Source organism: Vanessa cardui, chromosome 6 (genome assembly GCF_905220365.1).
Source record: "Vanessa cardui chromosome 6, ilVanCard2.1, whole genome shotgun sequence".
Lineage (NCBI taxonomy): Eukaryota > Metazoa > Arthropoda > Insecta > Lepidoptera > Nymphalidae > Vanessa > Vanessa cardui.
Window position 1 is genome coordinate 7756829 of NC_061128.1, and position 121542 is coordinate 7878370.

Consider the following 121542-nt stretch of genomic DNA (forward strand, 5'->3'; position numbering starts at 1 on the left):
AGGTTTCCGTGCTGAAGGCGCTCATTTGCCTACTCCTCCTCCCATTCCCGAAGCGATCGCCCGCTCCCTTCAATACATCCAATCTATTCCCCAGCAACCCCAAAACCAATACCAACAAGGTTTCCGCGGTTAACTTTCCCGATCCTCCCCAATAAACTACGAAAGCGAACTCAAGACTCACTGATCTAATGGCTCTTGGAAAATGCCTAACAACTCAACGATCTTCTAGTTATAAGAATAAATGCTACTGTGATGTATTTTAATTTTATAAGAACGTGAATAAATTAAAAATTTAAATGAATGCATTTTAACTTTAATCAATGTCAAAACTGAAACGATAACATGATACATATATACATATGTACGTATTTGCTTTTTATATCAAAAATCAGGGAGTTTGAAATCGCACTAAACTCAATTGATTGGTTCCGTAATATATAACTTCCCACTTAAAGAGGAATCATTAATAAGGCAAATTTTATAAAATAATATATATGTCCAATTTAAATTGATTGTGGTACAATACGTGTGTAACAAAGAGTAGTAGTGTATGATTTCGTTTCCACTAGCAAGACCGAAATTTTGAACTACCTATAAAGACCAAGTGGGGTCAAATGACTCATTCATGGGTTGTAATGTTTTATTCGTGTATTATGGTTTTAAGTTTTATTGATTAACATCTAATACTAAATAAAAGAACCTAAAAGTAATTAAACATCTAACACGTAATAAAAAAATTAAAAAATTAGGCACATTTTTGACATTTTAGCTCCTTGTTTACATTACAAGAGCCACACAAAGGCTTTTTACAACTAATACAAGATTTATTAGTTTTGTTCCTGCATTTTTGCACGTAACACCGTTTTCTTTTTCCACTACGTTCTCCTTCAGGCTCTGGGGCTATGCTATTATCGGGCTGTGAAGAAGATGGTGTCATCAGGGAGCTGGTATCTTGGCCGACTAACTCCCTTGCCAAGTCAAGAATGAACTTTTTTCTACTGATTTTTTTCTCGGATAGTTTTTTGTACAAAATCCAAGAATTAATTGCTGCCAAATCCAAAATATTATAAAACACTTGCACGGGCCAGCGACGAGAAGGTGCTTTGACGCTATATTTCTTGGCCATTTGATCAATAACATCTACTCCAAATTTCGTAGCATTGTAAAACTTCACCGTATTCGGTTTCTTTTTTGCTTCTTCTGGATCAACAAATACATTAGAGTGAAGTGAACTTAGAATCATAACTAATTTTGAAGGTTTGCCTTGATAAACTCTAAGTGTGCAGGTTTCAGAGTTGTAAATATGTGTTTCATATAAACTAAGGGATGCATTTTTTATAGTAGCTGGAATATCTCTTCGTGTTTTGTTTACCGTACCAACTATTGATGTACGTTTTTCAATTAGCTTTTTAGCTAAACTTACACTGGTGAAAAAATTATCAGTTGTTATATTTCGACCAGTATTCAAGTATGGGTCCATGAGTCGCAATACAACGTGCTCGCCTAAACTTTGATTTTGTGGACGGCTTTCATCTCTTCCTAAATATGGGAAACCATTACACAAGTACTTTGAATCAACATCAACGCAAAGCCAAAACTTTATTCCAATTTTGTCTGGTTTTTTACCCATAAACTGCAAAAATCTACACCGAACTTTTGTGGAAAAAAGCTGTTCGTCAGCAGTAAGGTTTTCACCAGGCTTGTAACATGAAATACTGTTATGGATGAACTTATTCCATACTTCCGAAATCATTGCAAATTTATCTGTTTGCAAACGTTCAGCCCTTTCTGTTCGCACATCAAAACGCAGGAAACGCATTATTTCTTTGAAACGATTCCGAGCCATGTTTTGTGAACAAAACTGAATACCCCAATTCTTGTCCCAAAGGTCATTCACAGCAATATTTTTAGCTCCACAGGCTCCTCGAGCATAGATAATTGCAATAAAAGTATCTAATTAATTCAATGGGAGTGTCCAAGTATTATCTTCAAGTTGGCGGCGAGCTTCGGTTTCAGTGCATTTCTGAATATGCCGCAGCATGGAGTCATCAATGATAAGTTTCCATGCAGATAAAATACTTCCTTTGTAACACCTTTTTGCAAAAGCAGTTGGTCCAGCTTCCTCTGTTAGAATATTCTGTCGTGGACGACGACCAGGTTGTTCCAGTTCCAGTTTCCAGGAGTCCAACTTACACCGCTAGAAGATACCTCGACAATAGTGTTGTGGTGAATAATTTCAGTTTGCACTCTGGAACCTCGGCCACGATGCCCTCGACCCCGACCTCGACCTCGACCTCTTCCTCTTCTTAGGTTTGCGCTACGTAAAGTCGAGAGAGGTACTGAATCTGAAACATTGGAGTAAACGCTAATATAATAAAAGGTTTCCTTTTCTCTCAATATGAAAAATCTTATTTTATTTACATCATTATATAAAATAATATACACCTACCATCAGAATCTCTATGAGTGTGATCATCATCCCTAGAAGAATCACTATTTTGTGTAATATTGTAATCACTTTCTTCACTTTCTGAGTCTAAATGCAAAATGTGCCTCTCTTCTTCAGTCGGTTCACAATCTGATTGGTCGTCCGGTTAATTTTGTAACACTTCCAATATTTTAGAAGGGCGAAGGGAACGATAATGAGGCATTATATTATTATGGCGAGCTGTGATACGTCTTTGCTTCGACAAGAACAAAACAAGAAAGAAACGAAATCTTTTATTTCAACTACCCACAACACCGAGTATATTCAACGAAATGTAAATATTTACAATGCACGCACGTAGTGTCAAATGACCACTGCGGTCTTTCTAGGTAGGTGATAATTTTTAATCAGTATTTATCTTGCTATCGGTAAACACATATCAGAATAATGTAAACAATGACGAAATATTAAAAGTCATAAAACGACAATGACTTCAGTGCTATGGTTTTGATAATATGATTGATCAAAAACTTCATTGGGGTCATTTGACCACTCTGGTCTTTCTAGTGTTAAATATAATGTTTTTGGTGCTCTAAAATTTGGACATATTGGATAACTGTAAAATCACACATGTAAAAACTCATATCTGACAATAAAATATTTATTGTCACATAAGAGTTTTTTAAATAAAACTAATTATAACGGATGAATCGCGTATATTAATTATTTTTAAAACATCCCGACGTTTCGAGCACTTTGCAGTGTTCGTGGTCACGGGTAGACTGGCGAATTTGATTTGATGTTTCCAGTCCGTACTGGTTCACATAATGTTGTCTTAAATTTTCGCGATTATTACACATTTAAATAAAACTAATTATAACGGATGAATCGCGTATATTAATTAAAACATTCCGACGTTTCGAGCACTTTGCAGTGTTCGTGGTCACGGGTATGATTCATCCGTTATAATTAGTTTTATTTAAATGTGTAATAATCGCGAAAATTTAAGACAACATTAGAGTTTTTTAAGTTTATCGGGAGATTCAATACATTTGTTTGTGAACAGGCATGTTATAAAACTGCTGTCCGATTAACACTTAAAATATGGAAAAATAGTTTAAAAAATTTTAAATTTTCTTATCTAACTGAACATTTTATTTAAATTTAATTTCAACAACATTGTTAAATTTTTTTAAGATTATTTAAAAATATGAAACACTATAAGTGATTATCAGGCCTGCATAATAAATATTTAAAATGTTACATACTCGGCTGACATCGATTCCAAATATAGCAAACTCAAACTCAAATAACTTTATTCAATATAGAAGTATTACACTTTCTTATTGATGGTCAATTGAAACAGTACCACCGGTTGGGAAAATAAAATACCCTGACCTGAGAAGAACCGATGAAAGAAACTCAGCGGGGTTTTTTGTCTCATATATTATCTCATGTATTAATAAGCCTAAGATTATTTACGCTAAACCTATGTACTAATTCAGCTAAAGTATTGTTTACGTCTTCGTACTGTACCTGTTTTCTATTTATTTTAAAAATTAAGGCGGTATCAAACAATCCTACATCATGATTTTTTCCCAACAAGAATACTTGCCCATGTTATTTATAAATGTGTGAAACAGAAGAGGGCCAAGAATTAATACCTGAGGGACCCCCATACCAACTGAAACCCCAGGAGACCTTTTTCCTTTAACATCAACCCTCTGAATTCTATTGTTAAGATAAGAAGTCAGAAGGTCGAGCGCATATTCTCTAATTCCATAGTGATAAAGTTTCCTGGCCAGAGTCTCATGTTGAACACAATCAAAGGCTTTAGATAAGTCACAGAAAATCCCTAAGGCATCCCGTTACTCTTCCCAGGCTTCATAGATATTCTTAATAAGCTCAATACCAGCGTCTATCCAAATCGTTTACCATGAAGCAGATTATGTTTGTTAAAGTGTACTAATAATTGATTTACGAATTATTTTCTCAAATATTTTGCTGAGGGCAGTTAGAATTGAAATTGGCCTATAGTTGTTGGGGTCTGAAGAACTACGAGATTTAAAGCAAAAATTATAACTACATTATGTAATCGTAAATTGACTTTTAAGTAGTCTAATAATTTTCATTTAATTTTACTTAGGAGGACTCTAAAAAATATGTTGAATACGCAATTATTTTATTACTTTTTAGTGCATATTTAATAAATAAATATGAGACAACATCACATACATTACCCTGATCCCAATTTAAATAGCTAAAGCACTTGTGTTATGATAAATCAGAAGTAACGACGGTACCACAAACACCCAGACCTAAGACAATATAGAAAACTAATGATAATCTACATTGACTTGGCTAGGAATCGAACCCGGGACCTCGAAGTGGCGTACCCATGAAAACCGGTGTACATACCACTCGACCACGGAGGTCGTCATGTTATGTATTTTTTTTAAATAGTATTTTGTTTGAAGTTGGTTTTTCTTTTGTTAAATTTTTTATTATTTTTTTTATTTTAAGTGAAGCTGATGTAGACTAACTAATTTTCCTTAATATGTATAGTGCAGTTTATATGAGTCAGAAACTACTTCGAGGACATTTTTTTAATACATTCGGGATAAACTACAAGGTACTAACTAAGAGCTGTAATCGACCTCACTAAAAAAGCTTTGCAATAGAGCTAATATATGTCGTACATCATATGACATCACATCACACATACAAAATTTGATTAAAGGTAGTAAGAAATTTCTTACTACCTTTCGAACTCCGTTTAGGAGTTCCATCACTACATAGTATACAAAATAAATGTTTAGTGAACATGTACTTCTCTTCATAAAAGCTACGAAGAGGAGTACAAATCCATAAATTGCTGTTGAAATAACTATTTCCTAACTCCTAGTAATTGAGGACTTACACCTTCCATCATCAGCTCAGCAGCATAACATTATGATTGCCACAAGCAAATGCCAATATAACTTCAGAAAATATGTAAAACGCGGTACAGGTGCCTATAAAATTTGAGAGTTCCCCTCGATTTCTCCAGGATCCCATTATCAGACCCTGATATCCTCATAATGGTACCATTCGAGGAGTATATTCTTTATAACTAAAAAAAATTATCAAAATCATACAAGGCGAAGTAATCGGTGAACAAACATAAAAAATATATATATATTTACGGTCGAATTGAGAACACTCTTTTTTTTTAAGTCGGTTAATAAAAGAGAGTAGTCCGAAATGCTTAATTGGCATACCATTTATTAAATAAGCGAAATAAATAAAGTTTTGACTGATTCGGTAGCAATAATAATAACTTCAATATATAATTTCAATGTTTATGTTGCCACAGGAAGAGAGAAATGCCAATAGTCGTATAATTAAAAATGCCACATAGACCTTGAACCTCTATAGGCATTGTGTAAGAAGAAACTAAACACGTAGTGTAGGACACAGGTCTTAATGAGATATACGATATTGGCTATATAGCTTAGTCATTATATACAAAAACAACCCTCTCTGTGTTCATTAGGAAAAACAAAAATAAACAGAAAAGGCTGTTTTTTGGATATGATGTAAGATGGGCTTAGAAGAGTGCGAGCTAGTAAATTTCATCGTCACTTTCGCGCTCGATATCTCAATCCACGGTAGATAAAAAATGTATAGGACTTAAATTGTAGAGCGTAAATGAAGTAACCGAAAAGTATATATTCATTATTCTCGTATCATAACGCAGAGCCAAGCTATTGCAAAAAAAACCAAATGTAACCCTTTCTTCTAGATGGCGGCGAACGGACATCGAAAATCGATATCGACAATTTAAATTTAAGCTTCTCTAAGCCCTACTACAATACATTCAAAAAACAGTCTTATCGATTCGTTTACGGTTCCTAACATGTATAATGACTGTTCTAAAAATAATTATGAAATTAATACTTTAATAATATTAATGAAGTTGTTGTTGTTGTTGTATACAAAAACATAATTATCATTTGTATTCAACAAAAATATGTGACATATTGGTAAGTTAGTCAGTATTCACAATTGATTTTACTGAACTTTGATTATATACAACTGATATACTGCGACATATAATTAGTTAGATCTGTCTGATTATAATTTTATTTTACTTTTACAAAATGCTACTAATGCGTATCTGTAAGAAACAATTCTTAAGGGTTTGCTCAATGAAATCCTACTCTGCTTAGGTGTATTTTATAAACAAAAGGCAAACAAACTCTTCAATATGGATATATATCTCTATTAGTGATCTAGATTTATTTGTATGTTCTAAAGCAGCTGTACAAAGTATTGTGTATCCGACAGGCTCGAGTTTCTTGGTTCGAATCCAATCCCAAGTCGAACAAAAAGCTTTTGAGTTTGACATTCTGAAAGATCTACCTAATCGTACAATTCCATGCCTCAGAAAATACGTTAAGCCGTCCTCTCATCCAAAGGTCCCACTAGATAGGACGGCAACTACAAGACCATATAATAGAGAGGGAATTGAAAGTACACTTTTGTTTGGGCGCGCAATTATTCCCTACGGTAAGTCCTGCATGATTGGCTGGTCTCCATTGAGGTAGACTACTCTAGTAGAAGATGACGATATAATCATCACAGATAAGCCGGATCGCATAACATAGCTGTACCGGTTTCGACAACTATACAAGCATCCCAAAATATGAATATTCATTTGGTAGGTAACAACTACCCTAGGTAGCAAAACTCGTGCCATCAATTTTCACAGATAGATATAACGGGCACATTCTTACGGAACTTAATTACCGTGGTCAAGAGTCAGGGCTTCTGATCATCTTTCTTTATATTGACATTACATTCAATATGTACAATGTCCATCCTGAAAGTATAATATGAAAATTTAATTATTTTTATGTATATGCGGGAAAACAAAACCTCATTTCTTACAATAATTTAAATCTCAGGGCCATAAAAATATTTAATTACTTTATTAATATAAATCTGAAATGTACCTAGGCTACATGTCCTAAATAATCTTCGACATCCGTAATATATTTTATCAATTTTAGTATTGTAAAAATACGCATACATTTATAGTCTACAGCGCCATCTTGAATAAAGAAAAGAAATCTCAGCTTAACCATAAGACTGGTTATTTGGCTATGATATCTCAAGCTTTATTCAACAACTCAGAAAATTCGCTACTCATACGGTAGATGTCAGTATCCTCGATTTATATTTTTTATATTATTCCATTCGGCATACATTAAATAATAAATATTTTATTTATTCTTATTTAAGAAAATATTTCAAACTATATTTCAAAAGGAAAAAGAGAATCGAGTTTGTTATGGCATATTTTCCTTTGCTATACACAATATGTTTTTTAATCAACAATAATATTTATAGGTATTTTGCCAGAATTAATTATTTATTAACTATCAACTATTAATTGTATGTTATTTGTATTGTTTCATTGCCCTCTATTATCGATGTTTACCATCTCTTATGTATTTCAAAGTTATCAGGAAGTTTTCATTTGATGAGTACTTATTATTGAATATCTGGGTAACCTATGTCTTTTCTGCTAATCAATTATAACAAATGTCACGATATTCCGTCGCTCCGATGCTGCGTGAAGACGCACAAACCAGTAACACACACTTTCCCATTTATGATATAGATTTATAGATTTGACATTTATAATGAGCATTACTTATGTCCCAACAAACATTTGAAAGGTCGCCACAACGTGCCACCAGTAACTTTTGGTTCTATAAGCTGGTCGCCGTTACGCCGCTATAACGTCGACATCACCAAGAAAAGGCCCATTTTATACGACTTACTGTCCTATAAGAGTCATGTAGTGGTCGCGTAAGTTACTTTTTGGTCGCATAGTGGTCGCATAGTGGTCGTATTGAGGTCGTGAGGCAGACTTATAGTGTTTATTACCGCTGCTTTACGACATTTGATCGAATAGCAGTATCCAACACGCTTCTTATCTGACTATATTTGTTGTCAAATTGACTGGATAAAATATTAATTGTAAATTGAATTTGAAAGCTGTCACGAACAAACTTCATTGATATTGAACATTATTTTTTATAATAAATAAAAAATAATGTGTTTACTTCGAAACTCAAGTTCAAGGAATATTGATCTGATGGGAAATTAATTTGATCGAGTATAATGCGCTAGTTTTAACTATGTAATGAACGGGCTAGTGTAATTCATTAAATAAATAATATTTTATTGAGATTTTTTTAAGTAAGTTATAAAAATTACCTTTACACGACTTAAAGTGCAGGAAAAGACTTTTATACAACTTCTAAATGACGTTTCAATTTATGTCATTATTAGATTTGTAAATATTCCGCCATAGAAAACGAAATTAGAGTTCAGTTTAGTATTTGTCAAGTATTTAAAACCTTGTTATTTTATATAACTATTGAGTATTTATTGGTTCAGCTTTGATAAAAAAAATGATACGTGATAATAATAGATCAGATTTTATGAAACGACTTAAAAAAAAAGGAGTGTTTTCAATTCGACCGGTATATATATATATATATATATATATATATATATATATTTATGCTTTTTCGCCGATTACTTCGCCATTTATGAACCGATTTTGATGATTTTTTTTTGTTAGAAAGAAGATACTCCTGGAATGGTACCATGATGATGTGATCCTGGAGAAATCGAGGGGAACCCTCCAATTTTTTAGGCACATGTACATATTTTCTGAAGTTATAGCGTTTGCTTCTGGCAATCATAATATTATACTGCTGAGCTGATGATGGAAGGTATAAGTCCTCAATTACTAGGAGTTAGGAAATAGTTCTATATGGATTTATACTCCTCTTCGTAGCTTTTATGAAGAGAAGTACAGGTTCACTAAACATTTCTTTTGCTATGTTATTTTTTGGTATATCATGCTCCAGAAGTGGTCCCATAAGTTTTATTGAAATAGGTTCAGAGCTTTTTGAACAAATCAACAAATAACCATTTGTGACATAAGGACTTTTAATTTCTATTTTGAGAAAATAACACTAAAAATAAAATATTTTTTAGAAAAAATATTTTATTTATATCATTTTCATGGGCTTCATTTGTGCTATCATAATCGGAACTATCACTAATACACAATCTAGCTTTCTTCCCCACTCCCCGTTCAAAATCAACCGCCTTTTGTTTTTCTCATGCCAGGCAGTTACCAGCAGTACCAGCTTGGCACACCACGCCACGAGAGGCAGTGACGGGAGTCCCACAATACGGTGTCGATAACCGAATCAATAATCATACTAATAAATGTTATTTGAAATAAAAAAAACGTATTTAAAAATCAAAGCCGTACTAATTATTATTATTTCGAACCACTAGATGCACTTCCTGCGCTTCGATTAATATTACGTTGCTCAGAACTCTCTAAATTTTGTACGGAACCATCTCCAATTGATCGACAGGTAACTTGTCGCGTACTTATATTCGATATTAATACAATTGGAGTTAAGAAATGATGCATAATTTTTTTTTAACTTTCCTCTTAAAGTGGCCACTTTTTACATATTTGCCCAGCTTTTTCTATCCATTTCAACTATGTAATATTATTTTTACAAAGATGCAAATGAATGGTGGTGTATGTAATATTTAGTGTATTTTAAAACTCTTATAAGACATTCAGTCGTATAAATGTCGTGAAAAAGTCATATTGTCTTAAATTCGTATAGGAGTTTTATAAGTCACTCTAATACGACTATAGGCGGTATAAAAGTCGCAAAGACGTTTCCACTGCCACAACGCTAGTTACACGACTAAATACCGTGTAATAGTCGTATAAAACAGTCGTATAGACGTTTCTACGACGTTTTTACACGACTATAAGTCGAATAAACTATAGGCGGCACTAAGTCGAATAAAAGAATAAAACGACTTCTATACAACGCTTATACAATTATTAGTTGCGTAATTTCTTCTTATACGACTAAAATGTTTGTTGGGGTGTGCCTGCTATGTGTAATAAACACTAAATAAATATTTTAAATAAAGAACACCGATTAATAATCAGTGTCATAAATGAGTAAATAAATATATTTAAGCTAGCAAATGATAATTATTTACGTAACACCCATTTACCAACGTAAAGTTCAGCCAACATTCGTTCCCTTTTCGGTTAGCAGATGGTATTTCGACTGTTGGCAATAATAGTGTTATATAATGTGGACGATGTCATCATAGGGTCCCATTAAGCTCGTTAACTCACCTATGATCCGATGTCATCTGTCACGCTGACGCACAACGTTCCGATATACAAAGAGTGATAACTTTCGACAGAATTTCGATATATCGTAAATCAACAATGGGCGGCTTTTATCGAAGACGGGCGTGATCTCTGTATTGTATAATATATATTATATAAAGTGACTGTGATAATTATTAAATTAATAATACGGAACTTATTTATTTTATGATTTTGAGTCTGTATATAATAAATTATAAGGACCAAGGACATTGTTTTACAGAATTATATTTCTCTCAACATAAATATTTTTCAATTATTTTATAGTAATAGTTAAATTATCACATAACTATTAACTAGTTTAACTCCTTAGTTTGCAACTCTATATTTTTATTTACTTCTGAGTTCATCAACTTGTTTATTTTACAAGCTAGTCTATTTATAAATATAAAAAAAAACTATATGTAATGTTGCTTTTTCGCATTCGTTTATAAAATTGTACTAGAGTTTTTCTATTTAATAAAAAAGTTATTTGATATCAAATCAAGTTCGAAACAATGACAGTTTTAATGGCTTCAAGCAGAAACGTTATGCTTTCTCTAAATGGTTTTGTATAAAAACAATGAAAACAATATTATTTGTATTATTATTTTTAAATATTGCTTAATCGTTTTATATAATAAGAACAAAATATAAACGAAAGTAATAATCATATTATTACCTAAATTTATGCGTTGCTAGTTCAACTTACAAAATTGATATTAACATTCCACGGCATTTCAAGAAAAAATATCGAACTATATATTAATAAATAAATGATTGTCAACATAATAAATACATTGGTTTAAAACCACCAGTGCATTTGATATGTTCGTTGCCATATAAATACATATACTTATACCGGTTAAGAATACAAGTGACCAACATTCATAGGTTGTTGATTAATTAGAAGGAATATTATTCGTATACTTACACAATGTATCCAAATTTATAGAAAGTTAGGATTAGGACGATCTAATATTTCAATAAAGCATCTAACTTGTTTCGTATTTCTTTAATCGTTATAGCCGACTTAAAAGAGAGAAGTTGGTTGAAGGTGGTTATTCAGTTGTATTTTTTTATGCTACCAGAGATCTTCGTTAATTATGAAACGAATTACTTCTTTTTTGGAGAGTATACTTTGTGTTTGGTTCTAGTTAATATTGAAAAAAATTTAGTCATTTTTGGTATAATAATTTATTATGTAATGATTAAATTGGTAGCTTCTATTTTTATGTTACTAATTAAATTTAATATTTGCCCTTTCTACGTAACATATCCTTACTGCTAATGACCTGGCGATTGCCTAACTTTAAGACTGAGCCTAGCGCTTCGAGGAAATACTAGAATTAGCGTCATAGATACAATGTCAAAGGAGAATCTGTATATATATGTTATGGATATATTTCAATTATTTTATGTTCTTATATTTTGTACGTATATTATAAATTATTGAGAACAATTACATAGTTGCCATTTTCTAAAACCCAATAAATATGCGTAGTATAAAAGTTACTGAGTGCAATTAGATAGGTTTGTTAATTGCCATTTTCAAAAACCCACTAAATATGCGAACTATAAAAATAGACGAGTCACTTAAAATTAAAGAAAAATGACCGTATCGGAATCTTGATGGCGTCTGGTTTTAAGTTCACCAAGTCCGTACACGGTTCCAGTTATACGTAATAAAACGAACGTCTTCACCCCGTATACATGAAACTCTATGTATATTTTATTTATTATTATGTATACGATGCCTTGTATAAAAACAACTCATGGCAACCCAATTATCTTTTGCTGCACGAATCTTCATCAAGCTTAGTTCTAAACTCGTTGTTTTTACCTGCGAACTAATGTTTTGTTTAAAAATAAACTATATGGTAAATCTTAAACTATGGCAGAATTTTAACGTCGAAAATATTTAAAAAAAAAATTACTGGCCTGTATTATAGTTATGTTATGTGTGTCTGTGTTATTAGTAATATTTATTTTATTTGTTTTAGATGCACTATGAACTATTTATTTTTACTATACTAGTAGTAGTTTATTGCGCACCGTTACCGGAGGACAGCGACGCTACAATATTAAGCTACAACTACACAAACGACGGAAAAGGCGACTATAACTACAGGTATAGTCTCCTTTATTACTTCCTTTACTAAAGAGATATTAAAAGCTTAATATTTAAGACATATCTTTAATCATTTGCTTTTATCCAAACAAATTCAATAGGAAAGAAAATAGTTTAAATTTTAACATGTCTTAAAATGAGATTGAGAATGAGACAAAAATGTTATTATTATAAAAATACTAGTTAAGTAAGCACTGAGATTGCATACAAAAAAACGTAATGTCCATACTAACAACATTTAATTCAACTTTGACCATCAGTATTAAAAAGATCAAAACAAACATTCATTTAAAAATTACAGATTTGAAACATCAAACGGAATAATAAGAGAGGAATCGGGTACACTAGTCGACGTGGGTTTGCCGAACGAACATTTGCTAGTGGAAGGCTCATATTCATACATAAATTCTGATAAAGTTTTCGTAACTGTGTACTATGTTGCTGATGACAAGGGCTACAGGATTATAAAGCCACCACCTATCGCAAGCGTAAGTTAAATATAATAGAAATTTGAATTTAATCCTGCAAATACTGCTGCTGGTGTAGCTTGAAGAGAAGTTCCACTACACTGCTCCAATGCATCTGCATTGGAGCTGTCTCTTACACTTGGTAGATTTTCATCCAACAGTTTTAGATTTGCTAACAATCTATTTGACCACCGAACGCGAGCTGATATATAAGCACAATCTTACCACATATAAATTCAGTCGTGCCCTGATTCGAACCCGCAAGATTCTTCGGTTAAAATTACGAGTTTTGATTGGGCCATCTCGGCTTTATTCTCATGATTTTTTTTTATTACAAAAACAAAACATAGTTAATAAATTGGAACATGTTATATATTTCGTAATATTTTTTTATTTCAGATTAGCTACTCGGGCGTATCTCCAGCTGTCTTAGCAACGCTCCTGGGGAAATAAATAAATTTGATTCTCTCTGAAGGCAATTGACGTACCTAAGCGTGCTTAGCCTTATTATATTTTATTAATTAGTGCTCAAATTTGGCAAATACTCGTCGGCAAAAGCGTCGGTAATGCAGGTATTTGTGTGTTTGTGATAATCATTAACAGTTTGATTTGGTTACTATCTTAAAAAAATATTAATTTATTATTCGTGTTTGGTTACTGGGATTATTTTTTCTAATATTTGCGAGCACATTAAATATTTCAATGTGCTCGCAAAATCAAACAAAGTTTTTTCACACAAACACTCTAATCAAAGGTAAGTTTGGCGTTTAGTCAATTTATTTAATATTAACAAAAATATTGTTTAAAGGTAATTTATTTTAATGAATTAATGTAACTGCTTACTGATTAAAATTTAATTTAAAACAAAAACATAAATATGATTGTTTTATTAATTTACGATTTTTTTTAATATAATAAAAAATAAAAGTGTTATACATATATTAAAAAAATATTACATTATATATATATTTTTTAACTTTGGGTCCATAAATGTGTAAAAATATGAATTATAAATTACTTTTTAATTATATAATAGCTGCTTAGGTTTGTAATACCATTTATAATAAAAAATGGAGATATGTATTCGCTAGATATAAATCTTTTAGGCTACGAATAGATATAAATGTACATATTAATAAACTGAAATGTAAAGATGTATGAACAATATTTTAACACGCAATTTGTAAGGCTTATAGGTTTATATTTGTCTTATGGCAAAGTCGTAACCAAATACATTTAATATCTATAAAAATACATAGTTAAATTTAAATAGTCGTTATACAGGTTGTATCTATTATCTATAGAACTTTAAATTTTGCTGTGGTAAATTTTATTGTGATAAATTGTGTTACAAATTAATCAGTCAAAGGTAAATTGAAAAAAATGACATAATATCTTGTAATGGATCTGTTGAAATTTTCCTTGTAATGTTTAATTCACAACTTACTTTAATTATTACAATTTTCAACGAATACAATGGCCGATTTTTAATATTTTTTAGATGATTTATATTATGATACATATGAAATAAACTTCGTATTAAAAAACATTTGACATAAGTCTGTAATATTATTAACGATTGTACTTATTATAGTGCCTTTTTTAATGTTATACGGGGCAAACGACAAACCTACCAAAACTCGATTAAAAGGGAGTTTATTATAATAATAAGGAATATCGTCGCCACTATTGCAATAATTGTTTCGTCCTACAGCGCTGCAAATCTGGTTTAACTTTTAATGCGAAATTTGCGGTTTACAACACTATCGCAGTCCAGGTAAAATGCAGACGCCGTCCACTAATATCACCATATACTTTTTGTGTAATTGGTTGGCGGTAAATGGGCTACCTTACCTTGAATGTTACTATCACTACTGGCCATGCACATTATCTTTGTAAGATATTATTAAAAATACTATTAAAAAAAATCTTACAACCAGTGCTCCACCAACCTGAAGAACTAAGATGTTATGTCCCTTGTGCCAGTAGTCACTCTCACAGCTAAGTTTTGTTTTTGGCAGGAGGACATCAGGAGAGTGGATGGCACGTTCCCATAGAACCTTGCACAAAGGTATAACATAACTATTTTATTCTCCCTATAATGTATTTTAACAAATTACTTTGTGTTTTATATTGAATCATTAAATTGATTTTTCGTTTAGTTCTATCAAAACGAATAAACACTATCTTAAGATCGTTTTGACAGTCATATATTTCTCTTTATTAATTAATTAATTTATATATATCTCTTTAAAAAGATAAGTTTGTAAACAAAATAAGGTAGGCAACATTTCAGCCTAATTAATAAAATTATATGTATACCATTAATTATTACGTAAGTTGAAGTCATTATGGTGTCAACGACCCAATAGTATTTGACTTCACTTTTATTACAAAATAATGAAATTTAAACGTGTTTAAAATTTATATACATTTAATGTTTACATTTAAATAATTATTACATAACTCATAAGTTATTTTTCTATCATAGAAGATAATTTATTAATGTTATTTTTTTAATTTTTATACAAATATGAATTTAAAAGAGTTGTATAAATATTGACCGGGTGGAATGGTGGCAAGAAGGCTAACAGCATTGTTGTTGAAACGCTAAGTTAAAAAAACTCAGAAGATTCATATACGACTACATTTAGAATTGAAATGGAATAGATAATTAAACTATATAAATTATAACCTAAATTTGATATTATATTTGTTATCTAATAAATGCAAATAAGTTTAAAGATACAAATACTAGTGACTTATATAGCATTAGAACCAACGTATATTTTAATCAAATTGGATTTCGTTTCTGCATTCTATAATATTATCTTCTCCATTTGGCTTAGTGAACTTAAATATATTGAGTTAAAAATGTCTCTATGAATCCTGTAACGCTATCGCTGCACCTGGCTGAAAAATGACTATCACTATCCACTCAGATCCTTATAATACATATAGACACGCATACAACTTAATACTACTCAATCCTGGGCAATACTTCTCCAATTAATTACAATGATAAATTAGGTATGCCTTGACGTAAAGCATCTTCTAACATTAAACTCATAGATTATTGGCAATGCAGTAACATAGATAATCTTTATGAAACAATATTCAATATTTAAAAAATGCTCTTTAGTGTACACGATATAAACCTAAAATTAAAGCAACGGTAATATTACATAATTTTTTACCATAATTTGTGATTACATTCTTACCTACTAATAAAATTAGTCATAATCAGTTTATTAACGCACCTGAGAAGTAAAGAACATATATTCTGGACGTGCACGTAATATCATGAATGTTTGAATACTATATCCTCAAATATTCTGACTCTTAATCTATCTCAAAAATAATTCATAACATTTGTCTAAAAAATCTGATACAACTAACTAACAATGTAAATTCTCAGGTTGATGCTGTAATTTGCTGTAATGCTTTTATATAATATAAAGATTTTGACTTTGACTTCTTGATTTACCTAACAAAGAAAACAATGGGTCACTGATTAGACTCTAACCTTTCAGGTCGAAACATTTACCTGGTAGTCGAGGCTGCTTATGAGGAAGTGTCCAAAAGAGGCTGCCGCAAAGCGAGACTGATTACTCAGACGAGCACAAGCAAAAACATCGCTTAAACCGATTTAATGTATTGCTGTGAACTTTAATTGAGGTCAAACTTTATCGCTGGGAATTATATGAAAAAAAAACGTGTATTTATTTTATAAATATTTGTTTTAAGATTTCAAATTAAACATTAATGTAATTAATGGTTTGGCGAAAACATGATTCATATATAAGCGATAACAACTACATACACACACCACTCCATAGCTTCACTATATTACGTATTATTGTGGTCACAAGTCATAAACAAACATTTCTATGAAATTACTGACACAATTTCCTAAGTAATAAATATAAATCAGAGTTTTTCAATTTATTTCTAAAAATAGTACTTAATTTTATTATTTAATTTACTATTATTTTTGTAATAAATATTATATATCACGTATCACGTTACGCTTAACATTTTATAGTTATATTTCATGATACATATTCTATATAAATAGGGTTTGCCCTTGGACATATTTGCGAATAGGAGAATGTAATGAAAAAAGCGATGTTAAAAAATATTTGTTAAGTTACAAGCCATACACGTAACAAATATTTGCACGGTATACATAAAGTAATCGATAATGATTTTTCCGGTACCTAAAATGCTGCCTCGTAAAATACTCGAAGTTAGCCAATACAAAACTCTTATGAAACAAATCTTTTTAAAGTAAACTTTGTCTTGGATAGAAAATTCTGACAGAGTTGTACGTCGACTTCGTTTTCTCTGAGAATAATATTCTAAATTATGCATAAGTAGTTCTCTAATATATTAAAAAAAATATAACCATATTATTTATTAGGCCATGTTATCTATTACTGTTTTTATTCATTTAAATTAAATATTTTCAAGAAATAGTCTGAAGAAGTAAATCTTTAGTTGTAAGCTAAAAAAATTGGGCTGTATGGTAAGACGTCGAAGTAATCTTTGTATCGTCGTCGTCACTTATCTTATACTAGTTGTCGCCCGCGACTTCGGTGGTATTTCAGGGTTTACACGTGAGTATTAGGCTTGAAACAGCAACCTATTTAAGCCCTTAAACTCATTGACGACCTCCATGGTCGAGTGGTGTGTACACCGGTTTTCATGGGTACGCCACTCTGAGGTCCCGGGTTCGATTCCCGGCCGAGTCGATGTAGATTACCATTACTTTTCTATGTTGTTTTGGATCTGGGTGTTTGTGGTACCGTCGTTACTTCGGATTTCCATAACACAAGTGCTTCAGCTACTTACATTGGGATCAGAGTAATGTATGTGATGTTGTCTCATATTTATTTATTTTATTATTCATTTAAGCTTGCTTCATATCAAATTTTATTAAATACTTTGGTACGGCCGTGAAAAAGTCATAGTAACAGACATATAGACAGATAAGGAGACACGCAGTGCTACTATAGCATTCAAAATATTAGAGTAAATGAACATTAAAGAGAGAGAGAATTATAACTCTTGCCATTACTTTATTATATATGTCTCCATTTTGCCTTTTTTGCAATTTTCATTCAGAAAAATGTTTTTAAATAATGTTCAAATGATATTAATTAATTTTAAATTAAATTTAATTGTAAATTTATAAATACTGTACTTTGAGTTCGTTATCTGGAATAAAAACATTGTCTTACGATGGTGAGGCCTCGAACATCGAATCGAACGAGGAATCGTTTAATAAGTTCCCAATGATATTCTAATAAACAGAGATGTTATATCCATAAAATATCCAAAAAAAATAAGTGTGCCGCGCCGGGGACCGTTTATTTTAGTTTATTTTTACATTTCGTTAAAAGTAAAAAGGATAGCTTGATAAAAACAATAAGTAAAAGGGAAACTTGATGTTTTAATTACGCAAAACGTATTACTACGAAATTATGCTGTATTATAACGTATTACTACGTAAAACGACTAAAGGCAAACGTCCCAAATGGGACGTATTCTAGTCTTCGCTTTTTGCGCGTTAATAACATATCTGTTTACTAGAACATCATTGTAAGTTCCATATATTAATTCCACGTCATTATAAAATACCATCTACGTATAGCCGTTGCTAAATCCATTAATTCGATAAATATAGTTTTTTTCCTCTATGAACCCAACAACATGGTGATGTCTTATAAGCAGTTGACCTTGACATGTGTTATTTATAATAGGTAAAAGGTGTGTGCCTCCGCCATCTTCTATATAACCGTCATTTTTCCTAAGTCCGAAACCCTAAAAACAAGTAAAAAACTTTGTTCCTAATAAAAATAGGTTAAGGATGTATTTAAATAAAGAAGTATTATATGTGTTTAAAATCATATATTATGTATATATGAATTGCATGTCGAAGAACAAAATAATGACTATATGTCTCGATTGATTAATAACTTTTATAAGATTTTGTAGGAATTGATGTAGTACCTAGTCATAATAAAATCATCTTATCAGCTATTTTAACGACAAACACAATGTATTGCTATGTTCCGGTTTGAAGGGTTATTGTGCCATTTTTACTAAAGTTAACATTTTCAGAGCATCAAAATGAATGATGCGGTGATAACCGCTAACCATCAAGTTGCCTATTTGCCCGCAGGCCAACCCTTGTACTAAAAAAAAATAATATTTATAAATATAAGCTGAACTTTATAGCTTTAAAAGTTGTAAGTTTCATGAGAATTAAAATGCGGAATTGATTTCATATTCTCAAAAGATATTTCGGACAAGATTACATTTTAATTATATGTATAAATTCGTTTCGAATATAATTTATTTTTTTATACAAAATCAATTTTTATATAAACATCTTGAGGCAATATTTTTATTAACCTCATCTCGAATCTTCATTCGGTTTAGTTGTGTATTCATTTTATTGCATAGAAAATGATTTACTTTAAAAACGTAAGATATCTCTCATAACGTAAAGTTAACTGATGCAGTGTGTATATATAGTTTGACTCACTATTTTTGTTTTGTTTTAGTTGCTTTACGTACTTGTGTTTTTTACTGTAATTGTAATTATTCAATGTGCACCGTTACCAACAGAGGATGAAGCTACAATATTATCGTACGAATACACAAACGACGGAAAGGGCAACTATGATTACAGGTATAATCATTTACTTAATTTTTATCATTCTCTTCATTGTGAATCAATGATTTTCAATAATATAATTCCTTTATCATAATAGAAGAAAAACTAGAACTGCAATGTTGGTACATTAACTAACAGAGAAAAAACCAAAAAACTAAATAAAGAGCGCTATTTTATTGACACGTTCGAACCATGGTCTCTCTTCTGTTGCTGAGTACTCAAATGTCGCTTACACTTTATTAATTTTTTTCTTTATGTAAATATAAATACTTATATTAATTGTAAATTAAAATAAAATGTAAATTTATGTAAAATATTGTGCTATTTATATATCATTGCACTTGATATACGAAAGGAAAAATATAATACAAATACTAATAAAATTACAGATTTGAAACATCAAACGGAATAATACGAAAAGAAACGGGTACACTAATCGACGCAGGTCTCCCAACCGAACATATCCTCGTAAGAGGCTCGTACTCGTATTATAATCCAGAGGGTAAAGAGATCACTGTATCCTATATTGCGGATGAAAGGGGATATAACATTTTAACTAGTCCAAAAAAATATTCATACGTAAGTAACAATCCAAATATAAATTAATTCTAATTTTGTAAATAAAATTTGAATAAATTTCATGCCGAGATGGACAAACAAAAAATATCATAGACAATATAGTATACCTGTTTGGCAGTAAATTAAATTGAAAAAAAAACCTAGCCAGACAATCCACTAATAACGATTATATTACGTTATGAGGAATCAATTGCTTATATCAAATTTCTTGTTTTTTAAACCTACTTCAAAAAGGAGGAGGTTATCAATTCGACTGTATTTTTTTTTTATATTACAGTCTTCGCCAGTATCTCCAGCTGTTCTCGCAACTCTACTAGGTTGATGAATTACTACACTACACATATTTATTCTTAAATACTTAAATCCAATTTAAACGGTTATACTCAACAACAAACAAAAACGAACTCTTATTATGAACAATTGACTGATTCGATTTTATATTGTTAATCTAAGCTGTTTTTTGAAATGATATACAAACAGTAATTAATTTTAAATTTGGAATTCGAAAGCTGTTTCAATTAAGAAAATTATAGTCACGTTTACGTAATGATTTCAAAAACGGAGTTAGAGATTTGGTTCATATGATTATTTTTTTTTACAAAATGTACTAATGACGCGAATAATTATTATTTGCGTTAATTGACATGTTTCTGTAATCTTTATTTGAAAGCAATAAAAGATGCTTACATCTTTTTTTTTCTTTTTTGTATCTTCTAATAAAAATGATAGTAAAAAAGGTTTTACATTTATTTTATGATACATGCATTAGCTTTAATTTAATCAAGGATATGAGCAAAGGTATCGTTTGTTTTAGATCGAATATTATGATGAAATAATTAAATATAGCCACGGCAATAATCATTGTTATGATAAGTCAATAAAATTAAATACACAAATGTTTTAATCTCCCCTGAATAGCTTTATTTTTTTGAAGATTGATTGCATTGGGACATGTTTACATCTAATGATGATATTTCCATCGTTTATCATTTCCGTGCTATATTTATATTATCTATATTAAGAACGTAATATTTAAACAGAGTATATAGTAACATTTTTTCAAGTAATTTACAATTATTTCAACTCAGTCAAACTAATAAATATCATCAGTAGAATAAAAAAATGCAAATGAACTCGATAATCAGACCGCAGCTTATAACGATTGATCGATTCAAGCCATCCATTAAGCTTAATTCACCGATTTTTTACACAGTTCTTACATAACACATTAAGATTCAATGACACTGATCTATTAAGATGTCAATGACATGATATAGTCCTTGACGTCGCATTGTTTGTAAAGGAATGAAGTCCAGAGTTGACATTCTTAAGGAACTGGATATAAGGTGTGGGCAGTTGGACCAATGTCGCAGTTTACTTAGACACACAGTACGAAAAAACGTTTTCAAATTATGGTGAGTCGACATAAGTTTCTACATTAATTTATCGTTCAAACAGAACGTAACAAGCTTAAGCAAAGTTAAAATCAAATATTTCTAAAACTAATAAAACGACAGTGAGTTTCACCTTAAATTGAATAAAGGTTACAACGTTACAGTTTATTTGTTGATCCATGAAGTGCTCGTTATCGATAAAAATGCGGAAACTAATATGAGTCAAAGACTTCGTGTAATTTTATTTAAACCTACTTATATTCCTCTTAGATGAACAATCACGACTGTTAGAATAAGTCACGTCTAGCCCGGATCGTTATAATATACCATCTACATCCGTGTGTGAAATCCACAGACTCGATAAATATTTTTGGTTCTCTTGGAATTCCAGCAAAATGATGATCTTTTAAAGATAATAAGCAGTTGGCCTTGACATATGTTATATGTTACAGGTAAAAGGTGTGCGCTTCTGCCTATACGGAGTCATCGTCTATGTGATAATCAACTTTTTTTCTAAGTCCGACGCCCTTGAAACACAAGTAAAGGACTACGTTTATAATAATAATGGATTAGGGTCATATAGTTTTGAGTAAGTATTGTTACATATTTATGAATATGCAATTGGACATCGCAAAAAAAGATACCTTAAAATTTATTGTTTATTCAATCATTGTCAAAAGGCTTATGTATAACAAATAAGTTCGTCTAAGTCGTGAGCATGTCAAGTAATCTAAAAATGAAAGTTTTTGACATAAGGATGTCACTCATAACTTTAAGCTTTTGTTTTTACTGTTTCATAACAGAGATGAGTTTGTACACTACATGTTAAAGTAATACATTTCTTTGAAAAATATTTAAGTACCTTCATTAATTTTGTTATAAAAATATACATACAAATAATTTAATAAAGCAATTTAAATACAAGCATTATTTTTCATATTATTAAATAGATTAAGGACTTACCAGTGCCATTGATTTTTTAAGCTGTGTTTTATGGAGTTTGTTTAAACAGGTTTTGCGAATAAATTAGCACTATATTACATATATAGTTTAAAAGATAATTTATTAAAGGAATATTATAATTTAAGAATTAAAATTCAAGGTTATATATCAGAATGATTGTTTTTGATATTATATTTGATGCAAAATATTGATTTTAGGTTTGAGACTATAGATGGAACTTTTAGAAGAGAAGATGGCGGAATCGCTGCTAATTCCAAGGGTGTTGTTGGCTTCGTGGTTCGTGGTGTATACGGTTTCATAGATCCTGAAGGACGACACCATTCAGTGCGGTACATAGCGGATGCGGACGGTTACCAACCACAGGCGGACGATGGCGACATTAGATATAACGATAGACGAATAGTTTAAGGTATAAAATAAACATTGAAACGTTAATGGCCGTTTTTATTAATCTCTACATATAATAAAATTGGAGCGTGGACACGGTACACATACCAAAATAAGTTAATAAACATTAATTTATTTTTTGTCTTTTTTCTATTCTGTGTAATCTCTGGAACGACAAATTTTAACAAGACTGTCACTGGCAGATATCCAATTTAATAAACAGTAGCTTAGGCTACAACAATATATATATTTTTTTAAATTTAAATGCGCACGAAGATAGGTTCACAACTAGTACGAAAATTAAATTTTTATGAAATCAAAGAAATAAAATCAGGAATTATTGTTCGTAAAACGAAATTGCCTCTTACACAATGCATAATACCTACCTGTTCCATACGTTTGAAGTTTTAAATAAACGATGCAAGTATTCTTTGACAGCGACGTGATGTTCAAATTAATATTTTGCCTATTCACCTATTTCGTGAGTGATTTTGAGTGCATGTTAAACTTACATACTTATATTTACTTATATTAATAATGAATATTTAAGGTTTTTGAAAATGTTTTAGATACTACATGTCCTTGTAAAGCACTGTGATTGCGAGATTTATACTTAGTAAGTGTTTTGTCATACTTTATGAAGATGCGCTCATGTTACTATCGTTACTTTGATCGGCGGTAGTTTTAAATGCAATTCAACATTGTAACATGATAATTCGTTAGTGCTTCTATGTGCTTACTTGAGTAAAGAGTATGATTTTAATTATGAGTAGCGCCTGCTTTGTATTTACATGAGGCCATATTTTAATTGTTCGATTTTATTAAATTACAGTAATTTACATTCAAATTTGTATAATAATTAAGATAGTGCCTAGCTATATTTATATTCTATGTTTAGATAACAAAAATCAATATATTTTAGCGAAGACTTGGAATTAAGAAGAATATTTCCGAGTGAATTTCCTCAAGACACTATAAGGAAAAGTGGCGTTTTGGAACCAGAAGTAATTATTTTCAATTTACTTATATATGTATATTCAATAAAGTCTGCCAGCGATATAAGGTGCTCTGTTGTAACCGCCAGTATTTATCTGATGACTGAGGGAGGTCACAATTAAAGAACACATTTAATTTTCTTTTTTTATTGACATTAGACTTGACCACATTCACACCGACTGAACTGTTGACGCAATACAAGATAACAAAGAAGGATTACATGTAATCCCTCTAGAGGCATGCTCGTTTTATATGTAATCAAGATTTCGGCGGCAAAATATTTTCAAGAAAAAATATACATTATAAGATTTTAAATTAACATGGTTATTTTTATGATTAAAGTTATTAATTTTCGGGATATTTACCATGTTTTTTATTTTTGTTCGGTGGAGCTCGATACTTCGACATTATCTACGAATGTCTCGTTCACGAGTCTCATGACATGGTAAATATCCTGAAAATAATTAACTTTAATAATAAAATATACATTATTTATTAGACTCCAATCCTTAAAAGAGCATCGACGATTGACAAGAGCATAACATTGTTAGAATGTACCACCTGGATTGTAAAATGTTAAAACTATTTTTCGAAACAGATCCAATCCAAGCTGTCTGATTTAAGTGACCAAAACTAGCATTAAGGATTGTAAGAAATTATTCTATCTTTTTTTTAGCATTTAGGACGCTACTTTGAGTTGAGACGCTACTTTAAATATCCAAAGTCAAAACTAAATACTCACTTTGAAGAATTAAATTGTTATAATGAAAACGGAGTTAAAGTAAGTAATAAGCTGTTGTTATGTCAAACATTTTCTCTTTTTTAATTTGCTATTTAGCTTATGTATTTTACATCTTAATTTAATAGAACTAGACTTGTTAAACAGTAACTTTTATGCTGTGTAGTTACAGACCTAGGTCTAAGCCTAACTAGTACTTAGGTAGTACTTACTTAGTTCTATAACTAAACTGGCAATCAGACAATCCCTAGGATATAACATCTGCAAATCCCATTCACTGTATTGAAGGTTAAGTGTAATTTTTGTACTTAAAAGGTATTACTTATATTTTTATTTCCCCTCTTTTTAAGTTTATTACGTGTGCTATGAATGGAGACAACAAATGGGAAGGGATCACTAAACCGTTACGCTATTGACGCTTGAAAGCCTACTTCTATATATTGAATGAAATAAAAAAATACACGAATGAAACATTAATTACCCACTAACATAACTTTATCGTACGTTCTTCCCAAGACTGATTCTAGATTAGGTTAGAGACACACAAAGAAAGATTTCATTTCTATAAAATTAATTTAAAAGAAACATAGACACAAAAGTTTTTCAAAAAATAATTTATAATTAACTAGCAGTCCGCGTCTTCACTCGTGCTTTAGGGTTTCGGTTGCCATGTGTCAAGCAAAAAAGCGGCCGATGTCCTTACTTGGAGTTAAAGTTTGCTTCATTTTCTTCACCAAATTTCTTCAAATTCGGTTCAACGATTTGGTCGTGAAAGAGCGACAGACAGACATATAGAGTTACTTTCACATTTATAATATTATAATATAGATTTATTCACATTACAAATTGGCGAATTCCTTCCTTCACAGGTATGTAAGGTAGATGTAAGCCAGTATTCGCCAGACGAGGAGCATTACATGTCATCAGATGCAACGAACCATGTGGACAGACGTAGAGTATATTGCTTCATGTTACTTTGCTTCACTGAAGACGAACTTGACAGAGTTGTCGCTTCTTTTTAATTAATTATAGAGACATCGATACACAGCACCAAATATTATTAACGAAAATAAAAGAAAATCCTTTTTTAAATAAGGTGTATTTCCTCCTAATTTTAACATGTAGTAAATATAATATACATACATAGCTATTTCATGTAATTATTTGTGTTTGCTTAAATGTTTAGCTTTCAGATAAAATACTTTAAAGATCAGACCTGGGTTTTAAATTTAGGGTCTCGGAATTTACGGCTATAAAGCACGAATTACCTTATAAAAGCCGCAACGAGACGGTAATTTTTTCACCCTAATTAATCCTGCTAGCCAAAGTTTGTAAGGATGGATGTATGTACATATATTTGTTATTCTTTCACGAAAAAACATTATAATATATTAACATTTTTTTGTATAATTCTTTGGTGTATTCAATATTGTCCAGTATTGAATAGAGCAACATATTTCATATCTGGTTATATACTTTTGTATAATGTAATTCGTATCTGGTTGTATACCTTTTGTCAAAAATATTAAATATTTTTTTGAATTAGGAATAATGGATCTGGTGGTCACCAAAAATAGATGCAAAATTTCAATCCAACGAGTTCATAATATAATGATTGTATACTGTTTTTTTAGTATTTGTAAATAAGCACTATCATCGTCATGTTGAATATTTTCTTATTGTTATCATTATAATATTATGTTTTTCATTATTTTGTTTTTATTTTAACATAATAGGAGATATAATCTTTCTCTTCTTTTTATCCATATATTCCATATAAATGCGAGTTGCTCTGCCAGCGAAACAATCTGAGTGTTTTTTTTTATAAAACAATTCGTTTCTAGAAGGTAACCAGTATAATAAATTGTTATTCATAGAAATAAAATACGAAGACTATCACCAAAAATAGCATTATAAAAGATATGGTCGTAGGTTTCTTACGGCGTGTTTAGGTAGGTATAATTTCTTAATGATATGCTATTTATATACAAAACCCATAGAATTAGACGGATATTAATAACAAGAAATATATATTTGTATTTAAATGTGTATAATTATATATTTTAGCACAATTTGTTTTCGTTTAAAAGTAAAAGGTGTATGTAAGTTATATACCTCTAAACTTAAGTAATTAGCTTCTTTCCAGTTTTAGTATTTAAAGAATTTGTTTCGTGTAAATTTATTATTAAAATAATCTATAAAATCGTTTATAATAAATATTAACTTAAATTACAAAAATCGTTATTTTTCCGTTTAGAGAATTACCTATGTATACATAATTATTATTAAATATAATAATAATAACTTATTATTATTATTATGAAAATAATATCAAAAATGTAATGATACAAACTCTACTCCATTCAATTTTATTAGAGATATAATATTTATACAATATTTTTTTCAATGTTAAACGTATCCAATCGTATGGCCGAAGGCTATAATTTTAATATCAATGTTATTATGCATGGACACGTTAGAAGATTTATTAAGTAGTGAAGTAAATAATCACAGGTGGATAATATTTCGAAACACAAGGATGTTTACCTAACCTTTATTATATACTGCGGTTTAGTTATACACTAACTGTAAATGTTTGTTATAATATTAAGGTGACAAATTAAAGAGGTACTGTATTAAAAGTTTCCTTCATGTCAATATCTCTAAATAAAAGCTAAATTTGGCCGAAGATTATATAAATAACAACAATGCTATTGTCATAGCGACTGCTCGAATGTAATGGAAGTCGATGTACTGCCGTGAAATCTAATGGCGAGTCATAACAGGTCGGATAATATAAAGACTCCATTATAGAAGAAGAAAGTCAATATACTTGGTTATAGATCAAATGGTATCGAAGTATATTAATCAAACAATACTATAATATAGAAAATTCGATACCCTTTTATTTATCAGATATAGTTACATCTTTGTTCTTCATTCAAACCGTAAGCATAAAAAGTGTTTTTCTTTTTGTAATGTATTGTTGAATTAATGACAGTATAAATAACAAGTAACAATGTAATGTACATTGTTACAAAAACTAAGCCAAACTATCACTACGGCCGTAATCTGCTCTTACATATATCTTCATGCTCACCCCTCCTTTTTTCTAATTCCTTTATTCAATCTAGTACTACCTCTAAAACATCTAGTCCAAGTTTAAACGAGAGTAATAATGAATGAAATATTCTTCAAATTAATATTTGGTTTTCCTTGTTAATTATTTATTCCGTGTGAAATAAATTAAACAATGCGTAATATTTTATAGAATTTTTAGAGATTCACATTTTTTTTAAATAAAGTTTATATATCTATTATATTCTTAGAAGCATTAACTTGACAAAATTGGGGACTGATAAATGTTCATCTCTTGTATTGACCTAATAATCTGTATGTTAAAGAAACTCTGCAACAAATATATGAATTCGCCGTAAAGACAGTTCCATATCAATTGAATTTGTTGGAAGCCATTACGTGAATCCAGAATAATATAACTGTTATGTAACAAAAAGTACGTTTGGTAATTTCCTAGAAACTACTAATTTTATTCAGATAGTGATCTATAAGAATCCTAGGGCTTACATAATATAATTGACAATAATTTATTGAATAATAAAACAACATTCCTAACTACATATTTGTTGTGATGTCATTAAAATGTACCTTTATATTGTATAATTAATTACTCATGCACAGCTAATTATTCTAAGTACACAACATAATACAGATCAGTATCGAAACTGCGTATTCCTTATTCAAGCTTCTCACAGTTAATAACACCCTGTAAAAGCTCATTGGTGGGAAAAGCCTTCTATTCTTCTTACTCGTGCTTAATATTATTCTGTTCTGTACACATTTGCGATGTAAGGAACGATTACTATTATAAATATCTATATTTATAATATAAATGTGAAAGTAGCTCTGTCTGTATGTCGGTCGCTCTTTCACGACCAAACCGCTGAATCGAATTTGATGAAATTTATCTGAAGCAAACCTGAATAGGCTACTTTTTGGCCTGATCAATGACAACCAACCTCCAACCCCTCTAAACGCAAGCCAAGCCGCTAGCCGTGATGCTTACAATTGTAATCTAACCGCGAATCTAGCCTCATACATTTACGTCATCATTTTATTCATAAAAATTGGATTTTTCACACTGCTAGATCCATCTTATGAATCGTTGGCTCTTGTTTCTACATTGACAGACTGATTTCTAAATAAGATCTTCATATTACAACAATAAGGTGTACACTTTTACTGTTGTCCGAGACACCTATTATTTCGTTGTTATGGTTCACGCGGAGATGTTACACAAACATATTTCGTTATATAATCGGAATAGAACATCTCACAAAAATGTTTGCACGATCGATCTTTGAGATTTAGATATTTGATAGAACAATCAAATCGATGATATCTCACCCACAACTGTAGGCTGCATTACCAAGATCAAGTTACAAAGATATGTTATGCTAGCGACACGAAGTAAATGACCTCAATAGTTTTTATTTTATACCTACTTAATAATTCAAATAGGTACGAAGACTAAAAATATACTTTCAGTTACCTTTCAATATCGAACTTCCTTTTAGTAGTGGTTTGCCATATTGGAAAAATCTCGAAATTCGGGATTAAAATGATGAGCTTGTAAATGCTTTCAAGGTCAAGAAACTGTTAGTGACAGTGGTGGTCAGCAATGATGCGTCCCTCAAAAACCTTGCAAATTTGGTCGCTTTCCACCTGATTAAATTGAAGAAATACCAAGTTTCGAATTAAATAAGTTTTAGACCGGCTGGCCAAATTTGGTAAACAATATTATGATGTTTAGAGATTTTCCACAAAATTTATAATTGCCATTTTTAATTCTGAATCAATTAATTTATTACAAAACTTAGATAAAACATATGCGATACGGCATATTCCGTAAACAAATTAATAAATGAATTCATCCGACGATACTTTTACTCGACAGCCAAGGTTAATGAGACAAATCAAATCAAAACATAATTTATTCAAGTAGGCTCTCACAAGTTGTTTTGAATGGCTATTTTAAGTCTCTTCATGATTAAATTTTATAAAATTATTATTGCACATCAAATAAAAAAATATAAAAAAGCTACCTAAAGCAATTTTTCGTTAATGATGGATTAACAGGTTGATATTGATTACTTCTGGAATAAATTGGCGGTCCATTACTTAGGAGGAAAAGTCATATCTCAGAAGTGAAACCTATGTCCAGTTTATAAGTGAGACGTTTTTATTTCCCCATATACTGTTAACAGATATCATTTACATAGTTATACTTTATTAACTATTTGCTACTTATCTGAAATAAAGTTTAATGATACACGAATATAACCTTTTAAAGATTGTATAATTACAAATAATTTAAACTAAAATATATACATATAAATCAAATACATATTATAATACAATGCGATAGAAAATTCACATACACAAATACACACAATTTATACACATATTTGACAACACTCGTCATGTCAAAGTTGACGTTCAATTGTGCTTGTTTTGATGGTTGATTTTGTTTTACAGTTATGGCAAGGTATCGTCTAGTTGAGCCTTATTTTTACTATTTTCAATATAATTTTATTTTGCCCAAGGAGCGAACAATTTCAGTTCAAAAAATTATATTTAAAAATTCACGGTTAATATACTTATGCCCTTATGTCATCATAGTTCAAAGTTATATCACACAACGACCTTGTACAATATTGGAAAATACAAATGAAACGTTTATATATGTTTGGGAATATATCGTAATAAATGGAAAGATTGACCTAAAATGATAGGTTTAGGAAGGCAAAACTAGTGTCGGAGGTCAGGCGCACGTCTTCGGTTCAACAATCTATGACGTAATGCGACCGGTCGGCACGACCAATACCGTGTTGAAGGGTTTTTAATTTAACATTTTCTGTAAATTTTGCAACGGACAAATAATCGCTATGGGTCAAAATTGTTTAATTTTTTTTATTCTTTTCGAATATTACTGCGACAAGATTACCTTTATGACCTTTAACAGCTTGAAACCCAATTCTAATAATGAATTTAAAGTTTAACTAAAACATTGCAACATTTTTATGTTACAAGCAAACACTCGGTTGACTTACTAGTAAACGTAGTAGAATTGTTGAATAGATTTATACTGATTTATCTCTTTCTGTCCTCATGATTTTGACATTTGAAAGAGGAAGACAAATGATTGTGCAACTAACATTGTATATGTTAGTTGCACATCACTTCACACCGTTAACGATAATTGTATATTAATATTATAATAATTATTATTAGAGTATAAAATATATTATCTCTTACTGTGCCAATGTCTGTGGGTAGTCGTGACCACCTACCACCAGGCTGACTATATGCTTGACAAATGATGCACATACTTAAAATAAAAATTAAGAGCGACCAAATTTTAGTTTATCAGGCGCTACTAACTGAAAACATGTGATACATATTTCTATCTTTACGTCCTTTTTAAAAATACAAATCACATACTGAAAATGGATAAATTTAAAATAGTTCATTGACCCCATAAAGTAAAAACTGCAAATCCGTACATTTGAGTGCCCCTATTTTACCTACCAATTTCAAAATATTGATTTCCTATGGCTGGACATTATTAATTCGAAATAAATAATTTCTTAATTAAGTAATAGTATAATTATACATTAGAAACTTTAAACGCAATTGCAATTCACCTTTTAATAATAGATAGCCTCTAAGTAGATAATTACACAAAGTGGCTGAAATGAGTAGTTATTTTCTCATGTTACAAGACCGCTCTTTCCAAAAAGACTCATCAGAAACCAATTGGACACAAATTATTATTCTACGCAAAAAGTATCCTTGACCTTTCCTCGCCATAATCAACATAAAATTGCTGCATGAGCATTTATTAATACACGACACGCATATTTTATACCGTGCGCTTTATTCTTATTTAAATAAGAATTGTTTTTTAACGCGGAATGTAATTTAAAAGTATCATCTTCTAAATAACATCGACTACTTGGAAATGTAAAGGCCGAATAACACTTGTGCTGAGTTCCCATAACCTTAAAATATCTACTTGAATGTACGAACATATGCGTTAATGAAGGTTTCTTAAATTAGATACATATTTTAATGTCGTAAATCACATTTTTATTTAATTAAGCTGATGAACCTTAATTGAATAGCTTTAACTTAAGTTATTTACGAATAACTCAAGTCTATTTCAGATGAGAGGACTTTTATTTTTAAAATATAGGTAAACGCTCAGGCCATAGGGTCACCTGATGATCTGTGGTCACCAACGCTCATAGACTTTAGCCTCGTAAGAAATATTAGAAGTTCCGTTAAGCTGTTCATTGGACCTGTTATTACACTGGCTCACTCACCCTCCAAACATATTAATTCTAAGTATAACTTGGGGGTACAATATTTAATGAGTGAGTGGTACCTACCCAGAGGGGCTTGCACAAAACCCTACCACCAATTTTAATTTTTTCGCAATTATAAATGTGTTAATGATGTTCTTTGCAAAATACTCTAGATTTCCAATATTCTACAGCATAGTCATTATAAGCTATTAAATAGTAAAGGTAGAGTAGTTAGATGACAAATCAGATACAATTTCGCAGGAAATGCCGCTTCTTGCCCGTCAATAATAATATTGAAAGTACGTGCATAGAGTAATTAAAGTTACGACGTATATCATATTTAATCACTTTTTTGTGATCTTGTTCTGTACAGCTAACGAAATAATATTACATTTACCTTATATCTACATGAAATTTGTGTTTGTATAAGAGACTATTATAGTATTGTTATAAAACATTTTGGTACAACTATATGTATGTAATATCAAAAAAAAGTCTTATGTCGGCATTTTTTTCATATTAAATACACCATTATGCATATTTATGTTTTTGCTCCGCTCCAATTTACATTAATTATGTTTACGACCACCTATCATAGAGCCTGCTAATTAATGAACGACTTTGTAATAGAGCATCTTCCGCGTCAAAGCTGGGTCAAACTTAGTTCGTTACACGATATCACTCACAAAATAGTCACACAAACTTCGAGAAAATAGCGATTGCTAAAAAAAATTGATTAATGAAATATTATAATGTTTAATAGGTAACCAGAGATCGTATACAACAAATTATAAAGAAACCGTTGAACAATTAATAAAATTGTTTTATTTAATAAAAGAAAATAACGAAGTTCATGCAATAACTATTAACATTGACATTTGTAGTTTTATTCTTACTTAATAAAAACATAGGTCATGTTAGTCGTTTACAAATCCATGTACCGCGTCGTCTATGTATTCGCAATACGCGATGTACAATAAGCTTGCTCGACTATAGATACATCTATGATAGATGCCGTGTTTTGCTTTGCGTATAATAAGAAGCACCGCGACGGACCAAACATGTTGCAATCTAAGTAATAGAAGAAATACTTACATATATAAGAGGGACGCTAAGATACGTAATCATACCACACATCAACTATTCTTTGAAGACGACGGTCGATATCAAAACAATAAAAAAATGAAGCTGGTTAGTAAAAAGTGAAGTGATTAACAGTTTATAGGACTAAGTGTTGTGAGAATGAATCTTTGGTTATCTTTAAAAAAAAACTTATCTTGCAGTTCGTTGTCCTCGCTCTCGTATCTGCCGTGGCTGCTGCTCCTCAAAATCCCCAGGATGTCCAAATCGTTCGCTACGATACTAGCAATGGCGGCCTCGACGGTTACAATTTCGCGTAAGAACAATTAAAACCTACAAATAACCTCATATAGGTCATATGAGGTTATTTGTCTTCTTGACCTCTTGTCTCTTGTCCTCTTGACCTCTTACTTAAATAATTATTTTTGTCTTCCAGTTGGGAATTATCTGATGGAAGCAAGCACGAAGAAGTCGGACAATTGAAGAACCAAGGAACCGAAGATGAGGCAATTGCAGTCCAAGGAAAATACTCCTGGGTCGGTCCCGATGGTGTTCTGTATACCGTAACCTACATCGCCGATGAGAATGGTTTCCAACCTCAAATTGAGCAAGGTCCAGGCGGCGCTGTGCCTTCTGCGGTAGTAGCATCTCTTCTCGGCTAAAACATTTAATTTATGATGGGAACATAAATGTAACTAGGTCAATACTCATGAACTGTATATAACATTTATATACTGATTCTTTAGATTTATTGTTAATAATATAGTTAATTTTATATACGAAAGTTTTTGATTCTACCCTCATTAAAATTTAACATACGCAGATTTATACGTGAAAGAAAAAGAAACAACTTTAAAAAATATTTTGACGTTCGTTTACCACGGAAACTTAGGATGCTTAAAATTTTTAATTGTTTCTACTATTACATAATATTTGAAACAAAGGTAGTGAGATAATTAATACATTTTTTCGAGATCCAACTAGTTTATCTTTAGAATTCAAAGAACTATTTTTAATTGTAATCGTACATCTTATTTGTTATATAAACAGATATTTAAATGTAAAATAACAATAATTACCGGTTGAATGGTAGATTATTAAAAAATTCAAGCAAAGCTCAAATTTCCACGTTGACGTAACATGCACAAATTAAATAAAACCTATCATTAAATAAAAATAACTTATTCTATTACGCACTACTGTAACTTAGCTCATATTGTTTTTTTATTTTCCTGTGATGTACAACAAAGTATAAATAAAATATTGCAAAATATAACAGTAAGATTACAAGGCCATCTATAAATACTCAAACACATGAATACAACCAGTACATATAAGCTTTTTTTATAAACAATAAGTCACGCTTGACCGAAAATATTTACCTTGATTCTAAGAGCTTATAAGACTAAGTCTAAAATACTCATAAAGCGTAGATCAATACTGCATATTAATTAAAAAGCTTTTTTACCTGGTTATACTGATACGAAGTTTGAATCTTACTGTGAACGATTAGGGCACAGCACCTTTTAAAATAGTCAATTTCCCTTTTTTGAATAAAAAAATACTACAATACAGTGCTTTTACAACAACTATAACAACAACAGCCTGTAAATTTCCCAGTGTTGGGCCTAAAGCCTCCTCCCCCTATGAGGAGAAGATTTGGAACATATTCCACCATGCTGTTCCAATGCGGGTTGATGGAATACACAGGTGGCAAAATTTCTACGAAATTTGACACATGCCGGTTTCGTCACGATGTTTCTTCACCGCCGAGAACGTGATGAATTATAAACACCAATTAAGCACATGAATATTCAGTGATGCTTGCCTGGGTTTGAACCCGTAGCCATCGGTTAAGATGCATTCGTTCTAATTACTGGTCCATCTCGCCTCACAATCAATGTCATTAAGCAAGGTAAAATTAATTAAATTCGTAAAAAAGAATTATTTTCTTACATAAACGGTATTTTAAATATAAACACTATGATTAATTACTCGTAAATGATCAAAAACGCCTTATTTTACTTAATTACGGAAGCATCGGATACAGACGAGAAGTATCTAATCGTTGTAATTTATCATAATTAAATTGAGCGTAGTTTTACTGTTATTACGTACGAACATGGTGTTTAGCTATCTTTCGTAGAGTAAGGCTTTTATCCTACAAGGCTTTTTTTGGTGGACTTATTGGGAACTATATACAGACACGTATGCGTTGTAATACGAGAGTAAAAGAAAATAAAGTGCACTTATGTATGCACGCACACTTTGAGACTACATAATATGTCACAAAGGTTTGCCTAGTTTCTCCAGGGATAAGCCGCGCTTACCGAATTCGACCAAATTTACCATCATCGTCATGATCGTCTTATACGTATCTTTAAAGCCTTTTTGTCACTATTTTTGTATAATATGAACGTTCCAACGTCGTACTTGTTCGTAACAATTTCTCGTTCTGCATTTAAATCAAATCACCTTTGGCTGATTTTCTATTAAAAATGGGGCAGACTAGCAAATGATCCACTGTCATCGCACCACCATTCTTGGAACCGGAACGCAATAATACTAAGTATTGCTGTTTGTCGGTAGCATAATATGTGATGTGATGAATGGGCGTAACCGACCTAGACGGACTTGCACAAAGCCCGTAGGCGTTTACTTGACGCCGACTCCAAAAATAACACATTAAGTTTTGTAATTATTAAATAATTATATTTATGTACATAATTGATAATTATAATAAAAGGTAGCGTATTGTTTTAATTTAATAATATTTTAATATGTAATGAAAAAAAAAATATTGTATTATCTTCCTCGGTGTATATTCATATAGCATAGTGTGGACCTACTTTTTACAATAGCACTTGTGTTAAAATGTCGCTAATAATATCCCCTGCGTAGTTGACTAGTCTCAGCTAGGCGCCGTGACCGATATCGGTCAGGAGGACAACATCATCATTTACGCCAGCAGCGTTTCATTATGACATTCAAAGCAAATAATTACAATTAAGAGGCCAACGGTTGTCAATATTATTAAGTAGTACATAATAGTCTGTTACAGTAATGAGGTATAATAATTATAATTTTGTATTGTTCTTTAATGTTGCATTACGGCGTAGCATAATCTTACGGGAAATTGCGACCCCAGATATGCCTGGTTACAGTTTAGCAATAAAAAAACGTTATGATACACATACATTTCAGAATATTAGGTATTTGAATCATGAGTTTTGGAGAGTAACCCCTACACATAAAAATAAAACAATTTTAACTTTTTAATATATAATGATCGTTAATGTTTAATGCTAAAACAAATATAACAATATTCAGAAATTAGTTAAATTATATTGCATATATAAAGTTGGTCAGACAGAATATGGTGAACCAATATTTTTCTTTATAATGTTCCTCATGTATATTTTTCATTATAGATTTTTATACGAAAAACTTTAAATCAAATTGCTCTCTGTGGATTTGTAGCGCGAGATAAATAGCAAACACAACTTAATAATATAAAAAATCGACGACACTGGACCGGACTTATACACTGGGCCATCCCGCCTCTTGGGTGTTTCTTCTTTATCGTTTAGGTTGCTTATGGTCTTATTTCAAATTATTGTTGTTTTTTTCAATTCAAAAGCTAAATATTATATCTAAATATGGATTTCATTCGTGTCCTTTATTTGACCTTAATAGATCTACGAAGAATTTGACTTTGACTTGGAATTTGATTCAAACTACGAAACATAATATACTTGGATAACTATAATTTATCAAATCTCAATGAACCAATTAACATATTATAGCCATACATTTTTTTATTAATAAGCAATATATAGCTAATACCTTTGATTAATTTATAACAAACATATCACTTTTTTCTGAGTAGAAAGTAAAGAGTCCGTAAAGTAGTTAAAAATAGAATACGTGAGAATTTTCTTTCATTCTAGCTTCAAAAGCTAGTGAAGATCGTCTGAGACTTATATGACTTATTCTTTAAAATATAATGCAACTAAAAAAACGGTAGAAATAAAACCCTCCTTTGTTTTTTTAGTTGGCTAAAGATATTTGGCCCTTAGTCTGTTAATTTTAATAAAAGTAAAATATTTTTTAAAGCAATTTAAATATTTGGAATTACAGTGATTCGATTTTTAATTTTTTGGTTATTGTTTTATTTTAGGTCGTTATATTTAATAACGATAACAGCATGTATAATTACATAGTACCTTTTATAAGTGTACATAAGTACGTCGATTAATATATTTGAATCTCATGTATAAGGCGTACGATGTAAGCTATCAAAGTTAAATTGTCACCATGTTTATGTTATTCGACCGAAAATGACCTGTTTGCCTTCATCCATTTCAAATTTGCATATTAACTGGTATTTCAAACTTTTATGTTTATATATGTCTACTGATACAAATATAAAAGATGAGATAGAAACGAGCGCGTCACAATCTTTTCAATAGTCACCGCTGCCAGATCATCTAATAAACATGAAACTGGTTAGTACAGCTGATTTTGGTATTGTGTTAAAGTGCGCGCGTGAAAAAAGCTATGCAGTTTACAGTGTAAAATATAAAACGTATTTATAAATATAACTGTGCTATATTTAAAAAATTCAATATTCGTTTAAATTTTCAGTAATTATTGTATTTAATTTGTTTAATGCCAGTCTTTCGCGGTTGTACATTTGTTCCATTCTCTGAATCGATTTGATTTTTCTTGTCATTTGTGCGTCTAAACAGATTTATGAACAAACTCTTTGTTTTTATTTTATTTTAATATAAATACCAAGTAATAATTATGAACAGATATGATTTAACAATCAAGAATCGCAGTTGACGTAAATGTTTCTCGAGTGTAAATTAAAGTATTTACTTTTGGGGATTACAAATTTTATTTATTTTAAATCACTTGAAAGTTACAATAATAGAACTGAAATATCCTGAAGTGTATAAAATACTTCGTATTGTAAGATCCAAAGTCCTGTTTACGATATTTACGATGCAAATTGTCACCAATATGATTTTGTTTTAACAAAAGTACATGTTGTGAAAGTTTCTTGTAGACAATATGCTAACAAAAACAATGAATTCTTTAAAAATTTAAATGAACTAGAATTAACTTAATTTCAGTTTTTTAATCAAGAAACGATTCAAATAATTAAAGTAAAAAGTAACTAAATATTGTGCTGCAAAATCGAGACAAGTAAAGGAAATAATTAATTGATAATTGTATTTCATTGCAGATACTGGTACTTAGCCTTGTGGCCCTAGCGGTGGCAGCCCCTCCCCCATTGACAAACTACCCCACAGGCGAACCTCAGCTTCTGCGCTACGAAAACGATGCCTTCGATAATCGTGGATACAACTTTGCGTGAGTCTACTACCTTAAAATGTACCAAGTATTTATTCGTTTTATGAGTATGGCGTAACATTTATTCACTTATTACGATAATAAAATATAAAGGTGATATTATCATCATATACAAATTAACTCTGGAGAACGGTCTATTCCGAATACCAGTATCCACCATTATTAGCTCGGTTGACTAATTAATTCGTTTATAGCGTTGGTTTTCATTTTCTTGACATATCATATAACTTTGAGTAAAAGCAATATAACAACTTAAAGAATATGAGTATATCAAGCAAGAAAACTTAATACTTATGCAGTTTAAATTACGATGTAAAGTTATTTTGTATCATCAAAATGTCTTGAGATTTATAGTAGTATCGAGTTGACGTAATTCGTTGGGCCACGATGACACAATGCATGAGTCATTACAATAAATATACCCAAGAACTTTTGACACTTATTTACATTTAAAAATATATATTTTAAATTCAAGTCAATTTGCTTACATATTTTCATAAAAACCTACTGTTTCAAATCAAATTTATGTAATATATATTTAATGCATTCACGGTTAAACTTTTCATATTTCTAATTATGATTCTATAAACGACTAAAGTTATTATTTTCTATAGATTTGAACAATCTGATGGCCAGACACGCGAAGAACAAGGAGAGTTGAGAAATGAAGGTCGTGAAGACGAATACACAGCAGTTAAAGGTTCCTACTCCTGGGTCGGCCCCGATGGTGTCAAATACATCGTCAGGTACATTGCTGATGAAAATGGTTTCCAGCCTGAAATCGAAGAAGGACCCGGTGGTGCCGTGCCACCAGCAGTAGTTGCCAGCCTCCTTGGTTGACTTCTGTCACACATAATGTTACCTAGTCTTTGCCATATTTTAGTAATATTAATTGCTTATAAAATAAAAAAAATAATATTTAATGATAATTGTGATCATTTCTTACACCCTTTTGTTTTAAGAAAAAATATTGATGATATTCGACGCAGTATTAAAGTTGTATAAATTCGCATGAACATGCAATTGATGCTTGTCACATTAATAATCTTAAGCATCATAAGCCTTCTTAAAAGATTTAGCGTAGTAGTTTTATCATTTAAGCATTATAAATATATCAATAAATAGCTTTTATGTAAATCATGACCACGTGAAATGTTCGCAAGAATGCTAATACAATTTTTTCCATTGAATCGCAATTTATTTTACAAACCAACTCTCCTGTCAGCGGCACAGGCAATATGACAAGGTAATTTTTCTTATTGCCTTAAGTTGCAAGTGTTTCAAAAGCAAACGGTACAATAACATTTGAGTTAACGCGCTTAGTCCCATAAATAACATATTCATACGTTCAACACATTCACATTACTCAAGAATAATCATAAACAATCGATACAGGCCCTAAAATTTGCTGTAAACATAGGTGCGTGGGCAGAAAATTTCTGATGAGTAGTGACGCAACCCCACTATAACCTATTCAGCATTATTTAATATGAAGCAATCTTAATTAAAGTAGCTTATAATAATCGTATTCTCATTTTCTATTAAAATTAATTAAGTTACTTAAGCGCTAATGTTCTTAATCAGTTACATAATCGTTGAACTATTTTATTAATCATTTGAAACGAAAGAACTTTCCTGGATTGTAATGAAAGAGGGGTACGCTATAAATGTGGAACCTATAAGCGATAAGACACAAGTACGTCGAAAACACATTAAAAAATATGTTTGTCTAATGTTCGTGTGTACCTATCTAGCCAATAAAATCAATTTCGTTCGAAAAACTTACGAGAAATCCCACCATACATAGTATAAAAAAAAATTATATTAGTTTTGGGGTTCCGAACTCAAAGGGTAACGGAATGAAATAAATATTTAAATGAAATTCTGATACAATATATTGGATACATAGACAATTTTTTGCCGTCTTTAAAGGTAATGTCAAACCTTACGCCCACGATACTGAATCTCACTTGGCCGGTTTTTTAAAACTAATATTTCCAAATTATGGATTGGTGACGCTGAAAATACTTTTAACGTATACACGCCTCAGAAACATTGTAAGCAGCTAGTTGAGCAATATGTGTTTAATCTAGTCCAACCATTATTATATTTGTATTGGTTGTAGCTAACACGGATCTTATTAGTTTTTATAAAGGTCAATTACTCATAGTAAGTGGATGCCCATGCGGCGGTTCGTAGGAAAACAAACGTTACAAAAATATTGACAATAATTTAAAAAATAAAATAAACTCATTCAAATTCTTAAAGGCGCTAGAAAGGACACATCAGGCGGTTCTATCCAATCCAGTTTACTTTAAAATCCTATCTAGTTTACTCCGAGAAACAAAGTTTAGAGACGGTGCCACTGCGGAAAAAGCTGAAGCCAAAAAAAATCTAAATATTCGTGTCTTATATCTAATTACTTTTTTGTTCCATTTGCTGTCGAAACGTTTGGCCCTTGGAGTAGTGGTGCAAAAAGCTTAATTTAAAGGATAACACCTCGCCTCATTACCTCCACTGGTGACGGGAGGGCTGGTTCGTTTTTTACCCAGAGGATCGGAATTGCGATTCAACGGGGAATTGGTGCTAGCATTCTAGCCACCATTCCACGCGGTCATGATTTATACAGCAACTAGTTTTAGTGCATATTTATATATATTTAAACATTTAATGTTATTATGTTAATAAAATTTTGTACATAGTTTACAGGTTAGTGATCGTCAAAAAAATCAATTATATAATTTTATGCACATGATTAAGCTTTGATTTCATCGGTTTTTTGAAATGACTAAATAATTTTTTATAGGAAAAAAGGAGACGAAATTCTTATTCAATATTTTATTTCGGTATTTAACATAATATCAATAATCAGGATCAGTGCGGAAATTAGACAACGGAAGTGTATTTAGGTACGCCTTGTTTGTCGATGGTTGAGCGGTATCCGAGTTCATCAGCTTCGTATGTGACGACATATCTCACACCATCGGGAGCGTTCCATGCGTATGATCCCCTGACTGACACAGCGTCATTGTTCTTTTGCTCTCCGACTACTTCGTGTTGTGTGCCATCAGTTTGTTCTACACTGTAAAAAAATAATAACAGAAAATTTTAATTTAGTTAGTTAAAGCTTATACAGAATATTGAATAAAAACAATTAGTAAACTTATATCACAAATGAGCATGATGAAGGAACATTAAGGAAAGTTAAAACATAAAATTATTCTTTTAAATAATTAAAAAATAATAACGATACAAAAATACTACAAAGAAGCTACTAACGCAACTCTGTAGCTTCCAGTTCCGATGTTGTCGTTTTCGTAGCGAACGACCTGGGCGGTTTCATAAGGAGGAGCTGCGCAGGCAACAGCCACGAAACATAAGACGACAAACTAAAGAAGAAAAAAGAAAAAAATATTTAATTGATCATTTCCGACCTCCTATCTCTCCTAATCTGAATCTCGTTGGAGAATAGCATATTTCTTAGGATATAAAATTATCATTGGGGTTCAACCAAAAATAGGTGATCTCTCACTCTATACTCACACATATAATATAATAGGATGGCAATCTGTGATGATCTATAATGGATCAAATAACGAACTAGCGACTATACAAGCTTTGTATAGTCGTTAGTTCTGTATTTAGAGCGAAGAAACGCTGAAAGCTTAAACATTGCCAACTTCATACCAGAAAAACCTTATAATTGATCTGCCAGAGCACACGAGATTTGACTGTAGGACCTTGTAATCTATATCCTTATAGGACCGATAAAAGCAGGTAAAAAGCAAATATCTTAGTGTATTATGTCTTTTCTAAATGAAAACACGAATAAAAAAATTATTAAACTCACCAATTTCATTTTGTTGGAGATGCTTCACGTATTCACGACAAAGTAAAATATATTTTTTTCCGTCGCTATTTATATTGTCGAATTATGTATATATAACAAAAATACTTATTTATATATGTCATCAATTTTAGAACTAAAACTGGAGACAAAAATCCTTTAAATGTCAAAACCTTGCTTAATAATATCTGAATCAAAGAAAACTAGTTTGACCTGTATATTAATCTACATTAGTTAGAAGAAGATTCACTTAATAATTATACAATATTCAACTGATACAACGATTTTAAATATTCATTGATTTGTTATGTTAATATATTTTCGTGCCAAAATTTAATATTTTTTCTAATTTCTTTTTAAAGTAAGAAATTGTAAAATTGTTTTATTTTAATTTTTATTATGCGTAAGTCCAAAACATTACAAAATATTAACCATAGTGGCATAAAAGTCCAAAATTAACCCTCGTATCGAAGCGGTCACACAAAATATTTAATGAGAATCCAATGAAAACTTTTAGAAGCTTATTCCATAACTTACTACAGAAACATGAAAAAAATATCTAATAGAAAAGGTGGTATGTGGGTTACTTCCCTTTAATAAAATATTTTAAAAGGGGTTAACTTGATTAAGTTTAACTTTCATGTAACATTTTTGACATCTCCTTCATCGGTGAAAATGCTAACATTTCAAAGCATTACAATAATTACTTAGTAATTCTCGTTTATCAGCAGCAGCAAAAATGTAGTACGCTAAATACCTCAGAACCTCACATGGTGGTAGGGCTTTGTGCAAGTCCGTCTGGGTAGGTACCACCCACTCATCAGTTATTCTACCGCCACACAACAGTACACAGTATTGTTGTGTTCCGGTATGAAGGGTGAGTGAGCCAGTGTAACTACAGGCACAAGGGACATAACATCTTAGTTCCCAAGGTTGGTGGCGCATTGACGATGTAAGGAATAGTTAATATTTCTTACAGCGTCATTGTCTATGGGTGATGGTGACCACTTACCATCAGGTGGCCCATATGCTCGTCCGCCAATCTAAAACATAAAAAAAAGTCCAAACTGTGGAATTTGCTTCCGACGACGATGAACTTGTAAACTATGATTATAAGAGTTAGTTACTAATTACATTTTTAGGTTATATAGGTCATACTTAACATATTCCTTGATACGAGATCTTACATTTTTTTATTCTGATTTATGCGTGTAATTCAGAAATCTAAAATATTATAATTAGGGTTATATTTTATGTAAAGTAATCATCTTTATTTATGATTACACAAACAATATCAATACATAATTTGACACAATTAAAATGAACCAATAAAACAGACATGAATATCAATTAAAAGTGTATGGTACATTCATAATTACTCTACATATCCTCGGTTTAATATTAATGTTATAGGATTTTCGTTAAATCAAATACTGGTTCTATTTTATAAGTTTTTACGTCATCAGCAAATAAATATACTTTATATGTTTGGATGTTGGTAGTAATGTCATTAATAAAAGGGGTCTTTGCGGTATTCCCAATTGTGCGGGATAAGATGTTATTTCGAAACCGTTTACAAAGACTACTTAATATATATACCCCAGTAATATAGTAAATATTACCCCCCCCCCCCCCTTAAAAAGGAGCCATAAATATCATTTTGCTTCAGTTTTTCCTTGCGTATAGTGTATGTAGTAATCAATTATATCGAACGCGTTGCTGAAATTGAAACAGATCAATCACAAATTTAAGAAATTTAACAAAATTAATTTTAACTGATACACCAGTTCGAAATCTATGTTAATGGATATAAATAACTTGATATAAGTTGTGGGTAATTATGTAAAAAATTGAGCTTTCGAATAGCTTAGGAAAACATTAAACATTTATAGTACGACACAAATTAGATGTAGCATCGGAAAATGCAATGGAATGAACTTAAAACCGATTAGTGCCGATTTATACAACTAATAGAAATAGCTCTCTATCGCGCCATTCGTCGCTATAGATTCACGCGTCAGAGAAAGCAAGTGCATGTAAATCCACGTGTCAAATTGACGAATATATTAGGCTATATGATATTACAAGTTAATTACATTTGTGTTAAGATCATATTCACATGAGAAATAAATATTGATAATTTCGAATAGCGTATTCAATTCGGATGTGATCGGTTTTACGAATTTTGTCGATGCTGCATCTAAGTTGTGTCGTACTATACATTCATTTCGTTGCCTCTTTTTAAAACTGCTTTAATGACTGGTGAACAATTGAATATTAAAGACAGTGGCAGACAATGTTATCCTACAATGTTTCACAATTAAGGATAATTACATTGTTTGTATATTTAAAATTACATAAATTTAATGTTTTTAAGTTAAAACTGGTCCTGCCAATAAATTATAGCAATAATGTAAATATACCAAAAAACATAATAAAATACCCCGATCCAAACAAAACTTCCTTAGCTTTTATTAAATACCGATATAATACTTATTCAAAAAATATTGATTACAGCTCTGAACTACGCGATGGTACTAAGAGCCATGAACAAGGGGAACTAAGGAATGCTGATACTCAAGTCGAATTCATTCAATTCAGAAAGAGGTTCCTGCTGAGTTGACATTGACGGCGATTTAAAAACTGTCTCAAACATAGCCTAGGCTTCTAACCAACAATAGAACAAGGACCTAGTGGGCCAGTACATATTCTTGTAATTAAAGCTTCATTTAACCAATAAAAATCCTTGGTTGTCTAATTTTTGTAGACATTCACGTATACGTATTCATACCGAATTTGAACGATTTATATATACGTTGAAACAGTTTCCACTTTACTTAATCTAAACCGTTAGACTATTCGTTTATGGACAGCATATGGAGCATATGGACCACCTGATGGTAAGTGGTCACCATCACCCATAGACAATGACGCTGTAAGAAGTATTAACTATTCCTTACATCGTCAATGTGCCACCAACCTTGGGAACTAAGATGTTATGTCCCTTGCGCCTGTAGTTACACTGGCTCACTCACCCTTCAAACCGGAACACAACAATACTGAGTACTGTTATTTGGCGGTAGAATAACTGGTGAGGGGGTGGTACCTACCCAGGCGGGCTTGCACAGAGCCCTACCACCAAGGATTTACTTATTATTTAACTGTAGGTATTCTTCTTTCCATTGAAAACATTGTAATTATACCAACATGTTACTGTATTGGAATAGTTGTTTTGAATGTCTATTTACAAGGACACACATATTTCTTTATAATCCATGCACTAGTTTTTTAAAAATTGATTACAATAACGTATGAATAAGGGTTACATTTGTATTTTTTCAAGTGTGTGTTACGTTTATGTTTGTGTTTGTAATAATTAACATATGCAGGTGTAACTACGTGATTAGACTCAAATATCTGAATACTCACTCAACAAGACTAACGTTACTGGGCTTATACGTCTGTTGAGGTACAAGATCAATGTATAAAACTGGACCAGATAACTTTTAATAATCATAAAACAAAAAGACACAATATGATGTATCTTTTAAATAATATTTATTTGAAACTTTACAATTTCCCTGTAATATTCTTATTATCATATTTTTAGAGTTCACTAAATTATAGAAAATTGGTTATGGGAACATAGCACGTCATTTGAAAGAAAGTAATCTTAAAAACAGATAAGACTTTTTATACAAATAATTTTAAGGATGAAAGTTTTCTGTCAAATAATGCTAAGTAAAAAACAATCAAGAATCAAAATCATGAACAATGTGTTAAAGCTTTATCGAAATCATACATTGTCTAGTCTTTTTTCGACAACTACTTCTCGTAAATTGTTATTTCGCTTTTCAATATAAAGGCGAATCATATTAATTTTCAAAGTTTTATTTTCTCCACTTACTAATATTTTAAGTTTTCCTTTATAATCGTGATATTTTTTAATATATATATGTATATATGTATAGGAGGCCAAGCAAAAAAAAACTTGTAAGTTATCATAACCTAGATACACCATAGATTCACAATATCAATACGTCACCAGCCTCGGGAGCTACGATGTTACCTCGTACCATTAAATAATACTAAGTTTCATGTATAGTCCTGTGTGTAAGTATGCGTCAACCAGAAATATTTATGCCATACTCTCAGGTTTTCATGTACTACATGAACTTTGATAATTTAAGTCCGGCTGCTGAGAGCACGCCTGACGAATTGCCGCCGTCTATCAGTTAGTCATTGACTAATAATGCAGTATTAATAAACAGTTGACATAACTTTGTAGCAGATGGACCGGGTTTTTTTTATTAATTGAAATTGACGGACAAATACAGTTTTTAATTATAATATTTATTAACAGACCAAATAATAATTTTATCATGAATTCATCACTTCAAATATACAAGAGTCCTATCAATCACGGGCCCATCAGGAATACATTTTATATACATCTTTATGCAATGCATTTTACATGCACATGTAAAATAAAGAATATTGTATCGCATATTAATAATCGGCAAGAAACTAGTTTGTATTGGCTACACGGATATTATTAGTTTTTATAAAGGTCAGGTTATTCATTGGACGAAGATGTACGTTTGGTAGCTTGTAAGATGAAAATATAATAATATGTCTGATACTAATTCAAATAACAGCTGTTTATTTATTATCAAAAACTTGTAGATATATGAAAGTAAAGACTTATTAATCTTTTTTTCCTACTGGGATACACTATTTACAAATAACCTAGGCTTAAAGGACTCAATGGCATCGAGTCCGCCAATCTTTCCAATAAAAACTAGCGGTACCCTCTGTGTCTTTAGGAGCACTATGGCATCGCTTGCGCTTGCTTACATATGTAAAGGAAAAAGCTATTTTTTTAACGAACCTGACTATATAGTGAGTCAGTGTCTATTATTTTCTTTCTTAATTGAATGTTTCGAATATTCGTGTATAAGACACGTAAGTCAAATTACTCTTTTGTCCCATTTGCTGTAGAAACTTAACCCTTGGGCTAGTGGTGCAAATAAACAGTCATAGAAGTATAACACCTCGCCTTATTGCCTCCACAGATGACAGTGGGGCTGGTTCGTTTTTGAGGATCGGGATTTCGTTGAACGCGGTCATGATTCATACATTAACTATAAATTCATATTTGTATATTTTTAAGGAGTTCCTCTTAATAAATGTGTTAGTACCTATATTAATTCTATTAATTTGAAAACCAATGCTTCAATTCAAGAAAATTACGAAAAAAAAAAATTTTCTTATTCAATATTTTATTTCGGTATTTAACATAATATCAATAATCAGGATCAGTGCGGAAATTAGACAACGGAAGTGTATTTAGGTACGCCTTGTTTGTCGATGGTTGAGCGGTATCCGAGTTCATCAGCTTCGTACGTGACGACATATCTCACACCATCGGGAGCGTTCCATGCGTATGATCCCCTGACTGACACGGCGTCATTGTTCTTTTGCTCTCCGACTACTTCGTGTTGTGTGCCATCAGTTTGTTCGACACTGTAAAAGAATAATAACATAAAATTTTAATTTAGGTAGTTAAAGCTTACACAGAATATTGAATAAAAACAATCAGTAAACTTATATCACAAATGAGCATGATGAAGGAACATTAAGGAAAGTTAAAACATAAAATTATTCTTTTAAATAATTAAAAAATAATAACAATACAAAAATACTACAAAGAAGCTACTAACGCAACTCTGTAGCTTCCAGTTCCGATGTTGTCGTTTTCGTAGCGAACGACCTGGGCGGTTTCATAAGGAGGAGCTGCGCAGGCAACAGCCACGAAACATAAGACGACAAACTAAAGAAAAGAAAAAAAAATTTTTGATAGAAAAAAATGATGTCCTCCGATTATACAATATTAGATACTCCTGAATATATTACATAAAGGTGTAGGTACACTTTTTTCACTCATTCTCGAAATCAAATATAATGCCAATCCGAAATGATCGGAAATAGATATTATTATAGATATATTCAAATAAAATAAAGGACTTTCTTTAAATATACACTAATAAAAATTAACTTACCAATTTCATTGTGTTGGTGATGCTTCTTGTATTCACTACAAAATAAAATATTTTATTTCTGTCGCTATTTATATTGGCGAAAAATGTATATATAATTAAAAATCTTGTTTTATATATGCCATAAATTATAATTAAGAATAAAAAAAAACTTAAAATATCAAATCTACCAATATGTGAGTCAGAGAAAACTAGCATGACCTGTATATTGATCTACATTAATTATAGGAAGATTCACTTTATAATTATACAACATCAAAACGATAAGGTTATTTAAATTTGGAACTGTTATATCATCAAAGTTATTTATATATCATAAAAACTTTTATAAAATCGTATTAGGGATATTATATCCCAAATACGACTTATATAAATACAATTATGCAAATTTATATAAATTAAAAATTTATAGCCATAAAGGACAATGCAAGTTATGGCAAATTTATCGAATACCTCAAAAGTCAAGGTCAAACTCGAAAGTGCTCCAAATTTTTTTCATCGTTCCTTAGTAGTAATATCCTATGTAATATTAAGGAGGCGCATGGCTATTAACCCCTTAAAAAATTATAGAAGTGGATAGTTTAGATTATCACGGGCTTAGTTATAATTAACGTGCTTTCCAAGATGGATATTATCTATTACGGATTTTCCACTGACAAAAAAATGTCTTAAAATAGGCTGCCTTTGTAATATTGTTTCCAGTAAATACATTACCAATGTTGAAATCGCACAATATTTGTTCTTTTTTCCCTCTGCTTTTATCGCTCTTTTTTCATCAGTAAAACCATATTAAATTCCATGAAACGGTTTAGAAGAATTGAGCAAAATATTTATAAAACAACTACTACTAATATCTTAAATCTGAAGCCCTGATAAGTATAGTAATACATAAAATTCTGTCCGTCCAGGAAAGGCCCTGTATAACATATTGTCTTGCTATTAGTTCCCATATGCTTGCAAATAAAGAGTTCTTATGTTATCGATTGAATTGAGTATTTTGTGTACCTGTTAATAGGTCACGTGTGATTAACAACAAATGTCATTTTATTATTACAATATGACATTTCCTGAGTTTTACACGTGTCAAAAGTGGCATTATATTTTCAGAGATCTCCGGTATGTTTAGAGCTGCAATAAAAATTACGTAAGGATTTATATTCTATTATTTAAATATAACTTATATAATAACGTCCATACTCAAAAATATTTATACTAATAACCGAGGTTATTAGTATAAATATTTTACAATTTTATCTAGTGTAAGTCCGAATTAAAACTGAAGTTCACTAGTCATAAGGTTCTTTATATTTTTTATAGATAGCAATGGGGAAATCGTCAAAGTTAAACACTGGAGAAATGGTCTTGGCGGCAATTAAAAAAATGATGAAGAATACAGGTTGGACGACCCGAACAATTGTAAAATTCATTAAATTGGAGTACAACATTAATGATAGTAAAATAAGTCGGAGAATCTCAAGGTACGACCAATTAAATTAATTTAAAAAATCTAACGACGTTTATTTGAATAAAACATTAATTATAATCGACATTTGATTGATATGGAAACGATAAAGTTTATTACCTCTATATTATATTAATATTGTAAATATGAATGTAACTCTGTAACTCTTGCACGACCAAAGAGCTAAACCTGAAATTTATGAAGCAAATTTGAACTCCATTAAAGGACAGACTTCTTTTTTGCCTAATACATGAGAATAAACTTATAATACTACAAAAACTTGTATAAATAGTATAAAATATAACTTAAACAGCTTCGTCTTGTAGATGCTTATAAGCTATAGTAGATCTCCAGGTTCAAACTGCGGCTAATCTTAAAAAACTAAAATATATCTCATCAGCCTGGATTTTGAAGGTGTTAAAGTTTTGCAGGTTATGATAAATAAATATTATTTCAATAACTTTCCAGGGCATTAAAACGTGGAGTGAAATTAGGTTTACTTCAAATGGAAAGTGGAAGATACCGTTTGAACCATATGTCCCGCTTGGTGCGTCCTGTTTGCGACCGAGAAATACGATTTCGTAGTCGACAGAAATGTGGACGGACTAAGCGATCGTAACGCTAATAACTATATCATATAACTTCATTCAAAATGACAAATTTTGTATAAAATTTTGTTTTGAATAAAATTTTACAATTTAAACGCTTATATCTTACTAGCAACCCGCCCCGGCTTCGCACGGGTGCAATAGTGATACTAAATAAACTACAGAATTTGTTAATTTACGACATCACATTGCAAACTTATTAAATTATCAGTGTTTCTTTACTATATTGTTCATGTATTATATATAAAAATCTTCCTCTCGAAATATTCTATCCATTAAAAAAAACCGCATCAAAATCCGTTGCGTAGTTTTAAAGATTTAAGCGTACAAAGGGACATAGGGACAGAAAAAGCGACTTTGTTTTATACTATGTAAAGATTTCGGGGGAGGTCTACGTTCAACAGTGGAATAATACAGGTTGATGTTGATGACGATGATATCTTATTTAGCACTAACTATGGTAAATGAATATTATTTGGTAAATGTGAAAGTAACTATTCTTACCGGCTGATTTCAATAATACATCTAAAAAACCTTTATGATTGACGATGCAAAAATTTGTTCTTGAAAGCCTATATAAATGTGCATGAATACAATTACATTCTTAGAAAAAAAATCTAATTCGAATTTACATTTCTAAATTTGAACTAGAATCAATATGGTATTATACTCGTACATATCCTCAAATTAGCATTAATATTAATGAATATAAACATACAGGGAAGTTATTCAAAAGTTTTTGACGGAACAAAAAAATACATTTGTCTGATGTATTCTTGCTAATCTTTATTTATATAATAAAAAAACTATAAAAAATGAAATAAGTACAATTATTACACACTTAAAGCACAACTCACTGAGGCGAGTAACAAAGACAGTATCTTTTTTTATGCGGTGGTTCCGTATGTTGTCAATTACATAGTCGATAAGTTTATTTAAAATTTACTATATTTCGTTAATTATACGATTTCACTACGATAGTTCAGCAGGTAAAGCTACTCGAAAGCTAGGAGTTTGGGTTTTCGGTGAAAAAATAGTAGGCATTAGAACAAGCTTAAGTTCAAAATTAAGCGATGGCACTTCATGATATCACCATCACAGGTCTCGTCAGTAACATTTGCACATAATTCCAGACAGCAAGCAGCTTTTAATTTGGGCTCATTGCCAAGTTACTATAATTATATTATAAAGAAAACTATTGACACAATTGCTAAATGTATAACTACATAATAATTTGAATAGGACTTGGCTTCTATGAGATCTCAAAACTTTTTACGACGGAAAGACTGCATCGAGAGACTTGGCATTTTTTTACATTTAATGTTTTTGGTGGGATAGTATTATTGGTAGTATTAGTAACAGCCCGTAAATTTCCCACTGCTGGGCTAAGGGCGCCTCTCCTATTAAGGAGAGGGTTTTGGAACATATCGCTATTCCATTGCGGTTTGGTGGAATACACATGTATCAGAATTTCGATGAAATTAGAAACATGCAGGTTTCCTCACGATGTTTTCTTCACCGCAGAAAACGAGATGAATTATAGACACAAATTAAGCACATATATAGTGGTGTTTCCCTGGGTTTGAAACCGAAATCATCGATTAGGATGCACGCGTTCTAACCAATGGGCCATCTCAGCTCTATCCTCCATGATATCGCACTAGTATATGACCGTTATATACCATTCTTATTGACTACGCTAGGAATACTGCTCAGCATTTTGTGCTGTTTTCTTTGAACAATAAAATAATCTCCAAAAGAAGCTGCAGCAGCTGCATATATATGTTACAACATTATATCAAGAAAGTTTATAGCAAAATAAATAAATATCGTACAAAATAAACGCTATTATATCCACTATAAATTAAGCATTCGCGAATTTTACACCCAACAAGCTGTATGTCTTTTATATAACCGCAAATGAACAAAATAAGTGTTTGAAGTGGACGTGATAAATTTCACGAAGAACCGATTAAATGATTTAAAAAATAAAACATCATACTTATGACTGTACAAAACATTTTATTAATTCCGATGACCTTAACATTGAAAATCTCCAATCCATTACCCACCACTGTATCAAAGGTTGGTAATTGTTTTGTTTAACAAACATTAACTTACATTAACAAAATGTATTATATTTTATATAGAAAAAAACTATTGATAAAAAACTTGCCAGCACTAAATATTGGCCATTTAGTTGATTTCGTGTGGAGGAGCGACGTTTAGTGAATATGTAAAAAAAAAATATTTTTATCACATTTAAAGTTAAGGTTTCCTTGAACTTCCACGTCGCCCTCGAGGAATCTCTGTGAAATTAAAACGAAGTCCGGCTGAATTTCGCACTCGGATAATCTACATTCGGCCTATTTCTAATAAAAATGTCATGGCTTAACAAAAATTTTTTTAAAGAATCCCTTCGTTTGTTGCCAATGATGCCAATGATTCAACAGGTCAATCATGAAAAATTGCCTTACTTTAGAAACAAAAAAATAATCATGAATCATTACGGTATATAAATATTACCAAATGTTACCAATCTTAAACATAAAATAGTCAATACATAGACGCGGTACTCGTTTATATAATAAAATTACCTTGTCGATTACATAATTTAAAGTTCGTGTAAAAAAAATCATGTGGGAACTTAGTATTTACCTATTGATTTCTAGGCAGGCATTATAAAAAAGAAATACTTTACTATTTAAAAGTGCTTTATGAGCCTACTTGCCTGTCTGCCTCGAGAAGATATTAATTATAATTTATAGAGGAAACAAGACAGGTATAGAATGAGGCACAGTCGGGCAAGAAAAGGTTCGTCACCTTAAGATCTATTTTCGTGTGCTCAGTATGAGTGATTGAGATTGACATATTGCGTCGCAATGATTTGATAATTAGATTCAAAAGGTACTAAAAGCTTAAGACTTGATAAAGAATGAATTTGAAAACTGACCAAGGCTTTCTTACTCTGAATGTAAATATTACGTTAATATTAAACTAAAGACTGTATGCTTTTTTTCGTCAAAAGTATTCTTTATTTTTTTAAACATTACTTATCGCTTGTCGTGGAACTCTAAATAAAGTATCTGTAATCGTTTCCGAGAGCAATTTGGATTCAAGAAATCACGACTATTCAATTTAAATTATCGTTATATTCATATATTTAGATTCCACTGAACTGCTACAACGTTTACTAGGTATCTTTGAGTATTTTTGTTTAATATTTATTATATACACTGATATATTGATTAAGTACTAAATCTTACTTGCGTAAAATAACTTTCACGCATTATGACGTCCAAAATGGTAAGTAAATTTATACACTTACCTTTAATTTTGTAACCGTATACAAGGAGGTTTTTAATTCTTGTTATGTTTCAGATATACTTTATAGGTTTGACATTGCTTGCAAATAGCATTTTCTGTTTTCCTAATCGAATGCCGAATGGAGAATCTTCGTGCAATTGGCCCTATGTAACGAGATGTTTGACAAATTTTAAACCAATTTTTGATTTCAAACCGTAAGTATTTTAAAATTATTTAAGTTTTAAGCAAATACACATAAAGTATTTCCAGTTATTTTCCAGTTTTACGTCTAAGCTTAAATAAGGTTGACAACAATAAACAAATGAATCGCATGTCCTTTTCTTTTCCTGGAATTACGCATAATGAACGCTCAGGTTTTGGGAATAACGGAAAGCAGGATTCTTTTATCAACGTAAGCGCTGACCAATCATCGAAAGATATATCTGAAGATAAAGTCGATAAAATAACAACTACAAATCCTAACGACAAAAACATAATTGTAAATGATTTTAATGTATTTATTACTGAAAGTAGCATTGAAAGTAGCACTGAAACTAGCAGCACTGATAGTAGCACTGATAGAAGCACTGATAGTAGCACTAATAGTGAGATAGATACAGAATATACAACTTACTACGAAAATGAAAATACAATAACTACTACTGAAGAGCCAGATGTGAGTATATTATTCTTAATACAAGAACTAACCACTCCCCGGGTAACTCCTGGAATAACGGTGCTGTATCTAATTAGGCAATCTTGAAATATTAGTGCTTAAACTTTAAATGCATTCAAATATGGCAGCAGACAATAAATCCGAGTAGATTTAATAAAAACATAATTTAAAAAGTATTTCTTTAATAATATATTTATCTTAATATTATTACAGGTTACTACTGAAGAATTATCGTTTAGGTTATCGGATATTCCACCAGCGGTGATAGCATCATTTCTGGGATGATTTTTTTCTTAATTTAAATAAATTTTATGTTTGAGCTGGTGGAGTTGAACATTTTTCATGGCAAATTTCAGTATCAAGAAATACTTCAAAAAATGTCACCACGTCTCGTAGATCATACATAGCGTGAGTATTTAAGATATTGCCTTTATCGTCATAGTCCTTATACAACAAACTGGTTACTTTGTGTGTTCTTAGAGTATTGTCAACATTCAAGATCAATACAGACCTTCGCTTGGAGTTTATCTTTTTATATTTTGTTCCATTTATTATTGGTTTAAATGTGCTATTTCTGTAACAACAAAATAAATTTATTAAGATGACGCTATATTATAAGCATAAAGTACTGATATATTCTTACATCATTTTATTTAGGTTTTTCATAAAATACTAATTTATTTTTTTGTAATAGTTTAAGTAGTAGCATAAATAAAACATGTTTTAATAAAATATATTTAAACATCCGAGATTTATTTTAATTATTAAAAAGGGAGCGTTATTTTAAAAATATTTTTTGAAAAATAAAGATATCACTTTTTCAAGAGTCACTTTGTGCATCGTTACGATAAAATTAATGCAAAATGTATCCACAATAAATGATAAATAAATAACAAACTGAGTTTCTTTATTTTTATTAATTTAACCCGAGCAACGCGGCGGTCTTTTCATCTAGCAGGAAATAATTGGTTGCGTCTAATGATTTGCAGTTTTTTAATTTTATTTTTTATATAAAAAAATTGAAATACACTTCTGACAATAGTAGTGACTATTCAAGCAAATATTGCCACATACCAACACACTTTTATTGATTTAAGTAATTAATTGTCCCATAACGCTTTCTTGGTCGTAAAATAAACCAGTCCAGTCAAGGTCAAATTATCATTTTAGTAGTTTCAATTATCTAGTTTTAAATAAAAAAACATCTATATTTGTGTTTCTACTGTATAAAATTACGTTTATTCTGGGTATAGTAATTCTTGATTGGTTGCAGGATATATAAATAACAATTTAAATAATCGTTTAACTTAAACGCTGTCCAAAATAGGCTTGAGCCGATGGACAAAAACAAACGAGAGTAATTTGATATGTCTCGTATTTTCATTGGATGTATCACTGTATACAACAATCACTAAATATCCTAGAGTCGAGATGGCCCAGTAGTTAGAACGCGTGCATCTTAACCGATGATTGCGGGTTCAAACCCAGGCAAGCACCGCTGTTTCATGTGCTTAATTTGCTGTTTCATGTGCTTTATAATTCATCTCGTGCTCAGCGGTGAAGGAAAATATCGTAAGGAAACCTGCATGTGACAAATTTCATAGGAATTCTGCCACATGTGTATTCCACCAACCCGGATTGGAACAGCGTGGTGAAATATGTTCCAAAACCTTCTCCCCAAAGGGAGAGGAGGCCTTTAGCCCAGCAGTGGGAATTTACAGGCTGTTTTTGTTGTTGTAAATATCCTAGTGGTATTCAGTATCTTTAAAAAAAATTAATCCCTACCTCCATTTGCATTACAATACATTTAGAATAAGTTTTCATGGATTATAATGTTTAATGTACCTAATGTCGATACCTTAAATAAGTAAAGTAAGAAAACCTTTTACACTTTCATATAAAATAAATAAATAACAAGGCGTACAGTACCCTTTCGAGGCATTTAGATATGCATGTGCTCTTAAAACATTGAATTTATATATCCTTATATATACTGTATGAAAAAATTCAATAATATACCGACTAATATATTTAAAACAACCCACGTGATACTGTAACATTAAAGAGTTGTAAATAGCCTGCCATATTGAAATAAAATGTTTTTCTTCACAGATTTAGTCTTCATTCATTCATCCACAAGATTTCATTTTTAAAATATTATGTTGTAATGTTAAAATTCATTTATTTCTTAAATAATTAAGTTTAAATAATTAATTATATCATTTTAATTTACTAAATTGTAACATATCTATTATTTATTTTATTTTAAGGTTAAATAATAAAAAAAAATTTAGGTATAAAATAACGATGCGGCACAATTTTTCTTATAAAAATATTATTGTCTTAGTTGTGATTATAATATTAAAAGATAATCTTATGTTTGGATGAAATCTTCTCAATACAAAATCGAAATCCAAATAGATTATATTCAAGTGGGCTTTTACAAGCACTTTTGAATATTCATTTAACAAATTATTGAAGCTACCACCGGCTCGGAAAGTAGATTCTACCGAGAAGAACTGGCAAGTAACTCAGTAGTTACTCTTTTTCAACATTTAAAAAATACAATCATATTAGTTAAATACAATAATATATTTATGTCTTGTATCCTGCCTGGAAGTCAACAGGTATTAATTCCACGTTTTTTTATAATCTACAATACATACATTTTACTAAGTAAGAACTTCATGGGAAGATTTAAAAACTGTTAAATTTTATCTATTTTCAGTTTTTTAATTTACTGTATTTTCGTATATCTGTAACTATATATTAACTAACTTAAAACCTACCTTATCAACAGTGTATTACTGTTATGTAAGTTTTCATCAGCGAATACATAATTATTCGTAAAATGCGCAATAAAAACACTTAATATCTGAAATTTATAAAAATTACTATATTTTCTAAATATATATTTTTTATATTCTGTTACTTTTTATTTTTTTACTTACGATCATTATTTGTGATAAAAACATCGTGTAATTCAATCTATTGAAATTAATTTAGAAGAAGTGAAATAAAATTCTTTCCATCAATAATTGGAAGCAATGGTGGGTAAAATTAATTATTGTTATAGCTTCTTTTAGTTACATCCTGCATTTAAATAATACTACACGCTGTCAATATTAATACAATGAAGCATGAATTAAAAAAAATGTTTTTTGATACGTATTTTGTGTTAAAATACAAGATTGCGATTATTGTTTGTTTCGGTTTTGTTGTTGTTTTGTTATTCTTCCTTCTTTATAGGATGTTTATTTTTAATAAATGTTACTTCAAACTTAAACCTTAACTGCGTTTTCGTGGATTATCTTCGAAATACAGTACACAAAATTAATACGAATTATCTATAAGAGATTAATTTAAAAAGTATTTACTTACGAGAGAAAACACTAAAGCAATTTTGTGTTCATGTGTATTAGTTCCTTCCTACGAGCATATATCAAAATATGTTAAAATTATATTTTTCTTGCAGTACATACACAAGTTATTTATTATATTCGGTTATATATAACGATAACTTCAACAATGTGTATATAAATATATTGTGTACAATTAATTATATATTAACTCCTATTTACAAATAACGCACCTACATAAAACAAAACCGTTACATTTAAGATTAAGATTTACAATTAAGATTTTAAAATTATTCTTAGCCTTATATAAATTAAACCAATATGCTCCCAATCAAATAATTGCTAGTAAAATTTTACAGGCAGGAATAAATTAAAATAATTATGTAAATAAATATTTATTTCTATTTGTTTTAAAATAACGAACTTTACAAATTAACTGCGATAACAAATTTTAAAATTAACTAATTTCCATTTTTTTATTTGCGTTGATATAGTGGCTGGCTGATTCTAAGTAATATTGTTAAATTATGTATTTATTATGCTGATACTAAATAAGTCATATAAACGGACTACGTATATTACAGAAAAAATTCAGTTATTTTCTTTTCAACATACCTAACTTTTGACCGATTTCGACTACGTTTGCAATTGTCGACGGAGACTATTTGGCTAGCCCGAGAGATATTATAGTGATGTATGCACAAACACAGATTATAGTTTATTCGTTCATTCTATTCGCTCAATTCAATGAGAAGGCCATCCGGCGCAGCCTAAGTTAACGCCTAACGGATAGTAAGTAGAACGCAGTGGCATTATGGGTTGACACAGGAGTGTAAGAACAACAGGATATAATTTTCAGGCTATTCAGAATTACTTCCGACAGAAAAACAGACTTCGGGACCTGAATAAGCTAGTGACTGATTCAACAAGGTATAACAGTATATATACTAATTAATGAAACTGATGAAATTGACCCGATTTAATTGAATATTATAATATCATAATTGTGTTAAAATTCTGATTTTTAGGCTATTCAGAATTATTTCCGACAGAAAAACAGACTTCGGGACCTGAGTAAGCTAGTGACTGAATCAACGCGGTACAACACTATATAAACTAATTAATGAAAACGATGAAATTGACCCGATTTAATTGAATATTACAATATCATAATTGTGTTAAAATTCTGATAGATTACGTTGTAGATTACGATGCATAATATTCTAAGATATTACTTAAAAAAATAATTAATTCTTAAATAATAATAATCAAATTAAATATATGCATACATTTAAACCAGAATCCTAAACGTTGTATTTGTTTTGCATGATTCGAATCAGCGTGAAATGCTAAAACCGGCTAAATGCGTTTTGAAACACGCGTTAAATAGGGTTACGCAGCTTGCAGTCATAAACTACTAACAATATAATTTTATTAAAACCCACGAACGCCTTTTCTTACAAATAAAATTATTGAAACTAAATATTTCATAGTAATTTATTTACTTAACAAACATTAACAGAAAGTCCCTAAATATATACAAATATGTATTAAGATTAGTTTAGAAACTAATTTAACTAATACTTATTTATATTTCAGTTCTAAAATCTACCATTATCATACGTTACCATTTAAGGTTTTAATAGTAAAAAATAGAACCAAATATCTAACTATAATTGTGTAGGTACATACAAGCATATACACGTATATTTATTACGAAATATTTATTGCAAGTTTTGGAGATTGGTTGAGTACTCACATTTGCATTTATAATATTTGACATGTCTATATCTAAGCCTTATAGTTTAAATAGAGCCAACTCACTTAACCTTTCAGTATTGTAAGCCTCGCAACCACATCTATTACATTAATATGGCGAGAAACTGACCTATCAGTAAAAGCCGTCCCAAGTACAATACTAGTGTCAAACGGATACGCGGCCGGTCGTAAAGTCCACCAACACCTTTTTCTTGTAGCGTTATATAAAACACACTCCCATTTACATGGGAAATGATAAGCCAATTTTGATAACATCTTATTTATCGCTTACTACATCATTCGTAAAATTTGTTATCGAAATACAATTGCTGTATTTATTTTAAAGAATATTGTAAATTTACGCTGGTTTATTTTTATAAGACACGAGACATTCACATTACACTTTAGTCAGCAATAATTTAAAGCACCGATACTACCGCCTCTTTCCCATAAATATATAACAACAAACAAATTTTTTTTTGTATTTTTAGTTGTTTCTATTGAAACTGTTTTTTTTTTTTTTTTTAATTCTTACTTTTTTGAATAGTCGATCATCAGAATACGATGACATGGACAGAGGGTCGAGGACTAAAAATTATATAAGAGTGTTATAGTAAATTCAATCGAACCAAAATGGATTAGATAATAATTCATATGTATTTAAAATCGTGATACCTTAAAACAAAAACATTACCTTCATGAAAATATTTAAATATTTTAATTTATTGTTTTCGATCAATTTATTCAGACATAATGCTTAAAACAATATATGTAATAAGAAAATATAACCATCATAATAAATATTTTAAAAAATTACTAGTACTGAAAATATTCAACTGTTTTCACGGAACCTTCTATCCGAATGTTTGCAGTTGCATAAAAGCGCTCTGAATACAACCTTATTTCTTGCCATCGTCAACAAAATATTATGCTTTGAAAGTTTTCGATTTTTTCGCATGATAACACTTGGAACATTACCCGTGGTAAAACATTACAGTGATGCAAATTCCTTTTAAGTATGACTCCAAATTCCTTGTTAAAAGTTTTATTTTTATCAAGTATTCACGCACCTTAATAAATATAAATAATAATTGCAAGCAAATACAGTTACGAAGTTGGCTTGTTTGTATAGCGTGATTTGTTTTAAAATAAAAAAGTAACTTAAAAAAGTTTCTACTGGAATACAATAAAATAACGTTATGTTTTTTTAGAGTGATTGTTGTTCGATATCGCCTCGGCTTATTTGAGTGTATAAATGTATTCACGAGTGTCTGAGCGAATACAGCACTCTCTATAATGTCACTCAAATCTAAAACATCGAAAAGGGTTCAGGTGTAGGAATTTGCGTGCTTTGCTAGTCACGGAGTTTAAGCGAAGCTAATTTTCAAACCGATTTTCTTATTAATTCCTGAAAATTTCTCGACAAAAAACTTAAATTTTCAAATATATCAAAAATTAGTGGCGGAAAATACGGCAAAATAAATTTTACGTAAATTAATTTAAAAAAGAACCAACGATTTCAATTTAATTTATTTGTCACGCAGTATTGATTCTTATAAATACAAGTATCATATTTCATTTCTTATTACCTGTGAATGGTAAATGTCTTATGCATTTTGCAGTTCCAATCGGTAGTTTTATAAATATTACAGGTTATTTTAATAAACTCATAAAAAATAAGTTAGGGCGTGCATTGACATATTATGTGCAGTGAGATTTATTTTCTTTATGTATAATATTGCTCTATACTGATTTGATTGAAATATTTATTTTTATAACATAAATTTTGACCTTGGAATAAATAAGACCAATTTCAATGTCATGTTTTTTATTGTCTTACATTTTTTTTAATTAGTTAAAAAATGGTTTATTTTTTCATAAGAAGGTACCGTGTTTTTTTTTCTCTGGAAATACACATTGCGCGTTTCCCCACATAATGTTGTATGCTGTGGATGGGTATGTGGGGCTCGCCGACGCTGAAGGCACCGGAATACGCAATAAAAAACTAGCGATATCACTCCGTTTTTTACTTTATTGTTACAGGGTGGTATCACGGGATCGCTTGCGCATTCTACTGTGAAATAAGTACCGTGATATTATTTTATTTATATAAAAATAAAACCAAAAGGGCACCAGAGACTTACGAAATCTAAAAGATTCAATACAGCAGAAATATAATTTAAATTTAAAACCAACTACAATCCATCTCAGCCTTAAGAATAATTAAATTAATCTTATGGCTGAGATGGATGGACTCCTTTACCTTAAAGTAAATAAATGATAAATTAAATAATATCACTTTTATCCCAAGTCTAATTATATTTGTACCATGTTTCCCACGAAAACTAAGACTCGAATTAAAAAGTATTCAATTTATATTGATTTAGGTACAGCGACGACTAATTTTATGAAAATAAATTATCGCTTTAGTAACATAGAATAAGTAAAACTTTAAGAACTGGTCTTCACTGCAAAAAAAAACTGTATCAATTTATTTTTACATTTCTGTAACTCTCGCAATCATATGAATACACAAGTCCTAGCGATATAAAATTCTTGCTGAAAAACAATGTGAATTCATACTCATAATTTTCTTAACTTATTGTGACACTTAGAATATAATTTTACTTTTGTTATATTTTATTATTATAATCATTGTTGAAGAACCAAATTAAAGAAATAAAATAAAATAAAAATACAAAGAATCAATGGGTTGCAGATTTAGTTCGCGCACATTTATTGTTAAGTGAAAAATATAATGTGGCCAACCGATTAAAAAAAATTTCATCAATTACGTGCTCACTGCTCATGCACTGCTATTAATTACATTCTTTTACCTTTGAATAACGGTCCAATAAAAGAAAAGCATTGAAAAAGAAAAGCATGTGGAATGATTTAGCAGTGCGACCAATGATGTTTTAGAAACAGATATGTCATTAACGCGCAAAAAGTGAAGACTAGAAAACGTCCTAATTGGGACATTTGCCTTTAGTCGTTTTCATCATAATTATGCCAGTAATACGTTATAATACATCATAATTATGTAGTAATACGTTTTGCGTAATTAAAACATCTAGTTATCCCTTTTATTTATTGTTTTTATCAAGCTATCCTTTTTACTTGTAACTAAAAGTAAAATAAACGGTCCCCGGCACGGCACACTTTTTTGTTCTGTTGTTTAGTATGGATAGAGTCGGATTTCAAGGTCTGGAGGCTCCCGGGCCACAAAGCACTGGGGGCCCTAGACAAACAGAAGCGTGAATACCCTAATAATCATATTATTATGAATTAATTAGATTTTTTTTATTTTAATCAGTCAACTATGATTTATTTACTTTTATCGGTAACTTTTAAAATATTAAGTAGTAACATTACTATATCTCGGTATTTGTTAACTCGCTGAAAACTGACGTGGCCCCCTCATGTGGAGGTCCCAAGGGCAGTTGCCCCGGTTGCCCTCCCCTAAATACGGCCCTGAGTATGGGTATAACATATCTGTTTATTAGAATATCATTGAGTGCGACCTTAGCCTTAATGCTTTTTATGGAGCATATATTGACATTATCAATATTAAGCACTTTCAACTTAAAAGCACTGGTTAGGTTTTTATAAAAAAAGCATTTTACCCATATTTTTATAAACACATGTTACGAAAGATTAAGTCTTTGAGCTAACCAATTCTTTGATTTTATAAAACATCGATCATCGTAAAACTTTATAAGAAGTTATCGTCGACTTATTACTTTGTGAAAAGAAAAATTTGCAACCAAACCAAACCCAACACCTGTGCAAAAGCCGAGGGCAAAGCCGCTGCTGAATAAAAATTCAAAATTACGAGTGAAAAATCCCACAATGGTGGTGATTGTATACTGGGAACATGTTCGACCACCATTGAAGAAGTAAACCAAAGCTCTGATAAACGTGATTCAAACATCCAAATATAAAAACTTTCTCATTTGTAATTTTGTACGGAAGATAAAGAAGGTACATATTAAGCCCATTGGATACTTTCCAATATATTCCATTATAGTGGAAAGTAAATATTTACATAAAATTTACATTTACTGTCAATTTTGTACGAATTTGTAAACTTCGTTGTCCTATATTATGGAAGTTGTTTGATTAATCACCATCTAATATAATGTGTTGTTTTGTAAATACTTTGGTACAACATATCTCATCCTCTTTACATATAACATTGCCATTTAAAATACAAATATTATTTTTTAAAATATCGGCAAGGAATCTAATAGTATGAGGATATTGATATATCCTTAAGGTCGCGATATATGAAATTAGTCAAAAGACATGCATATGGGCAAAGACTTCTAAAAGGATCTTAGCTTACTAGCTGCGCTAGATCTTTCCACTCTCGTCAATAGCAATAAAAACAATCCCAAATATACTGCTATAAATTCTACGATACAGTTACTGTGTAGTAACATCATGTAAATTCCCAAGGACTGGGTTTAAGCCTACTCTCTTTTTTGAGAAGTAGGTTTAGAACCACGTGTTTCAGTGAGCATTGCATTTCCATCCAAAGCATGCATGCTTCACCACGGAGTACGAAAGGAATTGTTCACAAATTAAGGACGTAAGAGTTCGGTGATTAAAATCCGTAATGTTTGGTTAAGATCACGTGTTCGAACTACTGGACAATCTCAGCTATGAATATAACCTGTAGTGCCTAAAATGCAATTTCTTGATCCGCTTCGAAGCTGGGTTACTGTGTATTGTCAAAACGTGTTCGCTTTATATCTTTATATCTGACTCATACACGCTACGGCGTCCACTTACCCACATTTGTTTTGAAAAGTATGTGGGCTATTAAACATTATGACATTCCGTGAAAGTACTGTTGCCCTTTTTAATTCAAATCACGGACACATCGTTAAATAAGAAACTATCTGTATGTCCTTCATATTGAATAAAATAGAAAATTCTAACCATTTACTATTTGTGTGTTTTTCGATGTGTATAACATTAATCATGCGTAAACAAACACGTACTAATGCATAAATAACCATATCCATGATAAAATCCACTAACTTCTCTAACTGTATTTTATCAAAAATCATTAATAATAAAATGACATTTTAAAATACAGGCAATCTAATATCCATTTTAGTAACTGTTAAATAAAGATAGTTACCTAAAGTTTTATTAATTAAGCGATTTTTTTTTACTTAAGAGCATTGAATTCTTTATCATTTACGAAAGTTTTACTTTTTAATTAAGGTATATTTAGTTTTACAAAATTCACACGACTTAAACACAGTAAGTAGTACGTGCTTTAATCTTAAATACGTAAGTGAATGAAAATCGTGAGTAACACCTTCAGTAATTATTTGTTACTTACAGTCGTACATATAACATTAAAGTCAAATATATTGTTACACGATAAAAGCAAACATGTAAACACCCGGATTTAAAGAGATATTCTATAGAATAGTCGTCATTGCACAAAAGCAGTTCGCTTAAAAACACGTTTCCTTGCATTTTGAGAAAACATTTACTTTAAAACTTTATCTACAATTGGTTCTTATTAAATCTGTTCGTTTGGTACAAAATACATTGCTTTGAGGTGTGACGTAACGCGCCGGCTAATCCTCTGCCTATTCGTGTGTCAACCTCAAGTTAATGGTCAGCTAGAATTGGCTCAGTTTCAGTGCAAGCCGAGCTCGGCACACGTTCTGTATGCGGCCAGCCAACGCGCACATCGGGGACTCTTTATATATATAAGGAGATCTTACGAAACCGTTGGCACATTCGGACTATAGCCTGTCCAGGAAATCAGCTGCAACATCTCTCACCGGACATTTCAAGATGCGGTTAATTCTGGTAATTATTGAGTTGTTTATAAATAGTTATTTAAGTTTATAGCTGTGGTTGCGGAATCTGTCAAGTCACGTGATGAATATACAAATTGCAATTGTATTTAATGATTCGACATCAGTGTTTTGAACTTTAGATCCGACGACCTTCCAGCTGATTGCGCGATGTTTTCAAAGGCATGTCGCAAAAGTAATTCTTGTCAAATGCCCAATGTTCAATCACTTATGACGAATGCATTCATTTTATTAATAATTACTCAACTTAATATACTAGAGTATTTATTTTATTTGGTTCTTCCACAATGTGTACACTGATTACAATAATATGATGTAACAAAAGTAACATTATATTCTAAGTGATTTCACGTATTTAACAATGATTAGATGTGTTTGTAACAATAGTAGAAGTTAAAAATAATTCAATTATACAACTATTTTACCACGACGTTAAAGTCGAATTCTTTATTATATTTCTATGCTTACTAACTGGTTTCCTACCAAAATAATAATGTCGTCATGATATCCACACCTTCAAATAAATTGTTATTCAATTATCAAATAGAAATGACTTGCACGATGGTTTAATTTACCATCTAGTAAAAACATTGTACATGATGTCGATACTTATAAAATGTACAAATAATACATAATGTATTTTCAGGTCGTGGTGTTACTTGCGGTGGGTACATCTGTTGCTAGTCCGGTCGTCGAAAACCAACCCAGACCTCAAGTAGTAAGCTATGAAATGGATACAGCAAATATGCCAAATTCTTATAATTTCCAGTAAGTACTTTTGTTATTAATGATAATTTTATATAAATTTATAATATTTTAGATTAATTCGATGTTAAAGAAGTTAAAAAAAAAATAGATTCGACTCAAACTTCGAAGCTATTATTTTTAACAATTTAACGAAAGTATGTTAGAAGCATTTTAAGAGTAAACGAGCATAGTATTCTAAAAGTAAATGATTATAATAATCATTTATGATCATTAATATTTGTGTGCGTGTGTATGTATATATAAATAAATTTACTTTTTTTGTATTGTAAAAATCCGTCGCGATAGATTACATATAAACCCACTCATCAGATATTCTACCGCCAAAAGTAATACTTAGTCTTGTTGAGTTCCGGTTAGAAGATTGATTAAGTCAGTGTATGCAGGCACAAGGTATATAGCATCTGAGCTTCCAAGTTTAGAGATATAAGAAATGGTAAACATTTCTTACGCCGTCAATATCTATACACGGTAGTGACCACTTACGATCAGGGTATACATTAGCCGGTAAAATAATAATGCATAACACAGATATTTATAATGTATAAGTTATCATTCTAATTGCGTGCTTACGTGCTACTTCATAATAACTTATCGTACTTTATAAGCACAATATTAATGTAATAGCAGACAAATAGCTCCAATTCCTGTTAATAGGAAAGTCAAAGGTTCCTAGAGGAGTCAAAAACCGCCTGAGTCTTACGTAGCGAAAACTTAATTACAACAAAATACGTGTTTCTAGAACCTTATAGGGATGTGCTGACAAAAAACGTCATTTGAAATGATTAATGTTTATCTGATCTAGTAGATAAAAACTGTCATTAAGAAATGTGAATAAAACATAATATAAAAAATTTAAAAACTCGTGTCAACAAATTAATCAGAAACCTTAGACCTCTTATATATAAATTATAAATAAGATGATTACCGTTATATATAAACGTGATTATTTCTTCGCTTGCATGTTATGAAATACGACTGAATTAACTTTGAATACAATAAAAAATATTTTAACCATATGCAGCCTTCGTACTAATTTAATATTCAAAAAGCTAAACCTTGTCACAATATACAATTGCATCACTACTTAAATGAAAATTGAACCATTGGTTTTCAATGAACACATTAATGTAAAATTAGCATTTTAAAAGTGACTCACATATGACACTTACAGTTCTTGTCTAATTGTCTCTTGTGGTCATTGTAAACATTTCGCTCCTTAAACTAATTATGTATATGCCAAATAATTTCAAAGAGACAATGCTGCTAGCAATCAATCACGATGTCGGGGCTTTTCCAGTGATGTGTTTATCGATTTAAATTACTCAAATATTGAATTAATATTTTATTTATTTATTCTGAATATTTATAGCTTAGCAAAGCAAAGCTTCAGAATCAGATTTGTTGTATTTTTTTGAGAATATATACTATTTTATATTAAATATATTTATGCACAATATTGGCTTAAATCCAGCAAGAATTGTAGTTTTTTTTTTATTTAGTTCTGCTATAAGTTTGAATGATTACAGCTGATTGAAAGATATTTAATAACAGTTCTTTCTGCACGAGTATCGATTACAAGATTTTTTCCAAAAATAACTCTCGGGTCTCGCATACGTTTAACAGTATTTTCCAATCATATTATATCATTTATGTTTCTTTTAGCGGCTATAATTTGTTTTAACTAAAACATAAGCTATAAATGCATATTATGATAATTATCAAACAATATGAGAAATTTCAAATACTATTTTAAATAATTAAATAATTGATAACATTTTTTAAGCGAATTATATCAAAGATTTTTGGAGACGAATAGGAAATGATCATATTTATCAATAATATTTCTCAATATATGGCTATAATTCTGTCTGGATATTAAGAAACAATATAAATACGTCCTACAGTAAAAAATATTTGATATCAACCAAAGAGAAAGCCAAAAAATAACATAACAATCACCTGTTAATTGATTTACCGAAACGCAGATATTTTTAATAATTTGCTCTCTCAGATTATCCAGTTAAACCGTTAATTAAATTTTCGGGATATTCAAGTATTTATCGTTTAAAAATCGATGATAACGGTTTAGTTAATTGGTTTAATTGGATGTATCTAATGTACGTTATCGCGATTACTGGACACCAACCTGTCCTCCCACGTTCCTGTATGTGTGTATTCGTTTTATAATGCACGCAACACATTTAAAGCGTATATCCGTCTCCAAATATATTTTACGTTCCTTGACCTCGGAGTATACACATTCTGTTTTTATCTAATTACAATTCTAATAAAGATATCCAATTAAATTTAAAAACAATGACGCATTCGGGGTATGCGCGAAGTATTTTATCATAATCAAATTGTAAATCTTATACAATGATGTTAGATTTGAAGATTACACAGAACTACTACTTAGGTGAGACACCTTCGGATCATATAAAGTCAAATTATTGCATCATTAAGCAAGAGCGGTCAGGCAATAAGACGTATTAATATGTTATGAATTTCTCATATAGTAAAACTTTAATATTCTGTCTGTTTGTTACCTCATCACGAAGTCGTAATAAAAATATATATTAAAATAGTTTAGGACCTTATTCAGGAGTAACAGCTGCTCCCAGATAGACAAGCAATCTTGTTCCTTATTCCCTACTATGATTAAGGAATACTTGCATGCTTGGGTACCTTCATAAAATAGATAAACCTAAAGGTCACTGAAATTAATCTACTACACATTCATAATAGTTTTTAAAAAGAAAGCTCATTATACTTTTATTCAGTTATAGCACGGCTGACTTTGGCTTATGTGTAGTTTTTACGATACAAACCTGACGGCATGTCATGATTATGTAAATATACATCTATTCTCTACAACATCGCACTTATGTGAACAATTGGTAATAGCCTTATTATCCGGATACGTGACATGCTAATAATACAAGTACCTATAAGCGAAAGCTTATACTGTACGTGTAATCTATGTACATATATAGTGTACTTGGCCTACAGTCGAATAGGCTTCGTGATCAAGAAAAGATTGTAAATTCGAGACCATCATTTTCATATATCTATTGTTTATCTTTTATTCGGTTAGGCTGCACGTGTTGGATGTAAATCTGCCATATGTTTATCCCCAAGCTTGCATCGCAGTACGTAATAATATTTAACATTTACCGCAGGAACATTTACATACTTGTTGCTGTCCGTAATACAAGACTTACATTCGTGTATTTTGTTTAAAATTAGAACTAGTAAGTCTAATATTTTCAATATTAGACTTACTAGCAAGCCCCTTTATATCTCCCAATAATATTATTTTGATTATATGTAGAATTAATTATAAACGGATACTTTTTGAATACTTATGATTTTTGTGTCGAAGACGAAAAATTTTATTGAACTATATAAGTAATTATAGTATTCTACTGGTTTTTGAAAATTATAAAAATAATAAACAAACCCTGTAAAGTATTTTATAAAATATAAATAAATTTAAAAATAATTGCTTCAGTAATCCTATATTAAATAAATAAATCATCTGTTGAGAAACAATGAATAATATGTCGTTAAGGTGTAGAAATAATTAAGAATATTGCAACCTCATTAATTGCATTGTCAGGTTTTTCAGACACAACGGTTAATATGAATACAATCGAAGATAAAACAGTGGACAAATTAGTCAGCTACTTACACCACAGGCTTCTTTTTCTCGTCATGTCAAACTTTTAAATGTTACGAACCTTAAAAGGCTTAATGAACCTGCAAGCGACAATGGCGTTATAAAAAGTAGAACGAAGCCGTCACGTCACCAGAAAAACTTGGAACTTGAATTATGTGTTACGCATTTAAGTTGAATGCCCGTTTGGGTTTCGAATATCCTTTTATAGAACCTTTATCTGTTTCGCCCCCAATCGATGATATATGTGACACTTTCCAAACCTAATACTCGCGATTTTAATAGCGAGATTAATTATAAAATATGCACATTACCAATTAACACACAGAAACTTGTAGGAAAAAGACGTGTCTAGGTCCAGTGGTTAGAAGGCGTAAAGCTTATCAGAAGGTGGTGGGTTAAAGGTTCCAATTCTAAATTATATATAAATTAAAATCTTCTCCTCAAGTAGAGGCCTTAGTTGATATTTACAGGTTGTTATTTAACTATACTTTTATGTATGGTCAAGGATAAAATCTAACTTCGAATTTCTTGCTGTAATTAACTATTACACATATAAGTTGAACGCTCTTTTGGATTTTGAATATCCTTTTATAGAATCTTAATCTATTTTTCTCCCCTCTCCTTTTGAAGAGAGAGAGAGAATTAAGTTTGAAAACTAATACCTGACTATGGAAAAATCGGAATAACTTTCATGCACTACGAAACAAATAAAAATTCTTGTCCGAAATTATTATTTATAAACCAGTATGTTTAATATTCAGAAGATAGTCATCTTCACGCGTCCCATCATGCCTTATTACATTGAAACTATTGTAAAACTGTTGTACATAATAATAGTGATAAAAGTTTAACGATTTTTTTTTTTAAATTAAAACCTTCCAAATTTGAGGTTGATTCGTTTAATTCATAATTACTGAAATTTTTATTTTGAATTTACTTCTGTCCTATTGTGTTGCAATCTTTTATGCTTTTCAAGATTTTTAATTATTTGTATATACTGTCGAGTGATTAATAAATATTACGAAAAATAATACGTGCACCAAAATAAAACAAATGCAAACTAAAATGACCGATACTATGACTCATCATTGTTTAAATATAATAAACATAAGATGCAAAAATATTATGATGTCAGTTGTAGGTTTTAATCAATACATTAGGTATATACTTTTTTAAGCGCATTATATTTCTTTTTCTTGTCATTGAAATCATTTACAAACTGGCTATGGACATCCTTAGAATATTTAGGAAAAGAAACAAAAATGCAAATAAATTTAAAGAGAGATTAGTCCCATATTATTATACCATTCATCTGATTGATTAAAAAGTTTTTTCAGATATTGTTGATATTGTCTTATAAGTTTTTGATGTAGTTCCAACAATATATAAAAAGGGACGTACCAATATCGTATTGGATAATATATAGTCAAACAAAATTGAAAAGGTTCTACGAACCATGCCGGTCATTAACTAGATATATCTTCAGGGCCGGATTTAGGGAAGGGCAACCGGGGCAACTGCCCTGGGGCCTCCACATAAGTGGGGGCCACAAAAGTTTTCAGTGAGTTAACAAATACCGAGTTATAGTCAAATTATAATAATCTTACTACTTAATATTTTAAAAGTTACCGATACCAGTCAAGAAATACTTACTGATTCAAATTAATAAAACCTTAAGCTAATCCATTAATCCATGATATAATTATTAGGATCTCCACGCTCCTGTTGGTCTAGGGCCTCCACTGCTTTGTCGCCCCAGGGCCTCCAGACCTTTAAATCCGACTCTGTATATCTTAGGACAACGCCATCAGTTAATAAAATATTAATAAATTGTTTCCTACTTGATAATTAAAAGGAAATGTTTTAAACAAAACCAGTTTTTTATTGTACCGGCTTTCATACTGGATCTAAGATGTCGAGTAGAAAAAACGGTAGCGATTATAGTATGGGCATATGGTTTGTGTTAAGTTTGGAACGCAAGCGAAATGAGCTTCTAATTGAATAAGATTTTTTTTAATTTATGTATAATTATATTGATTACTAACCCATGTTTGTTTCAAATATGGGCCACCCGATAGTAAGTAGTCACCACCACCGATGGTGATGTAAAAATATATTAACCATTCTTTACATAGCCCGTCTTTGAAAACAATAATAGAAGTGTTACTGTTTTTACTACATAAGCATTATTATTTTTAGTTAGACAGAAGAATATATTTTAAAAAGTCCCACCGTCAAATTAAAGTGAATAATTATAACCTTCCTCCTTTACAAAACTCTTCATATAACTATTTTTATAGTTCATTATTTAATACATATACATAGTACACGGGCAACATTTTAGAAGACATTTTATTTATTTGGATATTTTTCTTAAAGTTTTATGTTCAATAAATTTTAGTAGTATTTTTTTTAATAAATATGGATGCGCATGCAATAAATAATAATAGTGCACCCGCAGTCTCAATTTGAAATGATGGTCAACGTTAAATTATTTAATTATATGTATATCAATTACGAGATATACACACGAAAGGTTCTGCAGGATCACAAGATCTTACTGAACCTTTTGTGTTCTATTAGTATGTGTTAACATTTTTCATATATACAATTATTTATGATGATATAAAATATTACTTCAAGAACATCACATATTAATATTACAATCTTAACATTATATAATAAAATAATAATAGCTTCGCACATTTTAATAATCGTGATTTTAATGACGGTTTTAATAGTGCAATATACATGTTGTAAATAAATCTTTTGTGCATATATACATTACACATGTATGGGAAAATCCTTTTACGTAATTCGTAAAAATAAATTGTGTATATTTTATAATAATAATATAGTATATTTTTAAACATACATTTTTGTTTGTATTTCTATGATTTTCGAAAACTACAACTAATGAAACTTCTTATCTTTCTAGAATAATACAGTTAAAATATGAATAATTTATCATATATTTTTTTCAAACATTTCAATGAACTTTAGAAATTGTATTGGGATAAACCCAAGGAGATTTTTATATCCTCTATTTATCTACTCCCATTGCGTAAGGACATGAATAATTAAACTTTCGTGCCTAGTTTGACAATTTATAATACGTTCATAGCATACAAATTATATATTATCCGTAACATTTATTTTTAATTAGAATTACAATCATCTAATTTTTTTAATAAACACATTTTTGAGGTGTCATATTTCTCCACCACAAACTATCAAGTTTATACTTAGAATTTGAAATTCCCCTGCTATAAGAGACATCTTTGCAAATCATTTATGCTTTGGAAAACCATCATCCATCATCATCGTTGATAATAAGTATATTAGGTACCTACTGTAACATTTTGTAAAAATTCCGTTAAATAGCTACCTATCCGTTCATTTAGTTATTTCTTTTTCAACCGACTTCAAAAAGGAGGAGGTTACCAATTCGTCTGTATTTTTTTTTATTACTTTGTGGTGTACCTTTATTGTAAATATTTTTTTTATTAAAGTTTTTTATTAATTTGATATATTCCAGCTATAACAGCAGCGATGGCTCTTCAAGGACAGAGGAAGGGAACATGATAGATACCGGAAATGGAGCCCAAGCTCTGGACGTGTTAGGGGCTGTCCGTTGGTACGATGAAAAAGGAAACCAATACGAAATGACGTACAAAGCCGGAAGAAGAGGGTATCGAACTATCATAAAGAAAATATCATAGATTATCGAAAAAACGAGCTTGAACGAGACTGGATATGATGTCATAATTTATTTGGTTGTCTTTTATTTATTTATTAAACTAAATTATTAAGTTATTGACGTGTTTTAACATCCTTATTTATATTTATCACGGATGCATTATAAGTTGTAAATTAGTTATAATAACAAAATCTCTACGTCAATCACTCAATCAATTGATTAAAATAAATTACCTACTTTTACGAGGCGCCCTAGACAAATTTCAATTTAAAATTATCGGAATAAAGATTTTACAGAGAAAAAGTGATTTATAGTAATTTTGTTGTTACTATTTTGTCATCAATCATGACTAATTGATGATTATACACACGGCTAAAAACTCCACTCATTTTTATCAGTTTAATAAGTGTGCATTTTTATATGCCTTGTTTATGGTGTATTTAAATATGACCGTTTAATTTTTTTATTGGTAAATTAAATTAAAATAATTACACTTAAACAAACAAATTGTTATTTGCCTATCTCATTAAGCACATGAAAAGTAGTGCCGACACTAACTAGAAAATGGGATATCCACTTAGTTTCACGTCTATTATCTTTTGTGCTACCAACTTGCAAGAGAAATACTGAAAAGTTGTTACTTACTTTAAATAATGTTATTAGTATATAAGTATTTAGGTGTATATAAATGATGACATATTAAGACATTCTACACAAGTTGTATTATCAGTATGATTAATTGGATTTTAGTATTTGTGTAAAATACTTGTAACTAACACTATTAATATATCAGAAGAATATACATTTCTTTCACATTTACAATTGAAATTATTTAAAAACTGAAATTTTGCAAGAGTCCTTGTGTTTGACTCAGCCGATGTGGTACCTAATTGACGTCAGACGTCACATTTCATCATTTTCATGTTATCACCTCGTCTACTAATTTAACTTCCAATATATATATTCGGTCACTTGCTGTAACTTCAGCAAACAAAGTCTGTATTTAAGAACAATTTTTTTGACGATCAATATCATTTACACAGTATCTACCCAACAACCTCCACCCAAGATGATCGCTTTGGTAAGTTTACTTTATATTCCGTTTTATGTAATGAACCCGGTTTACAGGTATAATATATATTAGGGAGATTTCATCCTAATGTTTCCCCGAAGGGTAATTTAAAGGATGAACAAATGTTTATTAAAAATTCGCCAGCATGAACGGCGGACGCACGCCGTGGATTTTTTTTAAAAATCATGTTACTGATCTACTTATTTGGGAACGTAGTAAATTATGAAACTCTTTTATGTCCAGTGGTATTAAAAGATTATTTTCAATTTGAAATAATTCGAGAAGTAGCTAAGTTTTATTATAATAAATGTATTTTATTTAAATCAAGTATTTTTGTTTTCTAAATATTTGTATAATATTTCATATTCTACAGATAACCATCTTAGTAAAGATTATACCTGGGATTGATTATAACCACTGGACTTAAAAAGTAATAAGTTTTATATTTTCAGAGACTCTGTATTCTTGCGTCAGCTTTAGCAATGTTGGCAGCTCAGGACGCCAGCACACCTCCACCAGCTCATATAATCACCGAAAAGACAATCGTTAGACAAAATGGCTATGACTTTGAGTAAGTACAACTAATATACATATTGTATACATACATTACTGTATTTGGATATAATAGCTAATATCGTGTTTTATAATTCCTAGTATATGATTATTAGTTTTCTAAATGTATATTAGCAGAACTCACATATAAGCTTCTATGTACTAACAATCCTATCACTTCGATATATATTACAATAACGAAATTTAAGTGGTTGATTTAAATAATTTGAATTTACATGTGAGGACGATAAGTATCAATAAAGAAATAGCTCGCCTTAAAGTTAATAAAGCCTCATTTTAAGCAAAAACAAATATCAGAAACGATTAAATTTGAATAATAAGCATCACGCTATAATATTTAAATTCATAAATTGAAATAACAATAAAAAGATAGCAATGTTTTTTTTATAACTTTATTTCTAAATTATTCAAATTATATGGTCTTGCTACATTTAAAAGTATAAACTAATAAATTGTAAATATCCTACAGCCAACGTAATACGGCCCCGCCTTCACGTATATTAAAAAATTGAAATCCACTATGCAAATCCGACACGACTTTTCGCATCAACTAGTTCCTTTGCTTCTGATAATCATAAACGCATTTAACCAGATAAAAATTGAGCTTTAGAACCGACAATCCTCGGTTAAGATTCACCTAATCTATACCGTCTAGGTTCTCTTAAAATATTTCGTCACATATAATATATATATTGTTATACAATTAGTTCGTTTATACATAAGTTACGTAAAAAATGTCTTAGATAACTTCATTGTTAATATTAAAATTTACATTACGTAATCTTTGTTCAGGTTTCAGACGAGTGACGGCGTGTCACGTAAGGAGGAAGCAGAGCTAATCACTGTGGGAGATCACCAGGGCATCGGAGTGAAAGGCACATACTCGTATGTAGCTCCCGATGGGCTGCAATACGTCGTCTCCTACACAGCCGATGACAAAGGATTTAAGCCAACAATTCGTATCGGCTCCTCAAACGATCAATAAATATATTGTATAATATTTACAGTTTTTTACTTAAATTATCTTCGAAAACAGTTACACGGTGTTTACCTAAAAACTACAACCCGATTTACTAAAAAAATAGCGTTGATAATACTGATTTTGAGTGTGCAATTTAAAGATCTATTAGAAAGATCTTGCTTATCAATCTAATTAGATTATTATAATAAATATTATAAATATGATAAATAAATATTATAAATATGATATGATATAATATGATAAATATATGTATAAAGGAACTGGAAGGAAGGTTATTAAAACACAAGCTTTAGAAGTCTAATGTACTTCTTTTTTAATAATAAATAATAATAACGATTATAATACAATCAGTATTAAACCAAACACATATCGCGCGATACTAAATCTATTTATACATTTTATCAAATTATTTGTTGATCTACGATTAGTTTTTTCATAATGTATGGTTCAAAACAATTTCTCCTAATCTTGCTTCTATTCCACAGACTTTGCATATTTGAAATATTCGCTGAGAAATACTGAATATATCTTAAAATATAATGCGTTCAATACATTCAATAATATATATTATTTTTTTATTTAAATACATGAATATTATATCAGCGTGGGCACGAACAAAAGCCTATAAACCGGAATAAAATGTCATAGATAAGAAACTAATGACCAAACTTTACAAGAAAAAGGAGTGGTGTACAAATGAGTGATAGCTAAACAAACATCAATCTAGAAGGATCGAATGTTGTAATTTTTTATTGTACATATTATATCACATCATAGACTTATTTAGTGGTCAGATATCTCAATTTTTGGTACTACATATTAACGCCACTACTCAAATAAATGGGTAGTAAAAGTGTTGTACGTAAACATGGTAGAGAATTGGTCCCTGATTACAACAATGTTTGTTGTGGTTTCTTTTCATAACTTTGCTAGACGGCTTAGATTCATACATTTTATTGCGTAAAATTGACTCAAAACCTGCTATATTAACTGAGACACAATATGTCCTTGACGATCTTATCCCTATGTTACTAATTTAGAATTACAATATTTATTTTTGTCAATATTTCAGAGCATTTTAGATTAGGTTAACTAAGATTTAGGCTACTAACATAACCTGCGCCAATATGGGGTATATTGGTGCATACGCAGAATTTTTGTTGCAGTGGCGTTAACGTACGTTTACGCGTAATCCGTAAGTACCCATTTATTAATAAACGTTATTGTAAAATTTGTATTTATAAATATTCTTATGTATCATCCATTTTTTTCCTGTTTCTACAGTTAACGAATCTCTATTCTCAGTGTAATTCTCAGTGTAATTCGTAATTACACTATATTACTGAGAACAAAAAATATTAAATGTAACTGAGCACACATAAGTATCAACAATTATACAATATTCACGGCTTCGTACGGATAAAACTAAAATTGTATCTCGCACTAAAACGCCTAGCATCGCGTAATTCGCGTCTTCGTTTCGCGTTTAAGCCTTTTAGTTTTAACGCATGACAAACATCCTTAAAGCCCTTAAACAATTCCTTCAATTTAAAAATTCTTACTTGTCTTAAATTTCTTAGGTATGTATTAGGAATGACCGAATCCTCTTCTGATGTCAGGGATTCAGTTATTTATTTGGTTTACATAACATTTTTATTCGAGTGACTCATCTAAATTTCCGAACTACCTATACCGACATCCATTAATAAATGACTTTATACTGACTTTAGTAATACTGAAATATATCGATACATGATAACTTTTTTATGTTTTTAGTACCTTTTTATCTTTATTAATGTATAAAGCTGATAAGTTTTTTCTTACATAGCCTATTTTATTTAGGAGCGAAGGAGTCGTGCTACAGAATACTGCGCAGAGCAGCTAATAAAATTGACACATTTTGGTTAAGTAAGTAATATAGGTGGTTACTCAAAGAATGTATAAAATGTTGAGTTTAATCTGTAAATATTATTTACATGGATTTCGATAACGATAACATAGTATGCGAAGAAAAAAGGTATATAATCGTCATTATACAGTGGGCAATTTCCTGAGATACTTGCTACTGGAAGTTTTTATTTTAATTGTAACGTTATCATAGCAAAACAAGTGTAGTGTGCAAATTCATACTACGATTGAACGGTTTATTATATTAGGCCATTAGGCCTGCCCAGGCTATCAGAGCTATCAGGCCCTCCGGATATTAAATAGGCACAAATGAACACGCTAACAAAAGTGCGCCCTCTCTCTTATAATCCGATGGGATAGAAAATCCGACACGAGTGAGTTTGTGTGCAAAACCAAGGAAAAAACGAAGTAACCTTTAATCTGCAGTTTTATATACAACTAGATCAACAAAAAAGATAAATTTTTAAACTTTTATATTAATCCGAAATCAACCAACACAAACAAAAAATTACTCATCATAATAATATTAATGTTATGTATTTGATGTTAAATTATGTACATATACATCAAGTTAATATAAACAAAATTATTTATAACAGAGAAAATGATTTGTTAATAGTATATTATGTAAACGCAATGCAAATGCATTTTTTAAGTTCTAAAATTGTGTTCCTTACTCAAATGAACCGTATCAATAACCGAGCCCTCTTTTTTCAAAGAATTTATAATCATATTTGAATAGCAGCAGTTGACAATATAATCTTACATGATCAGTAACACTATCTTATATCTTTACATAGTATAAAACAAAGTCACTTTTTCTGTCCTATGTTCTATGTCCCTTTGTACGCTTTAATCTTTAAAACTACGCAACGGATTTTGATGCGGTTTTTTAATAGATAGAGTGATTCAAAAGGAAGGTTTTTATATATAATACAAAGACAATATAGTTAAGTAACACTGATAATTTTAAAAGTTCTCATGTAATGTCGTAAATTTTTAATCTTTTATGCGCTTACATTGTAAACGCTGGCTGAACCCTACTAGATAGATCAAAATAATGTACTACAAAATTGTACACCACATAAATGTCTACAAAAAAGTCCGCGATGGTATATGCCTATCTCTTAAAGATAACCCACAATAAACATTTTTTTAACTTTTATTTTTACGGGAAGAAATGGCTTATTTTCGAAGCGATTTTAAGCAATATAGCATTAATCCTTATCCATTTAAGTACCTTAAATAAACTGTGCATTAGATATAGATCAATATGGCCCTTTACAGCATGTAGTTTCAATTAATATATTCGAAGATATTACAGTTTTAAGACGCAGGGACATAGCGGTTTGTATTTCCTCAGAAATGAAAACTGTGTATGCTGTACCTATTTGTTATCACTGCATAGTATGAGTGAGTGATTTGAAGAGAATGATTTTGTATATATAATACGTGGACAATATAGTAGATGAACACTGATAATTTTAGAGGTTTCTAATGTGATGTCGTAAAAAGAATTTTTGCGCATATATTGCAAACACTGGCTGAATACTATGAGATAGACCAAAATAATGTACTACAGAATTGTACACCTCAAAATTATCTACAAAAAGCTCCGCGATGGTATGTGTCTATCTCTTAAAGATAACCCACAATAATTTTTTTTTTTTGTCATTAAGTTTTACCACATGTATTGGCTAATTTATTTTAGCCACTTTGAATTTAGCAGCAATCGGACGCGGTTCCTATCGGAGCTCTCTAGCGAGGCATATAACAGTACTTAATAAATAAATAAAAATTTTAACAAAAATAATAAGAAATAAGAATAAGCAAAAAAAAAAATATGCACTAAAATGTAATAAAAATAATTGCGTATTCAACATATATTTTTTAGAGTCCTCTTAAAAGTCTACTTAAAAGTCGATCTACGATTTTATACTATAGTTATAATTATTGCTATATTTGGAGCCCCAGTATATTATCCAATAAAAGGTAATTTGTAAAAACATATATCTTAAAGTATATCGTATTGTTTTTTGATAGATGCATTGGGGTTTTCTTGGCTGAAGGTTTTTCTGTGTTTTTTTTTAATAGATTTTGTGATTCAAGGGGAAGGTTTGTGTATATAATACATGAACAATATAGTAAAGAAACACTGATAATTTTAGAATCTAATTATAGAATTTGCAATGTGTTGTCGTTAATAAACAAATTCTGTAGTATATTTAGTATCAGTATCGCACCCGTGCGAAGCCGGGGCGGGTCGCTAGTGTATGATAAACGAATGAATTATGTGAAAGAGTGAATGATTTAAATAAAATAATGAAGAAAGCATGAAAATGAAAACCGAAACTATACAACGGAATTGGATGTAATTAAAATTAGGACTTACTTGACATTTGACGAAGTTTTTTCATTGAACGTTGTAATAATTAAAGCATTTTTCGTAGCGTATATAATATTGTCATCGTGTCGTAAAGGGCATTTGAGAAACTGATTCCTATTCGTGATGACAACTTCTATACAGATTTCCAAATTATATGACACTCATATTGTTTAATTAACCGTTCTTTAAAATCAAGGAATAAAGCTTTATAGCATATATCCCTAACAAAAAAAATGGCCCAGCTAAGACTTTAACGGTTACATCTAGGAATAACGCGTGCCTAAATACATACTCGAAACATCTAAAATATTAAGTATTGATTTAATTAATTGCACTTGTGAACATCAAATGATAATTAATTTGTTAATGTTTACAATAAATTACCATTTTTATAACATCATATTTAAATATTACAAACATTATCATAACTATAAAAAACCAGATATTTGATATTTCGAAATTAAACAAACACCATTCAATGAAGGATTAATGTTATTATAACGAAACAGGCTCCGTTCTTATTTTTGTTCTTATCCCTTGAAGGCACCCAAGGTAGTACAAGTTAAACAAGAAGATTCTATATTTTTTGTTTATTTAGATTCAATATGGGCTATATATATTTGTACTTGAAGGTTCGTTATGGAATACATTTTAATAAAAGTGAATTGTGCATTCAGTACTGTAAACATATTTGGTTTCAAATATTATAAATGGGTCGTTACAACCTTGTTTAAGATTGTGCAGGTTTGTCTCCATCCTTAATTTCGGTGGGTTGGTAACCGTTTTTGTCAGCAACGAAAGTTACGGAGATTGTTTGTCCATCAGGAGCGACGTACTTGTAACTGCCCTTTACAGAGAGACCTTGCTGTTCAGTATCGTTTTTGTAGTCACCTTGTTCTTGCCTTGAAGTTCCATCACTTGTCTCATATCTAAAATATTAATAATAAATAATCGTAGCTCATACTTTATTTTTAACATTATTACAGTCATAATAGGTGTGTACATATAGTAATCTCTTACATTGTAACAGCTCCGCGATTAACTTTATTAAATATACATACGTCACAAATCATTAGAATATAAGATTAACTAAAACTGAATACTAATCACGCATATAAAGTTCCAAGTCAGTTTTAAATTTGATTTAAAGAAATTCATAAAAAGAATATTTCATATAATTAATCAAACAATCACTCAATAAATCAGTTTTAACAAGTGAGTGTTTTTTGAAGATATTCAATATTTCTAAGTGGCTTGCATTATTCACTTGAAGTAAATTAAAAAAATTTTTTTTTAAAAACTTACTCAAAACTGTATCCGTTTTCATTAACTTCAGAATCTTGCTTGACTATTTGTACAGGTTGCGCCTGAGGTTCGTCTTGAGGCAAAGCGCACGCCAATGCAAGAGCTGCCACGGCAAAAATCGTCTATAAAAAAGGCGTACACATTTTTAATAAACTTTTAAAATTCTTAAAAATATATAGTTAAAAAAATATCCATGAAATATGTTAAAATATTTATCTTAAAAACGGCCATTAAGACTTCATCATTTTAAATTCGAATTTTAAATATTTTTTAACGATCAAACAAAATATTAAACTTACAATTTTCATCATTTTGAATGTATTTTTGTTAATGCACTGAAACTGAAGTAAGTATGAATGCCTGAACGAATCCTGAGCGTCTGTTGTCAGCAGTGATTACCTGAGCTATAAATATCTTCATTGTATTGACAATACGTCGTGGCATCAAAGGTGTTAATCACAATCAAGTTAACAGTTTATTTAAGGAGATCCACGAAAATGTTACAGGGATTTGTAAATTGCGTGAATTATGTCCATGCAGTTAGGGGTCATGTGTGCAACACTTAACCTAAATTTCATTCTATTCGAGTTGAAGTGTCTTCTATCTCCTTTATTTGTAAGTATTTGATCACGTGACACATCAAATACTGACAAAGTTTCTGTATTAATTATACGTCATGAAATTACAATGAAAAGCATGCATTTATATGATATCATCATCAATATCATCATTATTACATAATATAAAACAAAGTCGCTTTTCGCTGTTTGTCTCTATGTATGCTTAGATCATTAAAATTACACAACGGATTTTGATGCGGTTTTTTTAAAAGATAGAGTGACCCGAGAGGAAGAGTTTTTGTTTATATACTTTATTCTTGTTATTTTATGTAAATACAATTGAATTCCTACGAATAGCCATAAAATTTTACATTTAGTTTTGTTACAAGTTAGTTGCATTTATAAAGTGCAAGAGGTTATTCAATATTAAATATTAGAAAAATAAATGTGCAAAAATTCTACGATATGAAATTATTGATAACCTAAAAATCTTATTTTATGTAAGCTACACAATAATAATATCATGATATCATACATTGTGAATCACCTAAATAATTTCAAATCAAGGTTGAATTTCTTTCGAAGGCCGCTAGCCCCATCACCATACATTGGTGACGTTACTGAGCTGCGATAGCCCTACATTGAATATCAGGGAAAGTAGGTTTACACTAGATAATGCTTTATACCAGTAAAAAACATTTTATATTGTTTTCAGGAAAGCTCTAAAACACTAAAGATTGGGCAAGTTTAACGAAATAAAATGATATGTCGTAGAAATATTATCTGATTTTTACTTTGACGTTCACATATCAAAAATATATATATCTTAATCATTGTATAAACACGTAGAGGTTAGTCATATTTCGCGTTCACGAAAAACATAAACTAATAGATAAATATTGTGGACAAAAAACAATGTGCCCGTAATATTTTCGGTTTTAAAAATTGCACTCGTACGTAGCTAGGATGATTTAGTCGGTTACAAATCGGTAATATATCGTTTATAATCTTTTTATCACAATATGTTTTTGTAACGAAATTTATATTAAAGTTTTTTATTACAATGTTCGTGTTTAGAATCGATTACTAAATACAAGCGCAAATATCTATTAAACAGCCGTCATGCATTAGTGCATATATTATCGGTAGTGTACTTTAATAATAATATTATTATGTTAATTTTACACAACTGATGCTACTCGGTACAATACTTGAAAGTATATTGAACGAATAAGTGCGTCTGACCTAAATAAATATTGTCAGGCGTTAAGTTGTTTTTAGTTATCATAGTATCAGTAGAGATATTGTTAACATTTTATTATATAAACGTTTACCGCTAGTCTGTAGTTAGTTTGAAGATCCCTAGGTCCTATGTTGCTGACTCTCTCGTGCCTGAGAAAGCAACTAAAGTTGTTGATACATCGCCTGAACTTTTACCCGTCGAACTGGATGATACGAATGTGATCTTATATTTATATTGATGAAAAACCGTGGAACTAATAATTGTTAACTTCCAGAAACATTTTATAACTGTATTTAATGAACATATATAGTATTATAATGTTGAAAAAGAGTAATTTGTAAGTTTGTTGCCGGCTCTTCTAGAATATATATTCAGAACCAGTGATAGCTTTACTTAATATAGTTTGTAATAATGACGATTTTAAAGTGCTTGTAAAGTCTAATTGGATAAAGGATATTTTGATTGGATATTGATATTTTTCACTTACAACAGTACACTAGAATCTGTCTGAATAGATAGGATACCTAATCTCCTTTGAGAATGATCACTATAACCAAAATCAGTTAGAACAAAACAACGTTACATAAAACTAACATAACGCTTGTTACGCAATGATTTATTGCATATTTACATTATAAGTAAACTTAAATTTACCATTGTTAAAATAACTTATTGCAATTTTATTTAGACATTGACATTGCAAAATGTATGAGCCACTCCTCAGACCACCGAGTCGATATGACCAAAGCTCAACAAAACTCAAAGATTGAATGTTTACCGATATTGTAGGTTCAATTGTTATTTGTTTAATTTGAGTTTATACTATACCTTATGTTCAAGATTGAAGAAAAAATTCCTGAAAGAACTTGCATGAGATGAAAATATGTCAGATGTGTCTAAACATACACAAAACAGCATTGGAGCAGTTGTGGAATCAGCTAAACCTTCTCGTCAAAAATGAGAGGAGGGAGAAGAATGGAGAGAAGAATGGAGGAGAATATCCCAGCCATGTAAATTTTCTCAAGAATGATGTAAACGTTATATACAAATTTAAGCATTTAAAAATTAAAAAAGAATATTGTGTACATATTTCTTTCTGTAACTTTTCATTAGATAAAATTTTAACAAAAAGAAAAACCGACTTCAAACAAAACACTATTTTAAAACAAATGAATATGCACAAAAAAGTAATAAAAATAATTGCGTATTCAACATATTTTTTAGAGTCTTCCTAAGTTAAATGAAATGAAAAATATTAGACTACTTAAAAGTCGATTAACGATTATATCATGTAGTTATAGTTATTGGTATATTTGGAGCCGGTGTCAGCCACGGTGCCCTTGCCCCAACAATCAAAAGAAAGAGCCCCTTGATTGATCCAGTATATTATTGTGTAAAAGGTAATTTGTAAAAAACATATTTGTTAAAGTATTCTCGTATTGTTTTTTTAATAGATATACTGTAGGGTTTTATTGGCTGACACCGACTCCAAATATAACAATAATTATAACTACATGATATAATCGTTAATCGACTTTTAAGTAGTCTAATATTTTTCATTTCATTTAACTTAGGAAGACTCTAAAAAATATGTTGAATACGCAATTATTTTTATTACTTTTTTGTGCATATTCATTTGTTTTAAAATAGTGTTTTGTTTGAAGTCGGTTTTTCTTTTTGTTAAAATTTTATTTATTTTTTGATTTTAAGTGAAGCTGATGTTGACTAACTAATTTTTTTTAATATGGATAGATTAAGCGTTCCGTTTATATGAGTCAGAAACTACTTCGAGGACAATTTCAAAGGAAACTTGCGAATAAAGCAAAAATAGACTTTCGAAAATGCGGATTTAATACGTCACGCGGCGTGAACTACAAGGATCCCTCGAAAGAGCTGTAATCGAACTCAGCAAAAAAACTTTGAAAAAGACCAACTATATTTCGTACATCATATGACATCACATCACATACACAAAATTTGATTAAAGATAGTAAGAAATTCTGCCCCATATCGCACCCTAACTGCGAGCCGTATAGGAGTTCCATCACTACATAGTATAAAACAAAGTCGCTTTCTCTGTCCCTATATCTTTAAATCTACGCAATGGATTTTGATATGGTTTTTTTTTAAAAGATGAAGTGTGATTCAAGGGGAAAGTTTGTGTATATAATACATGAACAATATAGTAAAGAAAATTTATTTATTTAAATGTGTAATCATCGCGAAAATTTAAGACAACATTAGTAAAGAAAAACTGATAATTTTAGAAGTTTGCGATGTGATGTCGTAAATAAACAAATTCTGTAGTATATTTTGTATCAGTATTGCACCCGTGCGAAGCCGGGGTGGGTAGCTAGTTGATTATAATATTCGACAATGATAATTACATAAACATAACCACATTACGGAAGGTGACTCAAATATCCAAATAACCTATAAATAAAAGATTCGACTGGGTATCGCTAACGTGCTCCTCAGAATTGTTCCGTTCCCTTCCGTTCCGTTACTTTGTCATGGATCCTGTGCTCAGAACCTTACCAAACTTTCACCAAATTACCCTTGAAGTATATATTTTATAATAAAAAAAGAATTATCAAAATTGGTTAACGTGATTTTCAGTTATTCACCTATTTGTCGCGCATATACATAACGCAAATTTAAGACTTATGTCGTTTTCACATGGATACCATCATCGGAAAAAAAAATAAAAAAAATGGGACCCCACGGGAAGCACTACCTTTCAAACAAAAAAAAAATTATCAAAATCGGTCCACCCAGTGAAAAGTTATGAGGTAACAAACATAAAAAAAAAAAAAAAAAAAAAAAATACAGACGAATTGATAACCTCCTCCTTTTGGAAGTCGGTTGAAAAAGAAAAGGTACAGGCAGTTGGATCTAAATTTAGGATGTTAACGAATATACGGAAACGGACCGGTCGAAAGATAATATCATAGATACGCACCATATTGAAATAATCGATAACCATTTAAAAATATCTAATACAAGTCCTCAATTAACCTTTTTTTTACATTGAACGCCCAAAAATATTAAAACCTTGGCGTAAATCGCATACTATTATAATTTTTTGTTTACATTTTTTGCTCGCTGTATATTTTCTAAGGCTTCTTTAATTATGGTCTTCATGATATCCTACGTTATAAAAAGGTCAAGGCTATTTGAGTATTCGAATACTTCATTACTGTAAATAAACTTACCTACAAACTGATTGACTTGTAAAAAGGTTACCTTTATTATTATGTAAGCGGAAATAAGTTGTACGAGATCTTTACTGTATTGTTTGTTATTATTTGATTCGAACTTAGTTTTACTTGCGGTACACTTTTTTATGTGACATATTATAATTAGTTCGAATTAGTGATGATGCTTTAAGGAATTTATATTAAAAAAAAAACGTGTCGTGGGATACTCGGTCGGAACGAAGTTGCATTCGCTATATTTTATGTATTAAATAATAGACACAATGGAATATGTTAACAACGTATCAAAATATATAAATGACAAGAAATTTAATTGATATCCAAATATTGTGTGAATTAAAACAGTAACAAACAAAAAAAACATTAATATATCACTACACATAATACATATTTTTTTCATTAAGATTATCTAAAGAAATTTGTTGGAAGCAAACTGACATTTCCGACTATTAACTTGATTTCTCTTTGACCAACAGTGGGACTAGCTTCTTACTAAAACAATACTTGAAGCCACCTCATAGCGACAATTATGAAGATCTATTTGTCAAAATGACTGATTATCATAAACATAAACGACAAAAAAGAAACATATCGAACCAAGCGCAATACATTGTCTTAAAGATCCAATGCGGCGCAAACTAGGTGCAAATCCGTACGTGTGCCTTGTATGCAGACCGCCCATCACACGCATGCGGACGCTCGAACGAACGCTTTATTATGAATGTTCAGAAGAACCAATTATTGCTTGTTACGTTTTTTCTATTTCTATTAATGCGATGTTATTCAATGATTAATTGACAGTAACAAAACATCATTTGCACAGCGCGGCCAAGTTTGTAATCTGAAATAAATAGATTTGCCGATATATTACCTACTTAGCTCCAATTTCAGGTAATTTATAACGACTACAACGCGATTTAAGACTTATTAAATAGGTATTGTCTACAGAACTTTATCTAGTACCAGTTATATTTCGTCTTATTTTTAACCGACTTCAAAAAAAGGAGGAGGTTCTCAATTCGTCGGGGCCTTTTTTTTTTTTTTTTTTTTTTATTTTTTATGTATGTTACCGAACTACTCAAAGATGGCTGGTCCGATTTTGACAATTCTTTTTTTGTTTGAAAGGGCATGTTTTACAGGTGGTCCCATTGTTAGGAGATCAGGATCTGATGATGGGATCCTGGAGAAATCGAGGGAACTCCTCAAATTTTATAGGCACACCTATAGTGATTTCGGTTTTATTCAAAGTGCCTTGGTCATATGCTCACGAAAAGTGACATTTGATGAAGTGGAACTGATGATGAAGACCACAACTGGTAATTAGAACCTATTAGTACCTAAGTAACTATTTTACGGGTTTAGTTCTATTTCTTTAAGATAGTCGCCAAGCAATTGATGTTAGTAAACATGCCTATGATGAAGTCTAGCTGATGGTGGACTACCAGGAGAATTCCTCAATGTTTAACGGCATTGCATCGGGAAAAATGGTATTGTCTAATTGGCGATGAGCAGTTTACATTAGGCTATTGTAACTTAGGTAACGCTTAATTTGAGTTGCAGTCCACATCGTATTGAAACGGCGTTGAGTTATGTTCAGAGTCGAAAGCCGAAATGTACTGAGTATAATAAAGTGAATGACAAACACTACCAATTGTAATTATAAATAACAAAACAACACTGAAAAGCATTAAATAAATTTTTATAAATAAAAAAAAACCGCCTTCAAAAATGAACTAAAAAGAAAAAAATAATCAGTTACATCCATATCCAATTTACGATTTATTAATCACCTTTTGAAGTCGGTGCCAATAAATAGATTTAGTTTTTGTATGTATGTATTATGTACCTATATTAGCAATGTTGGCACCGACTTTGAGAGGTGATTAAAAAATCGTAAATGGGATATGGATGTAACTGATTATTTTTTTCTTTTTAGTTCATTTTTGAAGGCGGTTTTTTTTATTTATAAAAATTTATTTAAAGTTCTTTATCACGCAACCTTAGCGATTCTGTAACTATTGTAATTAACAATTTGGAAATTCATCTTAATAATTTGAATCTTATACCGACGTATAAGATTTTTGCAATTTTTGAAGTTTATTGCAATTGAACTAAAAAATATTAAACCATTTAGATTAGTTTTCCCTGTCCAAACAGCTATATAGGAATCATACATGATACACATAAAAACGAAAGGGCTTATATAATAGTAGGCACCTAGAATTGTCTCAAAGTGTGAAAAAAACCACTACAATCTAGTATAATAATTGTTAATTATAGTCATTAAAATCTGGTGGTATTTTAAAGTAGGTCTGATGTTTTGTGTAAATACATTTGGATTTCTTATCACACGAAGGAAAACATCACTTTAGTGTCATTTGCCTTGACACTAAACGTTGATCGTACTATGATTATGATTAGCTTTAGAAGTTATTTCCCAATAATTACGTACGAATCGTTTACCAAAAAACCTGTTGAACAGTGTTTGTATTTTAAATTGGGTAGAGTATGATCATTAAATAACAGTTGCCATTTTTATAATTTCTATGAATAAACATTGTTTTATTCGTATAAAAGAATATTTATCTTCACTTGGTGATAGGGCTTTGTGCAAAGACGTGGATAGTTTCACTCATGACATATTCTACCGCCAAATAGCAATACTTAGTATTTATTTGTTCTAGTTTGTAAATAAGTGAGTTTTAATATCTTGATTTGCAAACGATTCTTCTTTCTATTTTTTTAATTTCCATAATATTTTTAATATCTAGGAAAGCGTTATTCTTCTGATATAACGAATATTGTAATTCGGGAAGAAGAACGCTTCGTACTAGTATTTTATGTTCCAATAAATTAAGAGATATTAGAAGATACTTAGGAGCTTTGTGCAAACCAGAGTGGTTGTGTGCCAACTTCCTGGTAGCGCATTGAAAATGTAAGGGATACATAATATTTCTTAAAATGCCAGTGTCTAAGATGAAATAAATAGATAGAGGTTCTCTCTTTTTTGAACTGTTAATCAAGTTAAAAAAAATATGTCTATTTATAGTGATACTGATGATCGTATTTACAAAAATAATATTATTTATAATGCAGCAGCATTGCATCGGAGTTTCGCACAGGCCTACACATTTATCTGTTTAATGTACGTACAAAAATTTTTGTTTTTACGCTAAAACTCTAAATGTTTAACGAAATTTAACATCACCAGGATATACAAAAGTTCAAACATTGAGTTTTAAACTAAATATTTAGCTAATATTTTTAGTCCGCCTCAAAGTCAATATATGCAAATTAAGTATATATATACAATATACACATGCATGCTTTTTCGGATTTTACAGTTTTTATTTCAAAATATTATAAGCATATTTTGTTAATAAAACTCTGCCTTTTGTATTTAACGAATAAAACTTTTCTTTATGGATAAATCCTATCCTATAAACCTATCGGTATGAGACTATACATATTTCATATTCCATTTATCCTTGGCCCTTTTTTATACAGTAAAACAACAGCTAGTTACTACGCATTATAGTTTGTTTGAAATGCAGAAATCCTAATGGGATGTCGATATTTTTATTTGACGTATTATACGGTCAATGAAATGATGAGGAGACTATACAATCAGAAGTGGGCTTTTGAAGATGTTATGTCGAAGTTTATATTGAGTAACACTATCTCCAAGGTACAAACATGTAAATAAAGATGTTGAATGTGCCTTGTCTGTCTATAACATATGTCTATTTCAAAAATAAGTTATTATTAACAATTAATTAATATATCTACTGTTTATACATCGATAAGTATTTATTACAGTCTTAGTAGTACCTAGAGGGAAAACTAAGTGCTCAGCCTTTAAAAAAGTAACAATTAATTCATAATAATAAAAAAAAAATCACATACAATAAAAAAAACAGGAAATTGTAACAGTAGCAAAACCAGGAAATCTGTCAGAAGATGATTTTTTTAAATTAAATTGCATTGCTTTTGCATGTCAAACTAGCTAATATTTTCTTTTCATAAGTATAAAAAATGTAATGAAGTTTCTATAGAAAAATATATAAAAATACCAAAATCTAAACGAACAAAACGTCGAACGAAAGCTAGTTTAAAACCGCTTGTTTCAACATCAGTAACTCATATCTTCTAACAAACTATTGTGTTTTCACTCACGTATCTAATATTTCTCAACAATTTTTAGGGTATCGTAGGAAAAAAAAACAGAAACTTTATGAATTGTCATATCCACCTGCTTGTCTAGACCAGGTGTCTATATTATCAGGTACTATATTTTAGACCACAAAAAAAAATTTTTTGTTTGGTTTTTGGTTTGTTTGATTGGCTCACATGCCAAAGTCGCCTCACTATCACTCTCACTCACTACACTTAAGTTTGACTCATGAAATGGACTATAAAATAAAATTGATATTTCTAACAGGGAACTTTTTTAGTAAATATAGACAGACTCGTATGATAATAATTTCGCCAGATTTCAATAAAATCTAATTAAAAAAAACTACTTCATATTTAAATAGTGTGATAATATAATTTCAATACGGAACCTTCGTCGCAGTTTTGCTAAACTTGGTGACATGTTTAATTTTATTTCGAAGTTCATTCTAAATAGAAACATTTTATATAAAAATTAAGAATTAACTTTTTAATTTCAACGATAACAAACATAAATAAAAGCCACGATCAATAAATTAACCATAACTATGTCGTATATACTACATACCTTTGGTTCCGGGATATGCATATAAAATAACATACATCGTTCACACAATATTCTTCATTTATTCATCAATTATATATGCAAAAATTATAATTCTTATTTATTCATTTAATTAAAATATAATGTATACTAAATCAATAGATTGCGTATGTCTATTTTTATATTATAAAGGTGATGTCAATGATGACAGAAATTTAACTTTAAATTAACCACCAGTAAGCTTATCACAAGGACGACACCATTTATATTAGTCCGATATTATACCCGGTCATAAGGCTTTGTGCAGATCCTTCTTCGTGCGTACGACCAACACGTTAGGGGTTGTCCATTAATCACGTGATCTTTTTTAGCATTTTTTAACCCCCCCTCCCCCATTGGTGATACGTAGTGAGGTTTAAGACCACCCCCCCTCCCCCTTCTCAACATCACGTGTATTTTTAGTACCTACAACGAATCTTAAAATTTTCTGAATATTATCTTAATTTAAATACAGGTATAAACTATAATCTTATTTTATTCTGAAATTAAGGACCATACTTGTTTAAAAATCGCGCATTAGACGAAAAAATAAATACACGAGATATCTTACTACACCTCCCCCTTGTATTATTTTCGTGATTTTTATCAAACCCCTCCCCCCCTTTCAAGCCTCACGTGATTAATGGACAACCCCTTACTTATTTTATCGCAAAAAAGCACTACTCGAATTTGGTGACGTATTGTCAGGAATAGTTAATTCTATAGGCAGTGATAGCCCCTAAACATCATTATAATAAAATCCCTAAATATCGGTTTAAAAAAATCATCGTCCGGGTTTGAGGGGTGAGCATAAATTGTAAAACTTGTTTAAGAACATTGAGATTGATTGAAATAAAAACATTTAATAAACATTTTGATCAATCTGATAGTAGGTTAAATAATATTAATTTGAAAGCGACGGTACTAACTTCAAAAATATAACAAGTATAAATAAAATAATTATAGAGTAATAAAATTAACAGTTCGTGCAAATAATACCCACTGCTGAACAAGTTTCTTCTCTGTTATTAAAAGAAGAGTTCTGGAACGCATTTTCACCATGTTGCTAAATTATGAGTTATTGGACATAAGAGATATAATAATTAAAATTTCATTCGACTCCTGTAAGTTTTTCCCATTTGCTTCAGTGATTAACCCAATAGAAATTCAGTTTTTATTATCCACTGGATAACAACCTAACTCGTCACATACAAACAATATGTTGTTAATTATAAATAGATTTCGTATATTTTGATTAACTGTGTACATATAAATGGTAATGTAAAAATTAACCCTGATTTTCTTTACGTGTATCGTCGTAAACTTAATAGTAACTTGTTACAAGTAATAAGAAGACGATGTTTCCACTTAAAGTAACAAATATTTATTTATTTAATTACACGCAGCCTCAATAGTTAATGACAGTTAAGTACATTCATTTATTTAGAAGCAATGTTTCCACTTTAAAATAACATATGACATAAATAAATATAAATAATCCTTTAATCAATAAAATTTGTCTTAATACACTGTATCCAAGTCTTATTAGAAAAGGTTTATTATTAAAGTTATGGTTTTAAGACACATTTGCTTCCTAACACATATACCTTAAAGGACACTCGATCTTAATTAAAAATAGTTGTTATTTAGCGAACTGTAATAAAATATATAAACTTATACCTATCTTATCATATATAGTACGTTAGCAATTTCTTTTTATTTGCCATACAGTAGGTACTTCATTGTATATTTGTAGCGGACGGCGTCCACAAAAAACTGAGACGTCTTCAAAGGAGAGTGGTGGATCGTGTACCATCCTCGTATGATGTCAGCCTACTGCAAATGCTGCACCTTTGGCTGCATATAAAACGAACGTCCATACAGTAGTTACTCATTCGTTAGTTTGTGCTCACGAAGAATACCAAACATCATGCTCAAATACGTGAGTCTCGATTTTTTGTTTTAATAATAATGATAAAACTCATAGGTAACGCACGTCACTGACAATTTTTAATTTGTACCCGCTCTTTACAATTACGAAAGTGTGTCGTGACTTTTCGGTGTACCTCAGTCGTAAGTACTGCGGAGAACAATGGATGTCACATAAAGTTTAAAGATTATGTGGTTTAAGCTAAAGAATATCGTGTTGGTTCTCGTCGTTAACACCGTTTAACTCTACCAACTCTAAGTTCTAAGTATAATAAATACGTTAAGTCTTGATTCTTTCAGCGTGCTTGAGGACATTAGATAAAACATTAATTGCTAATTCATTTGTAAGTGCGTCGAAATCATACATAAATATTATTTATTACAATAGGTCTAATCTTGTTCCCAGGTAACAATCGTGTGCGTCCTCGCCGCGCTTTGCGCTGGAGCACCCCAAAATCCCCAGGATGTACAAATCCTGCGTTTCGACAGCGATGTCCAACCCGATGGATACAGCTTTGCGTAAGATTATTAATATAATATTTTACAATTTAATTTAAATGGATGCCCATTCCTGTGACATTACAAAATTAGCATAATGCATTTAGACAATCTGCCAGTGTAAATTCAACATAACATATTATTTATACAAAAAACTTAGTCATATATAATTACTGTACTGATAATATAAATCCAATTAACAAGACAAATACTTACAAAAAATTAAGCTGAAACTGTAAAAAATGAAATAGACAATTATTGTTATTATCCAAGCCGTACCTACTAAACATATTATGTAACATAAATATGTTTTACTAATATCTCATACATACATGCACCCTCATCAGAAGATACTCTAAGTTATGTAATAAATGTTTATGTTGGGTATTTACTGTGTCTACCGTAAAGTTACTTATTAAACCTAAGACAAAAAGCTTAAAAACAATGTTATAACTATCAATGAATAATATTAAATCACAATTATTATTTAGATATTACTAGTAGTATGGGCATAGCTTATGGTTTACTGATTAAGCTGTGATCTAAGCTTACATTATTGCATTCTTGCACACGACAGACCAATCACAGTTCAGATTAAAGCCATTCCATACTTTGACTTTGATCGAAGTTTTAAAAACACGGGATTTGTTTGATAAATTATAATCTCATCGTAGCATGCAAGAATAAAATATAAAATAATTAAATGTCCCAAACAAAAAAAATAACGTTAATTGACATTTATTAATATTTGAATCCATAATTTAATGATATAAGATTCTAATAATATGTTGCTTGGATATTTTTGTCTAAGCTTATTTAGCTTAAAAACTATATATTAATCCAACCTTATATTTTTATGGTCACGCATTAATTACTTTAAAGTGTACTATAAAATAAAGCACTCGATTCAGATCGAGAAAATGTTTTTACGTAGAACATAATGATAATAGATATTCTAAATTAAATTAGTTGCACCGTTGGTTAAGTATGAAAAAATAAAAAATATTTGTATAATAAAATAAAAATTTCTACATAAAATAAAAATATTCTTAATCGTACTGGAAGAGTATCGTACATTTGAAACCAGATACTATTTTGTATAAATTTTAGCTAAGACATAATATGAAACACACAAGACATCGAAACTATTAAAGAAGTGTGTCCACCCTAACATTTCGTTCATCGATGGACAATGTGATAAATCTTTGTAACATTAATTTACAAAGTTATCGTTTGATAAACGGATATTAATAATGGAACAAAATGAATTTGTATAAAAGAAGCGTATTATATTTTACTTATCGACCCACAATTTATTGTAAATGAATATGTCTTATGGACATTGCACTATTATTATTTTTTGGTTCTAATTTTTTGAAGATTTTTTTACGAATTAGGCTAAATTGTCAAATGTCAATAGTCTTGATTGGTATTTAAAAGATTTCACAAAGCCAGATGCTCTCTTTGAACTTTGAACATCACGTTTGAACTCTCGTATTTATTGAGATGAGAATAATCTCAGGTCGCCGAGACTCTTGAGATGACTTATTCAAACAAACCAAATAACATACACTTAAAAACATCACATAATATTTTTATTATTGTTTGGCAACTAAACGTTACACGGATGACTAATGTTTCTATTACATCTCATACATATGAGCAGAAACAACAACACAACATTATGTGTTCAATTAACAAAACTCAATAAAATACTGCGTACAAAATATAATAAAATATTTTCAATCACCAGATATGAAACCAGCGATGGAACCTCAAGACAAGAGGAAGGCAAACTTGACAACCCAGGGTCTGAGAACGCAGCCCTCACTGTCACCGGTCAGTACTCCTACGTCGCTCCCGACGGCAAACAGTACACTGTGACATTCACCGCCGGCCCTAATGGCTTCCAGCCCAAAACCTCCCTTGGACAAAAGTAATTCGCTGAACCTACGTTACTGGTATAAACTTATGACCGTGTAAATAATAATCTTGGTCCTTGCCAGTTAAATACATCTTTTAATAACAGAATAATCGATCTCATCTATTTGCGTAATGCCAAGCCAAGAATGAGAATCACTGTATCTTACTTGTGCCATAGGATACCTTTTGTACATTTATCTTTTTGTAATAAAGCTTTCTTGAAAAATAAATAATTGAAATATATTTGTGTTTTTGATGTTTTCGATCCTTGAATATAAATATCGATCGTTAAAGGTCGAATCAATTGTGATGACCGCTTTATTTACTTGATCAATTATAAACATGAAATAATGCCGAGGCAATGTTTTATATTTAGCCTTTTTGAACGATTAAAAAAAACTTTGATGATTTTTAAGTAACAAATAGAAAATTTCTAAAGTCATGTCTGTTTTATAATCAAAATCACACTAAAAATTTAATATACTATAATAAGTAATAAATTTATAACAAGGGCTATTTTAAAAAAGCTATCCTTGTTTTTGTTGATTAAAAAACATATGTACTTTATTCAACTAAATACTTAAGTCTTCAACAATTTTCAAGAATGGCTTAGTATAAATACAAATATTTACTTTTAATTAATACACGTTAATTAATTCAGTAGTTATATTCTGAAGCTTATTTATAATGAAATGTCACTATACACCTATGTAGGATTTGTACGGGATATTGGACAATCAATTCTCGAATAAGGCTACAAGACTCGCATTTTATTGATGACAATGTTGGCCAAGCGTATGCTTGTATTTTAATTACGTAAGAGATAAACGAAGGTGTCAGTATTATAACCTCACCAACACACACGCAAGATGCACAAAGGAAACCTTTAACGGGTAATATAAAAAGTAAACAGATGACTACTCGTACGAATGGTTCACAAAATATAAGCGGAAATAATGTTACCGCGAGTTACATAAAATCACGTTTTATTACGACATTATTATAACATTTGACCCTTCCAGTGTTATTAAATGTTACAAGTCTCTATAACTAGTATTTATAAGCAATACTAGTTTCCAAAATTATTTGCATAAAAATACATATCCGAATAAGGAGTAAGTTATTAACAATGTATCAATTTCAACAAAAGATTTTTTCCTTTTTTCAATGATTATTTTAAAATTCAATTAAGTTATATTCATAAAATACTTCTTTATATTATCTTATTAATTTAATTACAATTAAAGTTATATATTATCTTAAAAAGTTATTTTTAATTATATTGTCTATATAACAACATCACCTAATCAGTACCTAGGAATTACCCTCGAAAATCAAAACATAAGTAATTCATCAAATGTCATTTAAAATAATAAACTTTTTTTATAATATGTATAATAGATTCATAAATATTATGCGGCAGGTAAATATTAGCATACCAATTTCTCTTTCTCACTACAGAAATTTCACAATCGTAAGAAGAGGACAAAGATTCTTACCTATCAGTCGTCAGATCAGGCCGTTAATGTTATACACATTGTATCAGAATTGAGTATCAATTCACTATATTTTGTTTAGATAAATGAAATGACGTTTGTATCTTACAAGGACATGACAGAGATCGAATCCTTGTTCTTATCTAAGTTTACATCACGATATTTCAACTGCGTATAAATTAAATCTTCATTAGAAATAGATGTTTCATTGAATACTGCTGTAGTTGAAGTTAAAAAGTCAATACTTAACGTTGTTAAAGTCAATCATATGAAAGAAATTCAATAAGAAATATTAATTTACAATCGTCCAACAAAAACACAAATGATTTGATGTAGATTTAATCATACATGAAAGAGTTCTTATATAATGCGCATGAAAAGAAAATTACTGTCTGCAAAAAGCTAAATATGTATATAAATATAAATTAATATTTTTAAAAGACATTTGAAACAAAACAATATGAGAAAAAATACTTTATTATTTTTTAAATAAATCAACATTATAATCAATGAAATAAACAAATCAATGATTACTCATATTTTGTTCCAATTCATCATTATGTCTAAATAGAATAAGAGGATTATTTTTAATATAAATTATAGCATTAATACGTGAATACTAAAAATAAATAGTAAACCTTTTAACAGGCTCATCTTCTATCTTCTATAATAATAAATATATCTCTTTGAATCAAGGCTCTTTTTGGATATTCATTGTTTAGAACCTTAATACCTAAAATATAAAAATCAAAATACAATGTACTTCAAAAGTAACTTAGCATGTTCGTTTCTAGTTATTTAAAAGTCAGTATGTCATTGGTTTGTATAAAGTCTAAACAACTTACAATACGTCTGTCGTAAGATAAATTACTAAATAAATAAGTATATGCATATGAGTTATCTCCAATATAATATTACTATGTTTTATTGAATACTTTGTTAGAATAATTTGTCTGAAAACCAAATTTAACGAACAATAAACTTCATCGAATTATTAATACACAAAAATATTATAATATGTTATCTATATGGGATTTGATCAAATTTTTGACGAATACCGCACGGAATATACAAGGTGCATTAAGAGTTCTCCTCCGTTCTACTCCGTTGAAATTGATTCAAAGGCATCTGAAAATAAATTTTAAAATAAACGACCAGACAAAACCAGTCAAACTAGTACATTTACTGCATCAAGCAAAATGTTGCCAAAATTCAAGCTTAACCGGGTTATATTAAATTACCAAATAATGCAATTAAAACACACTATAAAATAATAGACTAGTTCTGCATTAAACTTTCTTCATTAATAAATCTACCTGTTATTTCATGGTAGAACTTTGTACAAGCCTGTCCAGGTAGATAGCAGTCACTCCTCCCATATCATGACACTGAGGAACAATACTTCGGATCACTGTTCCGATTTGATTGGGTGTGTTAATCAGTAGAAGTACAGAGTACAGACACGAAGGACATAACCTTAGTCTTTCCATATATAAACTTAGTTCCCAAGTTATGAGGCGGCGGTATGAGGGCTAGTAAATGTTTAACTAGATTAATGTGTATGGGTTGTGATGAGCACTTGTCATCAGGTGACCCAGTTGCTAGTCTGCCTACCTATTTCTCCACGCAACAGCCAAAGCATTAGTCTTTAGAAATTTCAAAGTGCAAGCGTACATTTCGTAAACATTTAAATGCCAATCCATGCATGTCATGAAGGCCTGACGAATAACGCTAAACAATGTTTTTACGATAAACCTTTAACCTTCAGTACAGACACATTCTAAAATAACGTTAACTATATACAATTAATTTTCATACACTTCAAAAAATATATTTGAAATGACTGTAACTATATAAGAAACGACTTTGGTTAGTACATCATTCTGTTAGCATAAGTTGTTTGAATTTATCACATTTACTTAGACTCGTTGGTGATTTTTGCTTTTTTATTGTTTCTCTATAATATATTTCCAATGTACGTAGACTCTTCTTGCGCATGTTATAATGGATGGATTTTTTTTCAGTTTTTCTTTTTGCCTTATTGAGATCAACATTAACACCACAAATGCATTACAATTCATTATAAATCTTAGCCGTGCAATCTTAATTTAGCCCGCCTGGCTGGTACAACACCCTCAGCACATATCGTACCGCCAAAAAGCAATGCTTTCTATTGTTGTGTTCCGATTTAAAGGGTGAGTGAGCCAGTGCAACTTGAGGCATAAAGGACATAGTAAATTTTCAGGGTTGGTGGCGAATGAGAAATGTAAGAAAGGATTCAAATTTCTTACGGCTCCAATGTCTTTGGGAGGTAGTGATGATTGTTACATTTTTATATATAAGTAATTTTAAGTATAATCCATTTCGTGCTCGATGGTAAAGTAACACATCGTGGGGTACCCCACATAGGTTGAGTGAAGTTCTGCCATATTATATTGATCTAACAAAAGTGAGGACATTGGAGAAAAATAGTGAAATAAGCTATAACTTCTGTGCCTTATTTTAAATATTGTATTTTTATGCGGTTTTCTTTTTTTTCGTTATTATTTTTTATTCGATAACTAACAAGAACACTATAAGACTGAATTTTCCTAATATTGGAATATTAATCTAAATAGAGATGACAGCCACGACCATGAATAACAAAGTGATTTTAATTTATAATCGTAATTTTATGATTAATTAATTAGAAGTTTAATGATATGCTATTTTATATTATTAGTAACTGCCATTAAAATGTTCGATAAATGAAGTAGCAGTACTTCGACACTGGTGCAATAGAATATTTTAATCTAGAGAATTATTTATTTTAGATCTTTATTGCCAGTAATTATGGTCTACCTCTTCATGCTCTAGCACAAGTAACATGCTTTAAGTACGTTTTAAAAAAGGGGCAAATAGGCGTGTACTTATTAAACGAAAATGTAATCACATTATGTCATGCGTAATAGATAAATTTGGAAATAATGTTATATATCGAGACTAAAAATATAAATTTGTTTGAGTATATTTTTTTCTGATTTATAAGGTACAAAAAATGAAGAGCTGAGATGGCCCAGTGTTTAGAACACGTGCATCTTAACCGATGATTTCGGGTTCAAACCCAGGCAAGCACCACTATAAATATATATATATATATATATATATATATATATATATATATATATATATATATACATATGCTTAATTTGTATCTATTATTCACATCGTGACGAAACCTGCATGTGTCTAATTTCATCGAAATTCCAATGTGCTTTCCCCCCCCCCCCCTTAATGGAAGAGGAGGCCTTAGCCCAGCAGTGGGTAATTTTCAGGCTGTTACTTTTACATTTTCAGGTACAAATATAAATGATATATAAAAAATTTAATTTTCCATTATTATTTAAACCTGCAAATAATAATTTTAACCTGGGGCTACTGACTACTATGCCATATAAAGCTAGATTTATTTTATTCTAATTAAAAACAGGTGCTAAAAAACTGACTTCAGCAGCTGAAGTTGAACCACCTATGTTTTGTATGCTATGTTTAGTGTTAATGATGGATTTCGTTGATCTTTCTTTCATCAAAAATTGTTGATGTACAGTAACTGAAGCGTTGAAAAATAATAAAACAATCTCAATTCTGATACAGAAAATACCGTCTCGTGTACTATTGGAAAAAAAAAATTACAAATTACAAAAAACATATAATTTTAAAATGTCAGACTTAATAAAAAAAAAGAGTTAAACTACAGCACGCCTTAGTAAGTATTTTGACTCCTGTTATTTTTAATTTAGCAAATACGTTAGATAAAGAATTGCTTCCATCTTTTAATATAAATCTGTCTTGTGCAAGATCAACTGGAAACATTATATTCCTTAACTACTGAACTCTCAGTTGTACAATGAGTAAAATACGAAAACAATATTTTATTATTAAAATATTTGGTTGTGAATTAGTAAAAAACAATTTTTAAAAATTAATGGGAAAAAAATCATTTATTCTCGGTTAGTATATATTAAATATTTCGCTGTGAATTTTAAAATGAAATTAATTATAACATATTTTTTCTAAGTCATAGGTACACGTTGCCTATTATTCATGGAAAAAAAAAATTCTTCTCGGTTGGTGAATATTTTTAAATTGACAAAAGTATACTTTGGACACTATGTGTATGGAGAATAAAATATTTAAGTAGTTCATCAATAGCTTAAATTTCAACTATCTATGTGAGTTTTGTTTATAATTCATCTTGTACCGGTGGTGAAAGAAATATGATCAAACTTTATTGGTACAACGTAGTAGAAAAAGACCTAAAACTTTTTCTCGAGTAGAAACTGGGCTTTAATCTAAGATTTACATACTGACTTCTATATTCTGTTATATATTTCGAATAATTTAAAATATGATACTTATAATTACTCTTCAAATAAACAATTGAATATAAATATTTTAGGATGAGTATGTTCTTCATACTCATCTTGAAATATTTATATTCAAATGTATATCATTGTTTGAACAAAGAAAAAAATTAAAGTGACTGCATAATATTTAAGATCTTTTTTTACAATAATTTATTAAAAAACCTCAATTTAAAATAACCTCTAAAAAGTAAGACACATTTAATCTATTTCATTGCTGCTTTGCTGTAAGTTAACTACTGATTCCCGATCTAACTTCTATTGATCTGAGAGATGCAAATTTTGGTAACCTGCGTCTTAATTAAATTTTACCCTAACGTGGTATAACCCCATTTTCCAGAAGCAGTAGCAAATCAGATGATATAATGATAATATAAAGATATATACATAAATTAATTTAATAAATTTAATTGTAATTCATTGACATAATTACTACATAATATAGTAAACTAGCATTTGCCCGCGACTTCGTTCGCGTGGACTTCAGGTTCGTCCCGTCTAGTCTAGTAATCGCTTAAAATCGCTTCGTAAATAAGCCATTATTTCTCGTATACAAAGTAAAGGATAAAAAATGGTTATTGTGGGTTATTCCTAAGAGATAAACATATACCATCACGGACTTTTTTGTAGACCTTTTTAAGTTGTACAATACTGTAGTACATTGTTTTGAACTATCTTGAAGGATTCAGTCAGCGTTTGCAATGTAAGCGCAAAAAATGTGTTTTTTTACGACCTCACATTATAAACCTCAAAAATTGTAGCCTATGTGTTATTCTGATGTATAAGCTATATTGTGGTAAAGTTTCATTCAAATCCATTCAGTAGTTTTTACGTGAAAGAGTAACAAACATCCATACATCCATACATACAAACTTTCGCCTTTATAATAGTAGTAGGATAAAATGCTATTAAAGAGTAATTAATGAAGAAACTATACTAAAAATAGTTCTTGTCGATAGAATTTGTTTTTTGAGCCTGTGGGAGTCTTATATAATTATAAAAGATTGGAAGGTGCCTTTTGATCCTAAAATAAAGAATATTTTGATTTGATTTTATATACTCAGGGAGGCGCTATAGTATATTGCAGTATATATATATATATGTATATATATATATATATATATATATATATATATATATATATATATATATATATATATATATATATATATATACTATAATATACTCCATTATATACCTTCTGTGAAATACTCATTATTTTTTAATAGCAATTTACATTACTACAAACACCACTGCTAACGAATAGGCGCCTTATGAAAATAAATAGCATTATGAATGAAAATCGTCAAAATCAAACATAATATTCAATCAATTATAAGGCAACGTACCTGCAAGCGCCCCGGTGTTGCAGACGTCCGTGGACAGTGATAATCAGTTTCCATCAGGTCTCTAGTTTGTTTGCCACCTATAACATAAAAAAATCACTCCATTTACTTTTTGTATTTGCTTAGGAAAGAGTATTCGATAGACTTTTAGAGATAGCACTTGGAATTACATTACGTGTAGTCTGTTTCTATACTGCTATAGTGCTACTACATGTTGAAGCATTCACGTACTAAATTAATATGTTTCATTTTGTATATACGATTTGGATAAACGAGACTTTAAATCTGTCTCATCCTTTTTGTCTGTTCTTCCGCTATATGGCCAAGTGCGCAAGTGTTCCAATCAATGATAATAATACTTTCGTTTTACAACAAAAATGTTACGTTTTTATAATATTTTTGTGTTTTTTTAAGTCATAATCTATTAATTTATAGACATAGAGAGTATAAATATTAAATGTTATGTATACATTTTGATTTTGTTTAAATATATTCTCGTTTTCGTTTTTTTCGTCATTTCTATACTCTTGTTTATATTGAGTCCTAATGCCGAGACTCTAGCTAGACCTTAGAAATGATTGTAGGCCTATCCTGGGATTCAAACCCGGTACCTTATGCCTGATACACAGGCTGTCAATAGTCAACGAGACTTGAGATAAATTAATTAAAATATGTAGTTTCATGTTTTGCTCATACAAATGTGATCGTGATGACACTTGCCCCGATCGTGATCATCTACAGTTCCTGAATTGCATATTTTTACACAAATTATGTCATGCACTGATAGCTCAAATAAATCAGTCACCTTCTGTACGATAAGTAAATTTGCACAACGTTTTATAATTTTAACCTTGTTAAAAGAAAAAACAATTAATTATATTTTTAACTAGCAGTGCCCGCAACTTTGTACGCTATTAAATTTAACAAAAAAATATATTTTTGTCGAAATATTGTTGTAATAAGAAGTGACTTACTCCTTATTACACCACCTAACTGCCATTGAAAGTCCCGTCAAAATACACCAAGCCGTTCCATAGAGTCGCCGGAACAAACCGACTGACAGAGAAATTGTAAAAAATGTTTTTTTGATGTATAATTATTTAAATATTACAAACAGGTACTACAATTTTATTATATATATAGTTTTTTATTCGTTATATATGTATGTCACATTTGTAATAAAGTGCACTAAAATTATTATATATTTTTTCCTTTAAAATTACTTCTTGACCATCTTCAATCTTTAGCTTAGCTTATTTCTTAATTACATTAGCAGGTGAACAGGCAAATAGGCCTGATGGTAAGTGATCACCATAGCCCATAGATATTAGCGGGAAACAAAAATGAACCATTCCTTACATATCCAATGAGCCACCGACCTTGGGGCTTGAGATGTTATGTACCATGTGCACCCTTCACCTCGCTTGGCCAAATATGTGCTGATTTGATGGTACCGTACCCTTTCAGGCTCGCAAAAAATTTCAATACCAAGTAAGTTTTAAATATCATTTTAAATAGCAATACCAAGACAAATAAACGCGAAATGTATATTTAGAGATATAATTCGCTTTTAATATTTTCTTTAACGTTATTTCGAAGAAATTTGGTATGAAAATATAAAACACCGTTTATATAAGATAGAAAAAAATGGGAATTACCGGTTGAGGTTTATTTTTCATTCCAAATGAAATACCATAAATGAATATTATACATGTTTAATAATTTATGTCATTCCATCTCTATATTTATAATATTACTATTTTCCATTAAAATAAAGTTAACAGACCTTTTTTTATAAGTATTTGACATTTATACAAATGCTAGGTATTAATCTTGCATTTGCACATTTATAATTATTTTAAGCGATCGTACTAGGAAATATTAACGGTTGTTTTGCTTGCCTATATCGTAAATCCTGATGCATAAATAACAAATCAATGTATAATTTACCATCATTTATAATTTTAACAAAACAAAAACAGATTCAATATATTTTTTAATACATAATTACACAACGTAAAGTTCTAAAAATATTTTTGTCACTGACATATAATTAACTTTAAAAAAAGGTTTATATTTCAATTATATTATTATTAAAAAATATGTTTACTTTGCCTCAATGAGATTTGCTCTCCTAGTCATATTAATATACTTAGCTATAAATCAATAAATAATAATATTTTGAGCGACAACGAATGATTATAGCTTCTTCCATTTATCGTGTATTCAAATAACCTTCCAAATATTCAATAGGTATTGAATGCGTTTATAAAAATAAACAATTTTTATACATCTAATTCATAAGACACAGCCTTGAGGGTTGTGGTAATTGTAAAATAAACACTCAATACTAACTACTGACCTTTATTAATGATTTAGAATACAGTTTTAAAACTAGTGTAGCCATTGCAAAAAATAGGCCTAAAATAAATTTACCAACTTTAATAAACTTTGACAAATATTAACATGTATCAAAAAATCATTACAGAACCCTACGTGTGTATTTTTGTTCGCTCTTAACACGTGTATGAGCTAGCATTGAAGCAATGACCACATTTTTAACTTATTATTTATGTGTTGTTTATATGATATTATCGGTACTTTGTTTGACTTTTATAATATTCACACATAATAAATATATACCAATTAAGGCCCGCAGATTCGCTCGTGTTTTGGGGTTAGTCGTCTGATGGTAGGCATAGACACTAAATTAGAATTGCTTAGGGTTCAAGCTAACTTCATATCAAATTTAATGAAATTAGGTTTAGTCGTTGGAAAGCCACGAAAGAGTAACAGACAAATAAACAAAATACACAGTTACCTTCGCTTTTATAATTCGCATATTAGTATAGATATTAGCATATTAATAAAAAAAAAAAAACAATTTACGTATTTAGCCAATGGTTATTTTTTTGCTATATTTGAATATTATTATAGAATTTATATGTTTACGTTAAAATATTTATAAATAATGGAACGAATTTTCTAAACATTTTTTGGAAATATATAGTCGATTTTTGACGTATAATGGTAAATAGTAAACGAATCAACATATTCGCATTTTATATTAATACTATATGTGAATATGTTAATTTAAGGGTACTTACTAATAATGGTCAAGTAATAGTTGATTGACTAGATGGCAGACGGAACTCTAGTCAGATTTATTCCTCTGATTTTGCAAAATAATTAAATAAATATATTTTGTACATGAAGGTTCTAGTTGAATGAAATACTTTATTTGTCGAAGTAAATCAATAAAAGAAAAACAGTAACGTTTTCACGTAAAAAATATGTTATTATAGTATTTTTTATTTCACTCTTCTTGTTTTAGTTAACGCTTTCCAAAAAGTCTGTATATCTATATTTTTTAAGTACTTAATAAATACCTTATATTGTAAATATTAGGTACTCTAAAGGACTATCTTAAGTTATGTAAACTTATTTCATCCAAAATATTACTTTCTTGTTTTATTGTACATTGTAACGGTCCCCTTTTGTATAAAAGTATGATATACCTAAACGAATATTCTAAAACAAAATTACTTGAAACACGCAGACTCAAATATTTGTACTACAGTAATAATTTATTATAATAGTTTAAAGCTCAAAATAGAAATAAACAATCATTAAGGCGTTGTTAAAAGGTTAAGAAAGAATCGTTAAATGTCTTTGTTATGGATGAATATCAAGCGTATAGTAGACAAATCGTGAAAAACAGAAACATTGATGACTTATCAATGATTTAAAGAGATACTTTTGATAAATAAACAAACAGAAATGCCACATACTTCTTTGATAAATACTTCTATAATGCTTGTATCTGAGAGACTAAGAAATCGATACATTAGCAACAATATTTTACCCCTTATTTTGACAAATACGGTATGGAATATTTAAAGTAATATACATTGACTATTTTAATCATCAAATTTGGCTTTCTATCGAAACAAAAAAGTATTTATAAATATTTCAAAATATATCTTTATCAAATCTAAATTTTATTATTATTATAAATATTGAGAATTAGGTAATTAAAATTCTCGTCTCAGGTCCAGCTATACACTACTGTAATTATCAATAATATTTTTAATATGATAAAAAAATTAATAGACCTTGTATAACTTGTCTATTCTATGTAAACGTATTAATAAATTACGTTGTCCAAAGAATCGACAGTCTTGTGTGATCTCTTGCGCAACAGACTATACCACACTCTTCATGCAGGAGTTTAAAAAAACGTAAGTACACAAATATTGTATTATAAAAAACAATGAATACTCTTTAAATATTTTATCATCTATATTTAAAGTAATATATATTAACTGACAAAAAAATATTAAAAAAATAAAAATATTTAAAACTTATAATCTTTTTCTAAATCTTTTTTTTATAGATGATGACTTTATTAATCAAATATGAATTATTTACGATCGATTCCATACTGTTAAATGAAAGAGATCGTATATCGTGACCAAAGTGTTAACTATATGACAAATTAATATATATAAAATGTTTACATACACATATATTATTACGTCACTGTACCAAATAGAATTTATATTTAATAATGTACATAGATAGTGATTTATGTTAGCAAAATAAATCACTCTCTAATAAATTTAATAATGATATTTCATGTGACCGAAAATGTTAATTAAATGAAATTGTTTTTAAGGGGAAACTTTATAATTCTATTCTACGCTATTTTAATACATAATAAATCATAACAAAAATAAAATACTCGTGTTTGAAAATTGCTACGACTAGTTATTAAAAAAAGGACAAATAAATAAATAAGTTTAACATACGTGATGCGATTTTACTCCAAAGGAAGAAGTATTAAAAATAATATATTAATTGAGTAATCAAAAATGACTATTGAATTATAAAAAGAATATCGAATGTAAAATCGATGTTTAAATTAATACCCCGCTGTCATCGAATACGCTTCGTAAACGTAAAATATTTCAATCCGGAAAACGATGTGTTAAAACCTTCAAATTCAACTTATTTTATAAGTTTTCTTTAGCTATTAAAATATATTTTATAGTCAAATTAAATATTTATATTAAATACGAATATATTAAATATTTATCAAACGATCACAAAAAGAAACGATTTAAAATTTCTATTAATAGTACCTCTAATAACATATTTTGTTTTATTAGATAATAAATTATTATTTATATTAATTTCAAATATAAACATTTCGATTACATGTCTGGTTTGTTGGATTGAATTGAAGCAAATAATTAAAATACTAAATTTTAATTGTAGTCTATCTATCTTTAATAAAGTTACACGCGGAATATAGCGAATATTTTGTTTACGCACATAAAATATATTTCTTTCGGTATGCATATGTATATTACCTCTTAGTCGATATGCATATATTTTTTAGAAATATGAATAATATGAAATTTAAATGTAAATTATACTTCACATTATAGGAAAAATCAACAAACGTTTTTTACATAGTTTGCTTATGTTCGTTTTAAAGAAATATATATAATTTATCCATCGAACATAGTCAGTGCTACTTGGAATCTATTTGTAGATCATAGAGTGATTAAAATTGCTGCTTTGTATACTTTTTTTAATAGTTACAAGTTAAAAAATGGAACTTAACTTTTTTACACTAATCATCTACAATAATCTAAATTGATAGAACTTTATATTCATTTTATTCTTCATATTTTGATCATTATAAATTCGTTTTTATCTGGACAAACAGGTAATACAACCATCTGTGTATAAATTTAACCTATTGTTAAATAGATATAACTTTTCATTGATGACGAATACCATTACTGAGATTATTATTTGAGGTGGCTAGACAATATGTTACGTAAATTTTTAGTAACCTGACCTTCGAAAGCAAAACAAATCTATGCAAAAATAATGCTAAATTATAATTTTAAAAATCGAAGAACTACGTAAGCTACATTTATTCTTTACATTTATAGGTGTCAAAAAATTTGTTCCATATACTGCGGACGATAAGGTCTAGAAAATAAAACCAGTGAGACTTTCCTTGGTATTTGTCTCAATATATATATACTCTGTAATGTTTGTATGTTCGGAAAAATATTAATGATTTTATTAAAAAATTTGATTTTCAACCGACTTCCAAAAGGAGGAGGTTATCAATTCGTCTGTATTTTTTTTTTTATGTTTGTTACCTCATAAATTTTCACTGGGTGGACCGATTTTGATAATTTTTTTTTTGTTTGAAAGGTAGTGCTTCCCGTGGGGTCCCATTTTTTTTATTTTTTTTTTCCGATGATGGTATCCATGTGAAAACGACATAAGTCTTAAATTTGCATTATGTATATGCGCGACAAATAGGTGAATAACTGAAAATCACGTTAACCAATTTTGATAATTCTTTTTTTATTATAAAATATATACTTCAAGGGTAATTTGGTGAAAGTTTGGTAAGGTTCTGAGCACAGGATCCATGACAAAGTAACGGAACGGAAGGGAACGGAACAATTCTGAGGAGCACGTTAGCGATACTCGGTCGAATCTTTTATTTATAGGTTATTTGAATATTTGAGTCACCTTCCGTAATGTGGTTATGTTTATGTAATTATCATAGTCGAATATTATAATTAACTAGCTACCCACCATGGCTTCGCACGGATGCAATACTGATACTAAATATACTACAGAATTTGTTTATATACGACATCACATCGCAAACTTCTAAAATTATCAGTGTTTCTTTACTATATTGTTCATGTTTTATATACACAAACCTTCCCCTTGAATCACACTATCTTTTAAAAAAAACCGCATCAAAATCCGTTGCGTAGATTTAAAGATATAGGGACAGAGAAAGCGACTTTGTTTTATACTATGTAGTGATGGAACTCCTATACGGCTCGCAGTTAGGGTGCGATATGGGGCAAAATTTCTTACTATCTTTAATCAAATTTTGTGTATGTGATGTGATGTCATATGATGTACAAAATATAGTTGGTCTTTTTCAAAGTTTTTTTGCTGAGTTCGATTACAGCTCTTTCGAGGGATCCTTGTAGTTTACGCCGCGTGACGTATTAAATCCGCATTTTCGAAAGTCTATTTTTGCTTTATTCGCAAGTTTCCTTTGAAATTGTCCTCGAAGTAGTTTCTGACTCATATAAACGGAACGTTTAATCTATCCATATTAAAAAAAATTAGTTAGTCAACATCAGCTTCACTTAAAATCAAAAAATAAATAAAATTTTAACAAAAAGAAAAACCGACTTCAAACAAAACACTATTTTAAAACAAATGAATATGCACGAAAAAGTAATAAAAATAATTGCGTATTCAACATATTTTTTAGAGTCTTCCTAAGTTAAATGAAATGAAAAATGTTAGACTACTTAAAAGTCGATTAACGATTATATCATGTAGTTATAATTATTGTTATATTTGAAGTCGGTGTCAGCCAATAAAACCCTACAGTATATCTATCAAAAAACAATACGAGAATACTTTGACAAATATGTTTTTTACAAATTACATTTTACACAATAATATACTGGATCAATCAAGGGGCTCGTATCGCTTCTTTCTTTTGATTGTTGGGGCAAGGGCACCGTGGCTGACACCGGCTCCAAATATACCAATAACTATAACTACATGATATAATCGTTAATCGACTTTTAAGTAGTCTAATATTTTTCATTTCATTTAACTTAGGAAGACTCTAAAAAATATGTTGAATACGCAATTATTTTTATTACTTTTTCGTGCATATTCATTTGTTTTAAAATAGTGTTTTGTTTGAAGTCGGTTTTTCTTTTTGTTAAAATTTTATTTATCATAACATTGGTACAAGGAACAAACACAATCTTGTTACTCCCATTACTCGACTGCATAGAGTCAGTAACTCTTTTGTGGTGAAATTTATACGGGTGGTTCTACAAGAGAATCCCAGAAAGTGTTTAAAATGCTTCTGTTGGCAAATTAAAAAAAATTTGTTAAGGAACGCTTGAGTTCGAAAGGTTACTATACAATTAGTGAATTCAGATTGACAGCATACCTTGGGAGTGAAACGATCGCCTCTTGGCTATTTCTATTTATATTCAATATTTATTTAATTAATTTGACAGAAAAAATGACCTGCTGACTTTCTTTCGCCAGTTCTTCTCAGATCAGGGTGTTTCTTTTTCCGAACCGGTGGTAGTGTTTAATTTGACCGTCAATAAGTAAGTGTAATACTTCTACATTGAAAAAATTAATTTGAGTTTGAGTCTTTGTGCTAGCCTGTTTGGCAAGGGACCACCAACTCATCAGATATCCTACTGCCAAACGACAATCCTCAGTATTATAGCGTTTTGTTTTGAAAGGGTTTGAGCTAACGAAATTAGGGGTACAAATAGCAAAAAATCTTAGCTCCCAAGGTTAATTAACATTCAAAAGATTATATCTAATATCAACATAAATAATTATTATCAGAGTGTTATTGAAAATGTATAGTATTTTACAAGGCTTAATTATTTGCTTAAGTCGTAAGCCTGATATTGTAAAACCTTTATATTTTTTCCAACTTGTATTGTTTTAAAATATGTCTATTTCTGCTCTATTCACATGTTGTGATAAATGAACAATTCCCAGCCGTAACATGCAGGCCGTTTTCCTACCCCGCCAAAAACAACAATCCATACAAATTATGCATATGAAATCAATGGTGCTGACCCCGGATATGAACTCAGAATCAATAATTATATTAACGTCTCATAGCCACTAGGCCATCACGGCCCATTATAATCGAATACATCGTAAAGATAATTTACAACCTAGAAAGTTCAATAACAGTTTATCGATTTTCGAAGCAATATGCAGGGATTTAAAACTTTTTTTTACTGATTTAAGCTTACCATCACCGTGCTATTACTAAATATTTCACATAACTTTATAGTTACTTCGATCATTTCAAAGATGTACACAGATATTATTATTAATCTTCTTTATTAGCAAATAATCTTTTACTTTTAAATACTTATAATCACTGGATACGATTTTCTAAATAATTTTCAAATGATCTAGAGTTTTTGAAATTGTTTTAATTTCAAAATTAAACAATGACTCATATAAATTACTATATATATGTGAAAACCGTAAACGGTCAATTCTCCTAATATCAAATATCCGTCTATTGGTATAATATTAGTTCAACAAAATTATGTAAACGTAATAGAACCGGAATTATGTAAGTGTAATTATAAATATTTTTTTCGTATGATTTAAAAAAAGTGTCAATGAGTACTTGTTTGTTGGCTAAAAAAATTTAAAATCCCTAAGAATTTGATTTATGGAAATCTAAACTCATTTATGATGTAATCAGCTTCTAGTGATACCAAGAAATATTGTATTAGGATATCGTTCTTTTTACTAAAAAGCCTGTATTGACTCTAGCGTATAAAATTGTCATGAATAAATTATATCTAAAAGTATTTAAAAATTCGAGCAGGGTACTTGAGTATCTGAATAATGACGAATATCTCAAAACCAAACACAATATTATGCGAAGATAAAATACTTCAATAACCTATTATATAAACAGCAGTGCGGTATGATTATGTTAAGTAAATAACTTTATTTTTTTGCATTTTCAGATGGTTCAACTAAAAACTGTTTGTGTGGTTCTTTACATATTAGCCTGCTATATACAAGTAGAGGCTGATAAATACACCGATGAAAACAGACCATATGAATTTGGTTTCACCATTGAAGGAGAACAACACAGGCATGAGAAAAAGGGTATCAAAAATCTTTTCTATTTAGTATGGCTGCTATTGCTTGTGATATAAAAATAATATTTTAGATCCTTTTATTATTTATAGGTCTAAAGAATAAATAGATTTAGTTATTTTGTCATGTGATGCTCTAAATGTAACGTAAGCGTAATAATATATTTTTCAAATATATTACATTAGATTATTACTTTCCTGAAATATTTCAAGCTCTATTCCCAAAGTCTTAACACTAGAGGCAGAATTTTGAAAGGTCTTACAAATGTTTACCTTATATTTTACAATCAAGTAAGCTAACAACTTTTAAAAAGTAGTTACGTAACAGTAACAGCTTTTAAAGTTCTCCCACTGCGGGGCTAAGGCCTCCTCTTCTATAAAGGAGAGGGTTTGCGACATATTCCACCACGCTGTCCCAATGCGGGTTGGTGGAATGCACATATGCCAGAATTTCGATAAAATGAATTAGGCACATGCAAGTTTCCTCACGATAGTTTCCTTCACCGCCGAGCGCGAGATGAATTATAAACACAAATTAAGCATATATATAAAGTGGTGTTTGCCTGGGTTTGAAACCGAAATCACAGGTTAAGATGCACGCGTTCTAACCACTGGGCCATCTCAGCTCTCTAACTCAGCTAACAACTTTTCGTTTAATACCTAAAATATAATAAATTGCATGATTATTTTACCAAATTAAAGGTTTTATGATTTTCAAAAAAATTACTACGTTCTATGTCACAACTGCCAGATCGACAATTTATTCTAAACAAGAACTGTACTTTAAATCAGATGATTAAGAGTTGGTTTTAAAATAAAAAAAAATTTCAATTTTGGGGTATCATCCTGTTATGGTATGTGCAGTATTAAAAACTTTATTAACTTATTTAATTTGGGACCACAAAGAATATACCCAAAGAACTTCCAATCGTTTTGCCAAACATTTATGTTCTAATAAATACTCTTAAGTGGTACTTTGTTTAAATGCAATCACTTAAGGTATAAAGTAGCAGAACGTGTATTAATAATGTCAAGTAAAATTTAATAAAACCATAAAAAGACAAATTAACAAACGAAGATATCGATGACGACAGCCAATCATTTTATGGTGCGTATAATATTTTTTGATATACGTAATCGTTTACTGATTATCGGAGATTGACCAATTATTTCAAAATTTTGGTATGTTTAATAGTGACCGTATTAAATTCAAATTTTCGGTTCAATAAGTTGAAAATTAAAGCAAATATAATCACTATGAAATAAAATCCGTGACAACTGCCTTTAGGGTAAAAAATATACGAAGAACCGACTTAACGAAACTTAATAATTTATTATAGGTTAACAAAAAACAAAAAATACAAATTGGTTTTAAAATGATACCAAATTCCTTCATTCATTTACTAGATAATCATTTGAGATTACTATCATGCTTAAACTCCGAACTTTGTGAAGGTTTGAGAATGTATAATGTTTAAATTACTTGGAATAAGTAACTAAAAATAATAAACTAGATTTTTAGATATTTAATATTTTCCTAAAGTTTTAATCATTAGTTACAAAATTCCTGAATACTTTTGACTTATATAGTCTTTGTCATCGAGATCAAAATGAATTCTACTTTTAAGCTTTAAAAACTAAAAGAACCTATTGCCCTCATTTTCTTAAAAATTATATATTACACAAGAAGATAATTTACTCAATACTATCATAATTCGTATAAAAAATAATCTGCATATATTGGCAGCATTGAATTCCTGTAACCAATTAAAGCAATCACATACTTAAACATAGTTTAGAAGTCTATTAAATTAGAAATATTGATTTATATAACCTTCATTTACTTTCTATTATATAAAGATAAATTAAGTAATGCTTATGCAATAATGTATACATTCCAACAAAAACATTCACAACTTATTACCAAAGGGATGAAAGGCGATATGACATAATGGACAAATTAGTAAATTGGAATAGTTTATCCGTATAAGCATTTTTATTGCTTGCGTAATAATTTACATATTAGTCACAGACGAATAGACGCCGATTGACATAATATTTACAAAATTATGTATAATGTTATTTACATGAAATAGCAATAAATACTACAAATCATTTGTAACACTGTGACTTCTGACGATAATTTTCTGTCTACTTATAATCCAAATTAATCCGCTTAAATTTTCATATTATTTTACCACTAGCTTTTTTTTACTAAACATCATTTTTTTTATTTATCAGATGAAAATGGAATAATTATGGGCGAGTTCGGATTTATTACTGCCGATGGCGTTTACCATGTAACTGTGTATGCTACGGATGAAAATGGAAATTTCAAGATATTGTCTATGAAGAACATTCGTGTGAAGCCTTGTAAGTATTATTTTCAATTTATGATATTAAAATAATAGCCGTTGTGTAAAACATTATACTATATTTTTCTTTACAGATCCTACTGCTGCTAACCAGAGTTCGAGACAAGGGCACTCATTGAAGTTGCCATCTTCACCACAAATTACAACACCAACTACAACACAATCTAATAATAAACCACAACCACTTAAACAAGAACTATCTCCTGGGCCTATTAAAACTTGTTCCCATTGCAGCATACCAACGACCACTACCCCATCACCTAAATTGTCCAGTGGCGGTTCTGTAAATAGAAATAACGAACAAAAGGACAATAATTATAATACGCAAATACAATCCAATGGAAATTCTTATAATAATGGTCAAAACTTACAAAGTGGTAATGGTCAATTTACAGGATCCGATCAAAATTACCCTAACCAATTAGCAAATGGACAACAATATTCAACAGATATAAGTACAAATCAACCTTCCAAAGAATTAAAAACACCCAAAGTATCTGGCAATCCTCAAAATTCTGACGGTGGACAGAATTACCTATCTGGTAAAGGACAAGATAATTTACAGAATAATCCACAAGCTTTTGAAAACTATCCACAACGTGCTAACTCAGCGCAGGAATATTCTCAAGGTATACCTTCTCAAAACCAAGGACAAGAAGAAGTTCCTGTAAATCAATTTGCTGACAAAAGACCCACTGGAATACCTGAAAACAATGCCTATAATGAAGAGTCGAACTTATCTTATCCTAATAATCCAAATTACAGTCAAGAAAATGCTTTACCTAAAAACAATGTTAATGTAGGCAGACAGCCCAAAAGCTTTAATGATATTTTACAATCTGTTGATCCAGAGCAACATTATAATAACGGCAATCAACCACTCGAATCGCCTCAATCAGGCAATGGCAATCTTCCTAAAAAACCAGTGCTATTTGCTGCTCAAATGCAAATAGTCGATAAAAACACAGATATTTATCATAAAAATCCCGATGAAGCCGATGGTCTGCCAGCAGGTTTAACTAACGATGATATGAAAACTCTTTTATACACCTTTAATTACACTTTAGGATTTCACGGACATCATGAAAAAGGTTACACGAACGGTGCCAAATATGGATATTATTATGTAACGGGACGGAACGGAATTAGAACGAGAGTTGATTATGTCGCTGATGAAACTGGTTTTCATCCTAAAATTTCACAAGAAGTTTTAGATGTACTATCTGACGATGTACCGAAACCTGAAACAGAAAAAGATGTTAAATTTGGTCTGAAAGGCTATGAATTTAAATGGCTATATTATCCCGTCAATTAATTCTATGAAAAAATAAGAAACTTAAATCCATCTCGTTTTGTTTTAAGCGGTCTCAAGAAACTAATAGCAAGGTACGGTTAATATAATCGTCTTCAGAAAATTAAATTAAAAATGATTAGAAATATCACACACAATTTTGCACTACTTAAACTAATAGTAAATCATTGAAATCCATTCAGTGAAATTTTAAGAAATATTTTAATTTAGGCAAGGGGACACTGCCGTATAAGCTGCCAATTAACTTATTTAACGTTACATTTGTATTAAATAGCTTTATTATAAGTAATCAACTTTTAATTACAGTATTTTTAATTAAATATTAAATTATATTAGAAACTTATTTAAAATCGTTGTGTTTTATTTTATTCCAATTATGTTTTTGAAAATACTCAAAGAAATTGAATACTAAGCATTATGCTACACGAATTTAATTCTAATTTCTATTCAAATAAAAATATATGTTCATTCATAATGTAACAATCTACTTCATCTACATACATTAAGTATGTATAATATAGACTGATGATGTTAAAAAATAGCATATATTCTCCGCCTCGATAAAACTTACACCAGGAAGCGGAATGCATTTCCACACGCAGAGTAGCAGGCAAAAAATAGGAATAATTATAATATAATATATGAGCAATTCGTATTTTTTTTTATAATTATTCTTTATTGCACAGATCAAACATGTACAAAGGGCGGACTTAACGCTATTACAGCATTTTCTGATAAATAAATAGTTTTAAACTGTCTTGTCCAAAATATCTTATTGAACTCTATATATTTTTTTAATTATTAAGATCTCCTAACCTAGAAAGATATAGAAGACATATCGGAATGATTGTCCAACGAATGAAATGAAAATCACAGAATTGACTCTTTCATTAGATTATTATGACTTAAATACGATGCTACAGTGAGTGATCGAATTAAATATTCGCTGTAAGTCGCTGTGCGTTATGATTAAAACTGTTTTACTATTTGTTCTTAAAAGCTTGGTGGTAGCTTAGCAAGGCTTTCCTTACGTAGCATTTCGGCACATCGCCTACAACTTTACAAGGCGCAAATTCGGCCCCACAAACAGTACTGCTCTCATCTTTGGACTGGAGCCACCCAGTACGAGCGAGTCAAATCGACGATTTTTTGGCTCCACGTAGAGATATAGATCTTGCACTCTGCATTACGTCATTACATCATTTTTCACGGGAAAGATCTGGCAAATAGTTGGTATAAATCCCGGTGACTGAAATTTACTGGTTCGCACATATTTGGTCATCAAAATAACATCCACACCACCTAAAATCCACAAGCACTATTTTCAAATCACTTTCTGTCGCGCAGAACCGATCTCAACTTAACTTTCGTCGACAGTTTTTCCATAATTATATGACTAGAGAACATTCAAGAAAAGAGCCAACTTATAACTCATAGGCCGGCAATGCACCTGCAAGTCCTCCGATGTTAAAGATTTCCGTGGGTGAAAAAAAGGAGATATGTATCACAGTTTAAGTTTAATAGCAAATCTTATATGAGAGTTTTAAAAATAGTAAATAATAAAACAATCAGTTTCATTTACTGTTAAAAAACTAAGGCCGTTGGTTTACACGCGCTGATTTTTTAAAAATTGTAGCAATAGAAATCACCCCTTTGCTTCCTCATGATGGTGAATTAAAATTTACGTAACGTAATTCAGGTACGGTAGTGAAGTGACACAAAAAAAAATACAACTAATTTGACAACACACAAACATGCAACTAGCGTTAGAGCTACTAGAGGAATTTATTCGGCACCTCATAAATCAGTCGTCAGAAGACTGACGTCTGATTTATGAGGTTCGTTAACCAATGAGACGAAAATCTGTCTCGTTACTTATTAATTTATAATGAAAAACTGTATGCATATCATTGCATGAGGTTGTCACAATCTGGGGGCACGGCAGTGCCCGAGCCAAGTCTCGAGCAAACGGGCACGGCCGTACCATCTTTTCTCGAAGCGATTCGCGGCTGTTTCACCTCCCCTATATCTTCTACGTGGACAAAGCTAGGAGTTTAGGTTTTCGGTGCATAATAGTAGGCATTAGAATAAGCTTAAGTTCGAAATTACATGCCAATTGAATTAAAAGTTTAGAATTTACGGTCGATCAAAGTTACACCATTTTGTTACTCACTGACTCACTGACCGATCAACAAAAATCTAAGGTACTTCTAGTAGACTTAGAAACATCAAATTTTGAACCAAGATTATTAAGCTCATTAGCCACACATAAAGGAATAATTAAAAAACATTAAAAAATAATAAACCATAGAAAACAATTTTATATTTGCGGTTGGATGAATACATATATAGAATAGAAAAGAATAATATAAATGTAATACATACACTATAATTAATACAAATTCATACATTAAGTTCATAATTCTTTAAATTAATAAAGTTAAAACTTCATTGTATTGCGATAAATATTGTATGCGCGCGCCCAATCTTGTCTACCTTAGGAGTAACGAAGCCTCAGAGAAAAAACAAAAAATGGATAGACATAAAGAATGGGTTCTAAGCAAAGCAGTAGCTGAAGTTCAAGAAATTATGACGTCACCTAAAAAAAAAGAAAGGAATACACTTACAAAAACTAAATGAGATCCCACCAAAAACATTAAATGTAAAATATGTCAAGTCTCTCGATGCAGTCTTTAAAAAAGTCTTTTAATTTGTGGAATTTATTGATTAATTTTTAATTTTCCTTAAAGGAACTATTGATATAGTTACTACATGTTGATTTATAACTACAAAATAATATAAATAGGACTTGGCTTCTATGAGATCTCAAAACTTTTTACGATGGAAAGACTGCATCGAGGGACTTGGCATATTTTTACATTTAATGACTTTGGTGGAATTTGATATTACAGCACGTTAAACAGTAATATTTAAAATAAGAATATCTATGTTGTATAAGATATACTTATTCCAAGTAGCAATTATTGAGAGCTCACTCAGACTGCAAGATAACCACCCTTATTTGCCATCACATTGAGAGTACGTAAAGTACTTGGTCCGCCGGGTGGACACCGCGGTAGCTGTGACTTTGTGAGAGCTTCTAACTATTTATAAATTATATATTTTTGAATGTTTAGACCAAGTATACTACTTACAACACTTTTTTGGAAAGCAAAACATATTTTAAACTCACAATCGAGTGCCTCTTTGTGTGTTGTGAGGTAGCCATGAGATCTAATACAGTACATTCTCCAACATTTATTTGACATATGCCAACACATGACTTTCCTGTATATATTTCTCCGTATGAATGAAATGATGAAATAAGAATTATTTGCATCACACGCCTAAGGAATAGTTTTTGCAATAAGAATATTTTCAAGCGATTACCCTTCAAAACTCGCAGCGGAATCGTAAGAATCAATCTTATTTTCGACTTTTACTTCTGGCTCAAGGCATTTAATCATGTTTATAATCATAATTATATAAAAGCAACAAACTCATCCTCGTCACTCTTCTGTTTATATTTTGCTGTTATGATTCTGCTAATAACGCTAGCAATTCTTTTGAATTATCTTCTAACATGTGATCTTTGTTGAGAAGGGAGTACTCGTGAGTACTGGAGAGAGTGCTCCATTATACATAATGATATATTATAAACTCACAAGTTATAAATATACTCTTACAATAGAAACAAACGTATACAGTTAAATTTCAAATACGATGCTTTGCGAACCATATACCGCACTCCACCTCACCTCCGCTTTGACCGCCACAAATTGTCAATTGTTTAGCTTAAATACAATATTAATATTTAAAGTACGTGTAACACAAAAGGAGATCTTGATCGTTTACATTACGTATAAACTATATGAAGGTACCCGGGTACCTAGTCACTCTGTTAAAGGTGTTTTATTTGTCACTCACATAAGAGTTTAAGACATTCGTTTATTTCATTATCTTTATTCGGACGCATTTGTGTTGGCTGAAAGGTACCGGAAAAAACAAAAATAATAAATACTCCCTTAAATGAAATATATACAGTATTTTCACATTATTTTTTAATATTTTAAATACAGGTACACAACTTATTTACTTGTTTGAGATTCAAAATAAAGTGTGTGTTTTTAACGTGGCATTACTTTTCATAGTGATCTTGTTCAAAATGATATACAAAATCGAAATAGACGTCACATTTGTTACGAAAACTAAACTTTTAAACCGATTTTAATTTGTACATTTTATGGCTATTTTTTTTAATTTATTTATTTTAGATCGCTTTTTAACATCTAAGGTCATTAGCGACCGCAGTTACATAACAATTCTTATATCATATTATAAACATAAATTAATTTAAAAAACTTTAGGGTTTCGGAATAACCTACTTGATTTAAACATTCTTTTAACGTTTTAACTACATTGCATATTCTTTTGTTATTATTATAAGACATACATTCGACTAAAAGATGGGATGGCTGTTTTATTTCTGGTTTACAAGAGATATTTTTTTCTAAACCAAATCCCACCATCAAAGATCGAACTTTTTGTATTG

At 30.2% G+C, this 121542-nt stretch overlaps 14 protein-coding genes and 1 long non-coding RNA gene across 16 annotated transcripts in view; 11 read left to right on the top strand and 4 right to left on the bottom strand.

Moving 5' to 3' along the window:
* LOC124530750 (endocuticle structural glycoprotein SgAbd-2-like) overlaps positions 1-294 on the top strand; it is a 2963-nt gene extending 2669 nt beyond the window's left edge. Inside the window, exon 4 of the mRNA XM_047105018.1 lies at positions 3-294. Coding sequence (XP_046960974.1) covers positions 3-133 — 131 coding nt within the window. The 3' untranslated portion in view covers positions 134-294. The remainder of the gene's footprint in view (positions 1-2) is intronic.
* Positions 295-12486: 12192 nt separating this feature from the next.
* On the top strand, positions 12487-13989 carry LOC124530567 (endocuticle structural glycoprotein ABD-5-like). Its single transcript, XM_047104772.1, has 4 exons — positions 12487-12574; positions 12698-12825; positions 13127-13313; positions 13692-13989. Exons 1-4 carry the CDS (start codon positions 12548-12550, stop codon positions 13743-13745), a joined length of 396 nt encoding a protein of 131 aa, XP_046960728.1. The 5' UTR covers positions 12487-12547; the 3' UTR covers positions 13746-13989.
* A 5736-nt stretch (positions 13990-19725) lies between these two features.
* LOC124530659 (endocuticle structural glycoprotein SgAbd-5-like) lies at positions 19726-20918 on the top strand. Its single transcript, XM_047104909.1, has 4 exons — positions 19726-19784; positions 19865-19992; positions 20367-20556; positions 20834-20918. The coding sequence occupies exons 1-4, from the start codon at positions 19767-19769 to the stop codon at positions 20876-20878; spliced, it is 381 nt and encodes a 126-aa protein (XP_046960865.1). The 5' UTR covers positions 19726-19766; the 3' UTR covers positions 20879-20918.
* Positions 20919-21677: 759 nt separating this feature from the next.
* LOC124530388 (endocuticle structural protein SgAbd-6-like) lies at positions 21678-23348 on the top strand. The gene is made up of 3 exons (XM_047104546.1): positions 21678-21971; positions 22403-22539; positions 23111-23348. Exons 1-3 carry the CDS (start codon positions 21969-21971, stop codon positions 23319-23321), a joined length of 351 nt encoding a protein of 116 aa, XP_046960502.1. The 5' UTR covers positions 21678-21968; the 3' UTR covers positions 23322-23348.
* Positions 23349-23825: 477 nt separating this feature from the next.
* On the top strand, positions 23826-26054 carry LOC124530390. The gene is made up of 4 exons (XR_006966468.1): positions 23826-23916; positions 24223-24304; positions 24973-25077; positions 25905-26054. It is a non-coding gene; the product is annotated as an uncharacterized LOC124530390 (long non-coding RNA).
* Positions 26055-33485: 7431 nt separating this feature from the next.
* On the top strand, positions 33486-34282 carry LOC124530389 (endocuticle structural glycoprotein SgAbd-5-like). The gene is made up of 3 exons (XM_047104547.1): positions 33486-33614; positions 33707-33819; positions 33940-34282. The coding sequence occupies exons 1-3, from the start codon at positions 33606-33608 to the stop codon at positions 34163-34165; spliced, it is 348 nt and encodes a 115-aa protein (XP_046960503.1). The 5' UTR covers positions 33486-33605; the 3' UTR covers positions 34166-34282.
* A 3662-nt stretch (positions 34283-37944) lies between these two features.
* Positions 37945-40013, top strand: LOC124530397 (cuticle protein CP14.6-like). Its single transcript, XM_047104554.1, has 3 exons — positions 37945-38011; positions 38758-38885; positions 39500-40013. The coding sequence occupies exons 1-3, from the start codon at positions 38003-38005 to the stop codon at positions 39723-39725; spliced, it is 363 nt and encodes a 120-aa protein (XP_046960510.1). The 5' UTR covers positions 37945-38002; the 3' UTR covers positions 39726-40013.
* Positions 40014-41708: 1695 nt separating this feature from the next.
* LOC124530545 (flexible cuticle protein 12-like) lies at positions 41709-42800 on the bottom strand. Its single transcript, XM_047104744.1, has 3 exons — positions 42736-42800; positions 42165-42274; positions 41709-41967 (listed from the first exon to the last, which is right to left on the bottom strand). Exons 1-3 carry the CDS (start codon positions 42742-42744, stop codon positions 41772-41774), a joined length of 315 nt encoding a protein of 104 aa, XP_046960700.1. The 5' UTR covers positions 42745-42800; the 3' UTR covers positions 41709-41771.
* Positions 42801-47996: 5196 nt separating this feature from the next.
* On the bottom strand, positions 47997-48841 carry LOC124530518 (flexible cuticle protein 12-like). Its single transcript, XM_047104703.1, has 3 exons — positions 48795-48841; positions 48456-48565; positions 47997-48258 (listed from the first exon to the last, which is right to left on the bottom strand). Exons 1-3 carry the CDS (start codon positions 48801-48803, stop codon positions 48063-48065), a joined length of 315 nt encoding a protein of 104 aa, XP_046960659.1. The 5' UTR covers positions 48804-48841; the 3' UTR covers positions 47997-48062.
* A 6217-nt stretch (positions 48842-55058) lies between these two features.
* On the bottom strand, positions 55059-57868 carry LOC124530517. The gene is made up of 3 exons (XM_047104702.1): positions 57795-57868; positions 57633-57718; positions 55059-55417 (listed from the first exon to the last, which is right to left on the bottom strand). Exons 1-3 carry the CDS (start codon positions 57816-57818, stop codon positions 55153-55155), a joined length of 375 nt encoding a protein of 124 aa, XP_046960658.1. The 5' UTR covers positions 57819-57868; the 3' UTR covers positions 55059-55152.
* Positions 57869-65542: 7674 nt separating this feature from the next.
* On the top strand, positions 65543-74072 carry LOC124530696 (larval cuticle protein 65Ab1-like). Its single transcript, XM_047104950.1, has 3 exons — positions 65543-65801; positions 66456-66577; positions 73795-74072. The coding sequence occupies exons 1-3, from the start codon at positions 65787-65789 to the stop codon at positions 73976-73978; spliced, it is 321 nt and encodes a 106-aa protein (XP_046960906.1). The 5' UTR covers positions 65543-65786; the 3' UTR covers positions 73979-74072.
* A 255-nt stretch (positions 74073-74327) lies between these two features.
* LOC124530695 (endocuticle structural glycoprotein SgAbd-5-like) lies at positions 74328-76601 on the top strand. The gene is made up of 3 exons (XM_047104949.1): positions 74328-75037; positions 75481-75599; positions 76394-76601. The coding sequence occupies exons 1-3, from the start codon at positions 75026-75028 to the stop codon at positions 76584-76586; spliced, it is 324 nt and encodes a 107-aa protein (XP_046960905.1). The 5' UTR covers positions 74328-75025; the 3' UTR covers positions 76587-76601.
* A 4863-nt stretch (positions 76602-81464) lies between these two features.
* Positions 81465-103629, bottom strand: LOC124530730 (endocuticle structural glycoprotein ABD-5-like). 2 transcript variants are annotated; one of them, XM_047104988.1, is made up of 3 exons: positions 103558-103629; positions 82183-82304; positions 81465-81806 (listed from the first exon to the last, which is right to left on the bottom strand). In XM_047104988.1, the coding sequence occupies exons 1-3, from the start codon at positions 103609-103611 to the stop codon at positions 81608-81610; spliced, it is 375 nt and encodes a 124-aa protein (XP_046960944.1). In that variant the 5' UTR covers positions 103612-103629; the 3' UTR covers positions 81465-81607. The 2 variants fall into 2 exon arrangements, with proteins under 2 accessions (XP_046960944.1, XP_046960945.1); XM_047104989.1 differs by lacking the exon at positions 103558-103629 and adding an exon at positions 82482-82576.
* On the top strand, positions 93755-96552 carry LOC124530731 (endocuticle structural glycoprotein ABD-5-like). The gene is made up of 3 exons (XM_047104991.1): positions 93755-93901; positions 94295-94407; positions 96140-96552. Exons 1-3 carry the CDS (start codon positions 93890-93892, stop codon positions 96324-96326), a joined length of 312 nt encoding a protein of 103 aa, XP_046960947.1. The 5' UTR covers positions 93755-93889; the 3' UTR covers positions 96327-96552.
* A 4112-nt stretch (positions 103630-107741) lies between the features above and the next one.
* On the top strand, positions 107742-117275 carry LOC124530440 (protein lethal(3)malignant blood neoplasm 1). The gene is made up of 4 exons (XM_047104611.1): positions 107742-107795; positions 113169-113313; positions 115545-115676; positions 115753-117275. Exons 2-4 carry the CDS (start codon positions 113169-113171, stop codon positions 116991-116993), a joined length of 1518 nt encoding a protein of 505 aa, XP_046960567.1. The 5' UTR covers positions 107742-107795; the 3' UTR covers positions 116994-117275.
* Positions 117276-121542: the final 4267 nt, after the last annotated feature.

Excerpts from the sequence above, each read along its gene's own strand:
- LOC124530388 (XM_047104546.1), top strand. Across the intron at positions 22,540-23,110 it reads TTAGGGTCATATAGTTTTGA|GTTTGAGACTATAGATGGAA; the intron begins GTAAGTATTGTT and ends TATTGATTTTAG.
- LOC124530517 (XM_047104702.1), bottom strand. The coding sequence starts at position 57,818 with ATGTTTTTATCACAAATAATGATC. Across the intron at positions 57,719-57,794 it reads TTTTATCACAAATAATGATC|ATATTAAGTGTTTTTATTGC; the intron begins GTAAGTAAAAAA and ends TATAAATTTCAG. Across the intron at positions 55,418-57,632 it reads AGTAATACACTGTTGATAAG|AAATAGCACATTTAAACCAA; the intron begins GTAGGTTTTAAG and ends TTGTTGTTACAG.
- LOC124530397 (XM_047104554.1), top strand. Across the intron at positions 38,886-39,499 it reads AATCGTGGATACAACTTTGC|ATTTGAACAATCTGATGGCC; the intron begins GTGAGTCTACTA and ends TATTTTCTATAG.
- LOC124530567 (XM_047104772.1), top strand. The coding sequence starts at position 12,548 with ATGTTTTGTTTAAAAATAAACTATATG. Across the intron at positions 12,826-13,126 it reads AAAGGCGACTATAACTACAG|ATTTGAAACATCAAACGGAA; the intron begins GTATAGTCTCCT and ends TAAAAATTACAG. Across the intron at positions 13,314-13,691 it reads AGCCACCACCTATCGCAAGC|ATTAGCTACTCGGGCGTATC; the intron begins GTAAGTTAAATA and ends TTTTTATTTCAG.
- LOC124530545 (XM_047104744.1), bottom strand. Across the intron at positions 41,968-42,164 it reads ACTGGAAGCTACAGAGTTGC|TGTAGAACAAACTGATGGCA; the intron begins GTTAGTAGCTTC and ends ATTTTTTTACAG.
- LOC124530518 (XM_047104703.1), bottom strand. Across the intron at positions 48,259-48,455 it reads ACTGGAAGCTACAGAGTTGC|TGTCGAACAAACTGATGGCA; the intron begins GTTAGTAGCTTC and ends ATTCTTTTACAG.
- LOC124530731 (XM_047104991.1), top strand. Across the intron at positions 94,408-96,139 it reads CCCGATGGATACAGCTTTGC|ATATGAAACCAGCGATGGAA; the intron begins GTAAGATTATTA and ends TTCAATCACCAG.
- LOC124530440 (XM_047104611.1), top strand. The coding sequence starts at position 113,169 with ATGGTTCAACTAAAAACTGTTTGTGTGGTTCTTTACATATTAGCCTGC. Across the intron at positions 113,314-115,544 it reads ACACAGGCATGAGAAAAAGG|ATGAAAATGGAATAATTATG; the intron begins GTATCAAAAATC and ends TTTATTTATCAG. Across the intron at positions 115,677-115,752 it reads GAACATTCGTGTGAAGCCTT|ATCCTACTGCTGCTAACCAG; the intron begins GTAAGTATTATT and ends TTTTCTTTACAG.
- LOC124530730 (XM_047104988.1), bottom strand. The coding sequence starts at position 103,611 with ATGGAAACTGATTATCACTGTCCACGGACGTCTGCAACACCGGGGCGC. Across the intron at positions 82,305-103,557 it reads CAACACCGGGGCGCTTGCAG|ACGATTTTTGCCGTGGCAGC; the intron begins GTACGTTGCCTT and ends CCTTTTTTATAG. Across the intron at positions 81,807-82,182 it reads GAAAACGGATACAGTTTTGA|ATATGAGACAAGTGATGGAA; the intron begins GTAAGTTTTTAA and ends TTAATATTTTAG.
- LOC124530695 (XM_047104949.1), top strand. Across the intron at positions 75,600-76,393 it reads CAAAATGGCTATGACTTTGA|GTTTCAGACGAGTGACGGCG; the intron begins GTAAGTACAACT and ends ATCTTTGTTCAG.
- LOC124530389 (XM_047104547.1), top strand. Across the intron at positions 33,820-33,939 it reads CTCGACGGTTACAATTTCGC|TTGGGAATTATCTGATGGAA; the intron begins GTAAGAACAATT and ends TTTGTCTTCCAG.
- LOC124530659 (XM_047104909.1), top strand. Across the intron at positions 19,993-20,366 it reads AAGGGCAACTATGATTACAG|ATTTGAAACATCAAACGGAA; the intron begins GTATAATCATTT and ends ATAAAATTACAG. Across the intron at positions 20,557-20,833 it reads GTCCAAAAAAATATTCATAC|TCTTCGCCAGTATCTCCAGC; the intron begins GTAAGTAACAAT and ends TTTATATTACAG.
- LOC124530696 (XM_047104950.1), top strand. Across the intron at positions 66,578-73,794 it reads CCAAATTCTTATAATTTCCA|CTATAACAGCAGCGATGGCT; the intron begins GTAAGTACTTTT and ends GATATATTCCAG.